The 126670-nt window shown below is 28.3% G+C and overlaps 19 protein-coding genes and 1 long non-coding RNA gene across 34 annotated transcripts in view; 13 read left to right on the top strand and 7 right to left on the bottom strand.

Annotated features, from left to right (window-relative positions):
• LOC134835829 (ubiquitin-conjugating enzyme E2-17 kDa) overlaps positions 1-1032 on the bottom strand; it is a 2760-nt gene extending 1728 nt beyond the window's left edge. Inside the window, exons 1-2 of the mRNA XM_063850810.1 lie at positions 889-1032; positions 649-817 (exon numbers count right to left, since the gene is read on the bottom strand). Coding sequence (XP_063706880.1) covers positions 649-672 — 24 coding nt within the window. The 5' untranslated portion in view covers positions 673-817; positions 889-1032. The remainder of the gene's footprint in view (positions 1-648; positions 818-888) is intronic.
• Positions 1033-1473: 441 nt separating this feature from the next.
• On the top strand, positions 1474-8211 carry LOC134834651 (uncharacterized). 3 transcript variants are annotated; one of them, XM_063849390.1, is made up of 9 exons: positions 1474-1848; positions 2232-2339; positions 2399-2535; positions 2606-2852; positions 3947-4374; positions 6250-6508; positions 6563-6661; positions 6737-7061; positions 7135-7308. In XM_063849390.1, exons 1-9 carry the CDS (start codon positions 1753-1755, stop codon positions 7167-7169), a joined length of 1734 nt encoding a protein of 577 aa, XP_063705460.1. In that variant the 5' UTR covers positions 1474-1752; the 3' UTR covers positions 7170-7308. The 3 variants fall into 3 exon arrangements, with proteins under 3 accessions (XP_063705460.1, XP_063705459.1, XP_063705458.1); XM_063849389.1 differs by having other exon boundaries at positions 1478-1848; positions 6737-6798; positions 6907-8211; XM_063849388.1 differs by having other exon boundaries at positions 1479-1848; positions 6737-8211.
• A 6182-nt stretch (positions 8212-14393) lies between these two features.
• LOC134834238 (uncharacterized) lies at positions 14394-19315 on the top strand. Of its 3 annotated transcripts, XM_063848825.1 has the most exons (8): positions 14394-14506; positions 14966-15417; positions 15481-15751; positions 15818-16674; positions 16730-16926; positions 16994-17098; positions 17159-17207; positions 17879-19315. In XM_063848825.1, exons 1-8 carry the CDS (start codon positions 14467-14469, stop codon positions 17903-17905), a joined length of 1998 nt encoding a protein of 665 aa, XP_063704895.1. In that variant the 5' UTR covers positions 14394-14466; the 3' UTR covers positions 17906-19315. The 3 variants fall into 3 exon arrangements, with proteins under 3 accessions (XP_063704895.1, XP_063704893.1, XP_063704894.1); XM_063848823.1 differs by having other exon boundaries at positions 15481-16674; XM_063848824.1 differs by lacking the exon at positions 17879-19315 and having other exon boundaries at positions 15481-16674; positions 17159-17872.
• Positions 19316-21666: 2351 nt separating this feature from the next.
• Positions 21667-33518, top strand: LOC134834554 (cadherin-86C). Its single transcript, XM_063849273.1, has 11 exons — positions 21667-21725; positions 23200-23644; positions 24099-24182; positions 24234-24359; positions 28008-28157; positions 28214-28328; positions 30757-30949; positions 31010-31253; positions 31360-32418; positions 32473-32603; positions 33272-33518. Exons 1-11 carry the CDS (start codon positions 21706-21708, stop codon positions 33384-33386), a joined length of 2682 nt encoding a protein of 893 aa, XP_063705343.1. The 5' UTR covers positions 21667-21705; the 3' UTR covers positions 33387-33518.
• A 9-nt stretch (positions 33519-33527) lies between these two features.
• LOC134835309 (cadherin-86C-like) lies at positions 33528-35749 on the top strand. The gene has a single exon (XM_063850181.1). It carries the CDS (start codon positions 33611-33613, stop codon positions 35747-35749), a length of 2139 nt encoding a protein of 712 aa, XP_063706251.1. The 5' UTR covers positions 33528-33610.
• Positions 35750-36047: 298 nt separating this feature from the next.
• LOC134835047 (uncharacterized) lies at positions 36048-39946 on the bottom strand. Its single transcript, XM_063849898.1, has 3 exons — positions 39797-39946; positions 38880-39730; positions 36048-38432 (listed from the first exon to the last, which is right to left on the bottom strand). The coding sequence occupies exons 1-3, from the start codon at positions 39877-39879 to the stop codon at positions 37192-37194; spliced, it is 2175 nt and encodes a 724-aa protein (XP_063705968.1). The 5' UTR covers positions 39880-39946; the 3' UTR covers positions 36048-37191.
• Positions 39947-40058: 112 nt separating this feature from the next.
• On the top strand, positions 40059-42911 carry LOC134835603 (gametogenetin-binding protein 2-like). Its single transcript, XM_063850490.1, has 4 exons — positions 40059-40202; positions 40272-41035; positions 41779-42490; positions 42563-42911. The coding sequence occupies exons 1-4, from the start codon at positions 40113-40115 to the stop codon at positions 42731-42733; spliced, it is 1737 nt and encodes a 578-aa protein (XP_063706560.1). The 5' UTR covers positions 40059-40112; the 3' UTR covers positions 42734-42911.
• A 746-nt stretch (positions 42912-43657) lies between these two features.
• On the top strand, positions 43658-45314 carry LOC134835604 (3-oxoacyl-[acyl-carrier-protein] synthase, mitochondrial). The gene is made up of 2 exons (XM_063850491.1): positions 43658-43674; positions 43871-45314. The coding sequence occupies exon 2, from the start codon at positions 43892-43894 to the stop codon at positions 45221-45223; it is 1332 nt and encodes a 443-aa protein (XP_063706561.1). The 5' UTR covers positions 43658-43674; positions 43871-43891; the 3' UTR covers positions 45224-45314.
• On the bottom strand, positions 45286-48882 carry LOC134835602 (heat shock 70 kDa protein 4). Of its 3 annotated transcripts, XR_010162204.1 has the most exons (5): positions 47051-48882; positions 46863-46946; positions 45710-46534; positions 45500-45651; positions 45352-45376 (listed from the first exon to the last, which is right to left on the bottom strand). XR_010162204.1 is itself a non-coding variant. In XM_063850487.1 (4 exons), the coding sequence occupies exons 1-3, from the start codon at positions 48665-48667 to the stop codon at positions 45731-45733; spliced, it is 2505 nt and encodes an 834-aa protein (XP_063706557.1). In that variant the 5' UTR covers positions 48668-48882; the 3' UTR covers positions 45286-45651; positions 45710-45730. The 3 variants fall into 3 exon arrangements, 2 of the variants coding, with proteins under 2 accessions (XP_063706557.1, XP_063706559.1); XM_063850487.1 differs by having other exon boundaries at positions 45286-45651; XM_063850489.1 differs by lacking the exon at positions 46863-46946 and having other exon boundaries at positions 45286-45651.
• Positions 48883-49057: 175 nt separating this feature from the next.
• Positions 49058-50240, top strand: LOC134834021 (uncharacterized). Its single transcript, XR_010162142.1, has 3 exons — positions 49058-49188; positions 49261-49475; positions 49653-50240. It is a non-coding gene; the product is annotated as an uncharacterized LOC134834021 (long non-coding RNA).
• On the bottom strand, positions 49351-53434 carry LOC134834020 (chorion peroxidase). Its single transcript, XM_063848533.1, has 7 exons — positions 53249-53434; positions 51610-52048; positions 51106-51488; positions 50303-51038; positions 49928-50240; positions 49543-49862; positions 49351-49483 (listed from the first exon to the last, which is right to left on the bottom strand). Exons 1-7 carry the CDS (start codon positions 53367-53369, stop codon positions 49417-49419), a joined length of 2379 nt encoding a protein of 792 aa, XP_063704603.1. The 5' UTR covers positions 53370-53434; the 3' UTR covers positions 49351-49416.
• Positions 53435-54435: 1001 nt separating this feature from the next.
• LOC134835913 (afadin) lies at positions 54436-73893 on the top strand. Of its 4 annotated transcripts, XM_063850928.1 has the most exons (18): positions 54436-54820; positions 55299-55445; positions 55524-56252; positions 56314-56395; positions 60306-60496; positions 60560-60724; positions 62033-62154; positions 62485-62552; positions 62619-62844; positions 62970-63140; positions 63200-64190; positions 64635-64754; positions 65810-65937; positions 66294-66412; positions 68111-68393; positions 68498-70328; positions 70401-70516; positions 72862-73890. In XM_063850928.1, the coding sequence occupies exons 2-18, from the start codon at positions 55338-55340 to the stop codon at positions 73046-73048; spliced, it is 5637 nt and encodes a 1878-aa protein (XP_063706998.1). In that variant the 5' UTR covers positions 54436-54820; positions 55299-55337; the 3' UTR covers positions 73049-73890. The 4 variants fall into 4 exon arrangements, with proteins under 4 accessions (XP_063706998.1, XP_063706996.1, XP_063706999.1 ...); XM_063850926.1 differs by having other exon boundaries at positions 62485-62844; XM_063850929.1 differs by lacking the exons at positions 62485-62552; positions 62619-62844 and having other exon boundaries at positions 72862-73889.
• Positions 73894-77353: 3460 nt separating this feature from the next.
• On the top strand, positions 77354-80095 carry LOC134833914 (centrosomal and chromosomal factor). 2 transcript variants are annotated; one of them, XM_063848414.1, is made up of 2 exons: positions 77354-77894; positions 78196-80095. In XM_063848414.1, the coding sequence occupies exon 2, from the start codon at positions 78250-78252 to the stop codon at positions 79636-79638; it is 1389 nt and encodes a 462-aa protein (XP_063704484.1). In that variant the 5' UTR covers positions 77354-77894; positions 78196-78249; the 3' UTR covers positions 79639-80095. The 2 variants fall into 2 exon arrangements, with proteins under 2 accessions (XP_063704484.1, XP_063704485.1); XM_063848415.1 differs by having other exon boundaries at positions 77354-77525.
• A 1303-nt stretch (positions 80096-81398) lies between these two features.
• LOC134835310 (acyl-CoA Delta-9 desaturase-like) lies at positions 81399-83771 on the bottom strand. The gene is made up of 7 exons (XM_063850182.1): positions 83645-83771; positions 83515-83583; positions 83313-83459; positions 82945-83248; positions 82612-82674; positions 82460-82557; positions 81399-81658 (listed from the first exon to the last, which is right to left on the bottom strand). Exons 1-7 carry the CDS (start codon positions 83769-83771, stop codon positions 81399-81401), a joined length of 1068 nt encoding a protein of 355 aa, XP_063706252.1.
• Positions 83772-85761: 1990 nt separating this feature from the next.
• LOC134834195 (MOB kinase activator-like 4) lies at positions 85762-86867 on the top strand. The gene is made up of 4 exons (XM_063848773.1): positions 85762-85923; positions 86009-86282; positions 86342-86597; positions 86654-86867. Exons 1-4 carry the CDS (start codon positions 85864-85866, stop codon positions 86730-86732), a joined length of 669 nt encoding a protein of 222 aa, XP_063704843.1. The 5' UTR covers positions 85762-85863; the 3' UTR covers positions 86733-86867.
• Positions 86868-87748: 881 nt separating this feature from the next.
• Positions 87749-89849, bottom strand: LOC134834842 (lachesin-like). Of its 2 annotated transcripts, XM_063849633.1 has the most exons (6): positions 89715-89849; positions 89294-89541; positions 88964-89223; positions 88356-88759; positions 88131-88208; positions 87914-87990 (listed from the first exon to the last, which is right to left on the bottom strand). In XM_063849633.1, the coding sequence occupies exons 1-5, from the start codon at positions 89764-89766 to the stop codon at positions 88168-88170; spliced, it is 1005 nt and encodes a 334-aa protein (XP_063705703.1). In that variant the 5' UTR covers positions 89767-89849; the 3' UTR covers positions 87914-87990; positions 88131-88167. The 2 variants fall into 2 exon arrangements, with proteins under 2 accessions (XP_063705702.1, XP_063705703.1); XM_063849632.1 differs by lacking the exon at positions 88131-88208 and having other exon boundaries at positions 87749-87990.
• A 2870-nt stretch (positions 89850-92719) lies between these two features.
• Positions 92720-105882, top strand: LOC134833781 (uncharacterized). 2 transcript variants are annotated; one of them, XM_063848227.1, is made up of 9 exons: positions 92720-92925; positions 98018-98103; positions 98170-98493; positions 99187-99534; positions 101503-101615; positions 101677-101944; positions 104202-104569; positions 104627-104706; positions 105323-105882. In XM_063848227.1, exons 1-9 carry the CDS (start codon positions 92892-92894, stop codon positions 105781-105783), a joined length of 2082 nt encoding a protein of 693 aa, XP_063704297.1. In that variant the 5' UTR covers positions 92720-92891; the 3' UTR covers positions 105784-105882. The 2 variants fall into 2 exon arrangements, with proteins under 2 accessions (XP_063704297.1, XP_063704298.1); XM_063848228.1 differs by lacking the exons at positions 92720-92925; positions 98018-98103; positions 98170-98493 and adding an exon at positions 98508-98699.
• A 1125-nt stretch (positions 105883-107007) lies between these two features.
• LOC134833216 (proteoglycan Cow) lies at positions 107008-113058 on the top strand. 2 transcript variants are annotated; one of them, XR_010162112.1, is made up of 15 exons: positions 107008-107429; positions 107494-107557; positions 108147-108249; positions 108466-108612; positions 108671-108819; positions 108894-109024; positions 109080-109184; positions 109248-109350; positions 109667-109795; positions 109847-109959; positions 110022-110166; positions 110226-110363; positions 110426-110472; positions 110531-110648; positions 112309-113058. XR_010162112.1 is itself a non-coding variant. In XM_063847458.1 (14 exons), the coding sequence occupies exons 1-14, from the start codon at positions 107319-107321 to the stop codon at positions 110594-110596; spliced, it is 1551 nt and encodes a 516-aa protein (XP_063703528.1). In that variant the 5' UTR covers positions 107008-107318; the 3' UTR covers positions 110597-113058. The 2 variants fall into 2 exon arrangements, 1 of the variants encoding a protein (XP_063703528.1); XM_063847458.1 differs by having other exon boundaries at positions 110531-113058.
• Positions 113059-113541: 483 nt separating this feature from the next.
• Positions 113542-114643, top strand: LOC134835312 (cilia- and flagella-associated protein 36). Its single transcript, XM_063850183.1, has 3 exons — positions 113542-113644; positions 113700-113818; positions 113936-114643. The coding sequence occupies exons 1-3, from the start codon at positions 113542-113544 to the stop codon at positions 114641-114643; spliced, it is 930 nt and encodes a 309-aa protein (XP_063706253.1).
• A 932-nt stretch (positions 114644-115575) lies between these two features.
• LOC134833140 (4-hydroxybutyrate coenzyme A transferase) lies at positions 115576-118800 on the bottom strand. Of its 2 annotated transcripts, XR_010162109.1 has the most exons (5): positions 118509-118800; positions 117273-118028; positions 117159-117203; positions 115879-116612; positions 115576-115788 (listed from the first exon to the last, which is right to left on the bottom strand). XR_010162109.1 is itself a non-coding variant. In XM_063847366.1 (4 exons), the coding sequence occupies exons 1-4, from the start codon at positions 118696-118698 to the stop codon at positions 116161-116163; spliced, it is 1443 nt and encodes a 480-aa protein (XP_063703436.1). In that variant the 5' UTR covers positions 118699-118800; the 3' UTR covers positions 115576-116160. The 2 variants fall into 2 exon arrangements, 1 of the variants encoding a protein (XP_063703436.1); XM_063847366.1 differs by having other exon boundaries at positions 115576-116612.
• Between the last annotated feature and the right edge of the window lie 7870 nt (positions 118801-126670).

The following is a 126670-nucleotide window of genomic DNA, read 5'->3' on the forward strand; positions in this document are numbered from 1 at the left end:
ATAGAATGCATTACATTTAAAGATTATCGATTTTCATATTGTTTGCTTGGTTTTCTACTGACTGTTAAGTTTTCATATACAATTTGTATATGAAAGGATGCGCACTCAAGTCAGACATTTTAATTTTTAAATAAATATATTTACGCAAAAATTTGAATTAAAATACGTATATATTATATTTTTCTACTGTTATTAGAGTTATTTTTTAAAAGATTTTTTCGCTAGTGTTACGGTTAAGAATATAATTTTATGTGTTTTTTTTCGCAAAATATGTTTTACAATTAAGTTTTCGTAGAAAATACAATATAAATTAATGCCCTTGCTTTTCAATGCCAAGACATCTGTGAGAGTTATAATTAACTTATTTCTTTCCTTCCATATTTCTAAATAGACTTTTTTCTCTTGGCACATATCAAAAATCCTTTAGTTTACAATATTATTTTATATCATATATATATATATATATGAAATAAAAATACAAAATAAAATAAAAATACATATTCAGAGAAATAGAAAAATAATATTAAGCCGATTTGTATGTAAGAATGATGACGAATTATGAGTTCACTGATTGAATTTTCACTTTCTGTATTTAACTGAGCTAACGCATTTAATTAATTACTTATATTAGTTTTTCGTGAACCTTACCTTATTAATTCTTTTTAATGCCATTTTACAGTATTCTGTGTTGCTCTAGCCAACTAATTTCAGTTTTATATGAGCACACTGTTTTCAACAAACTCACTTTTGCTATAAGCACGGGGACAATGGTTGTATGTACTGAAGAAAATTTTAATGGCTGACAAAATCTCCTCAGCTTTAAAATATCGAAAAATTAAAAAAAAAAATCGAGATAGCTTTTAGTATTAAAAAGTTGACAAAAAATACCTAGCTTTTACAGAAAAATAATATTTTTCCGAGTAGATTTGATTGATATTATGATAAACGATTTTTTCTTTGCTTATTTTAATAAAACCAGCTTTTAATCTGTAGAAGACAAGAAAAAGGAACGTAATCGACGTTTTGACATTATTTGTCCCAGACTAAAAAAAAATAATATTCAAAAATTAGATTGTCAAAAGTCGACTGTTAAAATTTTGAAGACTTTCATTTGATTCCTAAGTATTTGTTAAATTTGTGATAAATTAAAAAAAAACAACAGTTCAAGTTAGGTCAATTTTCAATCAAGACCATCTCTAACTAACATTATAGATATCTAGTCCTATTTTAAATAAAGCTAAATAAAGCTGGGAAATTTTATACATTTAGAGTAATTGTTAGATGGGAACACATTTACGTCAAAAAAAGGGAAATCAGAAAATTTATTAACTCATTTAAAGTGTTAAGAATCATTTTGTTCAACCAATAAAAATATTAACTTGTATTAAACAATTCAGTTAATGTTTTTCATTTCCTCAAAAGTTTAAATTTTCTGAACAAATTATTTACATATCTGTAAATCAAAGTTTTTGTTTAATCGTCACAGCTGAATAAGTCACAGCTTTCTAGTTCCATTAATGTGAAACAAACCAAGAAATGTAAAAAATAAATATGTGTTGCTGATATTTTATTTTAAAAATTAGTTTCAACAAAAAAGAAAAATTGACTCAGACAGTAATCTCAATACAAAAGATAACAAAAATTTAATAAGTATGATTGAACAAAAATAAGTGAAAAACTCATATAACATTGTCCAATTGTCCATTATGATTTGAATTGAGAATCAATGGATAAATTTGAGATACATACATAATGTCTGATCATCACACACCGAGAAAATGTAATAAGCCTGAATATGCAGAATTCTGTTGTCAGCCTAGGTCTTTGCCGTTATTACCTGGCTTCAAGGTATAATTAATAAAGTAAAAATTTAGGTGGATTGTTTTTTATTATTGATATATTTACATATATATAAAATTATAAAAATACATAACATCACGACAATTTAATTTTCAATTCTTGCCCAATTAGTGGTGTAAATAATGATTCTATAAAATTAAATAAGTGTTTTTTTTAAATTAAAAAAAAACAACATTTTTGTAACTAGTAGTAGTTTCATACAAGACCTCATCATTATTGATCAAACAAAAAAATTCTTTGCATTATTTAAGTTCTTAGAAAAACAGCGGAACCTATAAAAAGTTTGAGTGCGTTAAACACTTTAGACTTTCTTCTCCTATAAGTATTATTTTTATATTGCTCTAATTTTATAGTACATAAATTATTCCTAGACACATTCGGGATCAAAATCTAGCATGGAATGTATACAAACAAGATCATCACTTCGGTCTTCGTATAATTATCAGAACCATATTGCTGAGCAAACAAAGTCTTTACAGGTTAAAGGTTTTTTATTCGAATAATTATGTGGAGATTTTACAATTTTTTATTTTCTTAGGAATTACAAAATGAAGTTGGTGCATTACTTGAGTTTAGAGATTTGGTGATTGAAACGTTTCCAGACCTTAAATCGAAAATAACATGTTCTCCAAGCACTAGCACAGTGAACGAATTAACATCGTCCTCTTTGTTGAGGTTTGTAAAATTTTGTTTTCAATCAAAAGTAATGTATTTACCTACAAATGTTTTATTTTATTATTTATAGGAGAGAATGGGAACCTGGTATTAGAGTCCGAAGAAAAATAGGTCAAAAAGATAGTACTTTAGAAGGATCCTCTACAATTGTTAGAAGCAGAAGTAATTCCAATAGTAGTAAGCAACACAATCAAATGATTAAAGAGCCAAAAAGTGGAGAAGGAACCGGAAGTGTCGTACAAGACTCAGGTTTTTCAACTGAAACTAATTCTTCTAAAGAAACACATAGTGCCTCATCTAACGTTGGTGCATCGCAGGTTTGATTTTATAGCAGATAAATTTGATGATTTTATTTTAACCTAAAGCCACCCCAAAATCTTTTAAAATTTATTTATTAGTTTAAAAAAAGTTAAACTCATCGTCAAGAATTACAGTTTCTAAAAAATTACTAAGCATATTTTTAAAAAAATTTTGACAATCTAATTTTATGAAATTCTTATTTTTTTACTTTCATTTTAAATTTTAAATCTCAAAGTAGGTTTTTCTACATTAACATTAAAAATATTCATCAAGAGGTTAATAATTTGTACCTTATTTTTGAGTTTAATTTATTTTGCTTCATTTTTAGACTTTAGGTTTTGAAAATAGACCATGAAATAAAAACTTCGAAAAATAAATTGGAGCGGTTTTAGCAGTAATATTTTAAAAACAATAAAATATTATTTTGTTTTCTTATTTTACTTAGGCGAATAAATTTAATATTTTCATTTTTTGTCCCATGAGGATTTTTACGAGGGGGGGGGGGGGTAAATAAAAAAATAAATATTTTTGAATTTTTTGTTTGTAATTTTTAACGTTTTTAGACGTTAAACGATGATTCTTAACATTTATATAATTTTAGATAATATAATTTTAAAATTTAAACTTAAAAGTAAAGAAAATTTTCAAAATCAAACAAAATCTCCACAAAATAAAATTTTTTGAAAAAAGTAAATTTGGTCACGTGACTTTCAAAAAAATGTTTTTCAAGATTTCAATAGAAAATGTCTTAATTAAGCGAATTTCTTTGGTTTTTTGTATGATTTTACCATAAACATTAATTTTTCATGATTTTTTAATATAAAAATTCCAAAATATGTCAAAAATATTTGTTTTTTGTATTTAATTTTTATTTTTCCCCCTGAATTTTTTCGACAAAATCAGAGGGGGGGGGGTGACAAAAAATGGATATATTAAATTTATTCGCCTTATTTGATAATACATAGAATAGTAATGGTTAATACATATTTACACGATTAAATTATATTTTCAAATGTTTTGTCGACGACTTTTTTGATGGAAGTTGGACCACAGACAAAACGTTCGAATATTAAAATCACCTATTATAAATTGTATATGTATTTTTTTGTAGCTGGGAGCTGTTATGAATCGAAGCACTGAAGATGAATTGTGGAATTTGTTAGACGTAATACACAGAAAAAGTAATAGGCTAAGAGAAGAAGTAGAGCATTCAAGGACAGTGAATAAAAGTAAAACGCTCGTGAATAAATATGGAACAAGTCATAAGACCTTCGGAAAGAATATATCTACTGTAAATGAATATGTTCGAATACTGAGAACAGAACGAGATAGCCTTCTAAGTAAACTGGCTGAAATGGAAGCAGAAACTTTAACAGGAAAAATAAAGGAATCAAAAATGCAGAATGAAATAGCAGAGTTACTTGCATCAAGACTCAAATTGGGACATCAACTAAAAATCACAATGAATCAAAACAAAGATCTTAAAACAAAACTTAATGATCTCGATATGCATATTTTTGACAGCAGCGGTGACGTATGGTACAGTATTTTACTTATTTTCCTGCTTAACAAATTTATTTTGATTAAAAAAATGTAAACCAGATCAAGCTGTATCCGTACAGCGTACGTTCAACGGTACCGCATTTCAGGTGTATAAGTTTAATGTTGTTATTTAATTGGGATATTTTAAATTTAATTATTTACCCGGAATGTCTCGAAATGCACTCGGAATGCACCCGGAATGCAACCATTTTGAGTGCATTTCGAGTACATTCCGGATATTCCGAGTGCATTCCGGCTGCATTCCGAATGACATTCCGGTTGCATTCCGACATTCCAATGACATTCCAGCTGCATTCCGACATTCCGATGACATTCCGGCTGCATTTCAGCTGCATTCCGGGTGCATTCCGACATTCCGGCTGCATTCCGACATTCCGGCTGCATTCCGACATTCCGATGACATTCCGGCTGCATTCCAGCTGCATTCCGGCTGCATTCCGACTGCATTCCGGGTATATTCCGACATTCCGATGACATTTCGGCTGCATTCCGACATTCCGATGACATTCCGAACGACATTCCGGCTGCATTCCGGGTGCATTCCAATTAGGCCACACATGACGTACGACATCTCCAGCATAATACCGCATTTTTTCTTCGAAATGCGGTAAAAATTACCTTTAAAAGTTTGTGGTTCTCTTTCTATTTAAATTTGGGGGTAAAAATGTAAGAAATAAAAGTAGATCGTAGATCGTAATCCCAGTAAATTGTAGTAAAAAAAGAAAACAGTACATTCTAATACAGTGAAATAACAAATGCCATTAAATTTAATTATTTATTAATTACCATTAAATGCCATTAAATTTTGCCGTTTTGCCGAAAAAATTCAGGGGGAAAAATAAAAATAATAAAATAATAAGGAAAAATTTTGACTTTTTTTGGTACTTTTTTAAAGTGTTCGGAATATGCTGCATGGAAAAAACCATGCAGGTCGACATGCAAATATGTCGACATATGCCGGCATGCATGCAGCACGTTTTTAGATTTTCGAAAATTTAGTATTTTTTAGAAAACGTATTTTTTATCAGTTAAAACACAAAATATAATAAAATATAAATTTTTAAATTTAGTTTTTAACCATTTGAACATTTTTTTTAATGCCTTCATTTTCTGTCAATAAAAAGTAATTTTTTTTAATAACGATATTCAAAAACTTGATTAAATGTCACTTAAATTGAATTAAATTTAAAATAAAATTAAATTTTTGAACTCGAAATTAAAGTTAAGAAAAGACGAATTCGAAAAATAAACATAAAATGAGAACCGTGTTCATAAAAAAACTAATTCAATTGAAAATATTCAATTTTTGGTTTAAATTTTTTTCCATGTCAATTTTACATGTCGACATGGTATTTTCATGCAGCATATATGTTAACATTTATGTCGACATATGCATGTCGACATGTGCATGGGACGAACCCTATTTTAATTAAAAAACGATAATAATGTCCAGTAAAAATTAAAATTATATTAGATATGAACTTAACTTGTTTTAAAACTGCATTATCTATCGAAAATTTGATGAAAAAATTGTTGAGTCACGTGAAGAAATGTTTTAATTTTTCTTAAATTTTTATTTTGTGAAATTTTATTAAAGTTTTGACTTAAAAACTTAAAATAATAAAAGCTAAAATTATTTTAATGTCTTCAATTAACGATTAACGTTCAGAAACGTCAAAAATTTAGTAAAAAAATTAAATTTTTGTGTAATTTATGTAAAATGGCAATCTTTAAAAAATCTGTTTTATAGTTTGCTTTTTGAAGTGAAATAATTAAATTTTATTGGCATAAACACAAATCGAAAACTATCATTTCAGAGAATATATATAGGGCACTTTTTTTTTCTTCTAGTTTGAAACCTTTATTTAGTGACTATGAAATAAAACAGAGGAAAGACACGTACTTTTCTCCACTTGAACTAAGTCATGGAGGAAAAAATAATAATAAAGAAGACATTAAAACTAACATGCAACATTTGGATAGATGTAACACGCCAACACGTAAAAATCGTTTAAAAAACATTGATTCAAAAAAAATTGCGTTCATATTACTTGAAAATAACGTCGTAGAGCTTCAAAGACATCTTTTAACAACTACGGTTCAAAATCAGGTACATTAATATTTTAACAAAAATATAGATTTTTATAGCTGATTCTTATTTTAGAGTCTACAACAAAAAATTAAAAGAGTGATCAAAACACAAAATTTACTTAAAGACCAACTAGAAAAATCCAAAGAAGATATTGAGGATTTGAAATTTCAGGTAATATTAAATCTTCAACTTATTTTGAAAAAAAAAAATAAATAAATAAATAAATATACGAATGTACAATTCTAGCTTGAAGAAAAAAATATCGAGTTAGAAGGTACACGTGCACAACTTCGCATAATCGAATCAAGGTCTGAATATTTAAGTATTGAGCAAACTCCAACACGTTATATAATAAATTTGCCACCTGTTTCATCTAGTGTTATTAAAACTTCTGAATCACAAATTTCCTTGTATAGAGATGTCAATCAAATAAGCACCCCAAGTATGAAAGCAATGACACCACTTGTGATGGAAGATGCCCCTAATTTAAATCATAGTAGCAGTACCGAGTCTGCACAAGATCATGGCGAGTTAAATACTATTTCACCAATATCTAAGCAACGTCCTCCAAGTAAAATACCACTACCAGGCCAAAAAAATAACGTAATAATTAAACCTCCTTCTGGAAAAACTTCATTTTCAAGAACGTCTTCAGGACCATCATCTAATCGTAGTCTAAATAAAAATGTTAGCAGTTTACAAGCTGTACCGACGCAAACCACAACGAGGCAGCTTACATCTACTCCCGAAAATGTGTGTCTTAGTTCAAAAAAAAGTGAAGCGACACAAAGTTGGCGGAGCAAGGATGTCTCATTAGAACGTCAAAAATACAGCAATGCGTCCTCAATACCTGTGTCTTCTAGCAATAAAATTGCAATAAAAACTATATCTTCGCCTGTTTTACATAGGGCGAAACGTGATCTTACATCTGTATCTAAAGTAAAACCAAGGGACTCATTAAGCCGTCCAACACCAAATACAAGTTTAAACACTTCAAATAATTTAATTTCATTATCACCAACAAATATCGTAAATGATAAAACAAAAAAAGAAGCAAGTGAAAATATACGAAGTGTCGGAAATAGTAGTAGTTTTACAGGTCGAGCACATCCAGTTATTCCGATGCGCAGAATAAGTAATAGCAGCGCTCACCGAAACACTCATGCTTCTCATTCCTCAATCAACGTTAGTACGAGCAGACATAATTCGTCGACTTCCAATAATCTGAACCCTATAGAGAAACAAGATTCATCTGAAGTTAATAAGGTACGAAGTGGTCTAAGGGCAAATTTTTGGAATTGGTTAAAAATTTAAATATCACTTGTATAAAAGCTTTTGTTATCGGTATGATCAATTTAAAAAAAATGCGATATATATGCACATAAATAATAATAATCAACTGCGTTTCCAAATGTCAAATTATTTACAGTATTAGAAAGTTTTGGGATACCTAAATTGAAAAAAATTGACTGACCGATATATTCTCATTTTTTTGAATTAAAGAAATAGTTTATGTTTTTGTCATTTTATTGGATGATTCGATGAAAAATTTAATGGAAATTTTGAAAAAACATATACATAATGAATATATTTCATTGAGAGTTGATTTCGTTAACGTCAAATTAATGTTTTCTATTAAAATTCTATCACGCTTATTTTCTTTATAATAAAGTTTTTACATTACATACTTGCATACGTGCCTCATCGCAAATATTGTTATTCACTAAGTATTATAAACGCGTTGATAATTTTAATTCGTATTTTAATAAAGATTTATTTATATTATAAATATTAGTTATTTTATTTAACAAAAATATATAGAGTTCATTTACATAGAGGAAAAACGAATTTTGCCTTTTTATCTTATCATTGTTTTCTATATATGTGGTTTTGTAAGTTCTTTTTTATTATTATTTTTGAATTTATATTTTATAATAAATATATTATTTTTTTTTTTTCGTTTGAAAAACCCAAATACTAAAAATGTTGTAAACTTTAACAAAACTTCTGTTTACGGTATTAAAAGTTATTTCAAACATTTTATAAACAACAAAATTGATTTAATTAGAAAAATACAATGTTAACAACATATTCTAATTTGTTGAATTGCAACAAGCTAAATTTCTAATAATATTTTTTTGATTTTCGTTTCAGGCTTTTTGTGAAAATGTGTTCAATCAACGATTATTACTTTCTAATTATATAAAGCGTAGCCAAAATACAGTTAATAATACGTTAAGGTGTTTACTTAATGTATCACTTGAAAATAATAGTTCGGGAACCGTTAATGAAAATTCTCTAGTCAATTTAGAAAAAAATGAAAATATTTTCAAAAACAACTTGTTTGTGTCATTTAACGTACAAAAAAATGAAGAGCAAACGAATTCTATGAAAGTATTTGATGAAACAAACAAATTCAAGTTATTAAGCAAAGTTAGTCCAATATTTTCCCGTACTTGGAAACATGTGAATACTAAGGTTTTGAATACGCATAATTTTAAAAGCATTGATCAGAATGAAAAAGATTTAAAAAGTTCATTGCTTTGCGAACAAGCATTAAAAATTGAAAACGAAAAATTTTCACCAGAGAATAAAAACATTCAGTCTTGTTATACAGACTTTTTTGATAGTATTGACGGTAAAATTACTGATAATGATACAAAATGCAAATTCGAGTGTGAAGGTGGCGAAGGTATGGCCGACTTTGATTCATTAGAAAAACAAAATATTTGTTGGTCAATTGATAGCTAAAATAATTAAAATCGGAGTTTGAATTGTACAAAAATGTTATGTTTAATTAATACTATACACAAATAATTTTCTGTGATTCAAGTTAGAGCAATTGTTACTTAAATTTACATATCGAAAATAAATAGCTTTACCAAATTAATTTAATTTACAGGCTACTTGCTTTACTTCTACTTTGTGTTATCTGTTTATCATTGATTGAAAGTTATTTAAATTGGTTTATCGAAAGCATATTTCAACTAAATTATGCATGAAAAATTTATTGTTATCTTCAAGTAAGACAAGTGCAATTTAAAAAAAAAAACTAACTTTTTCCAAAAACCCAAGGAGAGAATAATAGAATAATGATAATGGTCTTATAGTATTTTGACCTTCAAAACACACGAAAAATGACTAAAATCATCAAAAACTTGTTTTTGTCATTTGCAAATTCGCCCAAAATTTTAAAATTTCAAAAAAGGTCGTTTAAAAATTATTGACATTTTGTTTGTTGCGAAAGTTTGTCCAAATGAAAGATCTAAAATGTCTTTGAAATACTTTATTGAATATTAAAGCTCGTAAAAAATAGTAAAAAGATGGAAGAAAATTCAATAATATTATTGATTTCCATCATCTTTATTAATTTTTGAGTACTTATTTAAATAATGTGAAACATTTTTAGGAATAGTATTTACTTGCCTCACAACACATAGTCAATATGCAAATAATAAAATAATAATTCAATAAGAAAATTGTTTTTTTTTCTAAACTATTTGCTTTAAAGTTTCAATTACATGGTGCATTCCGAAATAAAATGAAAAAATTGAATGTTTTTATGTCCGTCGAAAAGAAGAAACTTTTGCTTTTGCAAAATTATTTTCTCCTTATTTTTCAAAATTTAATCGCAAAATGTGGACAAAATATATAAAGCGAAACTAGTGATCAATTATCGAGCTGATAAACTGGAGCGCATTTATTTACATTTTGAACACAGTTTTTCATTCAAATATCTTATGGTTTTTTTTATTGAAATTCCAATGGTTGGTGTCAAGCTTTTAGCTCCTTACTTTCCTCAAGATGGCGCAGTTATAAGCGTGTCCAAAACTCCGTTCGAGAGATCCGCATGTGCATTGGGGCAGAAATTTAGACTGTGCATTGGGTCATATTTTCAGAATATGCATTAGGGCAAAAATTGAGAATGTGCCTTAGGGCAAAAATTTATAATGTGGTTCATTGGGGCATAGTGTTGAAAAAAATACAGAAATGTACGAGAAACTTCATAAAATGTTAGAAAATTTTCCATACAAGTTTCGCTACGGACGGACGGACATGCCACTAAGCACAAAGCGCCTTTTTTTCTTGTAAATGTAAATGCGCTAAAAAAAGGTCAAAATTTCAAGATTATTACTATTTCGAAATTTTTGTTCACCAAAATTGTGTTTTTCCGTTGGAAAATGTTGTCGATTAAAATTAGTGGAAAACTTCGGGAAAACTTAAGAAAAATCAGAGAATCTTGAAAAATTTCAAAACTTAAAAATGTTCATGGGAGTCTCGCGAGTAACATGAAAAGTGAAAATTGATGAAAATTTTCGGTAAAACTTGGAAAATTCATGGAAAATCGGAAAAACTTCAAAATTTTAAAATATTCAGGGGAGTCTTTTGAGTAACATGAAAAGTGAAAAAAATGAAAATCTTCGGAAAAATTCAAAAAATCTAAGAAAAAATCATGGAATGGAATACATTGAAATGCGGTCAAGTCATTCGTTTTATAAACAAATGCAATTCATTCTCGTTTATAAATAAATCATTTATTTATAAAAAATTTAAAAACAAGGCGAAAATAAATAAAGCCAGAACAGAAGTTTCTAATTTTTGGATGGACATCACTATAAAACAATCAGATTTTTTTATAAGTACATAATTCTGAATCCGGGATTTTGCTTTTTTTAGAATGGAATGCTCCATATATTGCTATCTCGATGCAATTATTATTATTGGGTGCATTCAAGATCACTCATCGCTTCCATCATGATTTTTTTCTGTGATTTTTTTCGATGATATATTTGTTTTTGATGAATATTTTTGATTCATATTTTTACGATTTTTTATTTTTCCCGATGAATCAAACAATCCATCTTTTTTTTAACTTGTGTTCGATGAAAAAAATAATTGATGTCCATCGATGACCAATCTTGAATGCATCCATTATCGAATCGGGTTCCTCCTGTCTTTAAAAACAGCTAATAAGCACCGGAGCTCAATTTAGTGCGTGAAGATCATTTCTTCTTTTACCCCGTACACCATTTTACCAATAAAAATTTTGTCTTAATCCTTTAAATATCTTCTTGTTTGAATTTTTTCCTTTAATCAAGTAATAGTCAGTATTTTTTGCAAATTACATAAGAATCTTTCAAACGAGTTGAAACGTTGATCATTTTTGTACATTAATATGTTTAAAATATATTTCCCGGGCGAAAATGATAAAGCGCAAAGTCAAAGAAAGAAAATTGTAAATTATTTAATATGTAAACTAATATTTTTGAGGTAAGTAAATATAAAAATCTTTAAATGTCAACATCATTAAAAATAATTATTTTTATTATAGATCCTTCTATAATATCAATGAGGGGTTTGTATATCCGTTGAACGGCTTTCCTGTAACAGATATTCATTTCAGGTTCATTTCTTCTACAGGTCATGCTTATTTTGCATTGGGCAGGTCCGATTTGTAAAATGGAGCCATGATCCTAATGAAAAAAAAAATCCCATATAAGAGTTTGAAATTAATTTGAAATAACGGAAAATTCAAATTTAAACCGAATCCCAGTGCTAATTTGAAAAATCTAATGATGCAGATGTTTTTAATCTAATGATGTTTTTCTAGTCAAGACGCACAACATTGCCATACATAGCTTTTGTTCAAGTGCAATCTACGTCAGTATTAATATTTATTTTGAAATAAATTCTTTATATGCAAGTTTTTGTTCTCAAAAATTTTGAGGCTTTATTTACTTGGCACTTTTTTCGACTTTTTTTTATCACAAGTCATCAAACATTATAATTGTCACAACTTTATATATTTAAGAGAATTTACAAAATAAAAATAAAATATCTTTAGGAAACCTCCAATTTGGCCTCTTGAAAAGTTCTTGTTTCATCCGTTATAGTTTAATTTTTATATGTTTTTTATTTACATTATTAAAAGTACATTTTAGAAGTTGAAAATTTCAGAAAACATTTTTTTATATATTTTTTTTATATTTATTTTTTTATATATATTTTTAATTAAAGGTCAAATGTGATAAATCGGGTCAAAAATGAGATAAGGCAAGTGCAATTAAAAAAAAATGTTTGAAATTAACTCCCACAATCTATTATTTTTCTTATATTTTACAATTTTTTAATGGCTTAAATATAAAAGTTTGATCTTCGAAGCTCGAGCTTTTGGACACCCTAATATCTAAGTTTCACCCATTCAGGTTTCACCATTTTATAGAAATCAAATATTGTAACAACCTTGAATTAAGTATTCTTTTTTTTTTTGAAAATTATCCACTACTCAATGATAATAAATTTTTTATATTTAAATTTTAATTTTTTAATATTTTATAATTTTTTTTCGAAATATCTATAAACATTGTAAATGGAGCATTCCATTCTAAAAAAATACCAAAATCCCGGATTTCCCGGTTCGTTTCCGACCATAAGTTTCATGGTAAAAATTGATGTATTCGAGACGACAAACAATCCTGGTGAACAAAAATTTTGAAAATCAAAACTTGAAATTTTGACCTTTTTTTCGCTACGTGAATTTTTCCCATATTTTGCGATAAAAAATTTTTAAAACTATCATAAAATTTTTAAAAATAAGGAGAAAAAAATTTCGCCAAAGCAAAAGTTTTTTCTTTTTTGATGGACATCACGATAAAGTATTCAGTTTTTTATTTCTATTACTGTTTTAAAAGAAAATTGAATCCGGGATTTTGGTATTTTTTAGAATGGAATGCACCAAATATTTAAAGATTTCAAGAAAATTTTTAATTTCAATTTAAAGAATATCAAAAAAAGAAAAAATATTAACTGGGGTCCTTAAATTAATTGGAATTGAAATTGTTGGAACTTTTATTTTATTTAAAATAATTTATTTTTTTAGAATTCTCATATCGACCCAATATCGTCATAAATGGTTCAAAAGTGCCAGTAAACTTAAAATATCTAATATTTCAAAAAATATTCGTGTGAAAAATTCCAAGAAACTGTCTTTTCAATAATTATTTACAATCGTTTCAACAAAATTTTTGCTGTTGGATTTTCCAACAATTGTTGAAAAGAAATCCTATACAAACTTTTCAATAATTCCAACAATTTCAATTAAAATTCAAATTTCAACAGTTTCAACGCTCATTGTGAGAACCCCAATTTTTTTACATTTTTTTGGAAAAAATGAATCAAAGTAAATTGTTCAAATGTGATTTTTGTCTACAAAAATAGCAAATAATTAAAATTGTAAAAAAAAAATGTAGAAACAAACAAGGGCATTTTTTATAACAACATCATCAATCACGGTGCAAAACATTGAAATTTTTCTTTCTTCTTTTCTGTAAATTTCCTTAAAAATTTGAAATCCTGGAGATTTTGACTACAATCCTGGAGACTGGAGAGTTCCTGGAGAATTAGCAAAAATTCGGGAGATTCCAGGAAAAAACTGGAGATCTGGCCACGCTGTCTCAAAAAATAAATTAGTTATGAACAAAAGCTTTATGTGTATCAAAACTTTTTTGAAACTGAACCTGAAACACCAAATGTATGTCCCAAAATATAAATAATATTAAAATAAAATAATATATAAATAAAAAATAGTAATTTTTATTTTTTTCATTATACTATTTAAATAAATGAAACCTTATTCATTAACTATTCCCACTATTTATTGAAGTTGTAGTGCAGCACTGTTTTTTTTTGGAAAACTATAGTGTTTTTAATAAATTGTAAGAAATTTAAGAAATATATCATAAGAAAATAATATTAAAACCACGATAGTTTTGGTAATATTGGATTATTGAATTTTAAATAAGTAATATTGAAATTTTAAATAAATACCTACTTATGACTTTTTGTAATGTCAATCACATTGTCTTATCGACTTGATACAAACGACAAATTATTTACTGGGACAAAGAAACTTATTGAAATATTTATCGAAAATAATTATGAATTTAAATCACGAGAAAATTGTTCAAAACTTTTAAATGTGGAAGTGTCATAAATGTGGAAAACCGGTGTTCTTTGGTTAGTTGGAAATTTATAAAAGAATTCATAATGTCAATGGTTGAGTTTGATTTTGATAAAATTGTTAAATTGTATGAAGATTTTAAAAAGGACTTGGCTAGTTTTTGGGAAATTTCTTGTAAGCATTTTAATGAAAAAGGAGAACTAGAATATTGTTTTTTCATTATTCATTAACATATTTTTGTATAATGAGTTTTAATAATATTTTATGAACTTAGAGTCCTGTTTCTTTTATAATTTTTACATACATTATGATTGGCGTACATATATTTTCAATTTTAAAATTATAATTATTTTAAAATTTGTAAATTTAACTTTAATGTAACTTTTTTTTAGTCATTGTATGAACTTATGGTTATCAATTATTTTCTCACTACATTATAATAAAAAATTTCAAAGATATAATTAATTAAAAAAAAAAAATACAAGCGTTTATTTATAATGTATATTACTCTATAGCTGAACGGAAGGTTTCAATCGGGAAAGATTGGCATCCAGAATGTTTAAGGTGCGCTGAATGTGGGAAACGATTGAACTCAGGTGCTCACGCTGAACATAAAAGCATTCCCTACTGCCATGTGCCTTGTTATGCAGCATTATTTGGGCCACAATTATTTGGTCACGGCACAAGAGTAGAATCTCATAAAAGCTATGGCATTCCTAATGCCAATATTCAGAAACAGCTTGCATTGCCCAAAGAACATCTTGAAGCCAAGCTCAAAAATTTTAACGATTACTATGATAAGAAAAGTCAAAAAATTAAGAGCAGAGAGGTCAATGGACGTTTGGTATTTGAAGGTCCTTTAAGAGTGTATTGGGGCATTGAAGGTATAATTCATTTAAAAGAAGATTGCGACCAAAGAACTGTTGTTCTCGTAAGAAAGCGTAATTCGTGGAGGACAATGAAAGACGTAAGTATTCAGCATTTTCATGTATATTCTTTTATAATAACAGTATTATTTATTTTAATTAAGTTATCCTCTGACAAAGTACCATTGATAAATACAAGTTCTATGACTACTTCAAATTCATCTGTGACTATGACTGATGAAAACGATACAACAGTCTCTGAAAGTATATCATATGATACTTTGAGTTTTGCATCAGATATACAATCAATGAGCTCTATTGAAAATTCACCATCACATATTTTCAAACCAGCAATAAAATCTGACAGTAATGAAGAAGACAAAAAATTACATCAATCTAAAAACTCAAATTTATCTGTAGCGTCTGAAGAAAACAGTGTGTATAAAACATTGAGTGATTCATTTTTGTCATCATGTAATGAAGATGTATCTGATATTTCAGAGGAAAATGTTGAATCTCCATTAAGTTTGTCTGAAGATTATGCAACGCCTCAGAGTACTTTAAAGTCGGTTGATTACGAAAATTTCCAAAATCACATCGAAAAAGAATATATTCACCAAGCTAATTTAATGTCAAAGAATAATAATGGCACTCTTAAAACAAATCAACCAATAGATGCGTCAAGAATCAATGATTCTCTTAAACTATATGGCGATAGTGTTATGACGAAAAGTATTTCTGAATCCACACCTATACAAGTACTAGCACTTCCAAAAGCTAATTTAATTAGTGGAATACTAGATGCTGGTAAAATAAATGATACTTTTGATCGTTTGAAAACTAGTCTAGATGGTGACCATGACATGAGAGAACTAAAAATGCAACGTGAATTAGATTTATCGCTTTTAAGACATGAATTACAAAAGTATGAACAAAATATTAATATTGATACAGATACTTCTACCACGCCAGATGAAGATTATGGTTGCACAAAATTTTCTAATGGATTTGACAGTAATGATGATAGTGATACCGACACGCTAAAAGCAAATAATATGAATTTTAAAGATTGTAAAATAACAGAATACAACAACAACACGGAAAATCAAAATATTGAAAACAGCTTTGTGGAACATACAAAAGGATACATAAACGAAGATGGTGTGGTGTTAAGAAAACCGCCTAAAATTGGATCTACAGCCATTAAAAGACGATCTGGAAATCGTCGTTCGCGTATGAAGCTTAAAAGAAGATGTTCTATCAATGGCCACTTTTATAATCGAGAAACTTCTTTTTTTACACCTCCTCGAGGAAGTCAAATGAATGTTTGGATTACATCTCTAACCAACACTAAAGAAGTAAGACTTTTTGCCAAACATTTCAAACACTAAATATTTTTAAAAAATCTTTTAGATAGTTAATTTGTTGCTTGAAAAATACAAAGTCGAAAGCCAGGCGGAAAATTTTGCTCTTTTTGTTATCAAAGACAATGGTGAACAACGTCGCATAAAAGACGACGAGTTTCCACTAATAACTCGTATAATGTTAGGCCCATATGAGGATGTCGCTAAAATTTTCTTAATGGATTCAAAGGACACTCTTGAAATCAGGTGAAAACATACAACTTTTAAAAATAAATGTCTGTAAAAATGCTTAAACATTTTTTGATTTGTTTAGTAATGAAGTAGCTCAATTTTTAAATTTGTCGATAGCAGAACTACAAGCAATTATTAATAAATTCAATGATGAAGAAGAACGTGAAATGGAAAAAATAAGATCAAAGTATGTATGCATTTTATATTAAATATATTTTTTGACTTATTTAGTATTCAATACGAATAGATATGCAATTATACGTCAACAAATTGAATCACGAATGGAATCACTCAAAGTAAGACTCTAAAAGTTTGTCAAAATGCTTCTTATTTTCAATTAAATATTTACAACATAAGAGAATTAAGTTATACATATCAATATTTTTAACTCTAACCTCCTGACCGTATAACATAGCTTTTTTTTGACAATATAAAACGATAAAAAGATATTCCAAAGAATAAAAAAAATTAACGATTAGATGTGGTCTATACAAAAATCATAAATAGTTATGATTTTATAGACCTTCTGAGCATTAGGTAGGGTATATCGGGTATCTGGGATAAAAAAAATGAGTGAGATTTTTCTTTAACTTATTTATTTTATTTCATAAGTTAATTATTTTTTAAATTAAGAAAAATAAGGAAAAAGGAAAATATTTTATAGAAAAAAATTATCAATTTTATTTTATTTTATTTTTTTTTTTAATTGATGAAGATTATATCAAAATGAGAACATTTTTTTACATTTTATTTTATAAATCTCACCTGGGATATAAATAGAAGGTAGGCAATCCAAAATATTTCACAGTTTTGTTCGAACGCTCCCAATTAACCGGCGAATTTCACTATAAGGTGAATATTCAAAAAACCGGATTTCCGGTTCGGTTATTTGATAAAAATTTTTACTACTTTTCGCAACCGTTTTTTATATTCTTTGAAAAATCAGTAATTACAAATTAGAATTCAGATAATTTCATTTTTAGTATTCAAATAATCTTTTCTAGAAAAAAATACTAGTAGACTTACATAATACTTACTCACATAAAAAAAGGAAATCAGAATATTATACAATAAACAAATTTTATATTGCATCATCCAAGCTTTGGATCAGTATAGGTTTCAATTTTTGGGCTTTAAAAATAACACAATTTAAAAATGGACATATATTGCAAAAAATAGTGTTCACATCACCCAATTTCATCAGTTCATCGACATGATATTTTTGACGATTTCTGTTATTTAGGCCTCACTGAAATCCACTGAAAATTGTCGAAATCGCAAAAGCTCATTCCAGAATTTTAAATTTAGTTTTTTTTTATTTTTTAAGGCCTAACTAACACAAAATCATTAAAAGAATCTAATGACAAATTTTTTTTAGATGAAATCAGGTGATGTTTATTGAACAATATTATTGTTTAAAATCTAAGCTTCTAACAGATTCTGTCAAAAAACAATTCAAAAATTTGGTAAAACTTAAAAAAATATTTAAAAAATCACCAGAAACTGCCGAAATTTGATCTTTCAACTAACCGAGTCGGTTGATATCAAAGTTAACCAGTTTCGATTAGTTTCAAATATTCAAATATCCGGTTATCGAGTACTCGATTTTAGGAGCCTTATTTTGTTCACTTTTCTTTTACCTGATTTCTAGATTAAAACTTTAGAAATTATCAAAATTTTATAAAAATGTTTTAAAAGAACAACAATTTTTAAAATATTTTAAATTGTATTTTTTACACTGTCAAACACATTCAATACACATTGAAACAAATTCTGCGAGCCAAATTTTCACTATACAGAATCTGTTTATTATAAGGTCCTCCTGGTCAATTCGTTAAGTAATATTACATATTTTTAAAACCTTATATAAACATAAATCAACAGAATTAATTGCTTTTATGGTTTTTGAATTATTGTTTTTCTTAGTATCGAAGAGTGTTTTTATGTTGGCAAATGTTAAAACAACAACAATTTTTTAAATTTATATTTTAATAAGGCCGCTCCAAATAAAACTCAATAGCTTTGTACTGTGCTCCAAAATTTAAAATTCAAAAAGTGAGTACTGCAAAAAAACCTTAAAAATGTCATCAAAAATTACCATTTTTATTTAATTTAATTTAAAATTTTCTACTAAGCATTATGTATGGATTTTCGTCTCAAAAAAATATGTTTCATGATAATAATTTTAAATATACAAATATCAATGTATTTAATAAAACTCATAAAAACAAGATATTGATTAATGCATGAAAAAAGTATTTCAAAGTATTTTTTACTATTGCCCCTCCCTCTATTAAAAAAATGGATAAAACTATTGAGTTTCATTTGGAGCGGCCTAAGTAGTAGTAATAGTAAATAGGTTAAATAAAGTAGAGAAATAAGAATAATGAATAAGAATAATAAAAATAAGTAGAGAATTGTAAAATGTAAATAAGACGTTTTTCAGAATAAAATTGTTAAAAATATATAAAAAAAATTAATAAATAAATATAAAAATGAATGAACGTAATTTTTTTTTTTACATATATTAATTCATTGTTCATCTTTTTTTATTATTAGGCTTCATTATTGTGCATTTTTAGCGGGTTTTCAAGTGCGTTTTTAATTATTCAATCAAAAGAATTTTTAAAATAAAAGTAAATCATTATCAAATATAGCAGAAACAATATAAAATTCAGTTGATCAACTGAAAGTTTTTTAAAGGATTAAATCCAGAATTTAAAAAGTTTCATATTCAACGAAATTTTGAAAGTGTGACTTGTGAATTGACACAACGATTTTAGTTCTTTAAATAAGTTTTTTCACGCAAACGCAACTATAATGAACAATTTTTATATACAAATGTTATTTTTTATTTATGTAACAAAATGTTACAAAAATAGCTTTAAGGGATTATCTATTTACAGAACTACTACAAATTAGATGTGTCATATTTTGCAAAACTTTAGGTTGAATTTTCTTTCTTATGATGCATTATAATATTGTTTATACATATTTATAAGGTGGAATTAAAATAGATAAATGGTTTTTTTTTAAAGTTAGTATAAGCCAGAAGTACAGAGTGATCTACATTTCATTTTTCGATATACTTGCAATAAGTAACTAAGCATAAAACCAGCACATACTTGAAAACATGCATTGTATGTTTGTCCTACTTACTATTCTTAGAATATTTTTATTGTATTAGGGTAAGGATAAGTAATAAGGTAAGTGGTATCTTATTTTTTTTTTTAATAAAAAAATTAAACAAAGAGCTAAGATAACGAAACTGTACTCAATAAGCGGTATTGGATTAACGATTTTTCTTAGTGGGTTTTGTTAGAAACAATAAAAAACAAATGTTAAACATATAAATTGGAAAGACAATTTTTTTTTAAATTATACTTCTAGTGATGTCCAGTTAACAGAGCCAAAATGCATCATTTGTTTTGGTCAATTTTTCCATAGTTACTTCCAGTGAGCAATGTCTCACTCTTAGTGTATTCATGAAACCAAATAGAAGTACAGGATATGTATTGGAAACCGGTCCACTACAGTTTATAGCCTGACAATATAAAGTCATATTAGATTAAAGTTGAAACTCGTTTAGGTTGGACGTATCGCGGTTGTACTAATGGAAGAAATACATATTGTAAAAATTAAAATAACTTTTTTTAAATAAATTATTGTAAAACAAAATAAAAAATAGAAAGTTCACTATTATTGGATTATATTTAACTAAAACTAGCCAAATTCTTGCGAACTACATTTTTTTAGTGGCAAAAATAAAATGAAGTGAAAAACAGTGCAGTATGAGTTCAACATTTTTATGTAATAAATTGATAAATAATTTTGTGTATAGTCGGATACAGTTTTAAAACTTAAAACAAAACCTCAAAACTATAACAAAAAATATTTTTAACAAATAACGTTAATTACATCTGTTAATTGAAAGTCAATAAACAATGAGAATCTTAAAGTGCAAATTAGTTAGCACATTTTGTTATGTATGATTAAAGTTTAAAGAACTGTTGCATTCATAAATATTTAAAAATTTCTGATTTGAAAATGGCAAAGTTTAAATTTAATGTACTATATTGAAGAATACTAGGATATATTTATACAACCGATTATTTTATTCATGTACTTACATATATGTATGGATGTACAACATTTAATAACCTCTCATATAGTGTATCTTTCATATACTATATGAAATCTTATGTAAGATTGAAACCTGAATTGTTTTTCAAATAGTTACAAAACAGGTTTCTGATGCTTTCTTTGTTTTTAACTTAGGTTATTGCAATATGCAAAACAAATTGCCTTAAAAAATACATAGCATTAAAAATGTTTTAAAAAAAGGAAAATAATTTCTGTTAGTTTTTAAATAATATATGAGGAAATATAAGGAATTGTATGATGTAATTATAAAATTTAGAAATTTTTTCTCGCATTGTCAGAAAATTAATAAAATAATTTTAACGTACTTAATATTAAAAAAAATGAAACTCATTTAGTTTTTTTCGGAAAAAATGCACAGATAACTAAAGCTTTAAGTATATATGGTTCGATATAACGTTCTTTGTTTTATTTCTTTTTAGGTGTTTATTTCTTTTCTAATTAAAAATATTTGATAGAACTTTAAATATTCCTAAAAATCGACATATAAAAATGTTCAGTAGTATGACAAAACATATTTCAAAAATGAATGTTTTCAATTCATATGGTTTCTTCATCGACATTTTCAATCAATGAACTTCGTTAAAAGTGATTGCATAAACTAGTAATAGAAAGGATTAATTTATAAGAAATATGTATCTCGAAAAATACAAGTAAGTAAGATATTTGTGACTAAACGATGCTTTTTTATTATTCTAATTTCTGTTTCTAATTTTCAATTTCGGGACATCACTCAATTGGGACAGGTCACCAAATTGGGACAGGTCCCCAAATTGGGACACCAAAAAAGGGCAAATTTTAAGTCAAACAATGATGAATTCAATCTTAATAAAAAAATATTACTAAAAATGTTAGAGATAGGAAATTGCAGAAACAATGAAAACTGTTTCGTTCATTGATTTTCAATTGGGACGGTTTTGAATTTTATAGTGTCCTTATGTGGGGGCATTGACTGTATTAATTTTATTTATATTATTATAAATTATATTTTTCTGTTTTATGATCTATTCTGTTTTTATAAAAATTAAAATAAAATTTAATAAATGATTTAAAAAACAGTTTTAATTTTTAATATAATTTTTCCAATAAAAGTAAAACTCATCAGTTTTTTTAAATCCAAAAATTAAGTGGGGCAAAAAAAAATAATGTTAAAAATTTCATAAAAAATTACCGTTTTTTTGGTCTATTAATTTTTTTTTTTCAATTTTCCCATTTAATCGAAAAATTGGAATAGATTTGAGCTTTTTTTTAGAGCAACCAAACCTCCAAAATAATTGATGAAGGTAATTCAAAATGATTTTCGTCCTAAACATACATCTGAATGTTGGCAATATTATTCATTACATACAATTTTGTATAAAAGGGTAAAAGATCAAAATAAATAATTTAAATATGTATCTAAAATTGGTTTGTAAATACATGAAATATTAATTTCGAGTATATTTGATGCTAGTTAATATAAAGTATTGAAACCTAATATTTTTTCTTCTTAACATTTTTAGTTTTTTATTAAATTTAATAAAAACAATTTATTGTGTTTGGCTAAAAAAAAATAATAAATACAACTTTATTATAATTTCTTAATAAAAGGATTAGGCCGCTCCAAAATTTTTTTGAAATTTTTCCCAAGTCGAAAATCCAAAAAAAAATTGAAAATATCATCAAAATTGATCAGTTTTTGGTCGTTTTTTCATATATTTTCAAAAAATTTTCAAAATTTTATAAAAATATTTTTCATTTTCAAGAATTTTTGTACTGAAAACCGAAATTTAACATGAATATTCTCCCCTAAAAATTTTTTCAAAAAAATTGTATTTCAAAATTTTTAGACAGTTATTTTAATGAAATTTTTTGTTAAATTTTTAACTTGAATTACTCTGAGATCAATTTTAAATGATCAAATCTCAATGTAGATACCATAAAAACAACTAAAATATTCATTATAGACCAAAAGTTGTTTCAAAATTTCAATTTTTTTTTTATTTTGCCTCCCTTATTTTGAAAAATATATTTGGGAACAAAAAGTTTGAAATAAATTTGGAGCGGCCTTAATATACAAAATAATAATTTTTTATCAAATTAATTAAGTTAATTATGTACATTTTATTTTTATTGCTTTTTTTTTAGAATAAGTAATTTAATGCTTATAATTGTAAGCATTATTTTATTCCCAATATCAAATATTGTATGCATGAATCCTAAATTCGATGCATCGACCGAAATGCGATTAGTACTAGTACCAGCTGATGCGAATGTAGGGACAGTCATTTATAGGTTGAGGGCAACAGATGAAGAGTTTGATTATCCACTTATATTTGAGTTAGTTGGAGAATCATCGATACAATCATTTCAAATTGAATCTTTACCTTGTACAAAGTATAATTCTGTATGTCAAGCAAACGTGATACTAAAACGCAGATTAGAACCAGGACGCTACTATGACTTTCATGTTGGTGTAAGAGATACAAGAGGTGGAACCGCAATAATAATGTGCTCTGTGACTGCCACTAATTTTACAACACCTCACGAGGTCATATTTCCACACAAGCCTGGAATACTTATGGTACCAGAGGTAAGTATACTAGATCATTTATAAATATGCAACTTGAAATGTTCTATTTTGATTATATTCCTGTATAAATTTTAACAATTTTTGTTAACGGATTAAAATCAAAATAAAATATATTTTCATAAGTATTTTTACCCCAAGGACATATTTTTATCGACCATTCTGTCTTAGCAATGAAGTATCGTGTGGAATAACAATAATATGAATATGGATATTTTTTGGTGTATTGACCTTTAGTGTGCAATAATATGTATATAAGAACTTAAGGCGAATAAACCAGTACCGACATAAATGATTTCAACAAAATAGCAAAGAACTTGAACTCATAAAATTCTTCGGAAAATTGTGAAAACAACTTCATTTATTTAAAAAAAAATCGATTGTTGAAATACGTGTCGTTTTCGTTATTTTTATACGTTTCAGTTAAGAAAGTTTCTTCTTTGATAACTTATTTCAGAATGCCAAAAGAGGCTTAGAATTAGATTATGTGGTAGCTAGGAAAAATCCATTGTATCAAAAACCGGTGTACCTTGAATTATGGGTAAGTAATAATGTTCAAAAATTTTATTTTTTATATAACATCTATTTTTAGGGATCACCATTGTTTGCTATTAGACAAAAAATAGTTTCATCGGAAATGACAGAAGGTACTATTTTTCTTCTTGGTCCACTAGACTTTGAAAAACAATCAATGTATCATTTAACACTTTTGGCAAACGTGAGTACTGTCATTACATCCATACATGTTTAAAGATATAAAAATTTAATTAGCGCATTTCATTCTAAAAAATACCAAAAATCTCGGGTTTTAATTTTTTTTTTAAAATACAAATTTGATAGCCTTATCGTGAGGTCCGATATCCAAAAAGAAAAATTAATATAGAAACAAAAATAAAAAAAATATATAGATATGTAGAATAAACTTATTTTCAAAATTCGTTCAAATGATACGTTTCCAACCATGTGTTTAATGGTAAAAATTGATGAACTACTGACAAAAACCGAAAATTTAAAATATTAAATTTTCTCTTCAATTTTCGACCATAATTTTCGTTACGTGTATTTTGCGGTAAAAATTGGATAAACATTTTTTAAAACTGGGTATCAAAATTAAAAAAAAAATAATAAAGAAAAGTTTCTTTTTTTATGGACCTGACGATAAATTATTCAGTTTTTCAGTTCTTTTACTGTTTTGAGATAAGTTAAAAAAAGTTAAACCGTGATTTTGGTATTTTTTATTTATCAAATTTATATTGTATTTGCCTAAAAATATGAGAAATGACTCATAGGGTAGGATCTAAGACTATGCGTTTCTAAAAACTAATCTTGCAGCGGCGCCTGCGAATCACAGGAATGTTACATAACTCTTTCTTTACCACTAAAAATTTCCAGTAGTTAAATTTTTTATAGTTTTGGAAAACTAAAAACCTCCTCATTTCACATTTTCGAACTCCTCATTTCACATATTCGTACTCCTCATGACCCTTTCACAATTCCATACACCTCACAACCCAAGGGAGTGCCCACAGACCTTCAGGGTACTCAAATAACTGAGAATTACAAAAAAAAATTTTTTTGGGGCACAGTGTTACTGACACACACACACACACACACGACAAGTCGAGTTTAATACCGCATTTTTTCTTCGAAATGCGGTAAAAATAAAACAAACTAAAAAGTATGAAACAAGTTAACTCTAAAGACAGTGAAAAAAAGCTAACTATAAAGTGTGAAACAAGTTCTTTAAGAGAGAAAGAAGTATCTTATAATGATTTTCGCGCTGAGCTCGTCAAACTTTTAGGGTCTAAATTAAAATAAGGCCCTGAAAAATGATATAAATTTTGGGTAACAATCTTAAATTAAATTTTTAGGATGCAATAATAATAAAAAACGAGAATGAATTGCATTCGTGTATAAAACGAATGACTTGACCGCATTTCAATGTGTTCAATTCCATGATTTTTCATAAATTTTTCGAGTTTTCCCGAAGATATTTATCAATTTTCACTTTTCATGTTACTCGCGAGACTCCCCTGAACATTTTAAAATTTTGAAATTTTTCAAGATTTTCCGATTTTCCATGAATTTTCCAAGTTTTCCCGAAAATTTTCATCATTTTTCACTTTCCATGTTACTCGCGAGACTCCCCTGAACATTTTAAAATTTTGAAATTTTTTAATATTTTTCGATTTTCCATGAATTTTCCGAGTTTTCCCGAAAATTTTCATCATTTTTCACTTTCCATGTTACTCGCGAGACTCCCCTGAACATTTTAAAATTTTGAAATTTTTCAAGATTTTCCGATTTTCCATGAATTTTCCGAGTTTTCCCGAAAATTTTCATCAATTTTCACTTTTTATGTTACTCACGAGACTCCCCTGAACATTTTGAAATTTTGAAAATTTTCAAGATTTTCCGATTTTTCATGAATTTTTCGAGTTTTCTCGAAATTTTCCACTAATTTTCATCGACAACATTTTCCAACGGATGAACACTCATTTAAATTTCCAACGGATAATTTTTTTAAATATGCTGTCAAATCTGTCAATTGAAAAGAATTCGCCAAACCTGCTAATTCAAACAAAGTTAAAGTGGCACACCACACAGACGGACGGACAGACAGACGGACGGACGGACGGACGGACGGACGACATCTCGAGCACAATACCGCATTTTTTTCAAAAAAATTGAAATGCGGTAACAATCGTCGGAAGCTTTTTAATTTTGTTCAGAAAAGTGATTAATTAAAACTAAATTTCCAGATTAAAGGGTATATTTTAATTTAGACCCTAAAAGTTTGACGAGCTCAGCGCGAAATTCATAATATGATACATCTTTCTCTCTTAAAGAACTTGTTTCATACTTTATAGTTTGTTTTTACCGCATTTCGAAGAAAAATGCGGTATTACTCAGGGAAAGTCGTCCGTCTGGTGATGTGCGTACAGTTGTGGGCGTACGCAAAAAGGTGTCGTGCACAAATGGATGTTGGCGTGAGCAATGTCGTCGTGTCAGTATGATGTTGGCGTGGGCTATGTCGTCGTGTCAAAGGGATGTTGGCGTGGGCAAGTGTGCCGTGTTATATGTATTTAAATTAATTTTTTGCCAAAAAAAGGCTTTTTAATAATTCCGAAATTTGAAAACACGAAATGCGGTAACTTTGTTCGTCGTGCTTCTGACGACGACTTTATATATTTTTTTACTTTTTTTTCAACATAAATTTGTTTTGAAAGTTGAAAACTTCATTTTTTATTATTTTTAGAATGGAATGTCCCAATTGTGAATTAGGATTTTTTATGGCCATATTTTAAATGATTTATTAAGATTCTGAACAAAAAATGTTTTGTTTATATAGGTTTATAAATTATTTTTTACATTTTAAAGTTATTTATGAATAACTTTATAATTATTTAATTGTAATTATTTGTTAGATTTTAAAGTTATTTATGAATTACTTAGGTCGCTCCAAATGAAAATCAAAAATAAAGTCCGATGTCCCACTTTAAAAGTCGAAAATCCAATGGGGGAAAAAAAAGTAAAAAATTTCATCAAAAATTGCCGTTTTTTGGTGTAATTTAATTTAATTTTTTTTTTGACAGTTATTTCGTATGAAATTTTTTTCTTTAATTTTTTATATGTAATATTTTGAAATCTATTTTGAATTAGCAAATCTAAAAAAAGATAATTAAAAAAAACTTAAGGTTCAAAAATTATTTAAAATTTTGTCATTTTGTATAAAAATAGTACAGTATAATCTCGTAAAATGGGCAGATCTAAAAAAATCTTTAATTGAGTATAACTCTGAAATTAGGCACCCCAATTTTTTGGAAGTTTAAACCAAAAATTCAAGTTTTATATTTATTTTGAATATTTCAATTGAAAAATTGTTTGAATGTTTCTAAAATGTCATAAAAATAGAGTTCAAGTTTGAATTTTGGGTGCCCATTTTGGGAGATTATACTGTATTTCAAAAATTTTTTTTTTATTTTGCCCCCCCCCCCCCAAAATTTTGGACTTTATTTTTGATTTTCATTTGGAGCGGCTTTAAACTACAAAAAATAAAAATAAATTTTGAAATTTCTTAAAATTTTAATTTTCCGATATTTTATGAAAGAGAATTTCATAAAAAGCACTTGATGTTTAAAGTTAAAGTTCAATACATTCTCTTAAATATTTATATTAAATTTTGGGAATAGTTTTAACTTACTTGCTAAGTTAAATTTGCATATACTGTCAAACCTAGTTTTAAAATAGCTAATGGGTTCTTATGAAACTTCTAATTTGTCTTATTCTACTTAAATTAATTGATTTAAATAAGATAATAAGTGATTAATAAATAACTATGACTATGTATATTTTAAACAAAAAGGACGCATATGCTGAACCAGGACAAGATAGTCGTAATATAGCTGGAATTGAAATTGTTGTTATTGTTGAAGATATTCAAGATGAACCACCAATATTTACATTTGCTCCACCCGTTACCAGACTTCCATCTAGTCTTCTGCCAGGAGATAAAGTATAATTATTACATCATTTGGGTTACTGAAAATTAATTGTTTTAATTGTTTACAGATTTTACAAGTTCATGCAGAAGATGGCGATAAAGGTGTACCTCGACAAGTCAGATATGGGTTAGTGTCTGAAGGGAATCCATTTACTTTATTCTTTGGAATAAACGAAACAACAGGTACATGAAAAACTGATCACTTGTTTAATTTTGAATACCAATATTACAAACAATTTCTCAATAATGTTTTGGCATTATAAATTTTTCTCTTTGACCTGCAAAAAATCATATCTACACAAACAACTCGCAGTTCTTTGTTAATGAGATTGAAATTCATTCAATTTTGCTAATAATCTTACCAAAAAGTCCTTAATTTATTGAAACATTTTGACATTGTATGCATTTTAATTCAACTTTGAATATTAATTCAACTTTGAAGAGAATCAACTTTGAGAATCCATTAAGCATTTTTAACTTTTTTTTCAAACTTCGAAAACTTTTTATCAAAAAACTTCAAAAGAATATTATATTAACAAAACTATTTTTAAAAATGCAAGATTAACGTAATAAATATAAGGATCTTATTATCAAATAAAAAAAGACTTGAACAATGTAAAATGATGATTCATTGTAAAATAAATAAAAATATATATAAGTTGTATAAATTTTTCACAATACCTAATTTTTTCAAAAGTTTGAAAAAAATAATTTTGAAATATTTAAAATATGTTGTCTAAAGTAAAAAAAATCATAAAACTTTTTTTTTCTCACTAAAAGTTGTTTTTTAAAAATGATTTTCAGTCATACCCATCTACTAAAAGTTCGAAATTGAAAAATGAAGTGCTTACCTAACTCAATAATTCTCTCTCGAGAGTAATTTTTCATTTTATTTGTTTATAATTCCTATGTACATAAAAAGTGGCAAATTGAACAAGAAAAGTTAATTTTGCTTCACTTTTAAGAATGAGTGGTTTTTGGAATAGTGACAATTTTTTCTCTGTGATTTCATTTTTTCGCGTTTCCTCACTTCGAGCAGATCCATATTTATTTTATTATGTTTTTTAATAAAGAGCCCTAAAAAGTTGAAAATAAACGAAAATTTTTCAAAATTTAAGCAAAAGAAAAGATTCGAGTCTTTCAATTTTATTTCAATTACTTTTTAATTATTTTTAAAATTTTGGACTCTCGTGCTTAAATTTTGAAAAACTTTCGTTTATTTTCAACTTTTTAGGGTCCTTAATAAAAAAGCATCTTTTTAAAATATTTTTTTAATAATTTTTCATTTTATACTTTTTAGTTCTAACAAAAAATGTAATGTTTATACAAAATTTTATTTAAGTTTTCGAACATTCTATAAGTTTCTCGAATATTCTATGTAGTTTCTCAAAGCTTCTATGAAGCATCAATGCACAATCTAAAACTTTGTCCCAATGCATATTCTAAACCTTTGACTTTATGCACATTCGAAAGCTTTGACCAAACATACACTTTGGGTCTCTCACGAAATTAATAATAATAAGCACAATAACTAAATGCGCTGAAAAGTAACAACGCCATCTAGAGCGAAGTAGGGGACTAAAAGCGTACACCATTGGAATTTTAATAAAAAAAAAAAATAGAGAAAGTAGTCGTCTAAAGAACGACATACTAAACCGCATTTCGATGTTGCATATTTGCTTTTCGTACTCCTTATTCCACATTTTCGAACTCCTCATTTCACATTTTCGAACCCCTCATTTCACATTTTCAAACCCCTCATTTCACATTTTCAAACCCCTCATTTCACATTTTCAAACCCCTCATTTCACATTTTCGAACCCCTCATTTCACATTTTTGTACTCCTCATGACCCTTTCACAATTCCATACACCTCACAACCCAAGGAACTACCCACTGACCTTCAGGGTCCTCAAATAACTAAGAATCACAGAAAAAAATTTTGGGGCACACCGGAACACACTGACACACACACGGACGACAAGTCGAGTTTAATACCGCATTTTTTCTTCGAAATGCGGTAAAAACATAAAAATTAACACACTTAAATAAAAGAGAGGGCTTCAATTTCGCTAACAAACTGGAGTTTCAATATAAAAAAGCGGTACAAAGAAAAGTCAAAATTTTTAGGTTTTCCTAGTTCGCATCTTAATACTCAATTTTTGTGTAGTTCTTTGACATTCAAAACATAAATTGATGAAAACAATTTAAAGAAAGTGATACTTTTGCTGTAAAACTATGGAAAAAGAACTTCATTTTATTATATTCAAAAATAAACAGCAGAAAATCGATTGCATTACACTTATTATAAGATTATCTTCCCGTTCGTGACTGTACTGTAGAGGTGAATGAACATTGTTTCTTGTATTGTTTATTTGTATTGTATTACATGTATTATTTATGTAAATAAAACACATTTTAAAATGTAAGACTATTCAGATTTTGCATTTTTTGCAAAATAAAAAATATATATGTTATCTTCAAAAATATAAACTAAAATATACAATTATGTATATGTATTGTATAAATTAGAGAAGAATACATGTATAAAAATGTTAAACTAAATATTTCTTGTGAAATTTACCATGCACCCCTTTTATATGAATTGCAGGTGAAATAAAGTTAGTAAAATCACTTGACGAAATTTCTGCCCTTACGCATTTTGGTGACCCCGTGTTATTAACAGTAATTGCGGAAGAAATCAAAGTTGCACGCAACGAACCACCTGCTATGTCATCCACTGTGCAACTAGCTTTATTGTTACCTGAACGAAGTAATTCTCCACCTTACTTTGATAACGATCAGTAAGTCATAAGTAGTATACACTGGATACTCTTTATTTCTACAATGTATAAAATTTTTAGTTACGTAGCTAGGATAGACGAAAATGCACAATCCGGTACAACATTAATTTTTCCTGATCCTTATGTATCAAGAGTAAGCGACGACGACTCTGGAAAAAATGGTGTGTTTTCTCTTACATTGCTGAATAATAATGGAACCTTTGAAATATCACCAAATGTGGCTGAAAGACGAACCAATTTTGTCATTCGTGTACGTGATAACCAAAAATTAGACTTTGAAATGCACCACATGTTGATATTCCAGGTAATTAGTTAACTAATTGATACCTATACATGTCATTGTATTATAGGATTTTTTTTGTTTTTCAATTTTTTTAAAACGAAATTTTTACTTTTAAATTGTTTGTTAGATTTTTGCACAAGAATTGGGTCCATCAACGAACTTAAGTGCGACTGCGAATGTAACTGTGTACATCAATGATGTGAATGACAACTCGCCGATGTTTGAACAAAATGAGTACAAGCTCCAATTACCCGAAAACGTGACGGCTGGCACTCGTGTGATCCAAGTACATGCTGAAGATGTCGATACATTAAAAGGCGGGCGCATCCGATATACTCAAATTTTGGGATATTTAAATTCATCACTAAATCTTGATCCTGTGTCTGGTGTTATAACGATAGCAACTAATAATCATGGGTTTGATCGAGAACTAATGCCTGAATATCATTTTTATGTTGTAGCACAAGATAATGATGGTATTGGTAATCGTGTTGAGGTTCCGCTTATAATTCAAGTACTTGATATAAATGACGAAACACCGACTTTCGAAAAAACACTATATGAGTTTATTCTAACACCTGACATGCAAGATTTTACCATACCAGCATTCATAAAAGCCACAGATAAAGATGCTGAGCCCCCAAATAATGTTGTTCGATACGAGATCATTCATGGAAATTATGAGAATAAAGTTGTATTAAATGAATTTACTGGTCGTTTAACCTTACGTGAACCACTTGGGGATATAAACCTTAATAGAAGGAAACGTCGTCAGTCAATTAAACCCAAACAAAATGAAAATGATATATTTGTTCTAACAGCTAGAGCTTTTGACTTAGGTGTACCGGTAAGGTGGTCCACATGCACTTTGAGAATATATCCTCCAGAAAGTAAACAGCGTACAGTAACTTTTGTTGTTCCTGGAAAAAATCCTGACAAACAGCGAACTGAAGATACATTAGTTACAATAACAGGTGGAAGAGTAGTTATACAGGACATGAGACCATACACTGGACAAAATATACCACCCTCACAAAATCTAGGTGGTGACAGTAAAGATAAAACTTTAGTCATTGCTACAGTATTGTATGATTCTAATTCAGTTGTTGATTTACAAGAAATACAAAATAAAATCTCCAAAAATGGCACATATCAAGGCATCATTATAAGAGATGACTCCGCGGCGGTACGTTGTATGTTTCACAAATATCATTAAAAATAACATATTTATACTTTTCAGAATATATACCGTGCTGAAAATAAGGTTCTATTTTGGCTTTTAATGTTGTTTTCTTTATTACTGGCATTAGGAGTTCTTGTGTTACTATTATGCTGTGTTTGTTCATGGTGTCCTTTATATGCAGCTTCACGGTACATAATATTTTATTGTTTATCAATACAGCTAACTAATAGTATTTAATATTTTTATTATTATAACATACATGCTATCTCACTATAAAACGCAAAAGTAAATTTATAAGGTATTCAAACTTAGGAAACATTTGTAAATACTTATTTTTGTATGATAAAAAAATTATACAATTTCAAAGCTTATCAAAGTTATTGGAACAATTAATATAATTAAACATAACTCCAAAATTATTTTTTTAGTCATAGAAAACTACTTAGATTGTTCACTGTTCAATTTGTTTGAGATTTCATTTTTTTTTTCAAGTTTTTATTAGGAGCTATATTTTGGTCAATGAATATTATAACAGATTTTGTCTCTCTTTCTATATGTTTTTATATTTGTAGAAAAAGAATTATTAGAATCGGTAGTGGTGAGGATGACGCGAATCTAGTTCATAGAGAGCAAACGCTTGGAAAAGAAAGCAAATCCGTTCAGGTATCGTATAATAATGGTTCACTAATCGTATAATCGAACGTACAGCATGATAAAAAAAATGTTGAACAGAATAACAATCTATGGTAGAACAACGCATTCTATTTATCTATGAGAATAAGATTATTGTCTTAATAACGATATTTATATTAATGTATAATATAAACTATATGTTTTTCTTTATTTATTATTGCAGGTGGCAGAGTGGATGGGAGGAAAACATGCCTGGCAGACAAGCCGTTCAGCCGATTCCCGTTCAAAATCTACACATTGGAAATTTGCAAGAAGAGGAGACAATGACAAAAAATTGAGAGGATACGGAAATCCGGTATCGCTAGACGATGAAGAACCGGAAAGACCAGTTTTTACTGAGAAAAATCGTAATGAAAAAAGGGTACAACTTCAGGAGAATGCAACAAAAGTGCAATTGTATCCAACAAAAAGCCACCATTTCGAAGAAGTTGATTATGAAGATCAGCCTGAATATCATAAAATACAACAACATATAGATGATGAATCTTTGCACCGTCATGAAATGGAAAGAGGAAGTGAATTTGGCTATGCTCCAAATCTTAAGAGTGATAAAGGAACACGAGAGCTCTTTATCAAAGAAGGAAATGCTGAAATTCTTCGTTTAATTACGCGTGGAAAAAACGAAGAAGAAAATATTTACGTAAATCTGCCCGGCCGGCCGATTGTAAGTGATAATCAAGTTAATAGAGCTGGAGATGTTGGAGGAAAAGAAATATTGATGCGTCGTTATATAGAAGAGCAAGCAAATGGAAAACAAATCATTCGTGAACATTATCAAATAATACCAAATCAAACGCATCAAATTGGAGCGGTTGGCAGTCACGGTGGAAGTAATATGTATCAAGATATAAATGGAATTGATGAAGAAAAAAGAAACTCGGATGAAGAAAAACGAATTGCCAAGGAACTAGAAGAGTCACTAAAACAGCAAAATGAATTGCTTCGACAAATTTTATTAGAAAAAGAAAAGTTGGAAGAAAAAATAGAAGAACAAGAAGCTGCCCTAGAGACACAAAGTTTACCATGTGCTGTTGCCATTGCAACTCAAACAGACTGTGAAGCAACCACACAAACAGATCCCATAAATGGAATGTTGGAAAAACGCTTATCTAAAAGCGAAAACGATGACTCAATGTCAGAAGACGATTATGAATATATTAAATATACACCTCCAGATACTCCTGAGGGTGTATGTTGGATTAAAAGGAAAAGACAGAGAATAAAGCGATATAAAAATGCTGACAGAAAGCAAATGGTAACTGAAAAAAAATCAGTTAAACGGAAAATTCGAACTCCAATACTCGAAGAGACTGAAGACACAAACGTGATTTCAAAAACAACGACAGCTCATAAAACCACAAAACAGAAAAACGAACCACATCAACAAGGAAATTCAAAAATCAATATAAAAAATACACCCAAAATTAAACATGAAAGTTTTTTAGAGGCCAATGTACCTATGAAAACTAAAAAAAAAAAATTAAATAGCTTTTCGACAAATAATGAAGAAAAACGACAATACCCACGAATATATAAAAAAAATGTTCGTTATTATGGAGACTCAGAAGGATCAGAAAAAGAAGTGATCATTAAAAAGAATTATTACTCAGCAGATAGTTTAGATTTAGATACTGGAGACCTTGACGAAGCACTAATAAATCCAGGAAGCAGTTCGACCTTGCCAGCACAGCGAACTAATAAATTTGGTCAAAGACAAATTGAATTTGTCGCAGATGAAAATTTCAGTACACGAGAACCTCAAGGAAAACCACCAAAAAGAAAAGCTCCTAAACCACCTTTCGATACATCACCTAAGCCCCGATCTAGATTTTACACAAGTGAATCTAATTTAGTCAGAAGGATGCGTGAAGAAGGAATACATGACGTACCTCATGGTGTTTCGAGATACATGGATTGGTATTATAATAAAAACAAAGATAAAGACATTTCAGATGCAAAGGATAATGTTGAGTCGAAAAGTTTTCAACAAAACGAAGGACAAAAGAGACATAAAAATGGTAAGCTTAAAATAAGAGCTGCTATTAGACATAATAATGGCGTATTTAACGTGAAAAGAATATCACCCGCTCGATTATCAAGATCTGAAGAAAGTCTGAATAACTGTATACTTGACGCTACAAATAGAACCACAAAAAGGAATGCTATTGAAAATTTGATAGGAAAAGCATCAGAAAGTGTATCAGTTACACTTCCCAGTCATCCTCTTTTGCAACATTCTGAGCATCGTTATGAACATGAATATGAAAAGTCAAAAACAAAACTTCCTTTGTCTAAAGTTTCTCATTGTATAAACGCAGAATCTCCACCTATTCATAATCACAGTGATAGAACACAAAATATCTCTAGTAAACCTTCAAAAACTAAAGTTTCGCCTATTAAGGAAAATGAAGTAAGTAATTCTAAATCACAGGTTCCTTTAGAACAGTTAAATGTTTCAAATTTGGAAGATGATCATGATTCAGGTATTGCGATGAACTCTCTTTTAAATTCATTATCCCGTGGAAATTCGAGAAATCCGATAGCTGACAAAAAAAGTGTATTTACCATAGCTTATAATGAAGTCCGAGTGGATCAAATTCCAAACAGAGAAAGTTGCTCCCCTCCTCTTTTTAAAAACTAAAATGAACAAAAATTTAAACAAAAAAAACAAATGATATGTCAAAAAACAGGATCAAATACTTAGACTAAGTATCTAAGGGTGTTCCAAAAACATATCTTGTTTCGCGTTCCCCATCATTCTTATGAAAAATGGGATTATCTTTTAAAAATATTTTTCAAAGAAATTTTTGGAAAGGAAAAATTAAGTCAAAACGCTAATTTAATAACAATATCATAGAAAATAACTCAAGATTGAACAATTTTATTACTTTTTCATAAAGTACTAAAAACAAAAATCAATATGAAATTTCTATCCCCCATCCCCCATGGATTTTTTTTTTCAAACATGTAACGCAAAACAGAAAACGGTTTTGGAACACCCTAAACAAATTGTGATTAAGATTATTTATTTATTATAGATCTCGAAATTATACTTTTTTATTTTTAAAATTGCAATCTATATTACCTATTCATGATAACTACTTTATTTCATTTACAATAAATGTATGTAATATTTATGTATCTAGCTAAATTAAATATTTACATGTTAGTATAACATCTTAATAACATATATATTACAAAATTAAAAAAGTCTTATAAAAGCAAATGATATCTTCCGAATAATTAAAAATATTTTTTTGATAATCAAAAATTATTTATCAAGAAGCAAGAATGAGAAACAAAATTGTTGATAATTTTACATTGTAAATCTATCGTAATAATATAATATACTTTATTGTAATAATAAACTTTAAATAATATAATAAACTTTATACAGTTTAACAATATTTAAGTTCCTAGAAAGTTAATTAAGAATGTGAATTAATAAAAAATGTACATAAATAAAATAAATACATACATATATTGGACGCCATCATCAATTAATTTTAAAAATTGCCTGAATCAGTTTCGAAAATTTTTTTAAAAAATAAATGTAAGTTTAGTTTGAAATAAAAATAAATAAACATCAATGACTTGCATTCTAAAAACATCTTAAAAAATTGTTCCGTGTCCCTCATATTTTCAATAGTGTTTTGCAGGTATTCGATATTTAATTTAATACCTACATAAAATTTTTGTCTAATCTGAATTTTCTAAAACTAAAAATAAATATTTTTTTCAATTTTTTAGTTGAAGTTTTGTAACATAACTGTTGAATCTTAATATTTATTTAACTTTAGGTCTTATTATTTTCAAACGTGAAAGTGCAGAAAATCAAGCAAAACCTCTAAAAATAAAATTTATTAAAAAAAAATTGGTCAAGTGACTTACAAAACTGTTTTTCATCATTTGCTTACTTTTACATGATTTGTTCATATTTTATGAATATAATTTTTATTTTTTCCCCTAGTTTTTAATTACGACAAAATCAGAAATGAATGGAGACATTGGGTTCATTCACCTTAATATGAAAAAATTTAGTCTGTTTAATCTTTTGTTAATTTTTTTTATTTGTTTATTCGACTACTTGGTCATAGGACTATTTTTAATTGTTTTAAGCAAAGCTTTGGGACTTGGATCCCTTCCACGAAATTTTCTAAAAGCTTGTTTTTGATCACATGCACCTCCAAGCCCCATAAATGTGTCCCTATAACGTTTTCCAACTTTGAGTACTTCTTCTTTTCCCAGTTTCCTAGCTTCTTCAAATGCACTATGAACATCTGCTGCAATGAGACGAGCATGCAAATGACTAAAATATGCAGCTCCCCACTCTCCCGCAAATATTGGACTGAATGAACAAGGGTAAGCATATTTTTTGTCTAGATCAAACACGAAATGTTTTGGATAGAGACTTTTTACTATATCCAACCAGAATTCCCTTGTTTTATGCAATTCTAAATCTAATGTTGATAAATATATTTCCTCACATAAATCAAAGGCTGATAAATGCATTTTAGATTGTTGAATTGCTTTAATTTGACTATCCGTCAGTTCATCTTTTGTAGAATAATGGCAACTAATCATTTTCAACGTTGTTGCTTCGAATAACAAATGAGTCATTAAATTTCCAGAAGTTTCAACCATATCCCAGGATATATTTGATAGACCAGAAACATCAGAGTAATTAGCTTTTGTCAGCAAATGTTGTAAAGTTTGGCCAAATTCAAAAAATAGTTTTTGAATCTCCTGTAAATTTAGCAATGATGGTTTTCCATAAAGTGGTTTTGAAAAGTTAAATATAAGAGCAGCTAAAGGTTTTGATTTATATACAGAAGAACGGTTTCTTATTCCAATCATCCATCCGGAGTTTTCATGAATTGACATTTTTAGATCTTCTCGTCTATACAAATCAATATAAAACGCGCCTATAGGTTCTCTTGAATCATTTATGTCGAACACATCAAAAACTTTTACATCTTCATTCCAAGCAACAACATCACCACGTTCATGTATTTTTATTTTAAAGAGCTGTTCAGATAGTGCAAACATTCCGTCTAAAACTTTGGTAGTGGAAAAATAATCACGTATTTGTTCATCATCGAAATCAAATTGTTCCAATAATTGTTTTCGTTTCCAATACGAAATATCATAAATTTCAAACTTATGCTTAAACCCATTTGACTCAGCAAAGTCAACTAAATTATTTATCTCTTCTTCTTGAGCAGGTTTTGCTCTTTCTAATAAAGATGCTAGCATTTTTTCAACATCATCAACACTTCCTAGCATTTTTGTTTCCATAGACATTTCCGCATAATTCTTATAGCCTATGAATAGTTTGAAAATTAGTTTAAAATTGTAAAATTTCAAGAAATGTTTCACATTAGTTTAGGCCTCAAAAAGTTAGAATGATGAATAATGATAATGGAGAAGAAATCGTTGACAATTTTATCTTTTTGTATTTTTAAAGGGCTTCATTATTAAAGAAATAATATAAAACTAATGAACCTTTGGAACCAATAATTTCAATAGCTTTCCAATGACGTTTTCAAAACTGTAAAACTTTGAAAAATGTTGAAAATTATAAATTCCTCTACTCTTTTTATGAAGAAATTAGTATTTTTTTTTTCAATTACAAAAAATTGTACATATGTAATTGAACATACCATTGCTAAAATGACCATTATCATCATTCCATTGCTCTCTCCATAGATTTTTTGAAGAAATTAGGGGGAAAACATGTGAAACATTTAATAAAACTAGGTATAATTCACCTAATAGTTTTGCTTGATCTTGCCGTAATCCACGAATTTCCTCCAAAGCAATACTATTATTTGAATTTTTGTCATAATATCCCGAAGCTTTTCTTGTTTCAGCTTGCCATATATTCCATCTCAAATCATGATTTGGACAATACTCCAAGAATGCTTTATACACATAAGGATGTAATGTAACTTTCCAGGGTCCTTTTGTCGGTTGTTCTTGGTTATCAGCCATTGTTTGTAACAAATGTGGAGGAAATTCTTTCATTGATTTACTGTCATGTATGTAATGCTTAAATTGCTTGATACTTGTATTAACGCGTTCGCCATAACTTTTTTTAAGATTGCTTAATTTATTTAATATCTCGTTAAGAACTTGTCGATCTTTCGTTAACAAGCAAACCCCATTTAATTTTGTTTCTAAAATATATTTTTCTAAAACACGAGTTTGTTCTTCTGTAAAATTTTTAGTAACGAGGGCTTTTTTAACTGCCGTAAAAATAGGCAGACTATTAAATCTCATTGTGGTCGCTTTGAAAGCACGATTATGTATTGATAAATAACTTTTTGTTGGCATTAACGTAGAGTTGGCCATATAAATTGTTTTTGCGAGACCCCATGTAGTTTCTAAAGGAATGACCTCTTTTTCAATGGGATTAATTAGCTCTCCAAAAATATCTTCTATTTCATTGTTGTTTTCAATAAGTTGTCCTTCAATGTTCTGAACACTCTTTTCTAAATCTAATGCTTGATGACCCACATATGCTACACAATTTTCAATTGTTACATTGTTAAACTCTGGAAAACCATCTTCACGAAGCAGTGGATTTTTAACGCCAGGTTCCTCGCCAATTTCGGGCACCCTGAAAAATAAATACTAAGAAAATAAGCTCACAAAAAAATATGTACAAAATGAAATATCATCTTACAATACTATGTATCCGGTCCTTTTTTGATTTAGTAATACGTTCAATCGACTTATTAAAAGTCTTTTTCCAACAAACCGGGCCATCCTTTGAAATTCGATGATAAACAATGTTATGTAAAAAAACCTATAGAAAATGTGCAATACATTGAAATTGTATACAAAGCTATCTACAACAGTCTTGCATGTCTTCCGTTCCCTGTTTTTGGTTTTACCTTAACCAAGAACCATTAAAAGTCATTGTTTGTATGACATTTACAATTTTGAACTGTATTTAATTGTACTACTTTCAAAGTTAAGTAAATAAGTTAGAAAATAATATGGCTATGCTTATCAATGTTTGTCGGTCTCAAAAAGGGCAAGAACTTCATATAAGAAAACGCCAACTTCCTATTAAAAGTGAAGATCAGGTAAGTAAACAGTACAGATATTCAGATGTATTTTATAAAACAAATGTTTTGCAAATGTATCATTTACAGATATTTTTGATGGACTTGGGCATTAAAGGTCTTTCTTTTGATAAAAATGATTGCTCAGAGATATACCAGAAGGCATTCGATAAAAAAGTTAAAATTATGACACGGGAAGAGTTTTTTTTGTCTTTGTTAGTAACTCACAAACACTTTACGAGAATTCTAAGTGTTTCAGTTCCATGCGTTGGATGTCGGCGTTCAGTCGAACGCCTTTTGGAACAGTTAAAAACTTGTGTTTATCCTACCCTTTATCCGATTGAAATTCACCCCAACGGTAACATCACAATAAATATTGACAAACTCAAAAATACTGCAAGTGTGGGTATGATATTGTATGACAGTGATCGATTACTAAATGATTTAGTTGAGCCTCGTAGTAAAAAAAGATCAAGATGTGGACTTCACTCGTTAGATTCATTTCGATTAAGACCTTTTTCAGAAGTTTGGCGTGATGTTTGGAATAGCATGAACAGCATTTGTAGAGAAAAGGTTTCTATAATTGAAACTGATGAGCTACACACAATATTGTTGAATTATCTAAAAAAGCACAAATTTTGTTCTGAATGTCGTACAAAGATTGAAAAGGCATACCTTTTACTTGTGAATGAAAACAACAGATTAGAGAAAGAACCAGTATACATTTCATCATTGTACGCTGGAATCAAGCGATGTATTTCCCAGTGTATTTCTAAAAAACATATTCACATTCTCCATGAAAACAACTTTATTGATAATCTGATAAAAAAAGCTGAGCCCGAACTAAACGAAAGGTAATTGATTGATTGCATTTAAGTAATGACGAAGTCCACGTGAGATGAACGATGTTCATAAACCATGTCCTCCGATGTCAATGAAACTCTGGGATTATAGGAATTTATGAGATTTATAGGGGAAAATAAAGGTTTTTTGTTTTTAATGGAGTACAACAGATTCAAAAAAATAGGCTTGGTGGAAAGGTCTTGGCAAGGGCTACTAAAATTTTTGAAAAGTAGTTACGATAGGGGGGGTTGGAACTCGGGGTCCATATACTCAAAAGCAATGTCTTTTCACGCACTATAAGATGGCATATTTAGTTTTTCAATTTTTGGAGGTCCCTCGAACAACTTTTTTCCTCATTTCGATGATTTTTGGGCCATTTTCCACCAAAATTTGGGTTTTCCGGCTATAAATTGGAAAATAATCATATGATTTTTGGGCCATTTTCCACCAAAATTTGGGTTTTCCGGCTATAAATTGGAAAATAATCATATAAGCATATGATGATGAATCAAATAAGCATATGTACTTCGAGAAAAGAGAAAAGTAATGTACTTCAGACGACAAATCATATTGGCGAAAATTGGGGGAGAAAATTTCGAAAATTTCTTTTCTCCAAAAATGTTAGTTCCAATCCCCAAAGTTTCATTGAAATCGAAGCACATGATTTTTAAACATCGTTCATCTCACGTGGAATTCGTCTAATACATTCCTCAACTAACATTCGATTTACTTTTTTATTCATATAATATAAAAGTCAGTTTAAGCATCGTGAGCGCCATGCAAAAAATGCTCAAGAAGAGGTGCTTACATGTATTGGTATATATATTTATGAAAAGTTGCGCCGGATACATTTATGTCTCAAAGAGGAAGAAAATGCGTGTCAGGTTTTAGCTTCTGTAGCTGTATATGCATTGTCTCGAAATTTTAATATGGCTGTTGAAAATAAGAACGGTATTAGTAAACTTGAATTATTATACGAAGAAATAAGTCGTGAAGAAAAGTTAAAAGAACAACGGAAGGAACAAAGGAAAAATAAAAAAAGGAAAAAACGCATGGAACGGAAAAGTAGAAATTCAAATGAATATTGCACTAATCTAAAAACTGTTTGTGTTTCTGCTACTGAAAATGATGAACAATTAGAAATTATAAATGCTAACAATTATTATTCCATGAATAAGTTTATCGAACCAGAGGTGGTTAATAGTGTAAATTGTAAATCCTGTCATTCCTATAAGACAAGGGTTCAATATTCATTGGATGCAGGTTATTCAAGCGAAACTCATCATGAGGGTATATTACCTTATTCTACATCTTCAAGTATCACTTCAAGTCCAGCAGGATCTGAAATCGCTTATATAGATGGTTTGTGCAATCATAAAGACACACTTTCCAACATAAAGGACGACGAATGTTCTTCAAAACCTTTCGGACGAGAAATACATAAATTATCTTTAGCTCAGATGTTGGTAATATATGAAACTACATATATGAATAGAATGAGGAATGTCTTTAACCGTTTGATTTTTTTTATACTTCAGGATGAAGCTAATTATTCAGATGAAGAAGTATATGATGGAATTCCCGATGAACTAATTTTAAATTTTCAATCAAGGCAAGCTATTATTAAAAAAGAACGCGAAGAATTACGAAAGCGGTTGGTCAATAATTTCAATCGCTTATGTGCCACTGCTATTGTAAAAGAACATTAAAAAACAACTATCTGAATTCCAATACTTATATTGTTAAATAAAATCAAAATATTGATAATACATTATAGTTAGGTAATTTTTATAAAAGAAAGTTAATGAAAAAAGATTGTATGTATCTAGTATTTCAAAACTTTTTTTTGTATTTTATCATTTTTCGTATCAAATATTTTGGACCATATTTTTTAGTTTCATTTGTATCAGTATTTATAAGTTTTTATATTGACTTTTTTTGTTTTTTTTTTTTTACTTTTGTTTTTACCGCACAAAAAAGGCCCATTTTGTGAAACGCCGGCCTAAAAACATCGAAAAATTGTCAGAAGCGGTAAGGTGCTCAATGACAGTAAACTTTCCAAAGAATTCGAATTCAGGCATAAAATTTCCCGACTAACTTCAAGACAAAAAATCTGGAGCCCAGGCCTTAAAATTCGGAAAAATGGCGAAAAAATGACATTTTTTGGGAAAAAATGGATCCTTATTTTTATAGCCGAAATATTTTTAAAAAAAATTAAAATTTTTCAAAAAAAAAAATATTTTTTCTTTCAACGGAAACAAGAGCGGATCCAGAGAGCTATCAAAGGACTCTGAGAGGGATCAAATCAGTAAAAAATCGGCTTTTTTGTTCATTTTATGGTCTTTTATGTAATTTTGAGTCGGAAAGGGGGGGGGGCAAATGCCCCCCCTTGCCCCTCCTCTGAATCCGCCCTATGTTTACCCAGTATATGGAGAATGGATAAATATTTCTCAAGAACTAAAAATCAAATCTGCACCCAAACGACTTATGTAACAAACATATACTACAATTCGAATTTTCTCTGCTAATTCAAGGTACTTTTCTTTCAATCAAACCTTACTTGATTAAAAATGTTAACATGCTGCAGTTTGTTTTTCTCTAAAATAATAAATAGGTATTTTGAATATTTTACTCCAACCACATTGTTTAGGTATTTGTATTTAAATAATAAAATTCTAATTCAATAGCATCTACTTTTATGTGCACGTATTGTAACTTTTTATATAATGGCTAATACCTATATTTGAAATCGCTTTGGTATTGGTGCATTTGTGATTAAATACATAGGTTCTTCTTTGTTGTTTGCGTTTGAGCATATGTTTTTGTTTATTTTCTTTTTATTATAGTTTCTTTTAAAAAACGATAGAATGTTTTATAAAATTTTGTTTTCGGCTAGAAAAAGCTTTTCCAAAAACTTGATTCATAATTATTCATCACAAAATGTACAGCGAAGAAGGGTTGTTGTTACAGGTCTGGGAATAATATCACCGTTAGGCAATAATGTGTCTACTTCCTGGAAAAAGCTGATTTCCGGTGAATGTGCCATTCAAAGACTACACGAAAAAGAATATATAAAACTACCTTGTCATGTTGCTGCCCGTTTATCCGACATTGAATTACACAGTATGTTTTCAAAAAGCGATATGAAATCCATGTCTATTTCGACAATGTATGCTATTGCTGCAACAGAAGAAGCTTTAAAAACGTCAAATTGGTATCCAAATAACGAAGTTGATAAACAAAGAACCGGAGTAGCGGTTGGAATGGGAATGATTGATTTTACCGATGTATGTGATACGTATGAAGCTCTAAAACTGGGATATAATAGGGTAAGTCCTTTTTTTGTTCCACGGATTCTTTCAAATATGGCTGCTGGGCAAATAAGTATTCGTTATGGGTTTCAAGGGCCAAACCACAGTGTGTCTACTGCATGTGCTACTGGTGCTCATTCTATAGGCGATGCCTTTAGATTCATATGCCATGGTGACGCTGAGGTCATGATTGCCGGAGCTACGGAAGCATGCATTAATCCACTTAGTATTGCTGGGTTCTGTCGTTTACGAGCATTAAGCACATCTAAGAATCCGAAACTAGCATCAAGACCTTTTGATAAATCACGTGATGGGTTTGTAATGGGTGAAGGCTCAGCCATTCTTGTATTGGAAGAATTACATCATGCTAAGCAAAGGAATGCAAATATCTTAGCTGAAATTCTAGGTTATGGTGTTTCCGGAGACGCATCACATTTAACTGCACCTAGAGAGGACGGAAATGGAGCTGTACTCGTTATGTCGAGAGCTATGTCTGATGCAGGAATAAAGCCGAAGGATGTCACTTATATAAATGCACATGCAACTTCTACACCTATTGGTGATATTATTGAAGCTAAGTCTATTAAAAAGTTGTTTAAACATCATTGTAAAACTTTAAAAATCTCATCATCAAAAGGAGCACATGGACATTTATTAGGATCAGCCGGAAATCTAGAAGTAGCATTTACTGTAATGGCTATTAAAGATAAGATAATTCCTCCAACAATTGGGTTTGACACCACTGAAGATGAAATAGCTGATTTAAATTTCGTCCCTAACGAAGCTCTGAATTGGCCAGATGAATCAAAAATGCGAATTGCATTAAAAAATTCCTTTGGGTTTGGTGGAACAAATGCTTGTATTTGTATTTCAGAATATATACCATAAATAACTGTTACCTTTAAATAAATAATTAAGTTATTTAATAATAAAACAAATGTTTTCTAGGGTGTATCGTTGTTATATTTTTTCATACTTATTTGTTTTTTTTTTATAAATACATATTTTGTTAAACTGAACCTTAGTTATGATTTTGCTAGTCTGAAATGCGATACATAATAATCAGGTATAAACCTATTTTTTAAAAGTTTTAGTTCCAACACAATGCGGGGGTAGATTACAGTTTTTCAATATATAAAAAGATAGGTTATTCTTTAAGAGGACGTTTTATTAAAAGTATTTTGTTTATTTGCTTAGCTTCCAATTTGGTTGACTTCCTTTATAAGCAAAATCTTCCATGTCAATTGTTTTGAATACAAAAAATTTGAATAAGGTATAGAATGTAATTTATTTTTAAATATTTTCATTTATTATATCTGGAATGAAAATATTTTTAATCTTTTAATTGTAATTTCGTTGTTAACTTTAACATACCTTTTTATTTGTCCCATCAGTTTACTCAACTTCCATATTAGTTTCTTCTGTATGTAACTTAGCATTTTTATTATTAGAATCTGTGTTTTCGCCATTTGCCTTGTTTTTATCTGCTTCGTGATTTTCAGTAGGAGGAAGTGTTGGTTTAGGACGATTCAATACCGAACGTACACAAGTTGTTAAAGTATCGCATTCATGGTACACATCAGCAACATGAACTTCTGGATCCTTTGTCCGAGTAACGTTTGTAAGTTTTGCTTTTGCATCGATAAAGAATTTTTCTGCTTTGTCAGCTGTCTCAGAAATATTTAAAATTTCAGTTTCTGTCAAATGATTATATTTTTCATCCCCGGATCTGTATTGATCTACTGCCTTACGAGCCATTTGAATTGCATGACCAAGCTTTTCAAAAGCAGCAGGTTGTGAGCAAAACTCTTGATGACGAGCTTTAATGGGATCCGTATCCTTGTGCAATTTCGCTAATCGATCTTTATAAATTTGTCTTTCACAGTTTTCTCCTTCTTCATATAACCAATTTTCAATTTCATCTAACTCCATGCAAATATTTTCACGATCTGAATCAAGAACATATTCGTATAATTCACCTCCCTCTTGTATTCTTCCGCGCATATCATATACAAATTCTTCCAATGCATTTCTTGCATCAACTCGTTCCTTTTCTACTCGATCACAATTTATCATTTTATTCTCTTGTTCTATGTATTTATTCAAGTCACTGGTTGAGTATCCATGGGTGTCTGATTCTAACGCGAGCTCTATCAATTTAGTAGTGGCTTTTTTCTTCTTCTCCTGTTTAGTTGAATCCTACGGCAAGCAAAAAAATCATTTTATTTATATTTTTATCAATATTATATTTACTTGCCTACACAAGGTATGAAACATAATAAATAGAAAAAAAATCTCAATCAAAATCATAAATCTGCATATTGCTTAAAAGAAAATATATTTTTCGTTTAATTTGAAGGGGGACTAAATTTACCTACAGCGGGTTAAAATATGTATTTTTACCATTTTTTTACAGTTTTGTCCAACTTAAAATAAATTATATACATTTTGGAAAAACTTAGTTTTGTTCATATACACATATAGGCAAGTAAACAAAATGTATGTTCTCGGTGAAAATATCGCGTACCGAACTAAACCATCCTTTAACCCGCTGAGTCCATCCTCCTCCATCTCCGTTATCAGGCACTTGTGGCTGAGATTCACGATTTGCCTTTGTAAGACAAATAAATTCAAAGTATATTATCAGCAAATAAGCAATTTTATGATGATTTTTAGGTATTGAATAACGAAATCATACTTTTGATATTTACTTACATCGTGTTGTACTTCCATTGGTTCATTGGACTCTGTGTTATTCGGTGTTTGATCATCAGGATTTTGAGTCTCGTCTTTTGAAGTATCAAAAGAGGGTTGATCTTGCTCTGTTGTTTCTTTTTTTTCAATCATCTGAGCACTTGAAATTAAAACAATGCCATTATGATTGATTCGTACTTTAATTTTCACCTCTTGTGATTCATTTTCGACATTAGGTTTTACCCCTTTGATCACCCAATGTCCAATAAAGGGATCAGGGTAAGGAAGGTTTTTAGGATCTGCATAAGAAACTTGAACGTTAAAGGGCTCCCTTCTGAATAAAGATAAAAGGCGACTGAAAGGTGCTGCATGATAAGCAGGAAACACTTCCAGCTCTCCATTTCCATGTCCACCTTCACCATCCCAACTTATTTTGATAGGATAATTTTGTATGTCCGTCACACCAAATTCACGAACTCGAACAGCTGGAGACATAATTGCGCATTGTAATGCGGCTCCTCTTGATACGGCTTCATCTTGGTTCAAAGTGGTGCTAGGAGTTTTTCCGAATATAAGTTCAATAAGTTGTTTGATTGCAGGAATGCGACTACTGCCACCAACGATTTCCACCGAATGAATCTCGTCTAGAGACAATTTCGATTCTTTGAGACATTTTTTAAAGGTCTCTTCCACTCGTTTGAAAAGCCCGGAGCACATATTTTCAAAATCTGCCCTTTGCATTGTACTTGAAACGTCTATATCATTCATAAAACATTCAATTCCAAGCGGCAGTTTTGTGTTGTTTGCCGACATTTGCTTTTTTAGTTTCTCTACTTCAGCGAGCAAACGCACCCATGCCCGTTTGTTTGTACGAGGATCAATCTTATATTTGGTAACAAATTCATTACTAAAGTGTTCTGCCAAATAATAATCAAAATCACGTCCACCCAATTGTTCACTAGAAGCGGCTAACATCTTGAGCTTGCTTTTATTAAAGGCACAAGCTGAGACCTGAATGGACGAATGTCCGCAATCCACGAAAATCACATTGCGAGACTTTTCATTTTCGGCTGGAAGGTCTGTACGATAAAAACCATAGCTCAACGCTGTAGCAGTTGTCTCATTCATTAGCCGCAAAACATTAAGCCCAGCAATTTGAGCAGCATCTAGCAATGCTTTTCGCTCAGCATTGGTGTAGTAAAATGGAACTGTTATAACACAATCATTAATTTGCGTTTGTAAAGCAGTAGCTGATGTATCTTTTAACTTTGTAAATAGCATAGCAGTTAGTTGTTCAGGTGAGAACACGTGTTCATGTCCTAAATAGTTAACACGAAATCCGATACCTCCATCCGGCAGCTTTTCAACGTTATTTGCAGTCATACGGAGCTCATTTTGTGTATGAGGATCATCGAATTTTCTTCCGATTAATCGCTTAAAACCACATATGGTGTTTTTCATATTCGTGACTTGCTGATTTTTTGCCGCTACTCCAAGAATTCGATTTTTATCCGTAAATGCTACATACGCAGGGGTTGCTCGCAAACTATAATCGTTAGCGATTGTTTCGATACCTCCTGCTTTAGCAACAGCAATGAAACAAGACTCATTTCCAAAATCTATACCAATCACGGACATTTTTTTCTCAAAATTAAGGTTACCGTCTGACTAATTTAACACTTTTAATTGAATTTATAGCGTGTACTGAAACTATTCAACACTTTGATCAAATTTAATGATTTTAATGATATATTTCTTTGATCAGCTTGCAAAAACTCTTCTTAACAAGACTTTTCTTTAAATTTTCTAGTACTTTTATGAAATCAGTTGATTTCTAGATTTTTCTGGAAATACAGCTGTCATATATGACATTTTTATCTCTTTGTGCACTAGAAAAGAAATACCTGATATTTAATTTCAAAAATTCGGTGTGAACACACTGGGACAAATCAACTCATTACATCTTGAATCATGATATGACTTGAACTATTTATTTACTTTTTTTCAAACACCTATTCATTTTTATCAATTAAAACAAAAATACCTACTCTACAAGATATGGTAATATTAAAAATGATTTTTGTTGACCGTTGTCATATAAGTAAATATATATTTATGAAGTAATGCAATTAAACAATTGAGTAAATATAAATAAATATGTAATTTTATATACGGTTTTATTTCTCATGATAATTATATATAATACATAAATACGATTTCATTCACTTTAGGCGCTTACAAAAAACGAAAACAATATTACTCGGTCATCACAGTCAAGTATAGTGCTTTTTCAGAAGTTTCCAAATATTTAAAATATAAATCTAACGATGAAAAGGCACTCAGAATTTGGAGGGAATTTTTATATATTAATACTTCACATCAATTAGCTATTCACGCCAAAAAGAAAGATCTAACCGAGGAATCAAAGGATTATCACAATGAACAGGTTGGTTTCTGTAATGAAATAATTATAAGTATTGAATAAATTAAGTATTATATGAACCTGGTTTTACCCTGATAAATCCGCTCTATGAAACGCTTTAGGTGGTACAGAAAAAACAGCAATTTTATCCAAATTATCACAAATAATGCGGGCAAATGTAACCTTTTTTATTTCATTTAGTTGTTCTGGATTGAAACTGCCCGGATTAATTTCGGGACCATGCTCATAAAAATATCTATCACCTTTACGTAACCGAGAAAATTGATCAGAAATTATTTCACTAAATGTTGGACCTAATAAAGAGTCATCTCTTGCTGCTTCTAAGAGCCCTCCAACATACAAATCTATATCATCAGGATGCTTGTATACACTTGCTAAATGATGACCAACCTATTGAATAATGGAAAATATAATAAACGTGTTAAAATCACATACATTTAGAAGAAATTTCTTACATCCGGCCCATATAAACTAAAATCATCAACTTTTTTAAAACCAATAACTGATAAATAGTCATTGTAAGATCTAAGACCCCAGTCCCTGCCACGATTTATATTTATGGAAGCTAAATCAAGGCCAAACGGTGCATCACCCTTAAATAAAAATCTTGAAAGCCCCTTTGTAAAAGATTCGTCAACTGATTGCATTGGTTGACTATAAAGTGTTTGCATCATTTGATCGTAAAATGGTGGTTGTCGAAGACGGACAGGATTGAAAAAAGCATCAGGAAGTGTAATTGTCTCAAACTGATGATTAGGTTGTTGAATTCTAAAACAAGTGAAAATTTGAATTTCATATTTTTATTATATGACAAATAAATAAATACATACAAGAAACGCCAGTCCACAGTGGAATGTCCAAATCTAAATGCTGCACCAACAAATTCTGCTGTTACAGCTGGATTCACATTAGAGTCATAATCGGTAGAGTAATCTTGATTTCTGGTTTGTATATCGAATCGCAGCATTGCGTCTTTTCCTACAAGAATAGGCAAAAATTCGGAATAAACTATATGCTGTAACTCTGCAACTACAATTCTTCTTGTTTCCTGGTATAGAATTTCGTCAGACCAATGAGGGTTTAAAATAAGTAGTTGTGCAGCAATGCGATTATGTTCTCTTAAGAATAGTGTTTGAACAGCAGTTAAAGAAAGTACTTGATTTACTCTAGAATCTCCAGCATTAAAACACGTATTTTTATCTCGTAAAGATGCACAGAACTTTGCATCTCGAGTGAGTGGTAACAATTCCCTATTAAATTCATGAAAAGCAATTAATCGCCCATCTTTAAAGCTTCTCATTTCGGAAGCCTTTTGACCATCAGATCCATAAATAGCTGATCCATCTATAAAGTGTGTCACTTTATTTAGTTGCTTTGCATAACCAAATTTACAGTCTTTGTTTGGTACTATAATTGATCGGACTCCATTGAGACATTTGACATTAAATTTAGAGTAAAATGGATCATTTGGAGGAACATGAATGGGAAAACATGCAAAATGTCTCTGATTTGTAGGTAGAATAGATGATCCCCCTGGAGAACAGCATTCTATAGGTTTTCCATCGTCTATTATTTAAAATTTGAATAAAAACAGTTAGATTTTATTTTAAGAAGACCAGTTGTGTTCACTTACCATTGAGTATTGAGCCTGATTGTGTTATTTCATGTGATAAAAATTGACCGAATTGCATAACATTGAGATTATAGATAGGATGTGGTCGATCAATATCTGGAAAGACAGTGAACGATATGGCACGAGGAGAACTTAGTAGAGATCCATCTACTGAATGAATGCGCGGACCCCAAACTCCGTCTGAATAAGCTGGAACCAGTAACCGTTCCATAGCAGTTTTTTTTGAGCCCCACGCCCCATTAATTGGATTATTACAAACTCCATCAATTGATCTATAACGTAGAGCTAAAAGTTTAGGATGACATGGCGGAGAGGCAGGACAAGTGTGTGTCAAAATCTTTGCAGATAAGCCTAGTTGAAATTCTTCAATGGATATATTATCACTGAAACGCAAAAATTATGTTCGTTATTTGTTTTTAAAAATATGTAAAATTTAAAAATGATTATAAAAAAGGTGCAAAAGCCAAGTCCGGTAAATTTTATTGTATTCCACCTGTATATTACCTTTCTCTTGCAATTCTGCTCGCTATTGCATGTTTAATTCCTAAAGCTTGATCTGCTAAATCTGACTTGACAGATTTACTGGATGAAAAACTTTCATGAAACGGAGTTTGTCTATTTTCTAGTTCCCTAGATGAGCGAGTTAACTTTTGAAAATGAAAATTTGCTTCGTTCCTTATTGAATCTAGATCCACAGGCTGACTCCACTTTATATCGCGTATGAATCTTTTTTGTTCTTTTTCTGTCTTTAATTGTTTAAGATAAAATTCAGTTGTGTGGTTTTGTAATGTTGCACAGCAAAATCCGCGATATTCTCCATATAAATTGCAAACTACAGGATGCTCATTGTTTGCCATTTTCAAATGTGCTGGACATTGAATCGGAGGAACACATTTAACTCCATGAGGACAAGATTTGGGACTTACCAAAAGCTCCGGCAAAACTAGTAAACATAAAGAATAATCACGTTTTATTTTAAAGAGATCGTTTATGTAATTTTTAATTGTTTTGTCGATTAATTTTAAGGAAAATATTTAGTAAAACTTATATTACTTGAGCCCTGGAAAAATTAACTAAATTAAAAACAATGTGAAAAACAAAAATTTAAAAAATAAAGTGACCAAAGAAGACCAATTTGAAAGACAATTCAAAATTGATTTTTCGTTTAATTTGCTTCTGCCATTCTACGATTATGATGAATACGCATTTCAAAGTTTACAATAAATATATACTTATAAGTAACTTACAATAACAATTTAGTTTTGCTCATGTAAGAAGAAAAATAAAATATTTAATGTTTAACTTTACAAGAAAATAAGGTCATGCAATACGATGCTTACAAAGCAAAATGAATAAAAAAACTTTTATTAGGTAGGCAAGTTCTTTTTTGTTCACTGTAATATTACAAAACTGAGAATGTTCTTATAGAGTAGGTAAATAAAAAAAAGAAGAAACTTTTTTTCTTTTAAAAGTTTTTTTGCCTCATTTTTTCATAAATTAGCATAGTCTTGCAATCGATCACAATCTATCATAAAATATGTAACATGAGACTAAAAATATCAGAACAAAAGCTTCTTCATTTTGATGGACATAACAAAAATTAATTTAGTTTCGCATTAAGTTTTTATTTGCTAATTTGCTGAATTGATAAACGCTCAAATTTTTTTCTCTTTGCTTTTAGTCTTGATTATGGTCAGATCAATTTAAATTAATTTAAGTATTGAAATATTTAAATAGACCTTTTTAAATTATTAAAACCAAATGAGGTAATTAACATTTTGAATCATACTAGTTATTCTTTAACACATGAGACTAAACATTTTTTTGTCAGAACAAAAGCTTCTTTTTCTTGGTGGACTTAACAAACGTGATTCAGTTTTGCATTGATGATTTCAGGTTTATCAGGTTTATGATTTCTCAGCCCATTCGGCAGTTTTGCATTTTAGTGAACATGGTTTTTTTTAATTGAATTCACTTTATTTAAAGAAAATGGTAGTAAAACGTTTTTATACATTTCTTTATATACATTGTTTATTTAAACTTTCTTTTCATATTTGGATGCTAAACATAAACTTAAACAGGCAGAATCAATTCTTACATTTCTTAATTCTCAAAAAATGAATAATAATAAAACTAGACTTACTTTTTAAATGAGGAGATTTTCCCATAAATAATTCATGCGTATTGACTCCAATCAAATCCCGCGCTATCGTTTTATGGGCAATATCAAAGATAATACATATTAATAAGTGAGATAGTATCATTTCTTATAATTAATAAAAATCATTAATTTTCACTTTGAAATTATGAGTACAAAATATTTAGAAAATATATTTTAAAATGAAATAAAATATGTATTTAATTTTTTTTTATATGTTGACTTGGTTGACGACACAATCAAACTGAAATAAATTTCAGTTGACTTTTTAAATCTCCAAAACGATTTTTAACAATATGAAGTAACGTACGTATAATGCTTTTATATAACAAATTATTGAATGACTCTGTGTAAAAATATGATATTTATATATTAAATTGCATTAAGAGGGAGGGAGAAGGTTTGAATTGAAATATATTTATTTTGTAAAAAAACTTTATATTAGTAAAATGCCGTGCATTTCAAAAAATAGATTTGATATAACCCTTACAGAAAAAAATCTTTTTAGAATTATTTAATTTTTACAATTTATAATTTTTTAAATATGTATGTAGTTAATAGATATATAATAGAATTACAAATTCTGTAAATTGGACAAAACAAATATTTATATACGCTCTGTATTTTTGGAAAAGAGTAATTATTTATATTTCCTGTTTTTTACTACAAGATGTGTTACGTAACGGAGAAATTCATTTGATTGCATCATATTTGAAACCTGACAATGGTCAAGTTGTTTGTGTGAATTTCATTTAGCAACTATATATATTTACATAAATAAATAATTTAAAGTGTATATAAAATTTCAGAGGTGTAGCAATTTTTTTTCTTAGCTTTCAAATGCAATTGTAATTAATTTGATAGATGAATTTGCAGTAATCGAAAAATTAAATCAGCTGAATTTTGTGAACAAAACGAAACTTGGAAAGGGAAAAAACATGACAAAAAAGCAGTCGATTTTAAATTTACAAAGGGTAAATCGAAATGAATTTAAGGATTTTTTTCATATTTAAGGGAAAAGTCTGTAGCAAAAAATATTTTGTATTGCTACAATAGCAAAGAGCGAGACAGCAAAATTAAGGTTTACGGTACGATTTTCATGCGTTGTACGCTTAAGAAACAACGGCGCAAACCGTTCACTTCGTTTGGAATTGCACACTAGGTGAAATTCCATTTTATTAGTAAGAAAGTGTTCTTCGAATAATTATTAAATTAATGTGAAAAGATTACAAAATAAAAACTCAGATTGCCTTAAATCGATTTATCTGTGTCTGGACTTTTCTTTTTTGTTTAAAATTATTAGAAATTTAACCGGAAATATACAAAAATCAAATTTAGTCAACAAGTGGAACGTAGAATTGTTAGAAAGAGAAGGAAAAAAACTTGTTTGAAATCCCTATAAACATTTGACTTACATAGTGTACTTTTATGTGTCGCCTTACCTTTCAAAATTTATATGCATAAAATAAATAAATAACGAAAAAATAAAAGATATAACCATAACAGTATATTTTACACAAAACAATTAATAACAGTACGAAGAAACCCTGAAAAAAAGTAAGTCCAACATCAAATAATTATTTTTTTTTTAGTAAATACCTAGATATATATTTAAATTGTTTTTATACATTTTCAAATCTTTATTTTATTTTCAAGATTACTTGGTTGATTTTTTTATTTATTGTATTTAAGCATGAAACTAAAAAATATAGTACGATGCCCCATTTTATATGTCGAAAATCCAATGGGGCAAAATAAATAAAAAAATTAAAAATGTCATGAAAAATGACGGTTTTTTGGTCTATTTTAAAAAATTTTAAATTTTCAGAAATTTTTGTTTTGAAAATCGTATTTTACAATTTTACATGAATTTTTATAAAATTACTAAGCTTATTTTAAAATTGTTTTGACAATAATTTTTTTTATGAAATTATTTATTTATTATTTTTAATTTATTAATTGATGTAATCTGAAATCAAGTTTTAATTTGCTAAACTGCTGAATTGAAAAACGCTCAAAATGTTTTCTCTTTTAGAGTCTTGATTATGGTCTGATCGATTAAATTGATTTAAATATGTCGATAAATGATAAAAGAATGTTAGATCGGGAAGCTTTACGTTCTGTTATCCAACAGTGGAATGCTAATAGACTTGACTTATTTGAATTATCAGAGCCAAATGAGGTAAGTAACATTTTGAATCATACAAGATATTCTTTTTCATCAATTTATTAATTTTGTAATTTAATTTTAATAATATAGAATTTAGAGTTTCATGGGGTTATGAGGTTTTACTTTCAAGATACAGGACAAAAGGTGGCCACAAAATGCATTCGAGTGGCTTCGGACGCTACAGTAGGAGATGTAATCGAAACTTTAATTGAAAAATTTCGGCCTGACATGAGGATGCTTTCTGTTCCGAACTACGCATTATATGAAGTGCATGCAAATGGTGAAGAAAGAAAGTTGAGTGTAGATGAAAAACCATTACTTGTGCAATTAAATTGGCACATTGATGATCGTGAAGGAAGATTTCTTTTAAGAAATTTAGATTCCAAGCAATTGGCAGAAGGAACAATTGAAGCAACACAATTTAAACGTAAATTATCCAAACGAGAGAAAAAAGAACAGAAAAAGAAAGAAAAATTGTCCAAAATTCAGGGCGAAGTAACAGATGAAAATCACGTTGCTGAAAAACTGTATACAGAATTACCTGAAACATCATTTACCAGATCGATTTCTAATCCAGAAGCTGTAATGAGGCGTCGAAGACAGCAAAAACTGGAGAAAAAATTACAACAATTCAGATCAAAAGATGGGGGTCCAGATACTGGTGGAACGCTTAAGATATATGGCGAAAGTTTGTGTAGAGATGTACCATATAAAACTTTGTTATTATCTATACGAGATTGTGCTCAAGCTGTTGTCAGGGAAATGCTTGCAAAATATGGAATGGATAAAACAGATCCACTGAATTATTGTTTAGTACAAGTGCGTTTATTTTTATAGTTGTATAAATAATTTTAATTTCATTTATCCCATAACATAATAGGTGAACAGCGATGGAAGTGAATACATTTTGGATGATGACGAGTGTCCATTGTCCATTCTTATGAATCATCCAACGTCTAGAGGTATTTTTTAAAAAATGTTCTTACATATTTACATTTAAGTTCTCACACTACGTGTTGAAACTATTGAATTGAATTAGTTTTGTAAGTTATTGATATTTGTTAAAAAGTTTGTATGGGTTTGTAACATTTTTCAAAATTTTCAACAACAAAGTTTTTATTAAAATGATGGAAGCTGAAGAAATAAGAATTTGTAGAGATTTGACATGAGCTATTTTTGTGACATGTGCTGTTTTAAGGAATTTCACAGAGTTTTAAAAAAATCGAATATTTCGAAATGATTTTTTGGACTTTTTAGTCAATAACTTAAAAATTAAAATATGCAGGCATCATAAGATTGCAAAGATTTTTCAGTTTATAATATTCTTTGCGTCTCTAGATGTATTATCATCATATTAATTCAAACAGAAATTTACGATTTTGTCAAAAATGTGGGTTTTAAACACTAGTTTTTAGGCAAGCAGTCCCTTTAAATATATCAAATATCGGGGTCTATATCTGTATCATTAGTTTCGCGTTTCATCTTTGAAATAAAAACCATGGGGGATGGGGGATATTGAAATTTTATATAGATTTTCGTTTTTAGTACTATTTAATGTGGAAAAGTAATAAAATTGTTCAATTTTGAGTTATTTTTTATGATATTGTTATAAAATTAGCGTTTGAACTTAATTTTTTCTTTCCAAAAATTATTTTGAAAAATTTTTCTAAAAAAATAATTTTCAAATTTTTGATCGTTATTTTTTGTAAAAAATTAATTCTTGATTTCTTAATCGAAATGTTCATTAATAACCTCTTAAGGCCGCTCCAAAAAGTTCATCAAAACTGACCGTTTTTCAGTGTATTTTCATAATTTTTCAAGAAAATTTTTCAATTTTTATTAATATGTATTTGTATTGAAAATCGTTGAAATCGTATGAAAAATTTTCCTTTAAAAATAAATTTCATAAAAATTACTGTTTTTTTTTCCGTTTTCAGTTTTGACCGTTATTTTTTATGATATTCAATTTTCTTTCAATTTGATTTAAATGTTTTTAAATCAGTTTTCAATACCCAAATATCGAATTTAAAAATTAAAAGAACAAATCAATATTTTTGATCAATACGATAATTTTTTTTTAAATTTGGTATTTTGTATGAAAAAAAGTATTTCAAAATATTTTTTTTGCCCCCCCCCCCATTTTCATTTTAAAAATTTTGGACAAAACTATTGAGTTTTATTTGGAGCGACCTAAATAGTGTAAAATATCAAACTTGTTGAAAAACAGCTAAAATATCGCTAAAAAAGCTTTGCTAGCTTGATTTCTTTTAGTCATTTATTATGAAAAAGTATTTCAAAATCTATATAAAATTTCTATATCCACCATGGTGATTTTTGATAAAAATGATGGGGGAAGAAACGCGAAACAGAAAACGGTCTTGGAACACCCTTAATGTACTATTAGAGTACTAATTATTATTATTATTGTGGTGGCGGGCTTTGGGCACGGAAAATAGAATTATTATTAATTCTTACACACTCTAAAATAATATCAAAGTTGGAGCACACTCCGCTGTCGTTGCCGCCCAACATCAGCTGATCATTGTGTACTTCGGGATGATCCCACTCCACAAATCGACAGGGATCAATCCCAGAACACAATGACACCTCCACAATTATATATTTATTTTCTTCTCTTTAAATAACTTACACTGCTACCTAGCTCCCCTAGGAAAAAGTGGATTAAAAAAAACAGTAAAAAATTCTCGGATAACGCACATGAGAGGGGTCGTCAAGCCTTGAGGGCAAGTCAAGCAATTTTGTTTGAGAAAAAAAAATAGAAATGTCTCGTGGGAATAATTCTTGAAAATGTTAAAACGGTAAATTTTTCAAAATATTATAAAACAGATTACTATGATACATAGAATTTAATTAGAAATTCTAAAATCTACCCTACAAAATGTTCTTTTTTGAAATTTTCATGTTATAAATAAATAAATAAAATAACAATTGATTTAAACAAGAGAATGCGCGGTAGTTGCGTATAGTTCAGTTTTGATCGTAACGCGCCTGTGGAATAATCAGCTGAAAAAGGGATAAATAGAACATAAATACATGCTTATGTAAAGCGTTGTATGAAAAATAATACGTATACCTTAATGTAGGTGCCTACTATTGAATATAAACGTTTCTTGGCTCGTATGTAGCCATATTCCCATGTTCATTTTAGTCTCTATAGTAGTTTTTAAATAGAATCATCATTCATATATTTTGAACAAAAAATAAAATTTAATAATGATTATTACTTTAATGTAAAAATTGATAAGTGAATGCATGCATACAATTAATACAAAATAATAATAGAATTGAAAAAATAATATATAAATGGATGATTGAACAATGTAATTTTTATTAAATGACGTATGAAATAGTATATTGATAGTTTTGAAAAAAAAATCTAAGCTGAATACTCTATTTTTACTATTTGTCAATAATGGTCAACCTTTTTAATAAAGATAAATTCATGATGATATATTTTGTTGACATTAAAAGCAATGAAAGTGTTACGCCTTAAAATATTATAAATACCGATAATTTATCGATGAATACTCGAAAAATAAATCGTCAAAAGTGATTCAAGTGCAATGAGTATTATTTTTAAAACAAATTATCTAAGATATATTTAACAAAGTATTTAAAACATGTTGGATTGGGGTATTCGACGTGAGTTTTTTCAACTAATATTTTTTTAAACTAGGACAATACAATGGTAGAAAATGTTTTGAACTTCCTCATTTCTATTTTTACGAGAAACTTTTAGGATGGATATAAAATATCTAAAAAGCAAAAGTTACTTTACATTTTTTACCAAATTTTAACAAGAAATGTTAAATACATAGGTATTATCTCTTTCCGTTGCGAGAACATTTTTGAGCAAAATTATGTAAAAATGATTCGTGAAATTGTTTTTTTAGCACTCCAAGGTGCCTCTTTAATAGCCATAATTGGAGTGACGTGATAAGCATTGAATGAACTAAAATATGAAAAGAATTGCCTCAGTAAATATTTTAAAGGGATCTAAAGTGATTAAATGTTTTTCGTAAACTTTGAGGTTATGCATATATTTTTCTGCCAACAGTTTTCGAGCAATGTTTCTACGGATCACTTTTAATTAAGACTCTTAACAATACAATATGAAGAAACTCTGAAAAAAAATCAAAAATACTAAGACTTTTATCACTTTGAAAAATTTCTTCTGGTGTGGACAAAACACGGAAAGGGGAAAAAAATTCTTACTTTTACTTTTTATCGAAAATGTTAAATTTTTAAATCATAAAATAAAATGATATGGAATGATATGATATTTGATAAATTTCGGTTTGTATGAATTCTAAAGCATTTTCGGAATTATTGAATGATTATCTCTTTTGCTTTTAGTATTGTGTATGTAAGTTTGAAGCTTGAATACATGAGACAATTTTTTTTTGAACATTCAGGAGATTGAAAAGTTTGATATATACAAAACCTTGATAAATATATAGCTGTTTTATTTTTTTTAGTCTCTCAATAGAGTAATACAATAACAATACAATTAAGCATTTGACCAAAATATTTTTTTGATAAACACAATATTCTACGGTTATTAAACAACTATTTCAAATATATTGATATATTTATAATTTATTTGATGATTTCCATGCATGAATGCATTAATGTATATAGTGTATCGAAAGATACATAAGCAAGCCATATACATATATGTATATATATATATATATATATATATATATATTTAAATTCTTGAATTTACTCAAACTGAAAAATAACGAATTTCGTATTTTTAATTTTAAAGATTTTAAAATATAAGAATAATCATATATGCATTTTTTTATAAAAATGTTCTGACTCTCTTTATAAATTTAATATTTCAAGGTTCAATAATGTTTCATGTTCGAAGAAGACCATCAGATAATAATCAAACACGACGTAGAAAAAAGAAACCTTTAGGAGTTGCAAATGGGAACAATAACTTGTCTACTGAAAGAGAAGGACCTGCAATCATCGAAGTGACACATAGTGGTGACGGTGGAAAACGAGTTAAACTAACAACAGATCCACTTGAGGTAAAACTTACTATATTATTATTGATATATTATAAATTAACGTACATATTTATATGATATTAGATTGGTTCTGCTAACACTAATGCATTGCAAGTTTTTGGGCCTTCAATTCAACCAAGACATTGTTTGATATCTTTGCATGAGGGTGTTTGTACTGTAACTCCTCTTCATGCAGATGCAATAACATTTGTTAATGGACATCATATTACACAACCCACAATTTTACATGTAAGTATATATTTTGAATATTACAATAAGACCTATACAAGTGCTCTAAAGAAATACTTGATTTGATCTTTGAATTTGTCTGTTAACTTAAAAAAAATGTTGGAAAATGCTTCATTCGATTTGATACGGTTATAATGATAGTACAAAATAACTTCTCGAATGGTCTTCGAAATCAAGTGCGAAAAGGATAAATCACAAAAATGCAGTTTTTGACAAAATTAAGTTGAGAATGAGACAATATGCATAAAGACGAGTATTTTTAAATACATTGAGAGATTTAAAAAAAAAATGATAAATGTGTATTTTATTGCGATATTCCAGACGCACAGTTGCAAAAACTTACAAAAAACGTAAAAATCGCACATATGCATACAAATTTCTGACATTCTCCAAATTATTTTTTGTTTATATTTTTGTGTTTTTGTGGAGCCTCATTATTGTATAAAAATCAATTGAACCAAAAAACATTTGGAGAAATCTGAAAATTGGAAGACTTTAAAAGTCTTGTTTTTATATAAAACTGTGCGATCAATCTTTTTTAAACAGAAAGCTTCCTTAAAGATTAGATAAGTTGTTTTTCTGCACAAAAATTGTTTTAATTGACCTTTCTGTGCGATTTACTTTTGTGAGCGAAAAAAAATTATGTAACGTAAAAGTACTCGATCGTCACTTATCTAATAAATTGATCTCGCACATTGTTAATTCACGCTTTTATTGATGACATCTGAACCTTTGTGGAACGATTTTTATTTGTTTCCGTAAATTATTTGTAAAATTCGTCCAAAAAATATAATTTTATTATGAAATTGGTTCTTCTAAATTGAGGTATGTGATAAAAAATTGTTAGTTTTAAGAACTTTTTTTGTAATAATCTAATTTTCTTATAGAATAAATTTCTTCCGATTTCAGATTGAAGAAATAATTTAAAAGTTACCTTTTATAGCTCAAAACGATAAAAAAATAACAAAAAATTAAAATCGTTTTTTCTCAGATAATTAAAAAATTCAGTTGTGCGATTTATCCTTTTCACCCTTATCCTATGTACATATTTGCAACATATTAGTTCTTCAGAGGTTTTTTTTATTTTTACCGTATTGATGCCGCTCCATATCACAATAGGCAAATTTATTTTCAATTATTGCTTTTCTTCTTCTTTTAAAGCGTTTCGGTGGATTATATGTATTAGTTTTATTCTAATTTAAGTATATTATAAGAATATTGAATGCATAAGAATACAGCGAAGCTCGTTGTTTTACGAATGCTTTTTCTTCTCGTTTAGTTATATATATATGTCTCTTTTTTGTTTAGAACGGCTCCGTAGTAATGTTTGGTCGTGGAGCATCGTACCGTTTTGTAGATATACCTTCAGACGGACGTTATAATTTAGCTTTATCACAATCACAGTTAGATTCTGCATATATATATGAAAGGTAAATAAATATTTAATTATTATTGTATTTTTATGGTGTATAAAACTATTATTACTATTTTTTTACATATCTTAGCATCAAAATTAAAATTAAATAATTTTTTTAAAAGTATCTATATCTAAAAAAAGCTTTTAAAGTTTTTTAAAAAATAAACATAACTAATAACTATGCTGTAGTATTTGATTGTTGGATGTTTTAATATGATCCATTCCCAATGACCATTATGATAAGTGTTTTTTTATGTCGTTCTTATTATTTTTATTTTTTCACATATTTTTCACACATCCAACCAAAACACAAAATTCTCCTTTCTACGTCCTAAATCAAAAGTCGATCACCCACTACTCCAACTTGGCAAGATGAAACAACAAATGAAAACAAGTCAGGATATCATCACAGTAAGCTATCCACACCCCAATCATTTTTTTTATCTCGATATGATAACTCAGATGCTGGAAGCTTAGCTTTAGATATTCATTCCTCAACTATAAAAAACTCTAGTACTTGTCAATCAACTGATATTGCGTGTTCTATGAGCAACATGAATTCTAATGCGAACAATGATGAAACTAACGACATGATGGTAGATATTAGCACTGACAATAAAATTGAAAATGAAGGACACGATATAGAAAATGATACGAAGTCAATGATAAGTATAAAATCAACAGGATCTCAACAAGACATCAGGTAAATTTTAAATGTAGTCTGTGCATGTTTTTTTTTGTTTTTTATTTGTTATAAAAACAAAATTAATTTAAGGTTCAGAATACAATAATATTATACCGTTGTTTGATTAATGGTTTCCTTTGTAGAAATCAAAAAGTTGCTGATCAGCCACAGGGCCAAGAACAAATACTTCCTGCCGTTTTAGAGTTTCCAGAATTGCATCAGGAGTCTTTTTTGCGTCGAGTCATCACAGAGCTTGATGTCAATGCACCAAACTTTAAACTAGCTCCAGTTTATTCTCTTTATCTATGTGCTAGGTAAATTAGCTTTCTATTTTGAATTTAGACACTGTATTAATCAGAGGCGTATTTTACAGATACCGTGCATCTACACATTATCGTCCTGAACTGCAACCAACTGAACGGGCTCAAAAATTAACAATTTTTTTACATCAAGTTGCCAATGCAATATACCATTTAGTATTTGAACAACGTAATGACCCTAAAATACTTTCATTCTGGATTGCAAATGCTTCAGAATTTTTGCACTTTTTGAAGTCTGACCGACATATCTCTGCGTTTAGTGTACAAGCTCAAGAAGTATTAGCTGAAAGTGTTCAAATTGCATTTAGAAATTTAGTATCTATATTTTGCATTGAACTTTCGCAAACTCTTAGCCAATTTTTGTCTGAGAATATAGACCATGATTCAGCTGCTGGATTAGTTCTTTCTGTTCTTGGATCAGCGATGGCATTGCTAAGGCGGTGCCGTGTTAATGCTGCACTCACCATTCAATTGTTTTCACAACTATTTCACTACATTAATGTGTTTTGTTTTAATAAGTTTGTAACAACGTCTCACATGTGCACTAGTTCTTGGGGAAAGTCTCTTACTGAACGGCTAAATATTCTCGAGATTTGGGCTGAAAAACAAGGGTTAGAATTAGCTGCTGATTGTCATTTGGCAAAGATTAACCAGTGTGCTCAATTTCTACAAGCACCAAAAACATCAGAGTCTGAGGTCAAACAGTTAGCTTGTACTTGTTTCCGTTTAAATTCTTTACAAATGGCTGCTCTTTTGTCACAAGATACAATTCCACGAAGTCTTATTGATACTGCAATATTAATGGCAGAATCAGTTGCTGATGAGTTGACCAGGGCTGATGGGCGTGAAGTAAGATTGGAAGAATCTTCCGAGCTTCCTTTGACCTTATTGCTACCCGATGATGGTTTCAGTTGCGAAGTTGTGCGAGGTATTCCAGCTGGATTAGTTGATTTCTTAGCACCTCTTCAAAATGCTGGGATGTGTAGACTTGCAGCTCAACCAACTAGCATTGGCTTATGGACAGTATACATGCATCAATTTAATGTAATTAAAATATTTTGCATTTAGGTCGCTCCAAATGAAACTCAATAGTTTTGTCCGATGCCCTATCTTAATAGTCAAAAATCCAATAGGGCAAAATAAAAAAAAGTTAAAAATTTTATCAAAAAAAAAAGGATATTTAAACTTAAAATTCTTCTCAAAAAAATTTTTTCATAAAATTATTGAGTTTATTTTTCAAATTTTTTTGAGTTATTTTTTATGAATTTTTTTTCATTAATTTCTTATATGAAGTATCTTGAAAAATATTTCAAAATAGTAAATCTCAAAAATTGTTCAATTTTTGTTATTTTGTATGAAAATAGTATTTCAAAATTTTTTTTTTATTTTAACCCATTTTTATTTCTAAAATTTTGGACAAAACTATTGAGTTTCAGTTGGATCGGCCTTACTGTAGATTTTCTTTTTACAATTATCATATTTTTGAAGGACCGTTCACAAAGTGTAATGTCCAGTAAATTACCACAACCAGAGATTCAAGTAATCAAGTTACATAAAAACTCTAATGGAATGGGACTTTCTATAGTAGCTGCCAAAGGAGCCGGACAGGTATTTCATTATAAATATTGATTTATTTATTAAAAATTTTATACCTATATATTTTTGAGCAATTTTGAACAAAATAATTATAAAAATATGAAATAAACCTCCTAGTGTTAAACTTATTATATTTTCCGAAATCTGTATAAATGTTCAATTTTGTAAACAATTATGTTTTGTAACTATGTAAATTGTATCTCCACCTCAGCTTATTCGACTTTGGACTTATTGTGGATTGTCAAGAAGAAATCTTTAAAGTTTATACGCTTCTCTTATGAAGGGTATGTCTCTTAGAAATTTGAATATATTTTTTGATTTATATTTCTTGGTCGGATTGATTTGGCCATGTAAATGGCTCGTATTTTTTTCTAAACCAGGGCAATAGCATAGAATATGTGCTAACGATTCTTCATTGTTAAAGCAGATTCTACATGTATCATCAGATACAACATTGTTTATTCTTTTATGGTGTTTCAATACTTTGACATGGCCTCTTAAGAATGCGGTTATTACTTTAACCCGTGATATACTCATTGAGAGTAGTTCGTGTGTTTTGCTTAGAGGTCTTTTAGGTATAAATAGTTGTATAGATAATTTTCTGCTTTCTTGTTCCAGTATATTGTTGATTTATCGTTTATTATCGATAAATATTTCTTTATTTTTATACCCTTTATCTTTAAAAACCTTATTAAAGCCTGAAATAATAGCCTGATATTAATTTTTATACAGCTCTTAAATTTTGAAAAAAGTGCTTGCTTTTTTTTTCTTTTTAACGAAATTTAACATGAAAAATTCATTCTTTGTACTTGCTGTAAAAAAATATAATCAAATTTCTGATCAAAAAATTAATTAATAATATTCTTATTTAAAATTCTTAATTAAAAATGAAAAGGGAGGAAATACGACAAAAGATATCAAAAAAAAAGTATCCAAAATGATGACTTTTAAAAAATTTGACCTTTCGAAAACAGGTTCAGTGTTTTCATTGATTATTGCAAAATGATGTGAATTAAACATGAGAATAATAAATTAATTTATAAATAACAATTTGTTTCTATACGCAGGAAAAGCTTGGAATTTACATAAAATCAGTAGTACCAGGAGGAGCTGCTGATATAGATAACCGTTTGCAGGCGGGGGATCAATTGTTACGCGTCGATGGACAAAGTTTAGTTGGAATCACTCAAGAAAGGTTTTGTTTTTTTCAAAAATATATTAAAATTGTTTTGGAAAGAAAAATATCAAATATTTTTGAGTTAAAATATAATATATGTACATGTTTAAAAAAAGCTTTACATTAAAAAGCTTAAAATTAAAAAAAAAGAATGTTTTTCTTCTCAAAATAATTTTTTTCTAATATCGAAGTTTTCGTCATTAGGTTTCCTTAAAATGTTTTACATCAAAATTTCAACAAAAAAATTACATTATTTATTGTCTAATTAAATAAATATTTCAAAACCAACAAAAGGCAAAACCATTTGAATGAGCAAAACTTCGAAAATTATTTAGAACGACCTGAATAAAAAAAAATATCATGAACTTTCTTAGAGCTGCAGATTATCTTGTACGTACGGGAGCAGTTGTTACTCTGGAAGTAGCTAAACAAGGTGCCATATATCATGGATTAGCTACATTATTGCAGCAACCAAGCCCTATTACTCAACGTGGTAAGTATCTTAATATCTAAATACAAATATATATTTAAAAGTATTTGCTGTAAAATTTGATATCTTTTTACTGCTGCTTGAAAAGGAGTAGTTAAGCCTAAAATTGTTGATCCAACGATTCTAGCTGATTCTGACGATGACACACCTCGATTATCTAAATATTCAGCGTCGGATGAATGCATACTAAATCGTTATAATACCATTTTTGAGAATAAAAAATATGCGGGAACTTGTAATTTACACAGACGATTATCAACTCCAGATATGCGCTATCCTTATTATTATCAACCCCCACCCCCACCTATGCGACATCGTTATTCTTTATCTCTTTCTCAAGATGACATATTGTCAAATGATCAACTTCAACAAATACATTTTGATCCTCGTTATCGCGACTGCCGATCCATAAGTAATATCAGTTTGTCAACCACTTCTAGCAAGAATCGTAGTAGTAATAGTATTCAAAATATGCATTTTCAATTTGACAATCAGAACAGAATAATAGCTCAGTGCAAAAAATGGAATACTAATCCATCAATATACATAGAAGAGTTTGTTGATGAAATTCCAATAGAAAATAAGAATAATACTTTTTTGAGCGTAGATAATGTATTACAACCACTTAATGAAGATAGTATCAAATCAGTTGGTAGTATTACAGATATTCCATTCATTGACGATGATACACTTGCTTGCAATGAATGTACAATGCATGTAGATTGAGTTTCAGAATCTTGTTTTTCTATATAAAACACATGATCATCTCCAGTAATCAGTCCTATATGAAAGAAACGATGAAGACTTTTTCAAACCAGTTAATTTTGAGAAACATTCAAACACGAATTATTTCTAATAAAAATACAAAACAGCCTTTTGAAGGGACCAATATTATAGTAAATAATACCTTATCTGAATAAGCATACAATTTAAATTGAGCATGATACATATAATTAACAAACATATTTTAAGCAAAAAAGAGAAGTTATATACAATTCTTTTGCATATATAAATCAACGAAATGATTTTGTGCCTTTACTTATCGATTAAAAATAGAGTGGATGTGAGCAAGATTGTCCACAAAAATGTTTAATAAAATAGCAACAAAGCAGAAGGAGAACGAAAACAACCTAAATAAACGTATTACAAATATTTCACAAAAAATTGTAACGAAAGAAAAGGTGAACCTAATACCTAATGTAATATTGTACTTTTAATTATACATTTATATTTATATTTTACGTTTTTTTTTTACATTTTACTACTAATTTTCATAGAAGAGCTTCATTTTTTAAAGGCTGATTTTTATGTTTATCTTTCTTTTCATTAAATAATCCAGCTTGAATAATTAAAACTTAGAAAGATTTTGCAAAATTTACACTGTTAGGACTTTTTAAAATATTCTTGTCTACCTGTCCATAATTTCAATTAGATTGAAGTTGAAATTGAAGAAAATATGACCTAAGAAAAATTATTTTAATGTAAATGAAAAATTGAAGTAATAGTACTTTAAGGTCTATAATAAAAAGTTAATTATGATAGAACAGGTGATATACATAAAAAGTATATGTGATATATCGTACATTTCTATCAACACATTACCTACAAAAAAAATATAGCATTGCTTTATTTACATTTTTTATTTTAATTGTTAAAATTGTTTTATTTCTAGTTAAATTTAATTTAATTTTTAACTTTTAGGTGGTCGAAAGTTGAATGATCGTATTGATTTTTCTGTAAATAATGGTGGTAAACCACCGCTACCCAATAGCAAATCCGTTCCGTCTCTTCATCATGGTCATGTCAGTAATTCAACAGCATCAATTAAATCTCGTAGCATTAATAATTTGATGGGTAGCATTAGTAATACCAATCCTATTGATTCTAGTGTTAAAAATAATAACTTTGATCAAGGATTTTATCAAAATTTAAGTGTTTATCGTTCAGCACAACAAAATCAGAACCACCCTCAATTAGGTGATAGGTAAATATAATAATTCTTCGTTTTTGTTTAAATTTGAAACTCAAAATCCATTGGTGGGCAAACATATTTAAATAATTACTGAAATTTATCTTTAAAAATTTCAGATTACCTAATTCTACTCAGTTTTCGTCAAATTCGACAACGAATGTCCAACAACAACTTACAAACCGTCCATTATCTGCCTATTATAATACTAATATTAGTTCAACACAACACAACAATATTCCTTACAATATGTCTTATCAAGGAAGTATTAGTAGTGTATCACAGCCAAGTTTGAATCAAGTTGCAGCACAACAAAATTTACAACCTCAAATAACACGTCCTAATATTAAACCTACTAGTAATATTGATATTAAAAATACACCCGGAAGACCGACACAAAATGCAATGATGGCCCCAAGTATGCCAAATATAACACATACAAGTGGATATGCCACAAATATACATTCAACAAACAGTCAAAGTATGCAAAATGTCAACACAATAAATTCACCCAATGCTACTGTTCAAGCTCCTATAAATTTCCAAAATGGTAAATATATTCCTGGATATGCAGGACCACCAGAACTTTCATCTCGAATCAGTAGTGGAGGTCGTAATGGTCAACCACAAAAACATAATCACTCTAACTCAATGGAGCATATATCCAGCTATTCAATAGCATGTAACACTTCCATTCATCAATCTCCACAGAAAATTCCGATTTCATCACAACAGCAACTTACCAATGCAATAAAAAATCACATGTCAATGAACAATAAAAATCAGAAACATATGACAGAAAAAGTTGATACACCACCATTGCCACCCACTTCAACACATCCACTATATAAAGCTTCAGCTCAACAAAACTTTAACTACGTGGCTAGCAATAATGAACCTCCGAAAGTTACTCTTTATTCTAATCAAATGTTACATCAAGCGACCAATAATAAACAAATAATTCCATCGTCTGGGAGTCCGTGGGAAAGAGAAGAACGGGAAAAAGAACAAGAACTTCGTCGAGAACAGATCCGATTTTGGCGTGAGCAGCAAATCACTGAGCTATCTAATATTTGCACTCGCAATCATCAGCAAGAGGAGCAATTAAAAACCCTTCTCCTAGAAAGAGAGTTCGAAAAACGTGCTATTGAAGAAGAGGTTGCAGAGGAAAGTGATGAGAAATATACAAAAGAAAATGTTCAAGAGCTGCTAAGGTTAAATAATGAAACACGTAAGACTGTTGAGCTTCGAGCACCCAGTATGAAAGCTATAATTTCAAATGACAATAGTAATGAGATAATGACAACTGCGTCTAGAGCAGTGCAAATGAGTGAGATTAATTCTTCAAATATACCAACTTTAATGAACACAAATGTTCAACCGAAAAGCATATTGAAACACAATGTTGTTGGTGGAAACTGTACATCACCTGTGAAAACTCAATCTAAAACAACTTCTTTTACTGACAAACCTTTAAATCTAACAGAAATCACAATAAATAACACAAACGCAAATCAAATGATGTCACAGTTTGGAAAACTAGGCTTAAATGATGACTTAGATGATCTTCACACAGGAAATTCAGGAACAATTCAAGGTTACGAAAGCAATATTGAAGTGATTGCACCTCCTCCCCCAGAGCGAAATAGCTCATACGTTATTATGGCACACCAACAAAAGCTCCGTTCTGAACAGCAAAATTTAATTAACAATAACACAGGAAATCATACTCAACCAACTAACAGTGTTATTAAAAATAATCAAAACAACAATATCGTTATTGCACCTCAAACTGAGTTAACAAATTATACTAATAAAATTGATAATAAGCGAGTATCCTTTCATGATGAGGATAATGGTAATGTGGCAGAAGCATCATCTACAATGTCTGATCCAAATGAAAGTGCTATTGGACAAGCAGAATTCGCTTTTGTTCGAGAGGATCCAAATGTAAGCATAAATTTCATCATCCTAAGTTATTGTAATGTGTTTTTTTTAATGTAAAAATATTTATTCTTTTAGAAATTTTTAGAAGAAACATCCGCGTTGCTACAATCCTCAACATCAATAGATACTGAACAATGGAATTTACATATTCAATCTACGCCAGGTGTAATTGGAGCACAAGAAGTTTATAGGTAGATTTTATAAATACATCAATTAAAAAATAAAATAAAAAAGTAGTCGTTTAAGAACGACATGCAGTACCGCATTTCGATGTAAAATACGCTTTTAAGTAATCTTCACTCCTCATTTCAATTTTCAAACTCTTTATCATCTGTGAAAATTTCCAATAGAAATGTATATATTTCACAACTTTTGCCTACAGATCTCAAGAAACTAAGAATTACAAACAAAAATTTTGAGGCCCACCGGATCACACACACGACATTTTAAGTTTAATTTTTCTTCGAAATGCGGTAAAATATATTTATGGAGAATTCCATTCTAAAAAATACCGGAATCCTGGATTTTATCTTGATGTCCATCCAAAAATAACAAACTTTTGCTTTGACGACATTTATTTTCGCTTTATTTTTAAAATTTTTATCAATGGTTAATTTTTTTAAAAAAACACAAAAATATCACATTTTTGGCCTTTATGACCAAACAGTTTGCTTCCAAGCATGGTAAAATTTGATGTTCTCGAGACGACGAACAATCTTGGTATACAAAAATTTCGAAATAATTTTAATTAATAATTTTTTTAATAATTTTTTAAAACTATCGTAAAATTTTGAAAAATAATTAGAAAAAAATTTCATCAAAGCAACAGTTTCTTCTTTTTTGATGGACATCACGATAAACTATTCAGTTTTTTATATCTATTACTGTTTTATGGAAAAATCGGGAAAAATCAAAACCGTGATTTTGGTATTTTTTAGAATATTGGTAGGGTATTTGATGGCTTCCACCACGGTCTCAAAAGCGTCCTATTGTGGATAATTTGCCCTTATGCACCTTAAAATTTTTTTGAATATTAAGGCCGCTTCAAACGAAACTCAATAGTTTTGTCCGATGCCCCATTTTAAATTCGAAAATCCAATGGGGCAAAATAAAAATAAAAAAGTTAAAAATTTCATCAAAAATTACCGATTTTTGGTGTATTTCCATAATTTTTCATAAAACTTTCAAGAAATTTTTAAATTTTTGTCTTAAAAATCGTATTTCAACATAAAGTTTTCTTTTAAAAATAATTTTTATAAAAATTATTGAATATTTGTTTTCAAAAAAATTTTGACAGTTATTTTTTAAAATTCATTTTTTTCAATTTTAATTAAAAAAAAAAAATTTAAATCAATTTTTACTACACAAATATCAATGTAAAAAAGTCAAAACAACAAAAATATTCATTAAAAATCAAAGATGAATTAAAAAAAAAATTGGCATTTTTTATGAAAAAAAGTAGTTCAAAATTTTTTATTTTTTTGCCCCCTCCTATTTTTATTTCAAAAATTTTTGACAAAACTATTGAGTTTCATTTGAAGCGGTTTAGTATTTTTTACTTAGTTTACATAAGGGTGTTCCAAAAACATCTTGTTTCCTTCCTCATGATTTTTATCAAAAATGACCATGGAGAATTTAGATTTTGAAATATTTTATATTCAGTAACTGATTTTTTAAGTTTTTTTAAAGCCTTTACAGCAATAATTTAGTTATTTTTAAACAATTTTGAAGGTTTTTTGTAATCATTTTGATTAAAAAAACAAGAAATACCGTAATGTAGAGAATGCTATAAGAAATCAAAAATATGTTCTCTTAACGAAAATGGAAGTCAAAACTCGTTCTCTTAACATTTTTTGGTTACAAATTTTAATTTTTGAAAATTTTTGACTGAAAATAATGAAATTTTAACTAGTTTTGTATTTTTATATATTTATTATCATTTCAATGTAAAAAGCATTTAAAATACAACTAAAAATTGTTGAAAAAAGTAAAAAATTTAAGAGAAATTGTCTTCTCTTAACTTCAAAATTAGCCTTCTCTTAATTTGTCTACATTTTTCTGTTTCGTTTGAATTTTAACGGTTTATTTCTCTTACGGTAGCGGTATTTTACGGTACATTACGGTATTTTTTTTGCAAAAATAACGACGATAATTATTTTTTATTTTAATAATATTTTTTGGAAAAGAAAAAATAAGTCAAACATAGGCGGATCCAGGGGGCAACGGGACATTCGCCCCTCTTAATAGCCCATAATAAAATTTGAGAAAAAATTATGACAAACTTTAATTTTCTATGAAGCGGCCCCGCAAAATTTCTCCTGGATTCGCCTTTGAAGTCAAAATAACAATATCATAGAAAATTCAAAATTGAACAATTTCATAATTTATCTATACGAAATAGTAGGACTAAAAACGAAGCTCTTTATAAAATTTCTCCCCCAACCATCCCCCATGGTTTTTACTTAAAATTGTAATGCGAAACAGAAAACGTTTTTGGAACATCTTGACATAATAATTATATAAATATTGATTTTAGGGACCCACGAACAAAACGTTTAGCAGAAGAACTTAATAAAAAACAATCAGCTGACTCTGTTGTGCCAGAAAAATTATCATTCAAAGAAAAAATGAAGATGTTTGCCTTGGAAACGGGAGAAGCGCAGACTCCAAAAGATAAGTTGAAAATTTCTAGAGCGCAACGTGATATTGACGCTGTACACTAGATTTATTTAGCATCAAAAATATTAAATACAATCAGCGTCTTTGTTTTGGTTTAATCATTTTTCATCAATATTCTGCATAAATGTATTAACGATTGATAACAATATTTTAATAATTTGATATTCTACAGATAAAATTATGCAATTAATGCTATTTTTTAACATTTTTTTCCTGTTTATTGATTTAATAGTTTTAAGCTCTATTATCTTTCAGTAAGTGTCAAAATTCAGTGTTATGGAAAACATGTATTCTAAAATTTAATTAAAAATGTATTTAGAAAAACCTAAATGTTGATTAAATCAATGGACCAAATATAAATATAACTACAAAAAGTATGAAAACTAAAAACTTATGAGAAACAATGAGAATTAAAAACTTAAAAAATACAACGCGGATTTTTGCACATTTAAAAAATCTTATAGGTAGGAGGAATAAAAACTTTTCCCAGAAGTAGAAAGAAGTTAAATTTAAATATACAATGTGTACATTGTACATGCAGATCATGATATAACTGTTGCAAAACCTTCTGGATGGCATTAATTTTAATGGATTACGAGTTTTAATTTTATTTATAAAAAAGATAAATATTTAGAGAAAGAATTGAAAAACACCTACATATAATTATGTATGTAGTACCTATTTGTAATAACTGCTAAATTAGTATGATATAATAGTCGGAAAAGTTTTGCATTTCATACCACCTAAACATTAGGAAACATATATGTATTACATTTGAAGTGCTTATCTGATAAATCGCACATACCTACATCTTTTTGGCAAACTGAGAATAATCAATTTTAAGTTACAATCAAAAATAAAAGTGAACTACAATATCAATTTTGCTATGTTTGATTTTTGTCTTCCTACACGCAAAAAAAAAATTATCAGTTTATTAGTTGATTTCTAGTATTTCATACAAAATTCATTTCAAAAATCATTAAAATAAACTTTAATATCCATTAGTTTAAAAATTAATGAATTATTTCAACTCGACTATTTCGGTTACCAATAAACTAATAATATTTATCAATTTCATAACTAAATTTATTTTTTTTCATCCATATTTTACAATGTTCATACTTTTTCGATTCTAATATTCAAAATTAATTGAGATGATTGTGAAAAATTAAAAATAATTTTTATGAATGTTTTATTTAATTTTAAAAATCCCGGGCGAAAAGGATAAATCGCACAACTAACATTTTTAACAAACTGAGAAAAATCGATTTAAAGTTTTTTACGGTTTTTGAGCTGTAAAATTTTTTTTAAAAACTATTTCTTCATTTTTAAACTTACAAAAGTAAATAATTGGCCACTAAAAACAATTTTTGTACAGACAAATTTTTTATCTACTCTCAAAGGGGTAGTTTTGGGAAATTTTTTATTGAGAAAAAGGATAAATCGCACAATTGCACAAAATTTCATATAAAAATGAGATTTTTCAACTCTTCAATTTCAATATTTTTCCAAATTTTTTGCTTCAAGTTGACTTTTTATGTAATAACAGAGCATAAACAACACAAAAACATGAACAAAAAACGATTTGGAGAAATTTTTATATTTGACTTATTACCATTTGTGCGATTTATCCTTTTCGTCTATTCTTTCTATTGAAAAAAAACTGGTATTTTTCAAAAATTTTGATAATCTCTCAATGTATCTTAAAATACTCGTCTTAAGGCATATTTTCTCATTCTTAACTCAATTTTGTCAAAAATGTCAGTTGTGCGATTTATCCTTTTCGCCCGGGAAATATTTAGATGAGATTCGTACCCATGACTTTCGCCTTGTATCTATAAAAGTCTCTGTACGTCCAGTTGATGATTTTAATTAATTTAACATGTACCCGAATGCCCATTTCAAATTTTTGAGCACTTTTGTGAAAAGACATTTTCGATTTTTTTTTTGATTTTTTTTATTTGAAAATACTACTCGTTTTTCCGCATGTTTTCTCATTTCTAACTCAATTTGCCCAAAAAGTGCGAATGTGCAACTTATCACGTTAGCCCTTCAATTTGAGCAGCATAGAAAGTACTATTTTTATTATTTTTTAAGAATTAAGATGGATGATTATTATAAAACAAATTATAATTACAATTATAAATACAAAACAATTTCTATCGTTATTCCTTCTACAAAACAATCGACTATTATTATTTTAGATACACCTAATCAAATTTAAGTTTTCACGTTTTTTAATCAGAAGTGGACTAAATCAACTATGTGAAAGTAATAAATAATACTAATGATATGTATTTTTGATTGAAGATTAAACTACACATGCATATTACAAATTTTAAATTCATTTATATTTATAAAAGTGCAGTTCGTAATTTATTTTAAAAAATTTGTCCTGAATGCATGCTAAGATCTATGTATGCTGAAATACGAATTCTAATTTGATGTCGATAATGCATTTTTAAATAAAAAAAAATATATATAACCAAATGTGGCTCATTTTTGCCCTACGGAACCTAGGAACAAAAAGTTTGAAATAAATTTAGATCTGCCTAAAATAACTGATAATTATTGTGAAAAATAAATATGTATTTAATAATAAAAAGATATTTGTTGTCTAAAAGAAAAAAAAAATTTTTTCACATAATTTTTGTCATTTCATTCATCATTTTTAGTGGATTTACGTTTCTAAGCATTAACTGTCACATCACTCGAAAAAAAATTATGGCATAAGATTTAAAAAATACATATGTCACCATAGAACTATATATCAGCAAAATTATAGAGCTTACTTAACACTATTAAGTATAAAATAATAAAAATGTTTTAAAAAATTCTCAATTTCAAAAAATTTTCGCATTTCAATATTTCATACCTACGCTTTTTTATACTCCTCACTTCACAATTTTTTAGTTCTCACTTCACATTATCGTACTCCTCATGACCCTTTTCCTTATGACAATTCCATACACCTTACAACCCAAGAGACAGACCTTCATGGTCTTCAAATAACTAAGAACTACGAATAAAAATTTTGGGACACACGACAAGTTAAGTTTCATTTTTTCTTCGAAATGCTGTAAATAGTTTAAAAATGTATTTTAAAGGATTCAACTTCTATGTAGGTTATTGTTTATATTGTATATAGGTATGTAGAAAATACAATTAAAAATGTAAAAATTAATATTTAAATCTTAATGTTAACAAATTGTTTGAAAAAGAAGACCAAGCGAATTCTAAAAATTTTACATTTAATGTTTCAAATGATTCAATAATTTTTATAAACACAAAATATCACATTTTCACAACCATGGTAAAAATTGATGTACCCTGGACGACAAACAACCTTGGTGAACAGAAATTTTGAAATAATGAACTTGAAATTTCGACCTTTCGGATTTCGACAAAGCAAAAGTTTCTTCTTTTTTTTGAAAGTATAAATAACGATAAACTATTAGTTTTTCATTTTTATCCCTTTCCCAGTTTTGGCCACACCAGTGGACATTTTTTAAATTGTTAAACTCTTAGAATTTCTGATATTTTCTCAAAGTTTTTTCTTCATATGTATTCCAGGAAGTTTTAAAAATGATTCGTATAAAGTCATTAAAGTCAAGTTTACGAAAAATATAAAGTGATTTAAGATACCTTTAAAAAAGGAGCGTGCTACTTAAAGAATTTCATGAGTTAATATTCATTTTTACAGAATTCTGATCAAAAATGTATTCGCCCGAGAAGAGATACGGTTTTATTTTTTTAGGATGGATAATCGCCAGCTATTTAAAAGAAAACCGAAAAATTATTAATTGTCGTCCCAAAAATTTTTAGTTATTAGTTCCCGTCCTGTCTCTAGGTCAATTTTGATGTAAAACTATCTTGTTTAACATTTAACTAAACTTTTATTAATATTAACTAAACAAAGAGGAAAAAACTTCTAAACAAACACTATATTGTTTTGCTTTTATTGTATTATTTTTTGTATTATTGTATTATTTATTGTATTATTGCTTTTCCTTATGATTTTTGAAATGTCTCCTATTTGTCATGCACCGAAAATTCCTCAAATATGTGAGTCGTCCAAATGACAGTCACATTGTTGTTTGTGTAGAAAAGAAAAATGATAAAATAAATAATTTTTCTGATTTTATTGACAACATGTAATAAAACTTTAATAAACTTGTTTAAAAAAAAATAGATAATCAAATAAAAAAAAATGTTTGTAGTTATTGCAACAGTTTTATGAATTTGAAACCAAAAATACAATGAAAGTGTCTGTTTTAAATTGTGTACTGGGACCACTTTATTGAAAAATCATTGTCAATGTATTCAATAGTTGAGACGTGAAGCCCGAAGTGTTATATGTGAACTCTATAGCAAGTACATACGAGCATCATAAAATAGAAATATATAAATAAAAATATATGAAGAAAAGTTACTTAAAAATTAAATATTAATGTTGTTTTTCAAACTTAACAAATAAAACTAATAAATTTATAAATTGAAGTTTAATATGACCATGTATCAGTAAAACAAACAGTGAATACATTCAATTAAGATTCATACATATAATGAAGTCAAAATTCAGTAAAGCTCAAGGGTGGATAAATATTATATGTTGAGCTCTGCGTCAAAGGAAACCATTATTATGTTACACAAATATATACTTTGAAATTATATACAGCTGTACATAAAATTTCATACAGAGCTGTATTGTTTAATATTGTACATAATAGACAGGCGTATTGACTGCTAGACAAATAAAAAATAGAAAAAAAACAATTATTGATCAATTTCAATATTACATTCTAAAATCATAAAATATAATATAAAATTATGAATTCCAATTATTTTTGAAACATTAAAGAGATTGTTGGAATCTTCATAATAAATAGTGTAATGCTAAATACAATACAATACATATAGTCAAATTTAAAAGAAAAATGGAGTAGTTTAAATTTTTGAGAAATATTAACGCACGAAATATAAAGTGTTCCTATTTGTTTTAATTATTTACTATAAAACTCTAATATGCACTAAATATATGTAAAATAATTAACAGTTAAAGTTTAGATATACTTTAGATTCATATTTGTTACTGATGTTAAATTTTGTCTACAAATGATTTTTGGTTTCCTATGTGCCAAGCTAACCAAAATATCGCAGTACTTAAAAAGATAAATAATATTTTTCTTAGCATAACTATTAAATCGGAGGAGTTAAATCAGAAGAAATTATACTGCAAATCACTATGGCGATGACAGCTTGTTATCGAAATTTTGAAGTTCCACCAATTTCACAAAATATGTCACATAATCTAATGACCAGTTATCAAGCGCGTCATCATAGTATAACATCACATCAACATTCTCAAAAGGATTACAGTATTCCTTTGCATGTCGATTGCAGTGTGGAATATGAACTACCAAATCAAGCAAAACCTCCAGCTGGTGCACGTGTTGAACCTCTACTTATGATACATCCGTGTTATTTTCGAAAAATGGAGTCACAACGTCGTAGTCCATTCATCAATAATATGCCAAATCAACAAACATCGCATATTAATTCAAGTGGTAGTTTATCTTCAAACAATATAAACACTTCCAATGCAAAAGTTTTTCGACATCAGTCTTCATCAAGCTTGCTGAGACCAAATCATATCAATCACACAACACCTCAGCACCACGGACAAATCTTAAATACTGCCAATGTGCAATTACCGTCATCAAACACAGCAAACACTTTGTCGTCATCTAAAATAAGAACATCGCAACAGCAAATCAATTTGAAACAACAAATAGATGAATATGTCCAAAGGCAAATTGTTCAAATGTCCACACCTCAAACTTCAATAGCCTATTCAATAACTAATAGTCACAATATTTCTCAAATTAACAGCCAAAGTACAAGTAGAGCCTCTAGCAATGGGCATTACCTCGGACAACAATCCCAAAGATCCACATCCACGTGGGATCCTTACAATATTGGTGGACAGCATCAAAAAATTGTTGAAGGCCATAACTCGAAAGAAGCGTCTCACATAAGTAATACATCAATTATTGAAGGGGGAGGATTGTTATCTACAGGACAATGGGGTGAAAATATTGAAAAAACTTCATCTATGGCAGCCATTCCAAGAGATTATCAATCAGGTCCGGAATGCATTCCAATCGTTATCAAGCCAAATACTGTAAAACAAGTACAGCATATCAATATATATCGAAACTCTGTAGGTAAACGAGATGCTATGCTTTCAGGAGTTTACAGTGGTGAAAGTACTTCAACTGAAATTTCACCAACTGATGTAATGTGGAAAACTAATAAGCCAAGAAAGTTTCTTTCGAAAACTGATACTAGCGTAAATAAAATTATGTCAAACAACAAAACAAGTTCCTCAACAAAAAATACATGTTCGAGTATTCAAAGCAACCAAATTTATAACATACACCGTTCATCAACCACAAATCAAGATCAACGTAATATTCTAAGTGGAAAATATAAACAATATTTGCGGTCACAAAGACTGCATCCGTATTCATTGTTACCGGATGCTTTGACAGCAGTTACATCTGAAAGTGCTTTTCCTCAAATAAATTCGACTCCTTCAATGTTTCAACAAATTTCTTGCTTCAACGTGTGATAATTTAAAGTATCAGTTAATGCAAATTACTTATACAGACTGATTAGATTCAAAGATCATAGAAAATTTATCTGAACAAAAGCACTTTAATTAGGATTTTCAATCAATGTTAGCAAATTATAATTGATGGCGAATTTTAACAGATTACAGTTTACGCAAGCAGAAACAGCTGCAGTCGAAAACCGATATTTCATTTCATTTACTTTGATTAATTTGTAATTTTATATGAATATTTTACAAAAGGTAACGTACATATTACAAACAATGCAATGAAATTTAAAATTGATTGAAACAGATAATTTGTTTGTTTATAATATTAAATAAAAAGTAATAATAAAATGTAAATATTATAACAATAATTAAACATATTTACCTGAATCACATGAGAAAAGATTTTTTTTTTTATGTTTTACTTATAAAAATTATTACAAAAATACCTTAAAATTGAAAAGATCTTGGAAACATCTTTCATTTAGAGTCATTTACAAATAGAAAATTTTGCAAGTAAATACTTTCATAGTAAAACATTAAACAATGTTTTAAAATACAAGTTATATTAATTTATGTAGAGATGTACCACCTTTCAAAAATGTAAAAGTAAAAAGGACAAAAGTTATAATTAATTTAAAAAAAGTCAAAGTAAAACTTAGAGTCATTTACAAAAAATAGTATTATTTTCTAGACTAAAGTGTCAAGAATATTAAATAAAACCAAAATTTAAGATGTAAAACAAACAAACTTTGTAAATTATGATTATTAATATTACATATACTCTAGTTTAACAAAATAATAACGAAATATTTCATAAAACGACCGTATTGATTCATATGTATATCCTAATAAATAAATTATAAAACAAGCATGAAGAACATTATTAACTTAGAATGCAGCATAGAAACAATGTAGTAAAACATAAAATAAATGTGATAATAAATTCTATGCTCTTCGCATAAAATTAATAAAAAAAAGTTTTTTAAAAGTAGCATAAACTTCCCTTGTCTTATCATACTATCAAAATTCAACAAAACGAAAAACATAGACAATAGTTTTTTTTTTATTTTTTATACGAGTTTTTAAATAACTATCAACGCAATGTTCAATATATTTTGCATGCAGGTAAAAAAAGGAGCATGAAAAACACCATCAAAAATATTGAACAATTGGGTTTCAAAAATATAAAATGATTTTTTCGTAAAATAAATTATACCTGCTTTTTAAAAAGGGATTGGACATTGGAAGAATCAGGTTTTTTGCTATGTCCCGGTCAATTTTTATATTGTACCCTAAAAAAGTTGATTTTGAACCAAGTTCTCGGTAAGTTTTTGTTTCGCATTTCCGACACTGCTGCACACATGATCATCAACTCCAAAAACATAATACTAATTAGATATGTTTAATTTCATGTACTTACATAAATATTTAAGTGTCTCTAATTTTATTTAAGTTTCTTTATTTATCAACTTATTTATATAACATGATGACCTAAAAATAAATCATTTGAAAATTGTGAAGAACCTAAATATTTTAATAGTTTCATGGGACAATAAAAATACAAATTTTTTGGAATTTTCTTGACAGAAAACAAATAAAACAAATGAAATTTAATTATTTTAATTTTATATATACATATATATTTAAAACATTAATCTATAGATTCAAATTGTTTCTGATTTTATATGAAAAATTCAAGATTTTATAATCTTATCAATCAATCAAGAATCAATAAATACTATGTAAAAATTAAATATATTCACAACAATTCATTGTTTATTTTCTTGATTGTAAATATGAACAAATAATTTATCTTCTTCGTCCAAATCTTTATCGTCCCATCCCCAAATATTTTTGCTAAATTTATTGTCAAACGTTTTGTGATCTGGTTGACAATTATTATTTGAATCGTTTATTTCTTTTGAATATATATTTTTGATATTACTGTATTGATTTGAACCATCTCCAGTACGTATCATTCTTTTTCTAATAGTTTCTTCAGAGACAGTTTTCAAATCATACGCCCAGCCTATAAATATAATAATTTTAATTTAAGTTATTTAAGGGTCATTTCACGAAGAATCACGGAAAATCACAACATTGCCAAATCGAAAATCTAAGAAACTTTCCGTCTAGAGTATAAAAAAATAAGAAACTTTTGTTCTAGCGAAATTTTCTGGCAATGGATTTTCCGAGTTTTTCTTCAGAAACCGATTTCATTGTACAAATGTAAAATGTATGAAAATCGGTACATTTTTGGGTTTCTTGTGACAACTAGTGGGAAATGGTTCAAAATAGCCGAAAAAGGCCAATTAGCCTTAGGCCTCATTGTCAGTTAATCCGCCACTGGTGGCAACGGTCCGTTTCCGACCATATGTTTCATAGAAAAAAAATGATCTACTCAACAAGACAAACAATTCCAGCAGAATTTTTCTTTAAGCGAATTTTTATTCGACCTGAATCTTTAAAAATTGTCGGATTTTCACGTGACCAAAACGTCAAAACTTGAATGTCAATTTTTTTTTTTATTTTTTTTTTACTAGGATTGTTTGTCGTCTGGAGTACATAATTTTTCTCTATGAAACTTGTGATCGCGAATGAATTGTTGCGTCAGGAAACTAAAAAAATGTGAATTTTAAACCCCTTTTTGTCAATTTTGTTTCTGAAGAAAATCTCGGAAAATCCACCGCCAGAGAGTTTCGCTTGAACAAAAGGTTCTAATTTTTTCATGCTCTAGAGGGAAAGTTTCTTAGGTTTTTGATTTGGCGAAGTTGTGATTTTTGTGATTCCTCTTGAAATAACCCATAATACAACTACACACATAAATTACCTATTTTAGCGAAGAAATCGATGAAAGCGATTGTAAAATTATATCCATAGTTTGAAAGTTCCGATGTTTTGTAATCCCAAGGAAACACGTGATGATAGCTTACAAATGTGAAATTTCTTATAAATGGTAAAATTAATTTAAAATTTTCTTACTTGTGCCATCCTTCTCCAAAGCATGTAATGCCCATAATTAGTGTGTCTGTAGGGCTGATATTTCTGACAAAAAATAGTTTTAATTTAGATAAATACAATTACTTAGATGTTTATGTTTCGGGAATGAGAGGGCTTAGAATAGTACGCATCACGTTCTTAAATAGTCCCGTACTTTTAATTATGGAATCATTTGTCTCAAAATTTTTTAAGTGGTCTAAGTGAAACCCAACCACGATTGGAGTTAAATAAAGCTTTTCATGACCTTACATTTGTCAGTTTGATACGCTAACCACTAGACTTCCTATGTTTATAAATTAAAAAAAAAACTCTTACTTGTCATATGGTTTTGCTCCCCACTTATGTGCTCCACTATTAAGTAACCACGTTAAATTTAATCCAACGACATAACGAAAGCATTGGGCATTCCATGCATGAAACCATTGCTCGTCGAATAAAATCGCAGATAGCCAGACTGGAACCAAAAATCCTACAACCGGTAAAAACCAATTACAGTGTTTTTTTTGCCACATTACCAAAGGATCATTCTGCAAATCAGTCATATCTATGTTTTTTCCTTTATTAATAACTTCTGGATGCTTATTGACCAGCAACCATCCAATATGTGAGAAGAAAAATCCTAATGTTTAACAAATAAAATTAATATAAAAAAAATATAATTATAACTTAAATGATCAAGAAACCTTTTTTTGAATTATGTGGATCTGCATCCGTGTCAGTATATTTATGATGGACTCGATGATCTCGTGCCCAATCATATATACATTGTTGAAAAGAAAGCGTTTGGAAAATCAATAATATTATTTTCAACGGTAGTTTTGCTTTATAGGCTAGATTATAAAATTTTAATTCATTAAGATCTCAAAAATAAACTATTTTACATACATTTGTGTGTCCAAAGTCGATGAGCACCTGCTGTAATTCCAATGGCAGCTAAGTTTGCAATGAAAAAAGCTACAAAATGATTTTTAAACAAGTTTTAAAATTTTATAATCTAATTATTTTTTAAACATACCAAACAATGAAACTTGCCATTTGCATTGTGATATGTTGATTGCGCTATAAATTGCTACAGCATGTACATAAGACAATATAATAACATTTCGCCAAATAATTTTTCGTTTATGTATATTTTCTTGCATATTATTTTTGGGTTTTAATAAAATTAGTTGTATGTCAATTAATAAAACTCAATGCACATTTAAAATTGAAATGAATTATTTCTAGGTACTACTTAGTAAGGAAAACAAAATTACTAATTTACTTTTTCAAAATATACGTGCTCGCACTTTTGAGTTTTCAAAAGAAATGACCTCATAAGCTAAATTTTGTAAACTATATGTTAAATTAAAATTTGCATGTTTTGGGCAATTTTTTCACAAACAGGTTTAGTTTTTTTAATCACAGACAAAATCATTTATTTATTTTTGTGTGTGCATTTTGAATATACAAATATGCATACCTACATTTATTGAGGATTTTTAAAATAATAAAAAAAAACAAAGCAAAATTTTGTCATTGTCAAATTTTTTTGTCATAGGTACTTGTTTATTTTTAGGCTTTTTTAAAACTTTACTTTACATTATTTATATTAAATTACAAAAATTTTGTTTTTGTCAAAAAATTGTAAAAACACTCTTCAAACATTTGGCTTTGTTTTTTTTGTTATGATTTATTTTTTAACGTGTTTTTAACGTGATTTAATTAGAATAAAAATTTGTAAAACTTATTTTAAAATATTTCAAAAACTCTCTGGTATTTAACCTACAAATAGAATAGAAACAAATGCGTAAAAAAAAGATTTAGAACAAAAGTTGGGTAAATTCAAGCTACAAAATAATATCGAAAAATAACAATATTTTTTATGAATTTTTTTTTGTTTTAATTTTAATACCTATTAAATAAAAAAGGCATTCTCCTTTTATGTATGTCATGTTCCTATTAGCCATCGGCTTCACACGTCAGATGAGTCGTATCTCGAGAGCATTCAACGACAAATTTATGATGACAATGTCAGCAGATCATCTTTAAAGAGGAAAATTAAATTTACTTGAGCTTTAATTAAAAATTGAAAATTATTTTTCAAAATTTAATGAAACAACATTGTAAATAACTTTTTTGCCAGAACTTGGCACTGATAAATAAAATAAAATAAATACAGTATGATCTCCCAAAATGAGCACCCAAAATTCAAACTAGTACTCTTTTTTATGACATTTTAGAAACACTTTTTTTATTTGAAATATTACACATAAAACTTGAATTTTTGTTTTAAACTTCATAAAAATTGGGGTGCATAATTTCAGAGTAATACCCAATATAAGATTTTTTAGATCTGCCCATTTTAAGGGATTATACTGTATTATGAAATCTATTTTAATTTAGCAAATCCCAAAGTATAGTTTTATACCTATATGGTTTAAAAAGTAAGGTCCCAACGGCCTTACTTTTTAAGCCAAAACTTTTATTCATCAGAAAATGTTTTTTAGAGAGGTCAGAGAAGTTACGCAGCTTAAGTTTTGAGGAATCTTAAATTTTTAAGCCAATTTTTTTTCCAAAAAAAAAAACTTTTCTTTTCTTCTTCTTCCTTGCGTTTATTTTTTCTCATTTGAACTATTTACATAAATAAAGAAAAATTTCCAGTTCATAAAATTAATTATTCACTAGAGTTCGCTCTGGTCCTTGTGTGAATTCTGAGCCTATATCTTCCGCGATCGTGGATCTCTAACTCTAAGGGACTTTTTTTCAACAAAACCTCTCAACAAATCATTTCCTAACAAAAAAAAATTTTGGCTTAAAAACTTAAGTTTCCTAAAAACTTAAGCTGCGTAACTTCTCTGACCTCTCTACAAATTCTCTACAAACTCTGATTAAAAAAATGTTGGCTTAAAAAATAAGGCCGTTGGGACCTTACTTTTTAAACATTACTTGGCCTCGAAAATAGTTGAAATATTTTTTTTTATTTCGGCCCTATTTTATTTTATATAGGTATTTGATTTTATTTTTGATTTTCAGTTGGAGCGGCCTAACCTTTTTTAAATAATTAAATAATAGGTATTCTTAGGGTATTCCTTTTTGTGTTCAACATCACAATAAAACGTGTTTTTTAAACAAATGAACGCATTGAAAATGAAATATTTTAATATTTAAATGTCATTTTGTTTTGGATGCAAGTAAAAAATAAATAAATATTCCCAAACATATTTTTAAGATTTTTTGAAAAGTAATCAAAATATGGAAATGACAGAAAAAGTGAAAATAATTCGAAGAAATCGACCAGGAATAAAATCAAAGGTGCAACTTAAATTTGTTAGATATGTTTTAAACATACATATTTATTTATTGATTTTTATTTTATAAAAATACATTTATTTCACAGCACTTTTTCAAATGGGAAGAAGAACCTTTCGAAGAAATGGATTCTACATTAGCAATACAACAATACATTCAACAAATTATACGAAAAGATCCTTTAAACATAGATTGTATATTGTCAATGCCTGAAAACCAGGATGAAGGGGTTTGGAAGTATGAACATTTACGGCAGTTTTGTATGGAACTTGATGGACTGGCCGTACGCTTGCAGTCTCAATGTTTCCCTAATACATGCAATCAAATGACTGCCACAGAGCAATGGATATTTCTTTGTGCAGGTTAGATAAATTTAGTGAAGAAAACTTTTTATTACTTTACATGTTTCTTACCTAATAAGCTCACAAAACACCGAAAGAATGTCCAGCTATTGATTACACACGTCATACATTAGATGGAGCTGCATGTTTGCTGAATAGTAACAAATATTTTCCTAGCAGAGTGTCAATCAAAGAATCTTCTGTTTTGAAGTTGGGATCTGTATGCCGAAGAGTTTATCGGATTTTTTCTCATGCATATTTTCACCACCGTCGGGTTTTCAATGAATTCGAATCAGAAACTGCTTTGTGTTTAAGGTTCACGCTATTTGTAACAAAGTAAGATATATTTTTGATTTAGTTTTAAAATGCATTTAATTTTTTTTTTCTTTTAGATACAACTTAATGAGTAAAGAGAACCTAATTGTTCCACTTCCAGATAACGAGTCCATTTCAAATGAATCTGAAGCATAAAACAAAAAATGTTGTTTTACAAAAGTAAAGCACATAAACACTTATGGTGCAAACAAAACAAAATATTTTAAATTTTGAAAAGGGATAATTATTTATATTTGATTTTCTGAATTATTATATTATCATTAAAATAAAATTGACTAAAATTTCAAATGTATTAATTTGTATTAATTTTTTATAAAGGCAGATGGCGTCCAAAGAAAGAATAACGTGATTTCAATTTTAATTTGTATTATTGTTAACAACTTTTTTATCTTGATATATTTTCAGTGCGAAGGAAAGTAAAATATCTTTAATTAAAAACTTCTTATACATAAGTTATAAGCTATAAAGATTTCTTTTTGTGTTCGTCGTGAAAAATCAACACCAGTAAAACCTACCCAAATGTTATATGGCATACAGTAAATCTAACGAATATGGGGCATATTTTCCCAAAAACACTATAATGAGACTCATAATATAGAATTTGGAGGTTTAAAAGTTTTGTGCATTTTAAATCGATTTCATATAACTCATGCAGATAAAAAGTATTATAAAAAATATTATTTATACATATGAAACCTATCTATTTAAAGACCTTTGAAAAATACCTAAGTAAGAAAAAAATGAGAACTTTTTAAATCAAATCGATTTATTTTTTTTAGTAAATTTTACACAAAATTAAAATTTTAATTTAATTTTTAGGCTATAGAATTTTTTTAATAATTTTCTTTTTAAACACTGACTTTGAACAAGTTTAATTAATTTTTTTTGATTGATTAAATTAAGTTTTCTAACTTAAAGTTTTCTACTTTCTAAATAGCAAATACAAGCAAAATCTAATATTTATCGTTTATCTTGCGATGTAAAAGTTGATTGATTAATTGAATTGATTGATTGAATTTTGAATTTTCGGCCCTGAATACTGAATACTAATTTTTTAATGTATGTACTTATATCTTCTGGTATAGAAAAAAGATATACCTAATAATCAAAACACCTTTTCCTATTAAAATCTTCAATAAGTTCAAGTTTATTTTAATTAATATACAAATAAAACACACTCACATACATATAAAACTCATCAGATCTAATTTTACAAAAACTTGATCAAATTAATACATTATGGTAAAATCGTCGTTAATATATTAAATAATTATAATCCAAATACAAGATATTATATAAATGATTGAAAATTTATATTGGGTATTTGCTTTAGAGAACTTTGAGCTGTCTATCCATACTAATCCTGAGTAATTTATATTAGGAAATGATTGACCTAAAATTATTTAAAATAGAAAAATGTTTATAAAAAAAACTTCGTCAAAAATAAATTTAAAAAAACTATTTAAAATTTCTACTTAATTTTTTTCAACACATCTATTGTCTAAATGGTTTTATTATCAGAAAATGACAAACCTTTAAAAAAATAATCATAAGAAAATTCTACATCCATCTACAACTTATTATTTGTGTATTCGATTGGAATAACAGGCTCTGTAGAAAATAAAAAAAAAATAAAATAAAATAAATAAATTCAAAAATGAAAAAAAAGAAAATAGAAAAACAGAACAATAAACGCAACTAAACTAACTAAAACTAACTAAACTAACGCAACTAACTAAAATCTGTAAAATTACTTACTATACAAATTGATTCTTGATTGAGCAAATCCCATTTTATTTGTAGCTTTACATTGATAATCTCCATAGTTATGATTTTCAACAGATAAAATCCTAACTTTTGACAATGTTAAATCATTGACGATTCCCAAGTGTGAGATTTCATAATGATTATCATTATACAAGATTTTTCCATCTTTAGTCCATTCAATTTGAGATGGAGGGTGTGCAAGAACGTTGCATTCTAAATCGATTGAATAACCTTGTACTTGTGCAACTTTCGGTCGAAATACTGAAATAATTGGAGCAAACTCAACTTCGAGGTTTACTGATTTTTGTACAGGCTCTCCGACATTATTGCTCGCAGAACAGAAATAAAGTCCACGATCTTCCTTTCGACAATTTTTTATTCTTAATTCTTGTCCCCTGTAAACGAAATTAAATGTTTTAAATGTATGTACTTTAACAAACTAGTAGTGTGTAGTTGCTTTGTTAGTTCGACTTTTTCGTAAAACTTCGGTAGAAAAACTTAAAAAAATGTAAAATGTGAAAAATTAAGAACAATTTAAAACACTCTTGAATTTAAACTTAAAACTTCCGCATCTTTTAGAAAAATTGTATTTTTCTTACTCTGTTGATTGTCCACCTGCAGGTAAAATAGCATTCAAATCTCGAGTCCATGTGATTGTCGGGCGTGGGTATCCCTCAGCGTAGCACTTTAAAACAACATCTTGGCCTTCTTCTACATTCAAATGAAGCGTGGAATGTTGGTCTATGATTGTTGGTGGACTTCGAACTTGTAACTCCACAAATTGCGTTATCTTTGTAGTGAAATTAGCAACAATTTGACATTCATAAATACCGGAATCGTGAATTTGAATATTATTTATCTTCATAATAAAATTAGAGAAATATTTTGCATCAGTATTTTTTATAAACATTTTCAAATATTTAGTATACCTTTAGGCTAAATGTCTGTTGTGAGCCATTTACAAAAACAAGTTCATATCGTGGATCATTTACTAATTTGTTGTTATTAACAGAGACTACTGTTTGATCTGTTGTTATACCACGATGTTTTTTATTCCAAAAAACCGGCAACTCTCCAATATTGTCTACTGTGCAATTCATAACAACATTTTCTCCAATATTTTTTACTTGTTCAGGTGATATGTAAGATATTCCTGCCTTTTTTTCTTCTGAATAACCTTTAGAAATTTATAAGAAATTACGTATTCATATTTTAAATTTTAGACATTCATGTTTGGATTACATCCATTTTGTATTTTTGCACTTCGTAGAAGCCATTATAGAAACGTATCAATCAAATCAGTGTTTACGATGTCAAGATTTTTTTAAAAATTTGTATATGATTACTTACAAATACTTATAATAAGTAAATATGCTGTACAAATAATATTGAAATATCCCATTTTTTGATATAAGAAAAAATAATAATTTGAAAAACACTACTGCTAGTTCTAGAAAAAGGGACTCTATCTTTACTGACTCTATTGTCGTTATAAACTGAAATCAAATTTATGAATGAATATTAAGAATGCAACTGTGTATGTGTCAATATAAACTACATTCATATAGACTAATACATGCACATGAAAAGGGATGCTGGTGAGGAGTAACATGAGGTTATTTATTTACCTATCTGTTATCAACTGAAAAAATGATGAAACAACTGAAGGGCGAAAATGATGAATCGCACAACTACACTTTATAACAAACTGAGAAAAAACGATTTTAAGTTTTTACCAGTTTTTTATGATTTTTTTCTGATCTCTAAAGGACATTTTTGGGAATCCCGATGGGAACTCCGATGAAAGGAATGGATTTTTTCTGCCACTGAAAGTTTAATTAAAAAATAAATTTAAATACTTTGAACAAGCTATATACTCCATTCTTGATTCAAAAACAAAGCTGAACTGTTTGTCTAACGAATTTACCTACAATGAGCAATGAATGAATGGAAAACATTCATGTTAAAAGAAAAATATCTGAAAAACGACCTGCATAACGTATTTTTAATGCAATTAATTTCTATCTAAATGACAATCCATTGGAAGATGCAAACATTTTCAATTTAAGAAATGGAAGAAAAAAACTATTGATGACGTTTAACTCAAAGTTGCGAAAAAATGAATGTATTGTCTTCACATAGACGAATTCATTTATAAATAAATAAATTTTCTGTTGAGAAAAAGGATAAATTTTGAAAGGAGGATTTTTTTTATACATATAGTAAAGTAAATCACTTTTCTTTATTCCAAATAGTGAACTTTTGTTCCTAATTAATTTTTTTTCTTACAAAATCTTTTAAAAAATGCGTTAAAAATTATTTTGGTTTTTTTATGAAAAAAAGACTAAAAATTTTGTAAATTATTTTCATCAAATTTATAGCTTCAAAAGCTTCGAAAGAAAAAACTTACAAAAGTTCATTTCAATTGATATTTTGACCTAATATGAGCCAATAAAATTTTTGGTTTTTTTTTATAAAAAAAAGACTAAAAATTTTGTTTTTTTTTTTTGTGTAAAAATGCTTTTAAATACTATATTATTTTTTTTAAACTTGTAAAAAAAAAACAGTAAAAAATTAATTCTCGAACGAATTTAAACATTGAAATGTTTGAAAATAATTTTTTTGTCTTTCTAAAATTTGATCAAAAATTTTAAATTATCTTATATTGTTAGATTTAATTTTAAAATCTCTACCATATTGTCTTATAAAAGTTCTCATAAAACTAGCTAAGTAGGGAGAAATCCAAAAGTAAAAAAAAAATAAAAAAAAGGAATTTGTAAAGAAAAAATTACGAAGATTGGTACTTTTTTTTTGAAAATAAGTTATTTTGACTAAAAATTTTATTAAATAATTCAAATTTTTAAACTTGTGTTGCACTAAAATAGTGAACTTTTATATTTGAAATAGTTTTTTAGTGCGAAAACTCTAAAATAGTTCACTAAAATAGTGAACAGTACCCTAGAAATCCCTTATCTAAAATGAAGAGAACAGTCTGAAATTGAGCTACCTACCGAATTACGGGATTTTAACTGCATTTTCATGCCATTTGGCTTACTTTTGTCAATTTTTTTCGACAATTTTTTGAATATTTTTTAGTTTGACCCCCCTTTTTCCCCGTATTATCGTAGTTACTCCTCATAGTTTTTCAGAAAGTTCAGAGAGTTTTACATTTTATAGATATATTTTCAAGTATTTATGCTAAAAATTAAAAAAGAAAAACAATAAAAAACACGTATTTTTAAAATTTCAAATGCTCGTATCTCCAGATTTTAAAAGGCCATATCCAAAGCCACAAAACAAACGTTTTAAGTCTCAAGATGGGAATATAGTTTGTTTTTCACTTTTCTTTGGTCTGCCAGCTTTTGTAAATTTCACGTGGATGGCGTCATATAAAAATTAAGTCTTTCCATTTTTACAGCATTTCGAATTAAAAATGCAGTATTAAACTCGAGTAAGTTACGCTGTGCCCCATATTTTTTTTTGTTCCCAATAGGGATTTTAGTTCCTAATGAGTTCTCCATAGTAGAAATTAGGCACTCCAACTTTTAGGTTTAAGTTTAAACCAAAAATTTAAGTTTTATATTTATTTTGAATATTTCAAATTAAAAATCGTTTGAACGTTTCTAAAATGTCCTAAAAAAGACTACAAGTTTGAATACAATAATACAATAATGTTTTATTTCTTCGACTTAATTTACATGAGATGACTATACTTAAGTTACATACATAATTTTATAAACTTTCAAAGGGACTCTACAAGGCACAGATTTTAACAGTAAAGGATATCACAATAAATAGACTACTTAAAACTAATTAAAACTAATATCACAGCATCACGGTTCGATCCTTTGATGGGGCATGGCCGATGGCATTTGGTGGAGACGTCACATTTTGGTACATGAAAAGAAAACATAAAAAAAAACGAATCAAAAGCCAGCGCCCCAAATGTTCAAATTATTTTGATTAGGACTCACCTACTAGAGATGAATCCCACGATGAATTAGGGGTTGACTTGTTGTCGTCGGCTGTGATGACGGCAGAGTCCGGGGGTGAAGCGCTACAAGTTTGAATTTTGGGAGATTAAACTTCGTTCTTTAGACGACTACTTTTTCTATTTTTTTTTATTATAATAAATAAAATTAGAACCAACAAATGAACTTAAATATGGCAAACGTTTTTCCATTGGAAATACCCAAGAATTGAGAGTAAATATATTTTTCTATATTCACAATTGAATATCATGACTTTTCTCAGTATATCTCTTCCATACAGTATTTAGAAAAATCAGTTATAGTTTAAATGTTTGATTTGTAAAGACGTACAAAATAAGTTGGTGCTAATCAAAAATCATTTAATTAAAAATAATGTACAAATAATAAAGTGAAATATTGTCTCTACAATAAAAAAAAAATAAAATAAATAAAAAAGATAAATATAAAAGAAAAACTAAAAGCTAAAAAAATACATACATACTTATACATAATTAAAGACTTTAACATTAGTATAAATACAAATTAGTATGCAAATATGAACCTCCTACGTTTATTTCTACTTTTGGCAGGTGATCTTAATTTGGATTTAGTCTTATATAAATCTAATAGATGGAATTAATTGACAATAAACCTTGAAAATTTTTAATTTCTTCAAGGTCAAATAAAATAAAATTCTGCAAAAGAATACTACGTTCGTATAAAATGAATTAAAGTTGTTTGATACAAATATCTATTTAATTTTAGATTTTTTATATGATTGTACGTATATTGCTTTATTTTTAGGGAGTGCGTGACATGCATCGACAAAAATATATTCATATCATATTTATTTATATTTACTGTACATACATGTGCTCTACTTAGCAAAGTTATAAAAATTATAACAAAATTGCACATCAATCAATATTATCCAGTAAAATTGAAATTTTTACCTTGCCCATAATCATCATCGCTTTTTGAAATATTGAATAAAATAAAAATGCCGTTTAACAGATTTAGAGATAAAAATCTGTGGGTTTAACTGAGTGATTCTTTGGGTATTGTGATTTTTACCGCATTTGAATTTTTTTGAAAAAAAAAATGCGGTATTGTGCTCGTAATGTCGTCCGTTCGTCCGTCAGTGTGGTGTGCCTTTTTAATTTTGTTTGAATTAGCAGGTTTAGCGAATTCTTTTTAAATGACAGATTTGACAACGTATTCAAAAAAATTATCCGTTTGAAATTTAAATTAGTGTTCTTCCGTTTTAAAATGTTGTCGATGAAAATTAATGAACATTTTTGGAAAAACTCGAAAATTCATGTAAGATCATGGAATTAAACACATTGAAATGCTATTCATTCTCGTTTTTACATATACTGAATTAAGTAAACTAAGTGGCGTCCAAAATAAATATGTCAATAAGAAAATTATATATCAATCAAAAAGTACTTAGGCAAGTAAAACTGCAAAAAATGTTTCACACGTCCTAACCTTGTCCTAACCCATTACTTTTCTTAAAATCAAACGAGCGAATATACTTATTTGATTTTTTTTTTAACTGTTTAACAAAAGTGAAGTCACTTTGACCATCAAAAATTGGTTTAAATGTACGTCATATTTTGTAATTTTTAAAAGGTTTTAACTTATACTTAAAAAAAATGAAAATTCAAATTTTGAAGTTTTTCAAAAATTTTACAAGCCAATCACTAATGCAAAAATCACAATAACAAGGTTTTTCAAATATGGAATAGTTTTTTCTCATGGTTTCAAAAACATAGTCTAATTCACCAAGAAACACATTGCAATTATTTAATTTTTTTACTACTTTTTTGACGTTTATGAATGTTAAACATTGATTAATCTAATTAATTGATTTTTTTTTAAGAAATTAATTTTTGTTTTTATTATTTCAAAGTTTTAAGTCAAAATTGAAATAAAATTTCACAAAATAAAAAATTTAAGAAAAAATAATAAATTTGGTCACGTGACTCAAAAAATTTTTTCATTTAAATTTCTATAGAAATAGGCATGTCACAAAACATTACACATAATATCTAAATTCAAAAAGTTAACCCCTCAGAGTTCAAGATTATGCGCCATTGATTCCAAAAAGCCCAAAACCCAAGGCCCGAAGCCCAAAGGTTACCACGTGAAAAAAAGGTTCCGCGGGCTGAAACGTAAAATGGCAGTTTAAAGGGGTAGACGAATTTCGTTTACCATAAATCCGTCTAAATTAATGCTTTTGTGCATAAAACATAAACCAATAGACGCAAAATTAAAAAACAAATCGATTGATATGCATGACTCACTAGATCAATGAAGAAACTATTGTCAAAAATTGGGTTTAAAATGGAAAAATAGGCCAAAATGCTCCTCATGCGATCTCTTCATGTCATCTTTTCTTCAAAAATACTCAAGATAGTCATAATTAAATGCATATCAAATGAAACGACACTCTTTTAGCTCTTCATTAAACATATTTTTATTTTCTAATTCTTAAGAAAATTATTATTAAATGGCCAAAAATAAAAATGAAACAAAAATACATGTTTTCTAAACTATTGATATATCTTAGAAAAAATGTTATATTCCATATCAGAAATTATTTTTCATCAGAGAATATTTTTCAAAGTTTCATAGAAAACATGGACAATGAATCTGATAAAGAGAAATTTGAAGCTGTAAGGCTCTTAAACTTCTTTTTATGAACTCTAAAAGCATAAAAAACGAATAAAAAGTTCATTTTTAATATATTTGTAGTATATGTTTGATATACTACTTTGTTTTTACCGCACAAAAAGGGCCCATTTTGTGAAACGCCTCCTTAAGTGAAAAAGTATCCTTATTTTTATAGTCGAGAAATTTTTGAAAAAAATTAAAATTTTTCAAAAAAAAAAATTTTTTTCTGGACTTCAATGGAGAAGTGTTAGAGCATCTCAAAAATGCTAATTTAGGCCATTTTTCCAATTTTTCTGAAAATTGCCCTCATATATTTTTTTGTAGTACATGTTTGATTGATATACTACTTTGTTTTTACCGCACAAAAAGGGAAAACGCCGGCCTAAAAACATTGAAAAATTGTCAGAATTAAAGACGGTAAGGTGCTAAACGACAGTAAACTTTCCAAAGAATTCGAATCCAGGCATTAAATTTCCCGGCTTGAACAAAAAAAAAAATCTAGAGCCCAGGCCTCAAAGTTGGAAAAGATATCGAAAAAATAACATTTTTTGGGCAAAAAAGTATAGCCGAGAAATTTTTGAAAAAAATTAAAATTTTTCAGGGAGATACGGAAATTGACAAAAACTTTAAATTTTGAACATTTTATTTTGATGTATGACATATTTAGAAAAATTTGAAAGACATTTGATATATTTTAATAAATTTTGAGGATGCTAAATTTTGAATTTGCTCAAAGCACTTGTGTTCTCAATAATCAAAATGATATATTCATATAAATTCACAAAAAATCATTTAAAATTTCAAAATATTTTTCTTTTGCAATTTTTACATTTTCTTATAAAATTCTCATACATTGCTACAAATTTTTGAAAATTTTTGCAAACTTTACGATATATCTTCATTCTCTATCGAATAAGCAACAAATTTCATAAAAATATCGTTGCTAAAATTTTTGCAAAGATTTGTAAAGATTTGCAAATGTTTACAATAAATATTTGCAAATATTTGCATATCTCAGTTTTAAAAGGCTCTCCTGGACGCTACGGAAGCAGTATTGAGCTAAAACCAGCAAATCTCAAGAGAGCTTGGCGAGATCTTTCTAATGATACATGGCATTGTCTCCATCACATGTAGCAAATGTTGAGATTTGTGGGGTTTTTTGCGATTTTTTGCAAATTTGCGAAACTTTGGACCTCAATTTTTCATGTTTTAAAAACATGACAGCTTAAGTGTGTTACACTGTTAGATAGTGCTCGACTAGCTCTCTTAAAATTTGCTAGTTTTAGCTCGATACCCTTTCTGTAGCGTTCAGGAGAGCCATTTAAAAATCGAGATTTGCAAATATTTGCAAAGCTTTGAAAATATTTTCAAATATTTTTGCAAAAAACCTTTGCAAACTTATTTTAATGAAATTTTTTGCTCATTTGATTTGGCGTAGCACCATTAAATTTGGGTGCGACGATTTGAAAACTTGCGCCTTTTTGGACGATGGCGCCCCCCAATAAAAAATTTTTCACAGAAAATTCATAAAATTTACAATTATTAGAATGCCAATTTCTATGGTTTGAAAGGCGTCTTTTTATCAAAATTAATAAATTTACTTGGCGTTCTAAAGAAACATAAAATTGAATTAAAAATGAGTATTATTAACATACAAATAATTTTTTAATTTAAAATTACGAAAATTCTACTTTCGCCCAGAAAATGCGCCTTTTTGCCATTTTGCGCCTGCGGCGGATTGCCGCACTCGCCGCATCATTGTTTCGCCTAAGTGAACTAAACATCGACTCGGAACACAAAAGGACTTATGTAACAAACATATACTATAATTCGAATTTGCTTTCCTAATTCAATGTACTTTTTAATGAAAATTTGCTATTTTTATCGGTTTTTTAATCAAAAATCACCAAAAAATGTCAAAAATTTTCCTTTTTTTCCAATTATTTTTTCGACAAAATCGGAGGGGGGTGACACAAAATTAAATTAAATTAAATGGCCTTATTATGCAATAACAGAGCATAAATAACACAAAAAATGATTTTGAGAAATTTTGATATTCGACTTGTCAGTTATTTGTATACATTTGTGCGATTAATTTCTTTTTTATAAATGTTTGCAACTGGCGTATTCAAATATAACTCAAATTTTTAATTTTTTTTTTTTTTTGAAAATCTCGTCTTTACGCATATTTTCTCATTCTTAACTCAATTTTGTCAAAAACTGCAGTTGTGCGATTATCCTTTTCGCCCTTGACTTGTTTTTTTTTTGCTTCCAAGCTACTTTGGGCGATACAATTTTAAAAATATTTTGAATTTTTTAAACATTAGGAAGGAAGAATATTTATTAACGAACAACACAAATAGAATTTCCTAATTATTTATTACAGCATAACTCGACTTGTCGTCCGTGTGTGTGTGTATGTCCCTGTGCCCCTGTGAATTTTTTTTAGTAACTTTTAGTTATTTGAGGACTTTCTGGTTTACAAGTTGAATGGAATTGTAAAAGGGTCTTAAGTAGCATAAAAATGTGAAATGAGGAGTAAGAGATTGTGTAATGAGAAGATGAAATTAGCGAAGTTGAAACTTGTAAACTTGGTAAACTAAAATTTTAAAAATAGCTTAAATTTTTTTGATGCTTGATATCCCTCGAAAATTTACAAAATAATTAGGATGGACAATGAAAACATACATAAATGCATTAAAAAACCAAATTCTGCACGATATTCAAATATATATATTATATATTTTATTACAATTTAAATATATTTATATTGTAAATATAATCTCGCAAAATGGGCACTCAAAATTAATGAAAATATCAGTAGTTTATACTTCTTGTTTTTAATGAAATTTTAGATAACTTCAAATATTCAAATTAACATAAAACATGAATTTTTGGTTAAAACATGCATCACAGAAAATTGTAGTACCCAATTTAAGATATGCCCATTTTGGGAGATTATACTAATACATGTATTATACACATGTATGTAATTATTTCCAGGCTTGTATCCCAATATAATACAGTGTAAGCGTTATGATGGAATACATAGGACTAAATGTGATACAGATGAACAGACTAAAATTAAAGTGAGTCTCTTTCTTTTGTTTAAAATTTAAAGCTTATATTATTTATTTATTTTTTAAATATTTTAGATCAAAAATGATAATAATATAACTCGTCGTTTATCTTTATTAAGAGAACATATGCAATTGAGAGTGTCTCTTATAGGACCAGAAATTGATGCTTACATTATTACCTCATTCGATGAACATTTGAATGAAAATTTACAAGAATTTGATGAACGACACATTTTTATAAGTGGATTTACAGGAAGTTTTGCAACAATTGTTGTAACATTAAAATCAACAGCATTATGGACAGATGATAGATTTATATCTTTAGCTAACCAGGAACTAGATTGTGAATGGAATATATTCAAATCAGGAGAATCTCCCACCATTTCAGAGTGGCTTGCAGTAAAATACTTTTTATAACAAACATATTACTACTAGAAAATTATAAAACTGAAATCAAGAAGTATATTTTGAAATTAGTAGGCGGGTTCATGCCAGCCTGTAAAATATATAAGCCGCTCCCAATCAAATTTAAAAGTTCTATTCAAAAATCAAAAGAAAAATATTTTACAGAAAAACATCGTTTGATTGTTGATACAAAAAAACTTGTAGGTTTGATGTTGAGCGGCTCAACTTAAAATGATATCTATACATATACATATATCAAATGTCAAAAGTCAATAGGACAAATCACATAGGTATATGCAGTTTTTTGAACTTTTTGAACCCTTTTTATATTTTTCATCTCTTTCTTTATTGATAATTTTTATGCTTTAGAACGTTAGTTACGTTTTTTAAAAGCTGTTATTCTGTTCAATTTTTGTCTCAGTTAAATAAAATCTTAAACCGAAACGGGTTTGACAAAAATTAAAATAATTAAATTTAATCGCCTTCAGCAAGTTGTGTTATGTGCAATATAAGTCGTTTAAACTTGAATATACGTCTTTTCACACACGATCTCATTTTTAACTCAATTTGTTCAAAAAAAAAAAATGTATATAGGTTTGTGCGATTTATCCTATTATTGAATTGAATCTTACTGAGACTTGACTTTTTAATAGGTATTTGGTATATTTTGTCTTATTTTTGTTTTAGCAAGAACTACAGGCGGATGCTAGGGTTGGATCGGACCCTAAGATGGTTCCACACAGCACATGGATTAAATGGGAAAAGAAAATGAATGAGAAAAGTCTTCGACTCGTGCCTATTAAGAATAATTTAGTTGATCTCGTATGGAAAACTAACCGTCCAGAGCCTCGGCAATTTTCCATAAGAGTACACCCGCAAATGTATGCTGGAGAAAAATGGCAATCAAAATTACAAAGATTGAGAAAAGCTTTATCATCACATGAAGTTGATGCAATGGTTGTTACATCTCTTACAGAAATAGCGTATTTATTAAACTTAAGAGGATTTGACATTCCATTTATACCTGTGTTTAAGGTATCTAACTATTTTATTAACACAAATTTGCGTGCATAAAATTTGAGGCTATAAAAGGCATAAAATTTAACACTTATTAACTAAGAAAACGTCCCATTTTGTCAATGGCTTGCCAAGTTTTTTTTTCAAGTGAATGTTCAAAACAATTTCACGGCTTTTTAAGCTGAGATGCAAAGTTTATTATTGATAATACCTATAATTTTGGTTTATTACAATACAATACAATAATGTTTTATTCTTTCGACTTAATTTACATGAGTTGACTATACTTAAGTTACATACATAATTTTATAAACATTTAAAGGGACTTTACAATGGCACAGATTTTAACAATGAGGGATATCACAATAAATAGAATACTTAAAACTAATTAAAACTAATATCACAGCAACACGATTCGATTTTGGTTTAATCATTGAGATTATGCTCAAAAAAAAAAAAATATTAAGATAAAAATTTGACCAAAAAAATTTTTGCAAAAGCCTGAAAAATGATCATGTTTTTAAACACTTTTGTTAGAAACATAGGGCGGATCCAGCAAATGCCCCCCCCCCCTTTCCGACTCAAAATGTACTAAAAATTACATAAAAGATTAGAAAATAAACAAAAAACGATTTTTTATTAATTTGTTCCCCTCTCAGAGCTTTCTTACATCTCTCTGGACCCGCCCTTGTAAAACCGTTGAAATCTAGAAAAAAATTTTTTTTCGAAAAAATTTGATTTTTATCAAAAATTTCTCGACTATGAAAAAGAGGATACTTTTTTGCCTAAAAATGTCATTTTTTTCACCATTTCTCCCAACTTTGAGGCCTGGGCTCTAAAATTTTTGTTCAAGCCGGGAAATTCTATACCTGAATTTGAATTCTTTGGAAAGTTTACTATCGTTTAGCACATTACCGCCTTTGATTCTGACATTTTTTCGATGTTTTAAGGCCGGCGTTTCACAAAATGGGCCCTTTTTTGCGGTAAAAACAAAGTAGTATATGAAACATGTACTACAAATATTTGTACTTTTGATTGAAAAACGATAACAGTACATAGCCAGTTTTAATTGAACTGATAATAGAAATTAGTTTAAAAGCAAGTTATAAAAAAATTTAAATAAAATAAAAAATAATTTTTTTAAAAGATTTTTCATTAAGTTTTAAGATTTCAAAAAGAGGTTGACTACTTTTTTTTGTATCAATAAAGCAATGAAAATGTTTCAATGAAATAAAAATTAGATTTTAAATATTAGTTTAACGAATTAGTTTATTTTTTAGATTTTTTAAGCTACATAATACTAATAGCAAAAAATTACTAAAATTTGAAAAATGTCTTAATTTGAAAATCGGTATTCGATATCACTAATAATATTTTTAAAATATTAATTATTATTATTTTTTTTTAAATTTTGAAAATTATTAATTATTAATTAAAAATTCAATTCGGATTATTGAAATTTGGGAGCATGTTGTGTGCATGCAGAATGCATGTCGACATATATGCTACATGCATGCATATTTTTTTACATGCAACGTGTGCAAGTGTCCGACAAAAAAAGTTTAGAGAAAGAAATTCATCTCTATCACGATTTTTAATATAAAAATTCTTGAAAATTAAAACTATTATACAAAGTTTTTATAAATTTCTTAAAATATTATTAAAAAACACAGAAAAATGGTAATTTTTTGATGGAATTATTCTGATATATTTTGTCCATCACAATTGAATTTTTTATGAATATTTTTGACTTTTGTGATATATTTTAACGATTTATGATGTTTTTCGAACAATCCATTTTATTTAACTTGAACGCGTTCGATGAAAAAAAAATTGGAAAATCATTGATGTCCATCGATGAACAATCTTAACCCATTAACTTTTTTTTTTATTTTGATTAAATTATTTTGAGCATGGGACAAAAACATAGAAAAAAATTGGAGCAACCTTAATAGTAGTTATCTTGTACCTTTTGTTTTCATATAGGCTTATATGATAATTACCCACAATGAAGCATACTTGTACACAAATAAAACAAAAATCACCCTTGGAATTGAGCTTCATTTAAAACTTAAAGAATGCTCAGAAAACTGTATCTAGTGAGTGTTGTGTTTTAAGTATTTAAATTAATTTTTAATCAAATTTTGTTTAATATTTTAGTTTGAAAAAATATGAGGATATATTTGATGATATTCGAACATTCTCGCAAAAATGGAGGCGCGTTCTCGTTCCAGCTCCTAGTACATTTGATCATGGAGCATCGGAAGCTATATATTCAGCATTTCATGATGGAATGGTATTTGAAAAAGTATCACCAGTGATTTATATGAGAGCACAAAAGAACGAGGTCGAAAGAGAAGGAATGAAAAGAGCTCATATTCGAGACGCTGCAGCTATGTGTGACGTATTTGCATATTTAGAACAAAAGGTTGTTCAAATTATTAGTAAAGTTTCTATAAGGGTGTTCCGAAAACTTAACTTTCTTTATCAGAAAATCTAAATAAAATTCCTATCCCCCATGGTTTTTATTTCAGAAATGTAAGGCAAAACAGAAAACGTTTGTAAACAGTATGCTAGCATTTTGAATGCATTTGTGCGATTTATTCTTTTTGTTGCAATTGTGCGATCTGTCATATTGAAATAAAACTCGTACTTTTTAATTTTTTTTTAAATCTCTCAATGTATTTTAAAATACTCGTCTTTAAGCATACTTTCTCAACTCAATTTTGTCAAAAACTGCAGTTGTGCGATTTATCCTTTTCGTCCGGGATCTTTATAAATTAACTAGATAATTTTTACAACAACATGTTTTGTGTTTATTTTTCCTAATTTCCCGAATTATTTTCCCAATCATAAAATTTTGCACTAAAAAATTTCGTGACGAAGTTTGCCATGCATTTTAAATTATTAAAATTATTTTGACGACACCTTTAACAGTAGTAATTTAAAATGTTTTTGACACTTAAATGATAAATTTCAAAATATTCAGTCAATTTTTTTCAAAAATAAGAATTATAAACAAAAAATGTTAAGAGACCGAGTTTTGACATTCAATTTCTTACAGATTTTTAATTTCTTTTATCATTGTCTACATTACGGTCAGAAAACTTGTTTCATTTTAAGTACATACCTATGTGAGTTTACCGTTTTGTATTTTTTTTTGTCAGATTTTTTCAAGAATGATTCAAGAATGCTCATCAATGAACCATTAATGATTTGTTTCCATAATTTTATCCATCAATATCCATACGCTTAAGGCTATGTAATTTAATTATTTCACTTTATGTCGTATGAGGATTTTGATGAAGCCCCCCCCCCCTTATAAAAAATTATATAAATAATTTATATATGCTACTTTTTTGACGTTGATTATTCACAATAAATAATTTACAAAGAATGTCCGCAAATGGCATTTGAAGGGACGGATAACGATCTGAAGACCTTGACGGAGCCCGCTAAAGAATGGCTATTATCTCTGAATTTATGATTTATGAAAAAAGAAAAATTTGTGAAAATTAAAGGCTAACGCTAAATAAATAAATAAATTAATTTTTGATTTTATTATTTCAAACTTTAAGTCAAAATTTAAATGAAATTTCACAAAATAAAATTTAAGAAAAAATTATAATTTTGCTCACGTGACTCAAAAAATTTGCACATTTATGGTGAAAAATTTAACAGAAAAAATCATGCTGGAAGCGATGAGTGATCTTGAATGCACCCTTGAATGTTATTATTAAATTGTATTATGTTATGTTTTATTTAATGATAAGGGTTATTTAATGGCGGATTTACAGAGAGGCTGCAGCCTCAGGCCCCGAGATTTCAGTAGAAAGAAATCTTAAAATAAGCTTTGAAAAATAATATTGTACAATACCATTTATTGCTAAATAAATTATTGCTCGCAAATATTATGGAAAATATATTATATTGTTAAATATATGTATACCCCATAAATAAAAATGATATTGTTCCAAGTCTTCCTGCGAAATACGCTTAGTTGGCAGAAAACTCGCCACTGAATTCCAAAACCGTTATATGTTTCACTTAACATTTAAGAAAAGAAAATCATTGTTTTTATAGAAATTTGTAGGGTTCTCCCCATGCACATGTCGACATGCATATGTCAACATATACATATGTCAACATATATGCTGCATATATCGAAATGTAAAACTGACATGGAAAAAATAGGTAGTTGGTTTTAAAAAAAATTTAAACCAAAAATTGAATATACCAGGCACGCTGGTATATTCATAAAAATATACCAAACAAGATAGGTTTTTAGAACACCCTTAATCTTTCGTATGAAAAAATTGCAAATTGTTCAATTTTTAACTACATATATTCTGTGATATTATTTTTAAATTTTGACTTATTTTTTTTCTTTTCCAAAAATCATTCATCCAAAAAGTCAAAATTGTTTGAAAAAAACTAAAATATCGGTGATATCATATCATATCACTGATATGACTACAACTTACTTAAAAAATCAGTCGTTTCATATGAAAAAGTTTTTCAAAGTCGGTAATTTTTTATATACCTAACACAAAAAAATAAAATAAAAGCGAAATAAAATAAGTTTTTGGAACACCTTAAATATAAAATTAAGAAATTGAAAACTTTTTAAAATTTAATTTATTTTTATATAATATGTTGATATGTGTATTAACTTAACATTTCAGCATTTAAATGGCGATCGTTTTACTGAATTATCTTTGAGTGCAAAAATCGACAGTATACGACTGTCAACAAATTTTTCTAGAGGATTATCCTTGCCAACGATTGTTGCTGTTGGTGTACATGCAAGTGAACCATATTATATGCCAAACAACCAAACCAATTCTGAAATAACTGATAAACATGTGATATTAATTGAGTCGGGGGGGCAATACATAGATGGGACAACAGACGTCAGTAGAACAATTCATTTAGGAGAACCCACACAAGAAGAGCAAAAAGTATATACAAATGTATTGATTGGTTTGATTCGCCTGTCTATGTTAGAGTTTCCCGCAAACATGAGGCCCGCTGGAATCGATGCAATAGCAAGGTAATAAAGAATTTTGAGATACAATATAACAGAATTGTATTAAATATAATAAAAAAGGGGACCCCAATGGACATTTGGAAATGATTATGCACATGGAACTGGACATGGAATAGGATCTTATTCGTCAGTTTATGAATGTAAGATATCTTATGATATTTTATTAGCATGTAGATAATAAAGATCCCAACTTCAATTTATATCAGCATTTAAAACAAGTTTAAACATTTTCCATCGGTTATAAGGCAACATTTTTATACATAATTTTTACCGCATTTTAAAGAAAAAAATGCGGTATCAAACTCTACTTTGTGTATGTCACCTAGTTTCAAAAATTTTTCCAAATAAGGGTATCATATGTAGTAAGATATATGTAGGTGTTAGTAGTTAACATAGTTCCCAGTAGTGGCCAAAAGTGCCTAATATTTTCCAAAATTTCTATAAATTTCTTATTATTATGCTTTTTTACTCTGTAAGATACTCAATATTCGATATATATCCCACCTAATGTTCAGAATGTCTATGAAACCTGAAACATTTAGGATTATTGTTATGACCTAACATTCTATATTTTATTTTACTTGTAAAAAATTTTAAAGATAATGTTTGTCGAAATAGATTGTGAGCTTAAGTTTTTAGCTATCTTTTACCCTAACCAATTAATTATACCAATCATTGGAAAATGTGGGTTCGGGATCTTAAGTATATGATAAAAAGGAAAAATAAAATAGATTTATTTTTTTATTCATTTATTAGCACCAGCAAACATTGCGTTCAACAATCATAACAATCACCCATTTAAAGAAGGGTACTTTTTCACTACTGAACCTGCATTTTATCGTCCAGGATACTTTGGAGTTCGGTTAGAAAATGTAGTAGAAGTTATTGATACTGGAAAAGTACACCCTAATGGAGAAAAGTTTCTTGCTATCAAAGATGCTACTTTGGTTCCATTTGAACCTAAGCTAATTGATCGTTCAATGATGAGCGCCCCAGAGAAAAAGTGGTTAAATGATTATAATGCAAGAATCAGAGAAGAAGTTGGAAAATATTTAAAAGAGACTATACGCAATGAAGCTTTCTATTGGATGATGAATAAAACTCAACATGTCATTGAATATTTACCTGAATCTGATTACAAAAGTATTGGTGGCACTAATTGCTTTATAACAAGCTTTGGAATAGTTTTTATTGGTTTGTTATTAAATTATTTTTAAATAGGACATAGTAAATAGTTCAAACAAACAAAATTTTATTATATCTTTTAGAGGAATCAAAACTTATAAAACTAAAGATTAATGTTTTCCTAATAAATATTTAACATCAAAGATTGAATTGAAGCACAACTCAATTTTTTTTTTTATTTAAATATTTTTTTTTTTTTATTTTTTTTTCACATTTTCGGCCATAAATGATTAATGTATTCTGATAAGGATTGTCATCCTGAGCAAAACCCAATCGGTCATTTTAAATTATGACTCATCATTGAGCCGCGAAAGACGTTTTCAAACATTAACAAAAATTAATTTCTTCAAGAAACAGTTTTGTTTGGCTTCCAACGACTGTTCAATCATTAAAATCGGACTTATAGTTGTGAAGTCATGCGCAATTTAAGATTTTACGCGAAAAAAATCCCCGAAAACGTCTTTCGCGCGTCAACGATGAGTCATAATTTAAAATGACCGACTGGGTTTTGCTCAGGATGACAAGTCTTATCAGAATACATAATTCATTTATGGTCGAAAATGTGAAAAAAAAAATTTTTATTTTTACCCTTTTCATTAAATGAAACCAAATCTCTAAAAACCAATAGAAAATACTATTCGATTTCAATTGGGACTTCGAAATTATTTTTACCACAGTTTGAAGAAAAGTCGCGGTATTAAACTCCATAAATCGCGTGTATGTGTGTACACCTTCGACTGGAATTTTGTGTGCGGCCTTTGCTAGTTTTTGACACTGGAAAACGAGTTCCGTCGTCGCCGGTCAAAATAGTTGAATTTCAAAAATCAAGTTGATACTTGGCAAATCTAATCACTACCTAATTAAACATAAAACTTCATTGAGATTTTACTTCAAATAAAAAAGTTGCATAGGAATCGTAGTTTAAGCAGGTTCCACGAAGCCCAACTTTGTAGTCTCGTATATCAGCTTTCAAATAGACGTCAAATTTATTCAGAGTTTTTACTTGTTTTCATCTAAATTTAACTGAGTTTTAATGTTTTCGTGGCAAAAAAATAATCTTAAATGTATCGTCTATCGTCGAACAAAAAGTTGTCTTTACGCCTTGTAAAATAATTTCATTTCAACGGGTTTTTTGAATGTAAGTTTTAAAAGGATGCGCATGCACCACACTTTCTCCCATAATTGAGTTTCCGTGCAATTTGTTTGTTTCTCTATAGAATTATTTCTACATAAGAGCTCAAGAAGACGCATGTCGAGAGTTTTCATAATTAAAAAAGAAAAAAAATATTCTGAACTTAAAATTTGTGGAACTGAACTGAACTTAAAATAAAAATAAAATCAAAAATTTCAAAACATTTTTAGAATGATATTGAAATGAAATAATTAAAATATATTATAAGAATCAAAGAAATTGTATAAACAAACAAAAGCAATAATTTTCGCAGCAAAAGTTGAGTATAGGATGTAAAATTTGCTACACTTTGCTTTTGATAAAGAACTATTGATACAAAAAACTAAAAAAAAATTGGCTATAAGTGTTCAACAATTGTAAAAGAAATATATAAAAATGAAGTTTTCAATGCTTTGTATTTTCTTAATTTCTATATTTCTGGTCATCGATGCTAAATCTAGAAAATCAAATAGTAAATTCGAAGGAGATTTTGAATTCGTAGATGAAGTGAGCAAACTTTTGTCTTTTTCTTTTAAAGTAATGTACCTTAATCGATATGTTTCACAAATAGGATGACAAAAATTCTCAATCAAAACAACCATCTGAGAAGAAAAAATGGATCCATGATCCTTCTAGTAAGTTCTTTAAAATTTTAAAATGTTCACGTACATATATGGAGCATTCCATTCAAAAAATACAAAAAAAAAACCGGATTTAAAAATTACTTATGAAAATCCAAATCTGATTGTATTATCATGACCATACAAAAATAAGGAAACTTTGGTATGGCGAATTTTTATTTCGCCTCATTTTTCAATTTTTATATACGAAGGTACGTTTCCAACCTTATGTTTCATGGTAAAAATGTATGTACTCTAGACGACAAACAATCCTGTTAAACAAAAAGTTTGAAATAAAAAACTTTAAATTTCGAACTTTTTATCGCTACGCGAGTTTTTTCCATAATTGCGAAAAAAATTAAAACTTTCATAAAACTTTGAAAAATTAAGAGAAAAATATTCGTCAATGAAAAAGTTTCATCTCTTTTGATATACCTAAAGATAAATTACTATTCAGTTTTTCAGTTCTATGACTGTTTTATGAAAAACTCAAACTGTGATTTTGGTATTTTTTTTAGAATGGAATGCACCATATAATATAAGTTGTTGTGTGTGATTATTATGGAAATAATATGTTGATTAATAGAAACTCTTGCTATTATAGGTGATTTGTGTAAGCCGTTAAACTGTAAAAAAAAAGAGTTGTGTTTGCTTGAAGATGCATTCACTGCAGTTTGTGTTTCCAAAAAGGAGCTTCATAAAAATCGGTATTACTTTTTGTTTTATTTTTTACCGTTCCAAATAAAACCCAATAAGTTTGTCCAAAAATAAGCAAAAGACAGGTATTTAAAACCTGAATCAAATATAATTGAAAAAAAATGAAAATATTAGTAGTATTTGTTGTTTTATCTTAATAGTTTTTAAATTGTAAGATTTATTGGGTTTTACTTTAAGAGGCCTAGATAAATAATTTAATTTTGTAGCAACGAAATCATTTCAAAAACGAAATATTTGGAGGCGGAAGCCAAACGCTCAATTGAGTCAGATGATGAAACACAAAATGAATTTGAGGAAGAAATTCTATCAAGTGAAGATGTATTTTATGATGCGGATGATAATGTTTTAGAGGAGTTAGTATATATTTTATATTAAAATCTATATATTTTATTTTACTTTATTTTTTTCAAGAAATTGCAAGCCTTGTCCAGTAGTTAATCCCACATTTTTATGTGGATCAGATAATCGTACATATTCGTCTGTATGTCGACTTGATTATCACAATTGTATACATTCAACATCAATTAAAATGGACTGCAAGGGATTTTGTCCTTGTCAAGGTAAATATTTATAAATACCTTTTATATATTCATACTGAATAAATACATTAGATAAATGAACAATATTTTCAAAGAATTGACAGATATTAAAAAGCGACAAAAAATGTCTGATCGATTAAATGCTTTTAACATCAAATATCAAAGAACTATGCAGCAAAATAGTTTGAAAGCACAAATATCACAAGCATCAAAAGATAACATAAAGGTAAAAAATAAATGAGAATATTATACTATAAACTCAATAATTATTTTATTCTTAGATACCGAATGTTGAATCGGATTACAAGTTCACTCCAGAAGATGTTCGATATGATAATAAACACTATAAATACATTAAATATACTACAAATAAAAACAATAAAAAGGTTTTTTTTTGTATAAAATTCTTGTTCAATTTTTAAAATAATAATAGCTTGTTTACATTTCAGAGTTACAATAGCGATCTGGTCACCAGAATGATTTCTCTTGATGAGAAACATAAAATTCATGGATATAATGAGGTCATAGATAAAACAGAAAATAAAATTCAAAGTATGTTTTTTTTCAATTTTAGAATATTTTGAAATTATATTTCAATTATCAGTAATATTTAAGCGCTTCAAACCTTTTTAATCTGTTTTTTAACTTAGTGAGTAAATATGTAAAATTTTTCACAAATTTCCATATAAATATTAGCTAATTTTTAAAAAAATATATTGAAAAAGGGTATTTTACGTCATAAATCGGGGGGGGGGGTTCATTAAATTCCGACGGAAAAAACAAACTTTTACTGTACTTTTTAGATTATTAATTTTTTAAAGCATTTTTTATTTTCATACTTATTGTTCAAATAAAAATATTTTTACAGAAAACAAAAATATGAAAACAGAATGCAATCCACAGCAATTGACTGCAATTGGTGATCGATTACTTGATTGGTTTTCAGTCATTATGGCAGATACAAAAAAAAGACACACTCGAGTTCCAAAAATGAAGGGTAAATTACTTGAATTAAATAGTATTATCAATTAATATTATTGTATTTCAGCAAATTTTCCTCTTACTTGTAAAATGGAGGCAAAGTGGATGTTTGGACATCTGGACATTGATAATAATGGGGTATTATCTGGAAAAGAATTGTATGACATAGAAAACGATAAAGTGAGTCACCATTTTACAATTCGTTCTCACTTGTTAAATCTTAATTTTAATGTCTTTTAAAGAATGAAATATGTATCAAGCCATTTATAGAAGTTTGTGACAAGGATTTGGATTTTAACTTAGAGCCATATGAATGGTGTAAATGTTTTGAAAAATCAAACAGGCCTTGTGCAGCTGTGAGAAAACGGCTCACTGGAGACTTGGTTGGTAAGAAGCAATTCCATTTTTTAATGCAAAGCTAGATTTGAATCTGAATAATATTTTAGGATCCTACGCTCCTGATTGTGACGTTCAAGGGTTTTACAAACCTATGCAATGCCATAACTCGGTAGGAGTGTGCTGGTGTGTTGATAAACATGGTGTAGAATTCGCTAATACTAGAACAAGGGGAAAACCAATTTGTGGTGAGATAAAATTTCAAAAACTCCAAATGAAAAATTAAAATAATGCCAAATATGTTTCATAGACACATTGTCCAACAAAAGCATAGATTTAATAAGAAATGATGATCAGGTAGATTATTTACTTTGACATACGTAATTTCAATGATTCAACTCATATTTTTTTACAGGAATCTGATGATGAAGATGATGACGAAAGTTTGGAAGGATCTGCTGATCGCTTATTAGTGTTTTAAGAACATAAATTCATTTCCTATATGCATTGAAATTGTTGAGTTAAAAGCTCAGGTATAGGTTGAACTTGTGATAAAAATTGCAAGAAAAATTTCCTCTAAATTTCTCAAGTCAAGTTCCGAAGAATATTTTGTCCTTTATTGCATGAATACAAATATAAGGCAATTCTTAAAAATGTTTCTTTTTTTTCAAGCCGTGAAAGTTCAAAAATATTTAATATAAAATAATTTTAAAAGATTTTTAAGTTTTTGATAATTTTTATTACATTTTTTAATTTCAATATTTACAATTAGACATAGCCTTTTTCCCGATTTTTTTTAAAGTCGAGACGGGATTATTCAAAAAGTCTGGATCGGGATCCGGGAAATGCATAATGACTAAATATTAACATGATTTGCCAATTTCAAAGAATTTTTTATAATTTTCCGATCATATTTTAAAATAATTGCTTTTTTGAATAGGAAAAAATTTTAAAGTTCCTATTTTTATCGCATTTCGAAGAAAAAATGCGGTATTAAACTCGACTTGTCGTCTGTGTGTATGCTTTTCAGTGTGTTCTGGTGTGCCCCAAAATTTTTGTTAGTAATTCTTAGTTATTTGAGGACCCTGAAGGTCTGTGGGCAGTCCCTTGGGTTGTGAGGTGTATGGAATTGTGAAAGGGTCATGAGAAGTATGAAAATGTGAAGTGAGGAGTACAAAAAAGTGTAGGTCTGGAAAGACGAAATGCGGTATAGTATGTCGTTCTTTAGACGACTACTTTCTCTATTTTTTTCTTTCATTAACGTAATTTTTTAATGTTATCTTTCTAAAAAGTATAAATAAACCTTTGATAAATAAAATAAAAAATAAATAAAAATACTAAATAAAACTTCTGTTTGCACAATTTTCAAGAACTTGTTTAATGGTCCGAACATCCAACCGGCAAGTGAAAGACTCTGGCTTGATTCCAGATGTCTATGTCGAGAATTTTTTTTTACTATTTCGCGAATGAGGAATTAATAAGGTTGAATGAGTTAATTTCACAAGCCTTTGATAATTCTAATTTTTCTTTCAATATTGAATTGTCTGGCTACGATTGCAATGAAAAAATAACCCAAGTTTTAAAAAGTAGCCAGTTAGAGCCTCAAAAAGCTCGAGCTTTTGGACACCCTAATTTTACCGCCTTGATTGGGTAAATTTGAAAAGTAAAAAAATCAAACTTTGTACTTTGTTTCAAGAAATTCTGTTTATAGAAGAATAAATTTGTGTAAACTTCGAAAACTGACAATAAAGAACTATTAAAAATTTGAGAATTGGCTTCTTTTTAACAAAACTTGAGAAGCTTCTAGACAGAATAACATTTTAAAATGTAAAAAGAAGCAAAACAACTAAAAATAATAATTTTAAAACCGAATTTTTTTTGAAGAATTAATGCAGAGGAAACTTAAATCTCTTCTCTTTCAATTCTTGTTCCCAAGTAATTTTTTTGTCGGAAAATCAGGAAGTAAGCATTTCCCGTGGGGATTTCTCGCCGGGAATTCTCGTAAGGCTATGTCTATTCACAATCTTCCATTAACAGCCATGTTACTAGGCCTAAGAACTAAAATGTTTTCGATTTACAGACTTTTAATACAAAAAACTACAAGGGCATTTATAAAATATTTTGCTTCAATTTTTGTGTTTTTGCTGAAAGAAGTGGATAAAAAATTGTGACAAAAATTTTATTTATTTTCAGATACAAAATTAGGTCGAAACTGTAACATTTCATTTTTTTAACATCGATCTATTTTTGAATTATACATAGATACTTTATAGGTTTGATAGAAAATTTCTAAAAAAAAATACATGTAGCTTTTAGTTGACAACATTTTTGACTATCGTTTTACAGGAACTTTAAAGAATTAAATTGTAAGTCATAAAAAAGATGATACATGATATATTCACACTATTTAATTTGTAAACTCTTGTTTTTTTTTACAAAACGAAAGAAAAAAATAGAATATTTAAGATAAGTGTTTAGAATACTTTAATAAGGAATCACAATCTTAATTAACAAGATATGTGATACCTTCTAACATTTCACTAGTATTTAAAAATTGTAAGTAGTAGTTCTTCTATAAAAATAAAGTACATTGGCTAAATGAAGGAAAGCAGAAGAGCTCAAATTTTGTCTGATTTATTATGTTGTTGTAAAAAAGACATTACGGTCTTGTCTGTCATGCTGCGTCCGAAAAATAATTTGGTAGATTTAAAAAAATATATAAATAAGAAATCGTAGGTTAAAAATGACAAACAATTTTGTCTTTTTCACATTAGATCATTTTAGAAATAATCGATCAATTGATCGATTCCTGTCACTTAAAAAAATAATTGAATTGTATATTTAAAAACATAATTTTGCGTCATTTATTTTGCATTTGCTATTTTTTATTTATTCAATAACGATATGATCGTTCTTCTTGAAATATTAGTGCAATGATGTAAATCAATACGGTAATAAAAATATATAAAATAAATATATTAATGATATATTAATGTTTTTTAGTAACTCGTTAATATTAAGCGAAAAAAAGATTTATGAGGATAAGTAAAAAAAAGTGAAAACGATGATTTTCTTAATTTAATTTAATAATTACTATTTTTCTTTCCTTTAAAACAAATGGACATATCCTTGATGTTGACTGGTTTTATAAATCGATTTAGTACTGAATAAGTAAATATTGATTTATTGAAAATCATAGAAATATTAGCTTTTAGACTCATTCTCTATTATTTCCTATAGATTTTGCAATTGATTTTGAAAGTCGGGAGAACTTGTTAAACGATGGAATTGATATCAATTCAATACAAGTTGCCATAGTAATGTAAACACAAACTGACATCAATTTCCAAGAGTGCATATCTAAGAAATTTTCTCTGCAATCTAAATTTATTAAGTGAATAATAAAATAATCGAACTTTTATAAAAATGACAGAAGAACAAGCTTGGGTTTTTGACTCTCTTGTATGTTTTTTGCATGGTCCGGTATGGAATGCTCCGATCCAAAACTTTATTGAGGAAAAATCAATAAGTGAGAAGTTAAACACTTTTCCTAATATCATGTGATTATTCACACTTTTTTATAGTTTTTGATTCAAATGATTTAGATGAAAATAATAGTGCCTACAAAAATCTTCACGAGGAATACAAAAATTTAGTGGACTTTATGCTAGGCAGTTTTATGGAAGAGCTACAAATTACCACCGTAAGATTTAGTACTTTTTTATAACATTTTGATAAAATAATTTAAAATGTTTTGAATCAATTTTTCTTAATAATTGAAAATTTTAAACAATTCATTTATTTTATTTATTCAAATCAGGAACAGTTTGAAGTAGCTTGCTTAGGAAACCGCATGCAAAATGATTCAGCAGGAATTGATGAAAACACAAAAGATATATCGTTTTCGTTTCATCAAGGTTTGTTTCAACAGATTTGGGCTGCAAATGACATTAGAATTTTTATAAAAATGATGATGAGACGTAATTTAGAATTGCAAATTCAAGCGTTAGATTTAATCGAAAGACAACAACACTTACCTTCAGCTAATCAATCAAATGATAAATCAGAAGAACAAGCTAATGAATCATTGTACAATGATGGAAAAATTCCTGATGAAGATTTCTTATGCCAGTCAAATATTTCAACTCAATGTTTGCCTAACGAGAATGTGTCAGAAAAATCCAAAGATATTCTAGAAGCTGAAAAATTTAAACGTTTGAATCTATTCTTCGACCATGAAAAGATAGACACACGTGCAATTCATGAAAGACAGAAGTATTTACGCGCCCAACGTGATAAAATACTTCAGGTTAAAAAACAAGTTAGAACTAGGCAATTAAACGAAACCATGATTGTAACCGGAAGACCACAATCAGCATCTATTGCTGCTGCAAAGATTCTATTAGATGATAAAAACAAAGACGGAACCAAATTAGACTCGAAATTAGAGTCATCAACGTTGAGAATAACATTAGCAAGACGGCTTAAGTCTGAAATTATTGATGCCGCTTCTGAAAAAAATGAATAAGTTTTTTTTTTAATTTTAAAAATTGTATGTTAATATATCTCATAAACTGAGAAAATTTATGGCTATTTAGTCTAGCCTCGTTGTATTTGATTGGATACTAAATTTTTTCATAAGAAATTTTCAGTAGCTAAAACAGGGAGTTTAAGGAATATACCTAATAATTTAAAAAATGAATTTATAAATCTGTTAAAATATTGAATTCAAAAGCTTTGATAAGGCTTATTTGGAGCCTCAATAGTTTTATTTAACATATTTATAATAAAAATAAGGGGGTGGGGCAGATAAAAAACGGAATACTTTTTTTCATACAAAAGTCCAAAATATAAATAATTTTTGACCATTCAATCGTTCAATAGTTTTGTTGTTTTGAGTTTTTTTATATTTTTGTAATTAGTAAATATTTATGATGTTTCAAGAATTTTTTTTAAATAAGGCCGCTCCAAATTTTGTTCTATGTTTTTGTTCCATGCCCCATTTCGAAAGCCGAAAATCCAATAGTGCAAAATAAAAAAAAAGTTAAAAATGTCATCAAAATTGACCATTTTTTATTTTATACTTTTTAGTTATTACAAAGAATATCTTATTAGTAAATATTTATGATGTTTCAAGAATTTTCTCGAAGCTTCTATGAAATATCACGAAAATTCTATGAACATTCTGGAAAATTTCTATGAAGTTTCTTTAAGAAGTTTCTCAATGCTCATTTTGGCTCTCATGGAATTTCCAATTGACACGCTAAATACGAAGGCTGAAAAGAAACAACGCCATCTTGTGGGAAGTAGGGGGCTAAAAGCGTGATGACAGAATTACAGACAGACACCATTGGAATTTCAATAAAAAAGCATATAAAAATATTAAAATTTAAGATAAGTCTTGATATCCCTCTTGGGAATTTTCAAAATAATTAATAAGGATATCCAAACACTTTCAACAACTGTAACAAGCCGTAACAGAGTTTATTGACAACAATTTTATAGAATAAATTTATTTTGCAACACATATTTAAATGTATGGTAAATAACAAACGATAAAAATATAAAATAATGTTTGGTAAATACAGTCAACGCTCCCACAATCGGCCCCTATAAAATTGAAAATCGTCCAAATTGAGAATCCATAACTATTTTATATTAATATTCCGTGTACTAAAATGTAAAAAACAATAATTACAAAAAAATGACAGATTATTTTCTCAGCTTAGTAGAAAAAAGGCATTTTTGAAGATAAAAACATACCTAATAATACCTAATAACATTGTTAGTTACACATTTCTAAGATTAATTTTTTAATTTTCGGAATTAAAATTTGCTCGAAATTTGCCTTTTGGCATTGAAGACGTGTCCAAAATGAGTGCAGGCCGAATGTGGGAACGTTGACTGTATCTTAATATTAAAAAATGCACTAACAATTTTAGCTTCTAATTGATTAAAGTTTTACTATTGAAAAACTTTCCAAATATTATTTGTTTTTATCAATTATAAATAATATGAGCACATAATTTCCCATTATGGTTTTGTCTATTTACAAGGCATTGTATTTAACCGCTCAAAAGCTTGTTTTTCTAATTTTTCACGATGGTCAGGATGCGCTATTTGAATTAATTCATAAGCGCGTTGCCTGAGAGTTTTTCCAAATAATTGTGCGATACCGTATTCAGTTACAACGTAATGGACATGAGCTCTAGATGTTACAACACCAGCACCCGGTTTCAAAATTGAAACAATTTTACTTTCGCCTTTGTTTGTTACAGATGGTAAAGCGATAATAGGTTTTCCTTTTCCATCAAAACCTTCCGCAGCCCCTCTGATAAAATCCACTTGACCACCAAATCCAGAAAACATTCTTGTTCCGATTGAATCACTACACACTTGTCCCGTGAGATCTACTTCAATCGCTGAATTAATTGCTGTCATTTTGGGATTGCGAGCAACAATACTTGTGTTGTTCACATAGTTTATCTCGAGCATTTCTGTGAGAATGAGTTATAAGTGAGTTATAAAAAATGGTTATAAGCAGGCTGTTCCAAAATCTTGTTTCCCGTTTCCTCCCCCGTTATTTTTATGAAAAATGGCCATGAAAATTATAGAAATTATAGAAATACTTTTTCATACTAAATGACTTAAGAAATCAAGTTTTGCTAGATATTTTAGCTGTTTTTCAACAATTTTGACATTTTACACTATTTAAGAGGTGATTCATGAACATTTCGATTAAAAAATCAAGAAACAATTTTTTACAAAAAATAACGAGCAAAAAATTTGAAAATTATTTTATAGAAAAATTTTTCAAAATTATTTTTGGAAAAGAAAAAATAAGCCAAAACGCTAATGTTATAATAATATCAGAGAAAATAATTAAAAAAATTGAACAATTTTTTTACATTTCCATAATAAATAGTACTAAAAACGAAAATCTATATAAAATTTATATATCCCCCATACCCCATGGATTTTTTTTCAAACATGTAACGCAAAACAGAAAACGTTTTTGGAACACACTAAATAAAATTATTTACCAATGAATGGATTATTATCGACAAAATCATACAGCTTTTTAGTTCCTGAAATTAAAAAAAAAGAATAGATTCAGATTTAGTTTATTGTATATGATTTGTGCAGCACAGACGAACCTATCAAAAAAGATCCAACTATTCTGCCCTTGTGTATGATTTTATTATTATTTGTTACACATCCTTTTGCTACCAAATCAACTACTCCTCCCGCAAACATCTCTGAATGGATTCCCAAATCTTTGTGGTTATGTAATGCATTTAAGACAGCATCGGGAATATTCCCGATACCCATTTGTAAAGTAGCTCCATCTTCAACTAAATTTTCGGCAATTAGTTTTCCTATTTTTGTCTCAACTTCACTTGATGGTTTGGATGTGCCATGTTCTGGAAGTGGTGTATCTATATTTACAGCAAAGTCAAAATGAGATTGATGAATTATGCCGTCACCGAAAGTTCTTGGCATGTTTTTATTAATTTGTGCAATTATAATTTTGGAATTCTCCAATGCGGCACGAACACAATCGACACTAGTTCCTAAAGATGAATAACCATGTTGATCTGGAGGTGAAACATGAATTAATGCAATATCAGGTTGAATCATTTTTCTTCTGAACAATAGAGGGATTTCGTGTAAAAATATCGGTATAGAGTCTCCACGACCTTCAGCAACTGCTTTCCGCACATTTCCTCCCATGAAGGTGGACACCGAACGGAATATATCCTTCAATTCTGGTGCACAATATGTAGCTGGGCCTTCGGTGTGCATATGAACTACTTTTATGTCGCGCAGATTACGTTCTTTTCCATGTTTAGTCATTGCATTTAGCAGATCAATTGGAGTTGCGGCCGCTCCTTGAGCAAAAACAGTTTGTCCTTAAAAAATGAACAAATGAAATCTTTGTCATCAATAATCAATAAAAAAAAACAGTGAGAAAATGTTTTTCTCATAGAAAAAAACTATGAGATTTTTTTCACAACATTACAGATATTACAGTTTCAATACTTTCTTTTATCTTTTCAGCAAATTTCGAAGAAAAAATCTCATCAAAACAACACTCAACGTTAATATTTTTTCATAGATAACCATAGAGACCAAAAATTTTGTATACGTTTATTAAAAATAAACAAGTTTAAAATAATAAAAAATTAGCAATTACGCAATAGAATAGGTGTATATTTTCGGTTGGTAATATAAATACAATATAGTAAAAATAATAAAAATTAGTCCTGCATTTATTTGTTTTTTTCCTATCACATGTTAATGAAATGTTATTTACACTGTACTTTGATCCTCAAGTTATAAAATTTATTCATACTTATTGCTTGTTGAATATTTTGGCTTAACAAATTTACCTGATTCTAGTACTTTCAAAGCTTCATCGGCAGTGCAAAACTTAGGCTCTCTATCAAGTGGTTGCGATATTTGATTGGAATACGTAAAATAATTATTTTTCCACAACAAGCTATTTGAAGCTGCTAACGCGGTAGTTTTTACTAATCTTTTACAAGTATTAGGACGCAATAACATTACAAATGATGCCATTTTAATTAGTTTAATGTTTACTTATTGATAATATGTTCGATTTCAGTTGCCGTTTTCAAAAGGCTGTTTTCGCACACAGAATAAGGTGAATGACTGACACTTTGGACCACAGTGGGCCAAAGTATTTCTTAATGAGTGAGGAGTATTTTATTGAGGAGATACGTTTTGAGACGACTTCAGGCGATAAATGCTGCTTGCCTTAACAAATTCATTTAAGGCGCCATCCATTTACGACCTCCAAAATTGCTAACCTCCTAAACCTAACCTATTAAAGCCTTTTAACGATAGGTTCTCACGCTGAAAGTCCCAAACTGCAAAACCTTGAAAAATTTTCATAGTTAAGATTTTAGTGAGATTATTCTTGGACTTTGGATCCCAGGATCTCCTATTGATGTTTTTCATCCTTCCCTCATTGAGTCAATCCATAAATAATAAATATATACTTGAATTTTTTGTAAATATTCAATAATATTTGAGGACGAAACTTTTTTGTACGATAATTTATCTGATTTGAACAATGGTTAAATATAAGTTTTGAAACAGGAATTACAGTTTCTTTTGTTTTAAGTTGATATAGATGGTGCATTCCATTCTAAAAAATACCGAAATCCCGGATTTTAAATTTACCTATAAAAGTACAGATCTTATTATCTTATCTTGATGTCCATCCGAAAATAAGAAACTTTTGCTAAGACAACATTTATTTTCGACTTATTTTAAAAATTTTTATCAATGGTTCAAAATTTTTTAAAAACGCAAAAATATCACATTTTTGGCTTTTCTGACCAAACTGTTCGTTTAAAACCATATGTTCCATGGCAAAAATTTATGTACTCGAGATGACAAACAATCCTGGTGAACAAAAATTTTATAATAATAAAGTTGAAATTTTGACCTTTTTTTCGCTACACGGATTTTGCGATAAAAATTTTTTAAAACTATCATAAAATTTTTAAAAATAAGGGTAAAAAAATTTCGCCAAAGCAAAAATTTCTTCTTTTTTGATGGACATCACGATAAACTATTCAGTTTTTCATTTCTATTACTGTTTTATGGAAATATCGATAAAAATCAAAACCGTGATTTTGGTATTTTTTAGAATGGAATGCACCAGATATAAATTATACATATAAATAGGATACATATTAGAAAACTTTGTGTTTTATATTACTACTTAGTACGAATCGATTAATGATTGCGATTGTATTTAAGGATTTAAATAAAAAAAATACATATGGGTATACATAAATATAAATAATAATTTGCTGTCAAGTACTAGTTCTCATTATATTTAAATTTCATTCTAATTTTAAATTACCTTTAATGGTTTTATCGTTCTTTTTTATTTCTCTTTTTGAAAAGCTACTGCTTGTTCAATAAAGATACATATATGAAAGTATTTGTGGTTGTTATAAATTTTAACGTGTAAAATTAATGATTGTTTTATATTTATTTATCTCAAAAGTATTTGTATTCTAAATATGAACACACATGCTCACACATACACAAAATTATTTTGGGCTTAGTTATTTAACTTACCATAAGTAATTTTAGGTTGATACAATATGAAAAATGCTTTCAGTTTAATATTAATTTTCTTTATAGTTGCTGAGGATTTTATATGTTTTTGAATATCAGTTTTGAAAATTAGGAAGATCATTATTTTTTTTACAAAATTTATCAATTTTTACAAAAAATTAGAAAGTAGTTATTAACCTCATCATATTTAAACTCATTTAAGGTAATTAAAATTTTGATATTTTTCAAGAGAATTTAGGTCAAAAATGTACCAAAATCCGAATACTCAATATTAGATATCCCTACTGAAAATTTTTCAAAAAATTTGGTTGGAGAAACCCGAAAACATTTTTGATAGTTGTATGAGCCTTAGGTTCGTCATACTTAAAATGTGAGAAATGTAAGAAAACCACATTGGCAAGTCTGATGTACATAATACAGAATTTGTTAAAAAGCAAGATCTTATCAAAAACAAAAGTAAAATCAATTTTACTAAATAATTTTTTAAGGAAAAATTATAGAAAAAAAAACGCAAGAGCAAATTCTCTTTACCACCACTGATATTCACAAGGTAGACGACTCTCTGTCTACCACTTTTATTTTTTTCTTAAACATTAATGATTTCAAATCATGTTGATTCTTCACATATCTACTTACTTTTTGATGATCTTTTTACCAACCATTATTTCACGAGATTGTTAACGATGATAATGCGCGCGGTCTGAGAGAAATGAAAGAGTAAAATATGTTGCCAGATTGTCTACGAAACAAAAAAAAAAAAATTATCCGATATTCCTTCATTCTTTTAGCTTGTATGTAAAACGTACATTTACTGTTGATTTATTACAGTGGTTATTTTAGAAAATCATGTTTTGATTGTTTTATTGTTATTAAGTCTTCACTGAACACGATTAAATGGGTTTCTAGAGAAAATACACGTTTTTGCTTTATGAAGCGCATCGTACATTAACTTAAATTATTTGGTGCCTCAAGAAATCTATATGTGTTAAATTCGATTGGAATAGTAAAGTAATGTGACAAATATATCAAATTCACTTTTGAACAAATTACCTTCATGATTCATTAATTTCCATCGTACATGTATGGATTTATTAAATGAAACATTTTTTTGTATACGATGTACCCACGATTGTTTCTTTTCATCGTCCATATTTTTTTTTTATCAAAACACATATATATTTAGTTAAAATAATAATCAAATTAAAACATACTTAAAATATTTTGCTATCATCTGAGACCATAAATACTTAAACCACACTTTTTCTCGTTTTACAAAATGATTACTATAAATATTGTTATGTAGTCGCGTGTCAGTTTATAATTTTAAAATTGCTACTTAATAATTTTGTCACTTTTTCGTGCAAAATGCCAACTGTTTTTATTCAATCATATTTACCTTTATAAAATAAAAATAACGCTTGTCAGATGCTATGTAAAAGAAGGATACAACAGCAGATTATAATTATTTTAATGATGCATGAATGAAGGTTGTGTAGAAGACATATAGATTATTCTTCTTTTTGTAAAATCAATGAATTGTGTCTAATTAGATTTTATTTTTATCACTCGTGATCATATTTTCGTATTTTTTATTTTCTTTGAGACACCTACGTTACTTTGATTAAAAAATAATATGTCAAAGCAAAATACCATGTTTTCTTACTTAGGTTAAGACTTAGCTGAAGTGCCAATTTAAAATATATGACCAATAATCGATTGATCAAATGAAATTTTTTTGTCAATACAACTAAAAAACTCATGTGATTTTATAAAATAAAATACCTTGAATTAGCAGAGCAAATTTGAATTGTAGTATATAATTGTTACATAAGTCGTTTGTGTGCAGATTTGATTCTCCATGTACTGGGTAAACATAGGGCGGATCCAGGGGGGTCCGAAAATGTACTAATAATTACATAAAAGACCAGAAAATGAACAAAAAAGCCGATTTTTTATTGATTTGCCCCCTCTCAGAGTCCAGAAAAATTTTTTTTTTTAAATTTTAATTTTTTTCAAAAATTTCTCGGCTATGAAAAAAAGAATACTTTTTTTGTCCAAAAAATGTAATTTTTTCGTTCAAGCCGGGAAATTTTATGCCTGGATTCGAATTTTTTGGAAAGTTTACTGTCGTTTAGCACCTTACCGCTTTTGATTCTGGCAATTTTTCGACGTTTTTAGGCCGGCGTTTCACAAAATGGGCCCCTTTTGTGCGGTGAAAACAAAGTAGTATATCAAACATATACTACAATAAGTTTATTAGGTACCTAAATTAATTATAGAGTATACACACAGAAAATTTATCTAAGCTATTCATATTTTTTTTAGAAAATTCGTGATTTTCATGAAGATGTAAATATTTTTACAGAAGTATTTTTAACTCATCATAATACTTTTACTTGAAAAATTATAAATAAGAGTTTATTGATATGTCATTTTTTAAACATTCCATTCCATAATACCGTAATAGAAATGAAAAACTGAATAGTTTATCTTTAATTCCATTAAAAAAAAAGAAATCTTCTGTTTTGGCTTTGCTTTGCTTTCTAATTATTTTTCATAATTTTATGATCTTTTTAAAACATATTGATTGAAGTTTTCAATTTCTAAAACAAAATTATTTATATTGAAAAAAAAGTAAAAAAAAAACAAACTGTAAAGTAGGAAACAAGTTAATTCCGGGGAAATGAAAACAAAAAGTAACTATAAAGTAAGAAACAAGTTCTTTAGGAGAGGGAGACATATCAAATTCGTCAAACTTTTGTGTGCTTAAGTGGGTCACTATATAATCATCATCATCGCAAACTTATGGTCAAGATTAAAATATAACTCTGACTTTGGTCATGATATAAATTTTGGGCAATTGTGCTAAATCTGGAAACTTCGTTTTTCTTAATCTCTTTTTCTAACAAATGTTATGGTCTCGAGCTTTTTAGGACTGTTTTGTTTTTATCATTGCATTCCAATTGCTTTAAGTGAAAACTGTTGCCGGCGGCGCGTTTTTTTTCGCCAATGCTCCATTTATATTTTTAAAAGTTATTTATACAAAACAAGCCTTGGAACAATATTATTATGACGAATTCCATATTGAAACGACCGAGTCCAGAAATCATGTCTTCCGATTTCAATGAAACTTTGGGGGATGAAAGACCTATGAAAAATAGAAAGAAATTTAAGGTTTTTCGTTTTTCAGCCATAACTTCCCAATACAGTACAGTAGATTAGTAGAGTGGGCCGGTAGAATGGATCAGTAGAATTTTTCGAAAACTTTTGGGGAGGAAAATTTTGAATTTTTTTTTTCTTCTTAAATGTTAGTTGTCTCGTGTACATCACTTTTCTTCATGAAACATATGCTCCCAAACGAATATTTTCCGAGATATAGCCAGAAAACTCAATTTTTGGTGAAAAATGGCCTAAAATTCACCGAAATTTGGAAAAATTTGTTCGGGGGACCTCCAAATTTTAAATATGTAATCTTATAGTACGTAAAAAGACCTGTCTTTTGAGTAGATATTTGAGAAGATATTTTGTTACAATGTCGTTTTGTAAATAGTATTCGTTGAAAATCTACAAAACTTCAAATTTTTGTTTTCCAAATCTATTTTTATTTCGATCAGAATTTAAGAACCACAATGCCATAAAATTTAATGATCATAGAATATTTATTAATTTAACACCATTTGCGGTGGAGTGCATCAGATGCTAGAATTAACTAATTTTTATTACCCTCATCAATTTCATCGACACGTATATCTTTTCATTTTTTAGAAAGCTATTCGTTCTTTGATTCAAATATTTCTTTAATTGTTAGATACCTGCTATTTTTAAACACAGAAAAAAAATCTGGTAAAAAGTTCTATGTAGTAATTTTTTAAATATTTAAAATTTTACTGTGTTACCTAATATACAAGCTCTAGGGCTATGTAGGGCTCAAGCTGGTAAAACATAAAAATTTTGATTGATTTGCAGATGAGATCAAAAATTTCTTTTATATGATTTGATTTGACCAATTCAACTTGGATTTTTGATGTGATCATTAATCTAAATTAAACAAGACTACCTTCCCATCTATGTCCGTTAGTCTTTTTGGCACGTACATGTCTTTTTATAGTGCATTACTAAATTCTAAATTTTATTTATCAATTTTATTTTTAGTTATTTTATTTATCACTTCGAACAAGAATCAGCATTTTCGATAATGTTGCACAAATTGGCCTCACTACAAATATTATTTAAAGGGCTGAAAGGATAAATCGCACATACGCACTTTTTGGCAAAATTGCGTTAAGGATGAAAAAATATGCTGAAAGACGAGTACTTTCAGATACATTAAGAAAATTTCAAAATTTATTCGAAAACGTGTGTTTTATTGCAATATTCCAAATCGCATATGTGCAAAGTGAAAGGATAAATAGCAAATAGCCATACAAATTTAAAAGCCAAATTTTCAAATTACTCGAACATAAATGTTTTCTATTTTTCTGTGCTCTTTATACTTTTTTAAGGCATAAAAAGTCATTTTGAACTAAAAATTTCAAGAAAACGTTGAAATTATAAGACTTTTAAAATCACATTATTTGTTTCGTATGTGCGATTTATTATTTTTTTCGATAGAAATTGCTTTAAACGCCTCCGATTTGTTGGGGTCGGAAATTTTGGCATAAAAATCGTTTTTATTGACCAATTTTTACTATATACAAGCTCAATCATCAAGAAATTACTTGAAAATCATATTTTACAGCACAAAAACCAGATAAAAACTTTAAATCGCTTTTTCTCAATTTGTCAAAAAGTGCGTAAGTGCGATTGACCCTTTCAGACCTTCATGAGATAGTTTCTGATTGAAATTTACTTTTATCGAAAGTTTGTCGAAAGTATAATTACATAATCTCAAGCTCTTTTAGAATATTACCCGAAACACACTCAAAAATACTGAAAGCACTCTTAACTACGAACTCGAATTTGTTAACAGTTTATTTTTTTCTATTTTATTATTTCGCTTTTTCTTCTATCAACATTTAGTTAAACACAAACTTATAGGATTGTTTTGTTTATCCACTTAATCATCAAATTGTTTTATCAACATTCCTTGTTAATATTTTTTTTATATCGAAACGAAAAATTAAACATAAATTTAATTCTTTTTGCCGGCTGTTTTATAGTTAAACGGCCATTCAACAGATTAAATCCAGAGGAGTATAATGAAATTCAAATTTTTTTAAATGTATTTTCGGCAAAAACTTCGTTCAAAGTAATACGAGGTGTTAGTATTTACAAATAAGACCTAATATAATTATTGGTTGGTTTTTGCAATAACTCTTGCAAACGTGTTTGTGTACACTTGTTGTTGCATAGCGTCGTCATACTCGTTTATTTATTGCCTTTTTTATAAATCTCCTTCTTCTTTCTGACCGTTTGCCTTTTATTTTATACTCACTTCACTTTTATATTTATTATAAATGTGCCGAAAGATGCCTTTTATGTTGTATGATGAGGTGTTGGTAATTATAGCTTTTTTGAAAAATTATCTGCATCTTTCTTGTTATTCTCAACATGATATTTATTTTCCGCAAACAGTTTTATATAAACATAGTTAAATTCATTCTCGGTTTTTATTCGTACCTGGAACCTTTGCCTGATTTAATTTTAGTATGTATTTCGATAGAATTATGCAGTCACTGAACTTCTATATGTTCCATTTAGAAATTGATGATATTCAACTAAAACGTAACTTTTAATAAGATATTTTGTAAAAAAAAATGTAGGTATTCAAAAGTTATATATTTTTGCATTGGCTTATTTTGTATTCATTACAAAGAAACAAAAAAGGTCAATAAGTTGAATAAACATGATCAGAAGGGTACATACGAAAATGCAATATTATGCAAATAATCATCTTGAAATTATTCAATTCCATCATCTTAAAAAGCCAAAGGCTATAACAAAAAAAAACAACGGCGCGTATTTGTACAATAGTGAAGAAGTATAATGATAGCGCGCTTTTATTTAAACAAAGGAAGTATAGATAGACTCTACATATTCCTCTTTCATGTTTAAACGCACCAATGATGAATATTATTTTTGAAATGGACAGTAGGTGTTGGAACACAGATTATTTTAAATCAATTTTCGAAGAAAAAATTTTCAATTGTACGTCTGACTTTTTTCAAAATAACATTTAGAAATCAGTACAAAAGTATAATATTAACCATAGTTTTTGGACGAAAAAAAAAAACAGAATAATAAGTAATAAGTGTTTTTTGTTTCGTGTTACCAATTTGAAAAATAAACCATGAATATTTAAAATATACATATATATTCAATCAAAAATTTGAAATGTGCATTAGGGCATATAAATGTCATCAAGGTCAAAAATATTTCAAAATATCAACTGTATAGCGAAATCTTTGTGAAAAATCATCATGCATATGTCTCA

This window comes from Culicoides brevitarsis, chromosome 3 (genome assembly GCF_036172545.1).
Source record: "Culicoides brevitarsis isolate CSIRO-B50_1 chromosome 3, AGI_CSIRO_Cbre_v1, whole genome shotgun sequence".
Taxonomy (NCBI): Eukaryota; Metazoa; Arthropoda; class Insecta; order Diptera; family Ceratopogonidae; genus Culicoides; species Culicoides brevitarsis.

Coding starts and splice junctions, on each gene's coding strand:
- LOC134835603 (XM_063850490.1), top strand. CDS start 40,113: ATGGCTATGCTTATCAATGTTTGTCGGTCTCAAAAAGGGCAAGAACTT. Junction 40,203..40,271: donor CTATTAAAAGTGAAGATCAG/GTAAGTAAACAG, acceptor TATCATTTACAG/ATATTTTTGATGGACTTGGG. Junction 42,491..42,562: donor TATCTTTAGCTCAGATGTTG/GTAATATATGAA, acceptor TTTATACTTCAG/GATGAAGCTAATTATTCAGA.
- LOC134835604 (XM_063850491.1), top strand. CDS start 43,892: ATGTTTTATAAAATTTTGTTTTCGGCTAGAAAAAGCTTTTCCAAAAAC.
- LOC134834238 (XM_063848823.1), top strand. CDS start 14,467: ATGTGGAAGTGTCATAAATGTGGAAAACCGGTGTTCTTTG. Junction 14,507..14,965: donor TGGAAAACCGGTGTTCTTTG/GTTAGTTGGAAA, acceptor ATTACTCTATAG/CTGAACGGAAGGTTTCAATC. Junction 16,675..16,729: donor CTCTAACCAACACTAAAGAA/GTAAGACTTTTT, acceptor AAAATCTTTTAG/ATAGTTAATTTGTTGCTTGA.
- LOC134833140 (XM_063847366.1), bottom strand. CDS start 118,698: ATGGCATCATTTGTAATGTTATTGCGTCCTAATACTTGTAAAAGATTA. Junction 117,204..117,272: donor AGTTGGATCTTTTTTGATAG/GTTCGTCTGTGC, acceptor TTTTAATTTCAG/GAACTAAAAAGCTGTATGAT. Junction 116,613..117,158: donor CGATAATAATCCATTCATTG/GTAAATAATTTT, acceptor TCATTCTCACAG/AAATGCTCGAGATAAACTAT.
- LOC134834554 (XM_063849273.1), top strand. CDS start 21,706: ATGTATCTCGAAAAATACAA. Junction 31,254..31,359: donor ACCACATGTTGATATTCCAG/GTAATTAGTTAA, acceptor ATTGTTTGTTAG/ATTTTTGCACAAGAATTGGG. Junction 32,604..33,271: donor CCTTTATATGCAGCTTCACG/GTACATAATATT, acceptor TTATTATTGCAG/GTGGCAGAGTGGATGGGAGG.
- LOC134835310 (XM_063850182.1), bottom strand. CDS start 83,771: ATGCAAGAAAATATACATAAACGAAAAATTATTTGGCGAAATGTTATT. Junction 83,460..83,514: donor TCGACTTTGGACACACAAAT/GTATGTAAAATA, acceptor TTTATAATCTAG/CCTATAAAGCAAAACTACCG. Junction 82,675..82,944: donor GGAGCAAAACCATATGACAA/GTAAGAGTTTTT, acceptor ATTTTTTGTCAG/AAATATCAGCCCTACAGACA.
- LOC134835309 (XM_063850181.1), top strand. CDS start 33,611: ATGGAAAGAGGAAGTGAATTTGGCTATGCTCCAAATCTTAAGAGTGAT.
- LOC134835312 (XM_063850183.1), top strand. CDS start 113,542: ATGACAGAAGAACAAGCTTGGGTTTTTGACTCTCTTGTATGTTTTTTG. Junction 113,645..113,699: donor TATTGAGGAAAAATCAATAA/GTGAGAAGTTAA, acceptor ACTTTTTTATAG/TTTTTGATTCAAATGATTTA. Junction 113,819..113,935: donor AAGAGCTACAAATTACCACC/GTAAGATTTAGT, acceptor TATTCAAATCAG/GAACAGTTTGAAGTAGCTTG.
- LOC134834842 (XM_063849632.1), bottom strand. CDS start 89,766: ATGGGATATTTCAATATTATTTGTACAGCATATTTACTTATTATAAGT. Junction 89,224..89,293: donor AACAGACATTTAGCCTAAAG/GTATACTAAATA, acceptor TTTATTATGAAG/ATAAATAATATTCAAATTCA. Junction 87,991..88,355: donor ATCAAGAATCAATTTGTATA/GTAAGTAATTTT, acceptor AAATAATTTTAG/GTCAATCATTTCCTAATATA.
- LOC134834020 (XM_063848533.1), bottom strand. CDS start 53,369: ATGATACTATCTCACTTATTAATATGTATTATCTTTGATATTGCCCAT. Junction 51,489..51,609: donor AGCAGAATTGCAAGAGAAAG/GTAATATACAGG, acceptor TTTGCGTTTCAG/TGATAATATATCCATTGAAG. Junction 49,863..49,927: donor TTAGTTTATATGGGCCGGAT/GTAAGAAATTTC, acceptor ATTATTCAATAG/GTTGGTCATCATTTAGCAAG.
- LOC134835602 (XM_063850487.1), bottom strand. CDS start 48,667: ATGTCCGTGATTGGTATAGATTTTGGAAATGAGTCTTGTTTCATTGCT. Junction 46,947..47,050: donor CAATGGAAGTACAACACGAT/GTAAGTAAATAT, acceptor TGTCTTACAAAG/GCAAATCGTGAATCTCAGCC. Junction 46,535..46,862: donor TTAAAGGATGGTTTAGTTCG/GTACGCGATATT, acceptor TGCTTGCCGTAG/GATTCAACTAAACAGGAGAA.
- LOC134834651 (XM_063849388.1), top strand. CDS start 1,753: ATGTCTGATCATCACACACCGAGAAAATGTAATAAGCCTGAATATGCA. Junction 1,849..2,231: donor CGTTATTACCTGGCTTCAAG/GTATAATTAATA, acceptor AATTATTCCTAG/ACACATTCGGGATCAAAATC. Junction 2,536..2,605: donor ACATCGTCCTCTTTGTTGAG/GTTTGTAAAATT, acceptor TATTATTTATAG/GAGAGAATGGGAACCTGGTA.
- LOC134833781 (XM_063848227.1), top strand. CDS start 92,892: ATGAACCTCCTACGTTTATTTCTACTTTTGGCAG. Junction 92,926..98,017: donor TTTATTTCTACTTTTGGCAG/GTGATCTTAATT, acceptor AATTATTTCCAG/GCTTGTATCCCAATATAATA. Junction 99,535..101,502: donor CATTTATACCTGTGTTTAAG/GTATCTAACTAT, acceptor GTTTTCATATAG/GCTTATATGATAATTACCCA.
- LOC134833914 (XM_063848414.1), top strand. CDS start 78,250: ATGGCGATGACAGCTTGTTATCGAAATTTTGAAGTTCCACCAATTTCA.
- LOC134834195 (XM_063848773.1), top strand. CDS start 85,864: ATGGAAATGACAGAAAAAGTGAAAATAATTCGAAGAAATCGACCAGGA. Junction 85,924..86,008: donor GACCAGGAATAAAATCAAAG/GTGCAACTTAAA, acceptor TTTATTTCACAG/CACTTTTTCAAATGGGAAGA. Junction 86,283..86,341: donor ATGGATATTTCTTTGTGCAG/GTTAGATAAATT, acceptor TTACCTAATAAG/CTCACAAAACACCGAAAGAA.
- LOC134835047 (XM_063849898.1), bottom strand. CDS start 39,879: ATGGCCCGGTTTGTTGGAAAAAGACTTTTAATAAGTCGATTGAACGTA. Junction 39,731..39,796: donor AGGACCGGATACATAGTATT/GTAAGATGATAT, acceptor TTTATTTTTCAG/GGTGCCCGAAATTGGCGAGG. Junction 38,433..38,879: donor AGATCAAGCAAAACTATTAG/GTGAATTATACC, acceptor AACTATTCATAG/GCTATAAGAATTATGCGGAA.
- LOC134835913 (XM_063850926.1), top strand. CDS start 55,338: ATGTCGATAAATGATAAAAGAATGTTAGATCGGGAAGCTTTACGTTCT. Junction 62,845..62,969: donor GGATCTCAACAAGACATCAG/GTAAATTTTAAA, acceptor TTTCCTTTGTAG/AAATCAAAAAGTTGCTGATC. Junction 68,394..68,497: donor CACCCTCAATTAGGTGATAG/GTAAATATAATA, acceptor TAAAAATTTCAG/ATTACCTAATTCTACTCAGT.
- LOC134833216 (XM_063847458.1), top strand. CDS start 107,319: ATGAAGTTTTCAATGCTTTGTATTTTCTTAATTTCTATATTTCTGGTC. Junction 108,820..108,893: donor GGGATTTTGTCCTTGTCAAG/GTAAATATTTAT, acceptor ATATTTTCAAAG/AATTGACAGATATTAAAAAG. Junction 109,185..109,247: donor CAAATAAAAACAATAAAAAG/GTTTTTTTTTGT, acceptor TTTACATTTCAG/AGTTACAATAGCGATCTGGT.